The sequence below is a fragment of the Sus scrofa genome, chromosome 13, assembly GCF_000003025.6.
Source record: "Sus scrofa isolate TJ Tabasco breed Duroc chromosome 13, Sscrofa11.1, whole genome shotgun sequence".
Lineage (NCBI taxonomy): Eukaryota > Metazoa > Chordata > Mammalia > Artiodactyla > Suidae > Sus > Sus scrofa.
This window is the reverse complement of record NC_010455.5, coordinates 190,455,469-190,599,647: the sequence shown is the minus strand read 5'-3', so window position 1 is coordinate 190,599,647 and position 144,179 is coordinate 190,455,469.

The following is a 144,179-nucleotide window of genomic DNA, read 5'->3' as shown; positions in this document are numbered from 1 at the left end:
GACCTACACCACAGCTGCAGCAACCCTGGATCATTTACCCATTGAGAAGGTGCCTCCACAGAGAAAGGCTGGATCATTAACCTACAGCACCACAGCGGGAACTCCAAGACATGTTTCTTTTTTAAACTTTAAAAGTAGAAGATCATGATTTTCTTTTCTGTGGCATATATTAGATTCTAGATATAAGTGATATCATATGGTATTTGTCTTTCTCTTTCTGACTTACTTAACTTAGTATGAGAGTCTCTAGATCCATCCATGTTGCTGCAAATGGCATTATTTTGTTCTTTTTATGGCTGAGTAGTATTCCACTGTGTATATATACCACATCTTCCACAGAAAAGAAAATCATGGACTTGGAGAATAGACTTGTGGTTGTCAAGGAGGAGGGGGAGGGAGAGGGATAGATTGGGAACTTGGGGTTGATAGATGCAGACTATTGCCTTTGGAATGGATAAGCAATGAGATCATGCTGTATAGCACTGGGAACTATATCTAGAAAAAAGAATCTATACATGTATGTGTAACTGGGTCACCATGCTGTACAGTAGAAAATTGACAAAACACTGTAAATCAGGTATAATGAAAAAAATAAAACACATTATGTAAAAAAATTAAAAATGAATAAAAACATTTGGAGGCAAAAAAAAAATCACAGGAAAAAAATAAATAAAAGTAGAAGGGCATCTCCCCTCTGCCCCCCAAAAATCTGAAATTAACATTTTTTTAAAAGACATGTGCTTTATTTTATATATTGTCCCCCAAATCCTTATAATTTTTCATAGCACTGCCAGAGGTACCTTTCTAAATCTATAGGTGTTTTGATCTCCTCTCTGTTTTGAAACATTTAAAGATGACCTTGTTGTTCACAGGAAAAATCCAAATTCCTGATCACAGACTTACAACCAAACTGTCTCTGGTCCCTTATTTCCCCTTACTCCTCCTTCACCCTCAAAGGCATCTAATGTCCTAATTGTCCTATTTCCATTACACTTTATTTTCTTTTGCGCAGCTTCTTTTTCCTTCCCTTTGTATTTTTCTATTTTACTGCCCCCTCTGTGACCTACACTACAGCTCAGAGTAATGCCGATCTTAACCCACTGAGTGAGGCTGGGGATCAAACCCACATCCTCATAGATCCTAGTTGGGTTCGTTACCACTGAGCCACAATGAGAACACCAGTATCCATTGAATTTTGAGTAAGATTGGTACAGAAACTCAACTCACACATAAGCAACTTAGTGGTCAGTAGTGTACACTCTGAAGCAGATTCCCTGAGGTAGAATCCCAGCATGGCCACCTGCTAGGTGTTTGTCCAACCCACTTAAGTGAAGTAATGTTGGGAAACTTTCTTACCTTTTGTGGTTTTGCTAATTCATTCTTAAAATGAGTTTTTTTGTGTGTGATGACTAAAGGAGTAAAGCACAAATGTAAAGCATTTAGATCAGTTCTAGCACATAGGAAGTATTTAATAAATGCTGTTACTGTTATTTTGTTATTAGAAGTTTTTATTTATTTTACTTTATTCTTGTCAAATTGAGTTTTCTTGTTGGTGAAGTGGAAATGACAAGGACTTTGAGATAAGAAAAACCTGACCAGACAAATAGTCAGAAAGAAGTGGCATTTTCTGGCAGGCTTTGGAGAATTAAACAATTTAGGGGTGATCTCCCAGCCAGATTAATAAGAGTATAAACCTCAGAATGTAAGGGAATATCTCAGGAATGAATCGTCACTTACATAGTAACATAGTCTCATAAAGAAGAAGAAAAGAATGGTCTTCAGGTGATTAAATAGGGAGCTTGGGAGCATTTAAAGTCGTTAAAACAAGAGTGATTTTAAAAGGATATCTCAATAAAGATGTTTAAAGTTTTCTTCTCAAAAAGGTGAAAGAAATGTGGTAGGAGATTTAAATCTACATGTGATTTTCAAGGGTAGTAACTAATGCTATTTGGAGTGTTTTCTATTTGCCAACTACGAATAAGTCATAGTCTATAAGGAGATTATCCAATTTAAGAATTCACAAAATTAATTTTATAAGCACTATTATAAAATTAAGACATTCATAAAATACTGATAATTCTAAGAAGAACATACATCCATTGTCTTCTATAAAGAGACGTCCTTCTTTTATGTGACTTTGGTTATAACTCATAAACTAGAAAACACCCAAAAAAGAGTGATCAGGATAGTATCAGACTTAACTCACCTGTATATTACACAATACCATGAAGGATATTAAAATGTTTTGCCTGGAGGATTTAAGAAAAGAAGATAGCTTCTTTCAAATATTTGAACCACTGACCAGTGGAAGAATGACGAGACTTACCTTGTGGCTTTTTAAAGGCCAGGCCTGGAACAAAATACTGGAAATTGTAGGAAGACCTACAACTGTAAGGCAGAATTTCCTAAGGATTGGAAATGGCCCAACAAAGTCAAAGCCATGGACTAAACCTAGAATAGATTTACAAGGAGATCCTGCTGAATAGCATTGAGAACTATGTCTAGATACTCATGTTGCAACAGAAGAAAGAGTGGGGGAAAAACTGTAATTGCAATGTATACATGTAAGGATAACCTGACCCCCTTGCTGTACAGTGGGAAAATAAAAAAAATAAAATAAAATAAAATTTTGGAAAATTCTCAAAAAAAAAAAAAAAAAGCCATGGACTAGCTGATCTAGAAGTAAGCCTGCTCCATTGGTGGGAACATAAACGAGATAACAGATAAATGAGTTCTTTAGGAACTCATCAGATAAAAATAGGGTTCAAAACATTTAGCAACCTAGAGGCGTAATTCTATTCATCAGAAAGGACAGCAGCTCTTTTACCGCAAAAGGTAGACAGATCGCACAACTAGACAGGCATTTTCTAAATGAGAAGAGCGACTGGGCCAGAAAACCATTTGATTTTGTAGTTGTATTAACTACTCTTTTTTTTTTTTTTTTTTTTTTGTCTTTTGTCTTTTTGTTGTTGTTGTTGTTGCTATTTCTTGGGCCGCTCCCTCGGCATATGGAGGTTCCCAGGCTAGGGGTTGAATCGGAGCTGTAGCCACCGGCCTACGCCAGAGCCACAGCAACGCGGGATCCCAGCTGCGTCTGCAACCTACACCACAGCTCACGGCAACGCCGGATCGTTAACCCACTGAGCAAGGGCAGGGATCGAACCCGCAACCTCATGGTTCCCAGTCGGATTCGTTAACCACTGCGCCACGACGGGAACTCCTCTATTAACTACTCTTAAGCATGGTGAGGTAAAGAATCTTCTACAGGAAACTGATTTTTCCAGATCCTGGATACACTAAAGATCTTCCTTCTTTTACTTTCATGATGTATGTGAGCTCCGTGGCCATCTCCTCTTGTCTCTTGATTCTGAAGATCCCGTAGACACTGGTGATGCTGAACTGGGTATCTCCAGACTACATTAACTTTCTCCACGGATCCGTAACACAGTTAGAGTGAAAACCTTATGGCCTCAAAGGCTGCTTAATCAATCCCACATAACCAGTCCCTCAGGGAGCCTCACCGCATCACTTCTCTGACTTCATCCGCTACCTTGTTCCTCCTCATCCGTGTCACTCCAGACATTTTGGTTCCTTGTTCTTTCACTGACATACCAACCCCACTCTCCATTCAGGGCTTTAGCAAAGGCTGTCCCCCAGCCTGCAATGCTTTTCTCCCTGTATCCTCATGTAATATTAATTCTAAATCCATCAATCCTTTAAGTCTCTATTTAACCCCTCCTTTACAATAAGTGCTACACTGCTTTATTTAAAATATTATATTCTTGGAGTTCTCTGGTGCCTCATGGGTTAAGGGTCTGGCATTGTCACTGCTGCAGCTCAGGTCGTTGCTGTGGTGTGGATTTGATTCCTGGCCCAGGAACTTCCATATGCCATGGGTGCAGCCCAAAAATATTTTTAAAAAATTTAAAAATTCTATATTCTAACTTATATTAACTTATTTATATAATAGTATTTTATTGCTATTATCTCCCACATGAATTTACATACCATGAATGCAGATATACTTTTCTCTTTTGTTTAATTTTTACTTTTGACAGATTTCTTTATTCTTTCAATTTTTCAGCAACTACATAGTGCTCTTCCTCCATGGGAAGAATATGCTTTATTGCTCCAGTGATGTTAAGCTTGCTTCTGTCACTTGTTCTGGTCAACAAAATGTGGGCAGAAATAAGAGCATGCCACTTTTAAACAGAGACTTTCTTGAATGGAAAAAGCATGTTCATGGCAGCTACTGCTTGGGGGTGGGGGAGATGATTCTACAATGACAGATATTGCAGAACTAAATCCTATACATGCCAAAATCCAAACTCAACCTAGCCCTGCATAGGTCAGCAGAGCTACAAGCAGTCCACAGATCCAGAAGCAAGACATAAATCAACCCCACTAGGAACAGGGATTGTGTATTATGTAACAACACATCCCTCGCAAAGAGCTGACTGGTGCATATCCCAAGTAGCTAGTGCTGTGCTTCGCACATAGGATGCACTGGATAAAAATTACTTGAGTGAATCACTTCCATTTGATTTGAATGAATCACTAACTTAAAATTAAATGACATTCTAATTAACCTGTTAGAGCTGTCATAACCATGAGTGTTTGGTACACACGTCTTTCTCCAGTTTTAATTTAGGTATGTACATAATTGTTTAACTTCTTTCAAGTCACTCAAATAACATTGAGTAAATTATTATTCAGGTTACTAAGTAGTATTCCAATAAACTAAAAGAGCACATGTGGGTTTCTTTTTTGAGGGGGAGGTGTCTTTTTGTCTTTTAGGCCACACGTACAGCTAATGGAGGTTCTCAGGCTAGTCCAATCGGAACTGTAGCTGTCAGCCACAGCCACAGCCACAGCCACAGCCACAGCCACAGCAATCGTGATCTGAGCTTTGTTGTTGACTGACGCCACAGCTCACGGCAATGCCAGATCCTTAACCCACTGAGCGAGGCCAGGGATCAAACCCGAGTCCTCATGGATGCCAGTCGGGTTTGCTAACTGCTGAGCCACAAAGGGAATCCACATTTGTTTTTTTTTTTAATAAGTTTATTCAAATGATATCCACATTAAAAAAAAATCCAAGAGTTTTTAATTTTTAGTCACTAACATCAAGTGCTTCAAACATCTAAACTGTTTATGTTTGGAGTTCTCTTGTGGTACAGTGGGTTACAGATCTGGCATTGTCCCTGCAGAGGCTTGGGTCACCACTGTGGCACGGGTTTGACCCCTGGCCAGGGAACTTCTGCATGCTGAGGGCGTGGCCCAAAAAATAGACCGTTTATGTTTAAGGAAATAAAATTGACAAGCTTGTTGGTGGTCCAGACATCTCAATGATCCTACCAACTGGGATAAATATACTACTCAGTAATTGAACCTGGTTTAGTATGATGTTTATTTTGATGGGACTTCACTTTCAGTAACTTGCGCATTGGGAAAATTTAATTTAAAGGAAGCGATAGATTTTTGGAAGATGCTATTGCAACGGTTTGGTAAGGAACCAGATCATGATGTGCTTCCATATTTGAATATAATCACTTGAAAAAACTTTGGAATTGCTTCTTTCTGTTTTGCTTTCCACTCTATTCCTGCTTCGCGTTTGACTTCTTCACCCCCCTGTTATTTTTCCCCTTACTACTTGCTCCTTTTAAAAGGCCTTGTTAACACTCATTAATGAGCACAGTCCAAAGGTCCAAAGCAAACAAGCAGCAGAAGAAAGGGGATGAAAGAACTTGAGTTCCGTTCTCCTGCCAGGTTTCAAAGGATCTCAACAGCAGCTGGGGCACCAGCCAGTTTTTGTAGGAACTGCTACAAGGCCACCACCCTTTTAGTCTCTATGCAGGCATAACCAGAAGTGCAAGAACTGTCCAAACATTTAAAAGCCAACTTTTCTTAGAACTGGTTTGCCACAGCATCAAAAAAAAAAAAAAAAAAAAAAAAAAAGTATTTGTATCGTCTGTAAAGATCATTTGCTTCCCCTTCACCAAGTATTAAGCCTCCCTCCAAAAGGTGGCCACCCTCTAACCATTACACAAAAAACTTTTAGGTTCTTAGCTTTAGCAAAAAAACTATAACGTGAAGTCATTAACAAAGACATTGGTATTTCTAGATGGCTACCAATTGACTAGAGAGAAGCCCCTGTGTGTAGTATTTCCCTTGATTTTAATTTCAGTTGACTTATTTTTTAAATTCATTTAATTTTTTAATATCTTATGCATGAGGATGACACTTTATTTCCTTTATTGGTTATTTGCTTAGCATGACAAGTAGTCTTAATAGTAAGCATATTTCACAGATGTGTTCTCAGCCAATTAATTCCTTTTTCAACAGATATCTATTGAGCTCATGTTACAGTACATATCAGGGTCATTGAAGGTTCTGAGGACACATCAGTGAACAGAGTAAGAAATAATCCCGGCTCTTATGTAGCATATACATTATTAAGGGAGACAAATAATAAATGGGTCTAAATATAGTGTGTAATATGGTAGATAGTGTTAAGTGCTAAACTGAAAAGTAGACAAAGGGAAATTTAAAGTCTCTGGATTACAGTTTTAGATAATGTACCATAGGAAATTTATATAAGATACTATTTTTAAAAATGACCTAAAGAAACAAGTATTTTTAAAATATTTTTGTAATTACAAAAAGAATGCATATTCACGGAAAGGAACAAAGACAATTCAGAAAATCCCAGAGAAAACTGAAATAGTCGGAGTTCCCTCGTGGCTCAGTGGTTAACGAATCCGACTAGGAACCATGAGGACACATGTTTGATCCCTGCCCTTGCTCAGTGGGTTAACGATCCGGCCTTGCCGTGAGCTGTGGTATAGGTTGCAGACGCGGCTCGGATCCCGAGTTGCTGTGGCTCTGGCATAGGCTGGCAGCTACAGCTCCGATTCGACCCCTAGCCTGGGAAACTCCATATGCCGCAGGAGAGGCCCAAGAAATAGCAAAAAGACAAAAAAAAAGAAAAAAAAGAAAACTGAAATAGTCATCTGCATAGTTAATCTTTAAAGTTCATATGGATTCAGGTATGGCTGTGTTTAGTGTGTGTGTAAGAGAGAGAGCAGAAAAAGAAAGACAATATGCCATTATTTAAAGAGTTGGGACACTACTCAATTTCAACACTATGAGTTCTGTTTTCATGAAAATAGTCTTTGAAAACAATTTTTAAGACTTTTCAGATCATGTTGTTAAAATGACAGAAGACTATCATTGTACATACATTCTTGCATATAACTATTTTTGGACTATAGTATCATAAATGTAGGCTATCATATCATCACTGTCATGTCAAAATGTAGACACATTTTAAGAAATCATTTAACTTTAGAATCATCTTCTCTTGTTAAACCAATTTTTACTGCTATGAACAGTGTTTCAGAATGACCATTTACCTGTATTTTTCCCAATTGAATATTTCAGGAACAAGTAAAAGAAGCTCTAACTCAGTGGGTTTAAACAATAATGAGTTTATGACAAATGTGTAAAGCATGATATTGAGGATTTATAGAGTTGGCTAATTTAGGAAGTTAGTGTTGTCTCTTCCCATTCTTCTACCCCTGTAATGATGATTTTGTCCTCAGACTCTTTTCATGTGCTGGCCACTAGGCAATTGTCTATCAGCTTCAGAGCCAAGCTTTCGTACTCTGCTTGCCATGCTGGGGCTGGGATCTTGCAAAGCACTTTTCCAGGTGCCAGGCGCCTCTTTGTTAGGCTCTGCCAGTAAGGGGTGTGAGAGAGAGATTGCACAGGGGAGAAGACAGAGAATCCTCCCTTCGCTTTCTGTCTGGTCAGGTGAACCACACAATCACTCTTCCCACAGGCAGCAGCGTTCCTTCCAGAACCACCACAGGCTTGCAACTTGCATGTGCTCCTGGAGTCTCTCAACCAGCCTCCTTTCACCCTTTGTGACCCAGAGCCAGCGATTGTTCCCTCCCCAGAAGTCAGAATCATAGCTATGGACCTCTTCCTCCACCTCCAAAGTTTAATAATCCTAAACTTTCCTCTGATCCTTCAACTGTGAGAGTGGTGGATACATCCCTACAGTTACAGCAACCATAATACCTTAAAGTTATTTTTTGGCCTTTTCAGTTCACCCATGATTAATAATGATTAATAATAAATCCTCTATGTTAAAATAATTGTTGCCGCTTCTGACTCTTCATGGAATCTGATTCTGTCCTCATTATGACAAAATGGCTGCCTCAAACCCAGTTCCAAATCTTTACACAGCAGTATCCTATGACTAGGAGAGAATCCCCTTTCTCTATTCTTTTGAATAAAGACCTTTTCCAGAAGATACTAAGCATATATCTTCCAGTGTGTCAATGGCAAGAACCATATCACAATGACCTTTCTAAATCAATCCCAGTCAAAAGGTATAGAGTTACCATTTTTTAAATAAACTAATTAAGATTGTTGACAAATGTTGGAAGAGCCAGACTTCTCTGAAATATAGGTACCAGATCAGATTCCTAATAAAACTGAGAGTTTATTTTAAGAAGGGAAAGGGGAGTGTGGTAAAATACTACAGGATTGATAAGCAACAGAGTCTTCCATCATAATTTATTGAAAATCTATAAATGTGTTTCTCAAAAGCCTAATATTTAGCTTCATTGCCATCTTTTGCTCTATGAATAGCTTCAGATGCTGTAACTGTGAAAACTCTAATATTGGTTTTCAGATTTCCACACTCTTGAAGAAATTCTAGAGAAAATTATGTTTTAAAATTTTATTTGAACCTGAGAAAACATCATGTACTTATAATTGGATACAAGCTCAGATATGATCCTTTGAGATTATTGGCCCATTTTACAGATGAAGAGACTGAGATCCAGGGCAATATGGTGGCTTTTCATGACTTCAAAATAAGGTAAGAGCAGAGAGACAGGCCAGTAGTCCCTCAGAGTAATGCTAACTGCACAAAGAAGCCATTTTATCATCTCCCCACTCTTATTGTTTGTCAAAATAAAAGTGGCCATTGAAAATTATATGCAGTAGAAGTCTGTAATGTTTCTAATATGTTTCAGTGAACTAAACTTACTTCCAAGAATAGCAGGGAGGGAATCTCATCTAAATAAAAAGTGATTGGCTTTGAGAAATGTAAAAAGACTGCATGAAAGTGATTTTTAAAAGCAAATTTACAGACAGCAATTAAAAAAAAACTAAATCACAATTGACATATAATTTATGTTTTATAGTACATGTATCTATAAATATCTATTACTCAGATACTGGAAGCCAAACGAAAACATGCCTCCCCTCCCATTTGTTGTAGTTTCCACATAATAGACCCTTTGTTTACTATGCTCCATCGTATCATATTGTATTGAATTGTTATACTAATCCTAGTAAATGTTACTTTCATTTTATATCTGGAAATGTGAAGTGTGGGGAGTGAGGGGGGACATGATTTTGACCCAGAATAGTAGAGGAAATTAAGGAACCAGATCTGAAATCCAAGCCTATCACACTTGGTTAAGCTACCCATTTATATCTGGGAGGAAACAGCCGACTGATAAGAAACCTGCATCAAATGACTAACTAGATTAGGTGACCTCAAGAATTTAGTCCAGATCCGAAACACTTTGTCTCCTGACCTTATGCATAACTTAGTCATCACAACAACCTGAGAATTTTTAAGCCTCTATTTAGCAGTGCATATGTAATGCATCACAGCAAAATTGGCCTTCAGTGTAAATAAAGACAAATGAAAAATTTGATATAGCAAAGCCTTGCTTACTCAGGATAGTCAATTCTATACGAAGCTGGATAACAATATCACCATATGCTTACTCCTATAATAATCATAATAATTGAATGATGACACTGTTTGGAAAGTGTCAATTATTTATGAACTCTAGATTATTTATGAAAAATCTACAATTTTTTATGAACTCTAGATTTTGAGAATAAAATCTATCAAAATCCTTTCAAATACTTTCATATTTATATTTTTTCAAGTAAGTCTTAAATAGATAATACTTGATAGGTAAGAGTTTCTGAAAATAAAAAAGCATGGATCCTCTGTATCATATCTTAAAATTTTAGTCTATCAAATAAAATATATTAGAAAAATTTTGTAAGCAACTTACTCTTTCAACTTACTATGCAAACAATTTAAAAGCATATGGAGCTTCTAAATAAGCTTCAAAAGTTATCCATTCATGAATGGTCACAGAAAGAAAACTTAATAAAAATATATCTATTCAAACCATCAAATAATCTAAAAAGAAAATGACTTTGATTTAAGGAAAAATTCTGAATGAAGTAATAGGCAATTTATTTAAAATAAGTGATATAGGTGTTATATGTCCAAATGGTACAGAGAATCAACATTTGTTATTCTAGCATATTCTTTCTCAATCTGTTAATAGTGAAATCCATATTTCTATAAATTAACCATCGAGAAAAGTGTTAATGTTTAATTACCATGCCTCACCTTGTCTCTGAGTCACTGAGTAATTCGTTGTTAAAATTAATTTATTTACATTTACCGTGAGACATAGAAAGAACATATGGAGTCTTGAATTTTGAGACCAGTAGGTGGAATTCATCACTGGACAATGAGAATGATTTGTTGCATTATTTTATACTAGTTGTAACATAAATTAAGGTTTTTCGGTGATTTTTGTTATTATTAAATTTAGCACTCACCAGATAAACATCACTTTAATGAGGAAATTCAATGAAATGAAACGGGCATAATTTACTACTCAAGGTTTAATGTAATAATAATAATGATAACTTGGTACACAAAGTATGATATAATCATAATAACTTGCTATTTAGAGTATAGTCGAGAAGTTCCCATCATAGCTCAGTGGTTAATGAAACCGACTAGTATCCATGAGGAGGGGGTTCAATCCCTGGTCTTGCTCATTGGGTTAAGGATCCGGTGTTTCCATGAGTTGTGGTGTAGCTCAAAGATGTGGCTTGGGTCCGACGTTGCTGTGGCTGTGGTGTAGGTCAGCAGCTACAGCTCCGATTCAACCCCTAACCGGAGAACCTCCATATACTGCAGGTGCAGTCCTAAAATGACAAAAAAATAAAATAAAAATAAAAAAGATAGTTGAAAAATCAGAGTTCCTGCTGTAGTGCGAGGGGATCCACAGCTTCTATCCCTGGCCTGGCAGAGTGGGTTGACAATCTGGCATTGCCACAGCTATGGCATAGGTCGTGACTCCCACTCAGATTCAATCCCTGAGAGCCCAGGACTTCCATATGCCATGGGGAGCCCCTACCCCCAAAAAAGGAGTATAGTTGAAAATGGAATATTGGGAGTTCCCCTCTTGGATCAGCGTGTAACAAACCCAACTGCTATCCATGAGGATTTATGTTCGATCCCTGGCCTCGCTTAGTGGGTTAAGGATCTGGCATTGCTGTGAGCTGTTGTGTAGGTGGAAGATGCAGCTGGGATTCTGCATTGCTGTGACTGTAGTGTAGGCCAGCAGCTATAGCTCTGATTCTACTCCTAGCCTGGGAACCTCCATATGTCACAGACACAGCCCTAAAAAGACAAAAAAAAAAAAAAAAAAAAAAATTCCTAAATATAAGGACTTGCCATGGCACCATCATGAAATGAAGGAATTTTTTTTTTTTTTTTTTTACTGGGGAGGATGCTCAACAAATATTTTTATAATATAATATTTTTATAATATAATATTTTTATTTTTTAAATGATTTTTATTTTTTCCATTATAGTTGGTTTACAGTGTTCTGTCAATTTTCTACTGTATATCAAAGTGACACAGTCACATATGTATATACCTTCTTTTTCTCACAAAGGAAATTTTAAAATACTTGGTATTTCAAAAGCATCTTTTCATGATCTTAAACTTTAAAAATCACTGTTATTAAGTTATTGGAGCACATAAAGTATCAGACATAACAGTTTAATCTTACATATTACAAGGATACTGTTATAAATGTATTTTTCTTCATGTGGTTATCTATTCATTTCTGAATGATAAAATTTCCTTAGGCATTTTGAGAATTACCAACATTTCAACCTACTTAAATTTAATTTAGTTGTTAGTGTGCCACTACTGAAAAAAAAATAAATCACTCATAATTTCCTAAAAGATGGAAAAATTAGAAAAAGAATCTTTGAAATCCTGATCAGCTCTTTGTTCATTTATTCAATTCCTTACTGATACATTTCTGGAGAATATACTTGTTAATGATTCTCACTGATACACATGTATCCTTCCTGCTTTTTTGTTGTAAGTCTGTATTACCTAAGTGAGCCGAGAAATGAAAATAGGCAATGAAGAGAAAGTGGAAAAGCTCCAATGTTTTAGAAGAGGAGGAGGAAGGTGAAGAGAAAAACCAGAAGCCTATATATTAGAAAAATGCTCATAAATTTCATGATTTTATTCAAATCATAACTGATGACCATATGTTGATTATTTTAATTTTGCAGAATACTTTTATTAATCGTTAAGCTTTCCTTAAGATTTCATTGCAGCACATTCATCATATAACTTTTTTGAATTCCTTCTTCCACTTGTTGAAGTTTCTTGTCAGAGCCATGTGCAAAGATTCAGTTATTTGTGTAGTGAAAAATTCTAGATTTATCTTAACTGCATTCGCTAGAGTAATAATTGGTATTCTTGTTCATTCTTTGTCCTCTGTAGCGGCGGGAGGTAGGACAGGCTAGGAATCACAAAGCAAAGATGACTACTTGACTCAAAAATAAGCTTTGACTCAACCTGGTCTTAAGGCTCTTCTTAGTGGGTGTTTGAAGTGCCCTTGAAACAACTGAAAGATAGAAGAGTTCATGAGCCAATTGCAGATAAAGAACATTACTCCATAGGAGGTCAACTCTAACATTACATATTTAAAAAAAAAAAAAAAAAAGCGAAAGTGGCCTTATGTCACTGGATGTCTCATGTAACACCTACAGATAATTCTCATTTTTGAAGTTGGAGAGAGACTGAGGGCTGGAATTTTTTTTTCATTTTTTTAAATCAAAAGGGTTTTTTTGTTTGTTTGTTTGTTTTGTCTTTCTGTCTTTTATAGGGCCACACCTGCGGCATGTGGAGGATCCCAGGCTAGGGGTCTAATTGGAACTGTAGCCACCCGCCTACGCCAGAGCCACAGCAACACCAGATCCGAGCCATGTCTACAACCTACACCACAGCTCATGGAAATGCTGGATCCTTAACCCACTGAGCGAGGCCAGGGATTGAACCCTCAACCTCATGGTTCCTAGTCGGATTCATTAACCACTGAGCCATGATAGGAACTCCATAAGTTTTTTTAAAAAATTACATATTCCTGTTTATCTTTTTACTGAAGTAGAATAGACCACATAAAAGTTCACACAGCCTAAATATAAGGCTCAATACATTTCTTACAAACTAATCATATCCATGAACCCAGCACCAGATCAAGAAATTAAACCTGTCAAAATCCTGGGCAGTCCACTGAGTTCTGATCCAATCACTGTCTCTCATTTCATGGGTCTTTTCATGTATCTTATTTATTCCACCAAAAAAAAAAAAAAAAAAAAAAAAAAGCTTTCAAGGTAGTACTTTTGTTTACTTACAAATGGGGTTCAGAAAAATATGACTTCTCAAGTATATATCTATAAATAGAAGAGCTGAATTCTGAACTCAGATCTGTTAATTCAGCCCTTTCCTAGTTGGCCTAGGAAATCTTCCTTCACACACAGAACACTTGTAAACATCTTACAGGACTTGTTTCTTGCAGGCGACAGTTTGGAAAGCATTATTCTAATTCCAAATCCCATCAACTTTCCATTACACCACAGATGTCCTTAACAAGCTACAATTAAGCTCTATTTAAAACAGGACAGAACTTCAGGCTATCAAAATTAAGTTAGTCTCAACATTTCATTCTGTAACATCAGGTGAAGGACTGGTTAAAAGGATTACCTCAGAAATAGCCATACTGAGACATTTTTAGCTAGTTTTTATTCCAAACACTAACATTCATAATTTGATTCAGAAGTCACTAGCTCTTATATGCCTGATTCCTGAAGACTTAAAAAAAAAAAAAAAAAAACCCATCTCCTCAAAATTACATCTCTATTTCCTTAACCATTAGAGTCAGATGCTTTGGCTGGCAGCCAAGACTAATATGCATCTTTACAAATGTATACAAGATGGGAAGGAGATGATAGTTCATGCTGTAATCTTAGAATTACAGTGTCAGAAAACAAGTTCATGGTGGAACATAGGAGGGAAACATGAGCACAAATGCCTAACCACATGCATATTTTTCCATAGTAATGACAACTAGCACTTAGGTAGAGTTGACTGACTGCCTTGTAGTGTTTTAAGTGCTTTCCATTTGGTAACTTATTTAATATCTCCAAGGTAGGAGGAAGGTTCCATTATTACTGCTTTTGAAGAGGTGAAAAAAACTAAGGTACGGGAGACCAAGGAAATTGGCTAAGGCTACAGTAGTAGAATCTGGTTTGAACAGAGCCCATCTGAAACCAGACTCCATCCATGTCACTTTCAGGAAGTCACTTTACACCTTTCCAGACAGTATTAATCTCTCCCTTTGTAGGATTCAAATAGATGGTCCTCTCTCTCTCTCTCTCTCTCTCTCTCTCTCTCTCTCCCTCTCTCTCTCTCTCTCTCCCTTTCTGTTTCTGTCTCTCTCTCTCTCTCTCTCTCTCAGTTGTAAATGGCATTTTTGGAAAAGACTGAAGAATTTATTTTTGGGTAGTTATATCCTTGGCATTACCTTTCATTTAATCCTGAATGAATCAACAAGGTAACAATCAAAACCAGAAAGCACTCCCTCTTCATGCCTTTAGTGCTTATAGGGATTTTTTGCATGGTGAGTTCAGAGAGACAGCAGAGCTGACAAATGCCAACAAAAAGGACCCACATATGGTTCTTCAGTTTTCACATGTATGTCCTGTGTTGCGTGGACAAAAGCAATGATAGGTTTAGGCAATAGCCCTCGTGTAGTTTACCTAAAACTCCTTTTTCTGGATAACTTTGCACTATTTAAGGCACATTTCTTATTCATAGTCTAAGGATTAATTTTTGCACTAGGGAATAGCCATAGCTAAATCCTCTAGAAACAGAAACAGAAAAAGAGTAAAATGATTGTATCCAAGACTGATGTGTCAACATTTCAGTGTTATTTCTTTGTCTTCTGAGGACCTCAGGATAGGAAGACAGTCACATCCTCCCTTCCTGTGAAGAGAGGTACATTCCACTAAACTTTGATATCAGACCCATAGGGAGCCTTGGTATTCTGCTCTCAGTGAAGGCTTTGGTTTGCTCAGCACTTGCCCAGGGTGTCTCCCAAGAGCACATAGCTCAGACTATGACTTGTTAGAGCAACCAGTATGCACTCTCCTTACTTTGGTGAATTTTCCCATTTCTTTTTTTTTTTTTTTTTTTTTTTTAGAGCCACACGTGCAGCATATGGAAGTTCCCAGGCTAGGGGTCGAATCTGAACCATAGCTGCTGGCCTAAACCACAGCCACAATGCCAGATCCAAGTCTACACTGCAGCTTGTGGCAACACTGGTTGCTTAAACCACTGAGTGAGGCCAGGGATTGAACCCACAGCCTCATGGATACTAGTCAGGTTCTTAGCCTCCTGAACCTTAATGGGAACTCCAGTGTTTTTCCATTTCTATGAAGCATATTCTTAAGTATGTTAGGGCAGATATTTTCAAAGAGAGTAGCTTGTCACTAATTCCCCAGAAGTAAAGGGCACTTTATTTTAAAAGTTGAAAAGAAAAACGACTCATCTTTATTCCAAAAGTGTGTCCAGAGATTGGATGCACTGGCATTCTGACAAGGAAGACCGAAAATGAAAATTTCACCATCTAAAATGTGGACAGATAATACCTGCTGTTTTAGCTTTCATAGTAAGTGCCTAAATCAAAAGGTTTAGTATGAAATATATTACTTCAGTATAAAAAAAGAAACGTGCACACTTTATATGTGATCATAGATTCACTGTGTTCATGGTATCAAGGCACAGGATAAATGTATTCAGTTATAAAAATCCATTCTTTTGTTTTTCAACACTGCAGGCTCTTATGGGGATAATAGCCTTTGTTTTGATTTTTTTCTGTTGTCATTGTTATTTTTCCCTGGGAGCTCTAGGCTCTTTACCTCAATTTCTCATTAAATTCTCCCAGCAATGCTGTGGGGTAGGCTTCAATGCCACCATCCTTATTACAGGTGGAAGAACAGATTTTAAGAGGCAAGATAATTTGTCCAAAGACACATAACCGGTACTGAACTTATTGAAGTTCAGAGTCTATCATTCCCAGGTCACACTGCTGTTCCCAGGACCCTCCTTGTATTGGAACTTGACAGTTATCCTCTCTTTCCCCAGATACTCCTTAGAAGTTCAAGGTGTTCCTTCATCATGCCGCTCTCAACTCCCCACTGATGTTTCCAGGTCAATGTCTTTGGTTCCGTGGCTTGTGTTATTACCACAGCTACTGCCGCGGCCCCACAGCTGTTACTGCCAGAGCTCCAGGGTGGAAAGAATTTTTCCCTCTGAGTGATTTCAGGTCTATACTTAAGACTGTCCACACTCCCCACATGTCCCTCAAAGTAACATGATTTCTTCAATTTCGCAGTCATCATTCTCTCTCTCTCTCTCTCTCTCTCACACACACACACACACACACACACACACACACACATATGCAAACCATGACCGGCTCCTTGGGGAAAAACTCGTAATGTTATTATTGAGCGCTTGCCATGTGACATTATTTTGTTTAATCTCAGCAACTCTGTAAGTTATTTTACATACTAGAAACAGAGGGTTAAGAAATTAGGACGGAAATGGAGAAGAACCTTATTTCAAACTCAACCAAAGCAACTCTCCATTGACTGAAGTCTGGTATATCCTGCTAGGATTTCATTTTTTCAGCTGCTCTCTCCCTGAGGGGGCGGGGCCTGCTTTCTCAGGACTTTTACATTGACATAGACTTTTTTTTTTCAGCTGTGTTAATATTTTAGGAATTCTCTGGGCTCTCCGACAAAAATGATTCTATAATGACGATCCTTTGGTAACAGACGGAACTCTTGCATATTGTAAAAAAAATAAATAAATAAATAACTACAGTATCTCCAACATCATAGGCTAGGGCAAGACTATTCTGTTTCACAGCGGATTCCAGATTTTTCATGACTTTGCCAATATAGTTATCAAAACTAGCCAAAGGCCTTTATTGTTCACTCTATGCTTACGAATCAACTTTCTGATCTCCAGCTTGACTTCACAGGAGGGAAGAAGCCCAGTGGTAAAGGGGAACTCTTCAATTCCTGAAGTCATCTCATTGGGATTCTACTTTGGGGTTTCCCAAACTTCTGTTGATTTCACATTAGAGTCACATCGTTTGGCAATTCTCTATATTACATTTTATTACATATTCAATACTTCATTTTTAATATTCTCTTCACATTTTTAACTTACATAAGTCATAAGAAACAACAATAAAAACTTCTTCGGACAATTACCTAAATCATGATTATCATGTGCCAGTTACATTTTCAAATTCACATTTAGTATCTAAATAAATTTTTTTTAATGTTCATCAACATACCATCTGAAATCGTTCCAGGAACTACTAGTTGGCTTGCAGAGCACATACTGCAAAACACAGCTAAGGTCTACAAATGTGTCATTAATGCCTTGTGTATCAAATAAGTGTCCTTGCACAATAATTGTTAGGTAACTTAGAATTACCAAAAACCTAACAAAACCTGATTTTTTTTTCTTTTTAGGGTCACATCAATGGCACATAGAAGTTCCCAGGCTAGGGGTCGAATCAGAGCCACAGCATCTGGCCTATGCCACAGCAACATGGGATCCAAGCCATGTCTGTGACCTACACCACAGCTCATGGCAATGCTGGATCCGTAACCCACTGAGCGAGGCCAGGGATCAAACCCGCATTCTCATGGATCCTTGTTGATTTTGTTAACCGCTGAGCCATGAAGGAAACGTCCCAAAACCTGAATTTTTAGGTCAGATTTAGCTTATGCTGATGCAAATTTTCCACACAGACTTTTACTATGGTAAAGTCTCAATTTTTTTCCCCTCCATATTTTTTTTCCCTTGTTCCTCAGTTTCAATGAATTGTTTTATTATTGGACTTGAAAAATGTCTCCCAATGTCTATAATGCTGGGAAGAACCATGAAATCTGACTTTCTTTCTTATATATTTTCCCAAACTATCAACATTTTAAGTTTTCTCTAGTAAATTACATCTGACATTATTTCTAATTTCCCTATGATTCTTCACATGTCAATCTTTAGTCTCAAAAACAATATATTTATGATCTTGTGCATTTTTTTGTTGTTGTTGTCTTTTTAGGGCCGCACCTATGGCATATGGAAGTTCCCAGGCTAGGGGTCTAATCAGAGCTACAGCTGCCAGCCTACACTACAGCCATGCCAGATCCAAGGCCACATCTGCAACCTACACCACAGCTCACAGCAACACCAGATCCCTCTCCCACTGAGGGAGGCTAGGTATCGAACCTGCAACCTCATGGTTCCTAGTTGGATTTATTTACGCTGCACCAGATGGGAACTCCAATCTTGTGCATAATTCAGTTAAACAGAATTATTTAGGTTATGCTTTAATGAAATAGACATAAACCTAAAATAAAGTAAGATTTTGTTTCCCTAACATTTAAAAGAAGTATGTCTCCCTTGATTAAGCTATGAGAAATCATATGAATTTACTACGTTCCTTTAGGAGTTCCTGCCGTAGCTCTGTGGTTAACGAATCCAACTAGGAACCATGAGGTTGAGGGTTCGATCCCTGTCCTTGCTCAGTGGGTTAAGGATCAGGTGTTGCCGTGAGCTGTGGTGTAGGTTGCAGACATGGCTCGGATCCCACGTTGCTGTGGCTCTGGTGTAGGCCGGTGGCTACAGGTCCAATTCGACCCCTAGCCTGGGAACCTCCATATGCCATGGGAGCAGCCTAAGAAATGGCAAAAAGACAAAAAAAAAAAAAATTTACTATGTTCCTTTCAATTTGAAGCATGAGCTCATAAGTCAATACTAATATCACCCTTCCCAATTTCCCATTTGTAATTCAATTTCCCTCCTCTATATATCTATTTTAAATATTTTAATAATTGAGAGAGCCAGTGGTAAACATTAATTCTCAGAAGCTTGTATATATAAATATATACACACTCATTTAAACTTCAGACTTGAAAGCTAGAGTTCATGAAATTATCTTGTGATTTCCCATTATGATAACAAGTTAATCTAATATTTCTAAAAACCTTTGATTTTCATCATAATTTAATAGCAAATAATCTTATAGCCCTTACCCTAGAGAATCACCTGTGTAAGGTGGCATTGACATGCTATCAGGCAACAATTCAACTAGATAGATTTTGGAAAAGCAGAAAAAACTAGTGTGAAAAAAAAATAGCAAGATCATCATTTTGCATGTGGAAGGGATTTGAGCCTTTCCTACTGAGTCATGAAGGCAAGTTCATTGGAGGCGGTGTCCACCGCAGGTCAAGAACTACCAATTTCTGGGCAAAAAAAAAGAGTTACTATGCTAGTGTTAGAAATTCTGAGATCAGCATCTGATATGATATATATGCATTAATCAGTAATTAAAAGCTAAAACATAGGAGATACGAATCAGATACCCATATCAATGTCATTAGGTGAATTACAGGATATCTGACTTTGATCTGAGAATGCCCCCTCACCCAAAAAAAAAAAAATCTCATGATAGGACCTTTGGGCTACTACATCTTAGTTCATTAAGAGTATTTTAAAATTTGTCAGCAAAATCTCCCCATTATTCTTTTCCATTCCCAGTTTGAGTGGGTTAGGCTGTATAATTCAGGTGTATTTGATGACTCCAAAGGAAGTGTCAGAGAATATATCTGACCCTCGCTTGTTTTCTGTCTTCTGGACAAGCCCAAAGTGTGGACCATCCACAACTGTAAACCCTATTCTAGGAAAGTGTCTCATCAAACCCTCAGAGAGGCTGGGAGTTTCAAAGAGTTCTACCTCTAGAACCTAGAAACAGACACAATTTCCCTCAAATATGTCTGTCCTTCAGGCTCTCAGTATCTTTGCCTAGGGTCAGTCTTCAGTTTACCATCATTTTTTAACTGCCTGACTTTCAGATCAAATGTCTTGATATTCCTCTTGGAATCCAAAAGTTTTCAAGCCACCCAGTAGTACTCTTTTCCCTCTATAGGCTGAATTCCTGCTCTGAGGCCAGATCCATGGGATGTGAAAACCAATGCCTAAGTATATAATTTTGCTCTTCCTCTCCATGTGCCACCCAGGGACCTAGATCCTGCCTGTTCAAACCTATTTGTTGGCTTTCTTTCCCTGCATGGACAGACCTCCCAGAATTCTGACCTCATGCATACTGTCTGAATTCCTATATATAATGACCCACCCGCAGCACTGGTTTACCTACCCAGTTCTGGCTGTTCCTGGAATTAACTCTAAAACCTTTGTACCACCTCTTAAAATGGCCCCCCACCGCGATCCAATTCCTTCCCAAACAACCCTCTTTGGCAAGATCAAGTTTTCCAACCTCTATGACTTACACTAGCCAATTGACTTTTTAAAAATATTATCCCCATGTAAAGGCTCTAGTTTATGCTTAGAGCAAAAGAGAAAGAAAGAAAAAAAAAATGCTCATATACAGTTTCTTCAGATTGCATTTCTAAGATACCATCATAATCTGAAAGTGCTATGTGATCACTTTCTAGGAGAAATGCATTATTATTATTTTTTTTTTGTCTTTTGTCTTTTTGTTGTTGTTGTTTGTTGTTGTTGTTGCTATTTCTTGGGCCGCTCCCTCGGCATATGGAGGTTCCCAGGCTAGGGGTTGAATCGGAGCTGTAGCCACCGGCCTACGCCAGAGCCACAGCAACGCGGGATCCGAGCCGCGTCTGCAACCTACACCACAGCTCACGGCAACGCCGGATCCTTAACCCACTGAGCAAGGGCAGGGACCGAACCTGCAACCTCATGGTTCCTAGTCGGATTTGTTAACCACTGCGCCACGACGGGAACTCCAAGAAATGCATTATTTATTCATTAAAGTAAAAATGTATATACATATAATTTATTATAATTTATAATTTGTTATATAAATTATATATTACATAATTTATCTTATATATTTAATATTCTATAAGTAATAAATACCAATGTATTTATTCCAAATTATTTAAGTAAATTATTTTAATGGGTCAAGTTTCCCCTTCATTTTAAAGAATGGAGACTAATTGTGTTAATCATCTTTGAAGGTTATCCTGAGAGCATATTCAAGGTCACAGCTTGAAGACTCTGCATCACAAGATAGAACCTCCTTTGAAATCCTTCTAGACACTTCCTGGGAACCAGCAGAGCAGATCTCAACTTAGCAGCAGGAACTGAGTGATCTCGACTATTATGAGAATCTTCTCCAGAGTTTTCTCAAGAGGCAATGAAAGAAAGAAAAGAAGGAAGGAAGGAAGGAAGGAAGGAAGGAAGAAAGGAAGGAAAGAAAGAAAGAAAGAAAGAAAGAAAGAAAGAAAGAAAGAAAGAAAGAAAGAAAGAAAGAAAGAAGGAAAGAAAGAAGGAAAGAAGGAAAGAAAGAAGGAAAGAAGGAAAGAAGGAAAGAAAGAAAAAGAGAGATGGGGGAGGGAGAGGGAAGGAAGAAAGAAAGAATACTCTTTCTACAGGCTCTTTAAGTGAAAATGTATCTATTAGGAAGATCAAGTTTTCTAAAGCAGCTACTACTTGCTGTTTAAAATACAATTCAGTTATATAGTGTAAGTAATAAAAACGTGCTGTATATTACTTTATGTACCCCTATTCTAATGAGATCAGAAAGTTTTTCTGTAAAGGGACAGATAGTAATATTTTAGGCTTTGTGGATCATAAGTAGTAGGTTGCAACTAGTCAAATATGCTATTGTGGCAAGGAAGCAGCCACAGGCAGTAAGCAAATGGACATGGTAGTGTTTCAGTAAAACTTTATTTGCAAAGAGATCCAGCCCATGGGTCATAGTTTGCCTGTTACTGGTACAGACTATAAAATTATTTGATTATACAGTGAAATGCATAGTTTAACATATAATAAATATTTTTTTAATCAGGAAACATCACTTAAAATGGATATATTGAGTCATGTAAGATTACCTATGAGGGAATGGGAAACATCTCATTCCAGGAAGCATTCTAACCAATCAGTGTTATGTACGCTTCTAAGTTTTGGTTGTTTTAGTCAATTGAATCCAAGGTAGTGTCTTTAAAAGTAAACAAATAAATAAACAAATGGACTATTTTACTGAAGAGCAATGCACAATGTGTTTCTTTTTTAAACATTTCAATTAACCATATGATCTAAGTAGCAAGCTAAATAGGTAACAATTAGAGATATTTTTAACTTTTAATGCTCTAGTTCCCATTTTCATTTGTTTTTCTTCATTTTAAACTGAATAAATTAATTAAACAGAGCTCAATGAACTGAATACTAACAAGAAAAACATCTGCGATCATCACACAATACAATTTAATTACCAATATGACTTGCAGTTTCACATTTGTTTACTCACTAGTCCTCAGTTTTCATGGCACATTCATTCAATTGTCTATCTTTGTTAGGAGCCCTGAGGTGGCTCTCTAACAACCTGAATTAAAGTTATACACGCAAAAGGCTCCAGTGTTCACTCCCCAAGTATTAAATGAAAGAAATTGACCTCTTCTTGAGAAGGTACAAGGATACAGTTCATAGACCATGAAAACATCAGTTTCGCAGAATATCAGACAGATATGATAATGTGTATCATTTGTTCATGCAAGTCTAGGCTCCTGCTAGTGAACTCCAGCCCCTCCAATACCTTTAAAGCCCACATATAGGGGGTAAAGATAGTTATTGATATTGTGGGTTGGGGAAAACCATCATAATGAATCGCTTTTTAAAGATATGAACCAGGGTGTTTCCTTACTGGATCTTCCCTATTAGGAAGGGGGAACAAACTCATTTTAAACATTCTATCTGGTTCCAGAGAGATTTATCATTTGTCATCTTTCTTAGATTGAGAAATTCGCTTGGGTGAAAAAACTGAAAATCAATTGAAGTTCATTTTGAAATTATCCTTTTTGCTTTGGAGAGAAGTTTTACATAATAAGAATGCAGCATAATAGCATGGATAATGGTTTAGAGTGAATCATTATATTTCTCTCCTACAAATGGTTTCCAATAATGTCCATTTATTTGAGAACATCATAACTTCCAAGAAGATACCTGCGTTATTCATATTTCCCACTAGAGCTTCAAATATCATATATGTATAAGAATTTTGGGGAAAGATTCAGAGGAAAAGATTCAGACATTCTTCATTTCTAGTTATCTGGTCATATTCTTTTTGAAAATTACCAGCAAATAATCACTGATGGTCATCAGCTCTTCATGTCACCTGAACTCATAACCTGAGCGCTCTGATAATTTCCAGCTCCTGTTGGATATTTCTAGTCACAAAGTCGTTTGACATCTCATGACTGTATGTTCTGTCTCTAGCAGGGCTCAGCAGTATGTCAGAAGTACTTCGCTGTTGCAGATGGCATGACCTTGCTCCAGGACACCAGAAATTTTCATTGCAAAACTCCTTTTGGAGTTTGCCACTTCATATGAGGGTTTTTTGTTTTGTTTTGTTTTGTTTTAACCATAGATATGTCTAGAACCATAGGTCTACTGGATCGCATGGCTTACAGGAAGGACTGCTTATAGGGGCCACCAAGCTGTATATTTCTCTGTGCCATTACTTACACCCAGAGACCTTCCATGTCACTTAATAAATGGGTTGGATAATATCCCTAAATATGGACTTGAATAAGTCTACCAACTTTGTGGTTCTGTTTTAGTGGAAAGAAATGCAGAGTTCACTAACTTGTCCTTGACTTTCCAAGGGATAACACAGGTTGCCCCTGACAACTGGAGTATTTGATATAACACCGATGTAGTAGGCTCCTGAATGTTTTAGAGTTCTTTCCCATCTTTGAAGTTAATATTTCTCACCAAAGCCTCCAGAATTGGTGTTACTCATATCAGTTCCAATCAAAGTGATATCATCAACACTGTGGACTGATGAAGGGTCTGCAGAATATCCAGATAAACCAAGGCCCTTTGGACTATATATTGTGCCTGGGAGTAGGAAAGCAAGATGCTAGATAAACACCATTAACCATTACTTGTGAATCATTTCTAATCCCACTTTCCAATGACTTTGAAAAAGAGTGCATTCACTATATCGATAGCCACACCAGAGGCTGTGTTACTCTGCTTTAGCAAGGATACCACATCTGACACACAAGCTTTGATTCAGGAGACTAAATTTTCATGGTTGTCAGAAGCATGGGGTAAGGGGGCTAATGGGGTATGCTCCCCTAAGGAGAGCAAGCATTGTCTTCTAAGTCACCTGACACATTTGAGGGCTTCTGAATGGTCTTAAAGCAAAGGAGGTAGAGTGAGGTTGCCTTTCAACAAGGGAGGAGGGGGCATTTTCTCAAGCTCAGTGGGTCCAGGGGAATCTGGAAGTTCAAGGTTCTTTTTTTTTTTTTTTTTTTTTTTTTTTTTTGTCTTTTTGCTATTTCTTGGGCCGCTCCCGCGGCATATGGAGTTTCCCAGGCTAGGGGTCCAATCGGAGCTGTAGCCACCGGCCTACGCCAGAGCCACAGCAACGCGGGATCCGAGCCGCGTCTGCAACCTACACCACAGCTCACGGCAACGCCGGATCCTTAACCCACTGAGCAAGGGCAGGGATCGAACCCGCAACCTCATGGTTCCTAGTCGGATTCGTTAACCACTGCACCACGACGGGAACTCCGCGGAAGTTCAAGGTTCTTGAAAGCGTCTCCACCCTAAGATTCAGAGCCTTACTTTTTTTCTCATTAGAGCCTTTACTTGAGCCTAGACTTGATGAGCTGATTACTCAATCATCACTGAAGTTCTGTTGTTCTCATCATTAGGTTATAAGCCTGGACTTTAAATTGGTCATTGATCAGGCTTTCAGGAATGAGGGCTTTTATTTTATTTATTTACTTATTTATTTATTTATGTACTTTATGAAGGCTTTTAAAACTTTGCCAGTGAGACCCTCTATCATCCACATGTCTTTTCAGTTTGTGTTTGATCTCCTTGAGCCTGTCATGTTCATTTTTGAAGCCATGAGCAACAGTCACCCAATAGCAGCAGTCATTCTAATAACTATTTCTCTGTACCTCTCAAACATCAAACATATTGCTGAAGACAGTTAATTACTTCCACCTGCATCCTATTTCAGTTCACCTGGAATGAAAAATGTTTGTTTTATTGCTATAACATTCCAGAGAATGGTGTTACCAAGATTCTCCAAATACCTTTAGTGATGTCCCCATTGTCATTCAACTCCAGAATCCCATTTTCAGGAACTGCTTCCTAAGGCCACTCCTGGAACCAACTGTCTTAGATTAAATTGTCTAGAAGCAGAGCATAAAAGAGGCATTTGAGTGCATTGAAGTGTTGCTCTTTAGGAAAAAAAAAACTCATAAAAGAGTGAGAGAAGAGAAGTAAAAGACAAAGGGACAAGCAATATGTATCTCAGGTAAAGTCTAAACTTGACCTGATCTAAATGGGGTGCTTTTTGGGGGGCTTTTTTTTTTGAAACCTTTAATTTTTTTTTATTGGAATATAGTTGATTTACAAAGTTGTGTTAATTTCAGGCATATAGCTAAGTAAATCATTTATACATAGGTCCATTCCTTTTGATTCTTTTCCCATGTAGTTATTACACAATATTGAGTAAATTTCCCTGTGCTGTATATACAGTAGGTCCTTGTTACCTGCCTATTTTATATATAGTAGTGTTTATATATCAGTCCCAACCTCCTAATTTATCCCTACCACAGCCACTTTTCTCCTCTGCTACATGTAAGTTTGGTTTTGAAATCTTTGAGTCTGTTTCTATTTTGTAAGTTCTACTGTATTATGTCTATTAGACTCCATTCTGACTGTGTGAAGTGATACCTCATTGCAGTTTTGATTTTCATTTCTCTAATAACTAGTGATGTTGAACATCTTTTCATGTGCTTTTTGGTCATCTGTCTTAGGAGGCGCTCTTGAGCAAAACTCATATCCCTCAGTTATCCCCTTAAGACAAGGGGATCAAGCTTTTTACTCTTATATTAGTATGTCTTCACTACAGGCTGTTCCTGGTGGTAATAGTGGAGCATAACTTCTGCCAAGCATCTCCCACAGAGAAAGGGGATAAGTAGTGCAGAAGATACAACCAATTCCTCTAACAGCTGGGGAATGTATGCAGTAGCTTGCAAAGGGGATCCAGATAGGGCACCAAATATACTTACTGCACTTTTACCAGAGAAAGAGAGAGAGAAAATAAAGTACCATTTGTTTATACTTGTTCTGATTGTTTATACTTATTCTGATTCCAGCAGAATTTTTCCTGTTTACAATATATATAAAAGGCTTCTAATTATATGAATTATTTATTTCCTGACAGAAGAGATCTAATATAACAATATGCATTCTTTTATTTAATAAATATTAATTAAGTACCTGTCCAGTGTGAGCATCATATGTTGATTCTGTCGCATTACACAGGGCTTTATTATATGTGGTTGTATAGCAGGAAGAGTAGATATCTTTGGACCAAGAGTTCTTACACATCAGGAGAACATTTTTCCAAAGTGAAGTGAGCTTGCCACTTATAGCTACAGTAACCTAAACTGAAACTATTCTATGAGATAATATTTACTTTATCTCTGTAGCGCAAAAATGGAAACATTTGGAGAAGTCATCAACAAAATATAGTTTGCAGATTATATACATGAAGTATATACATGGTCACACAGACAAAATCAGTGTCCTAATATGCCTCACAGACTGGGTCTAGGACAAAACAATTAAAATGTGGACTTGCTGAAAATGATCAAAATTATGTTTGCAAAGCAGTCAACACTTAGGATTCTTCAACTATAATTTAGAAAGCATGTGTCAAAAGAAATAGAAATATCCCAAATGTTGTAAGAGAAAATGAATTGCCATTAGTTAAGAATATAAATTCAACTATATTAGCCAAGTTTAGGCTACAGATTTAAGCCAAGGAAGAAAAATTGACACAGCATCCATTTCTGTGTAAAAAAATATATACTATCATTCAGAATTATGCTATAGTAATGCATTATAAATCTCAGAGACTAACACAGCAAAGTATTAATTCTCAAGTGTGAAAGATAATGAAATATGGTCCTCTTTCACATCTTTTGCGAGAGATGACCTTCCCAGATGGAGGAGGACCAATCTTTCATTGGAGTTTTACCAGCAGCTATGTTTCCCTGCTAGACTCTCCAAACAATCTCTCAGTCTAGGTTTTAAATTTCCTTCTATATTCCATAATTTATTCTTATCAGCTTTAGTTTTGAAATATCTCTTACTCTACATAAATATGATACTTTGAAAATTTAATTGCTAAATAATTTTGTAAAGTAGTCAAAAGTTTTCATTATTGATTTTCTAAATTATGTGCAATTTTATCTATACATGTTGGAGATTCTCCTTTTGACTGTTAACCTCTTATTTATTTATTTTTTTTTCTTTTCTTTTTAGGGCAGTACCAGTGGCATATGGAAGTTCCCCAGCTAGGAGTCCAATGGGAGCGGCAGCTGAGGCCTATGCCACACCCACAGCAATGCTGAATCCAAGCCACATCTCTGACCTATGCCAGAGGTTGGCTTGAGACAACACTGAATCCTTAACCCACTGAGCAAGGCCAAGGACTGAACCCGCATCCTCATGGACACAATGTAGGGTTCTTAACACACTGAGCCACAGTGGGAATTCCGACTGTGAACTTCTTTAATCTCACTTACGTTTTGACCACAATGAAGTACTGATAGTAGGCAGTTAGTATAAATGACTCACGAAGTATAGTGTAGTAGGAGGATGAAGTAGGAGGATTCAAAAAACGAAAGAATAAATGCTGTTGATAGAACATTCTCAGGTGACTTTGCCATGAAACATGACATCCTAATAGTTGGATAAATGTCTGTGTTCCTTCCTTACACTTCCACTCCTCTTTGCCTCCACCTTCTGCTTAGGAAAGCTGAAATTTAATTTAAAAATTACTGCAAGAGGAGTTCCCATCATGGCTCAGTGTTTAACGAACTGACTAGTACCCTTGAGGATGCGGTTCAATCCCTGGCCTCGATCAGTGAGTTAAGGATCCAGCATTGCTGTGAGCTGTGGTGTAGGTTGCAGACGCGGCTCGGATCCTCCATTGCTGTGGCTGTGGTGTAGGCTGGCAGCTATGGCTCCAATTGGACCCCTAGCTTGGGAACCTCCATATGCCATGAGTACAGCCCTAAAAAGACAAAAATAAATAAATAAAAATTACTACAAGAAAGGTAATTTATTCATAATAACTTGATTTAGAAATTTTAAAGAACAACAAAACACTTTGATATTTACATACACACTAAAGTGTTAATAAAGAGTTATCCAGTCAGTCATATTTAAGAAGGATTTTTAGAAGAATGAGGATTGTTCCACTGTATGAAAAATTGTGAAAGACATTTTAAGATGTCAGAGGGTTGCCAAACCTTAAATGACCTTTCTAAAACATATTTCAATGCCAAAAGCATGTAATGGAAAAGACATTTTTTTTCTTTTAAGGGATAAAGTTTAGACATGTATTATAATACTATTAAAAAATCTAAAGGCGTAATTTTACAAAACAACTAATGCTCTCTCTATCATGATCAAGCTGTTATATCTAAGTTATTTAACTACAAGTGACTAAGGAATCAAACCAGGATAAAACAAAAGTCAATGATATCTTTTTTTTTCTCAATGTACCTTAGTCAGTGCTATGTTTAACTATTCAGGACTAATCAGAACCAAATAGCATAAACATAGGGGTAAAAAATAGAACCATGAGGATTTCTATTGTTTAATATGACAAGTTGTTTCAGATATGAAAAAAATATAAACACAATTACCAAACTGATCTCTTAATACTGAACGCTATATTTCACTTTTTTTCAAATTAATGAAATTGGAGTTCCCGTCATGGCCCAGTGGTTAACGAATCCAACTAGAAGTCATGACGTTGCAGGTTCAACCCCTGGCCTCGCTCAGTGGATTAAGGATCTGGCGTTGCCGTGAGCTGTGGTGTAGTTCACAGACGCAGCTTGGATCTGGCGTTGCTGTGGCTCTGGCGTAGGCCGGCAGCTATAGCTCCAATTGGACCCCCAGCCTGGGAACCTCTACATGCCGCAAGTGTGGCCCTAGAAAAGACAGAAAGACAAAAAAAAAAAAAAAAAGAAATGAAGTAAACACCAAGCATTTTCCTTTATAAATTACATGATTTTCACCTAGCTTCATAATATTCAACATAGGGACTTGTTATGTCATAATTCAATTGTCGTGCTTTTCTTTGTTCAATGAGAGAAGTCAAATTTTAATAACTAAAGATACTATCTCAATTGCACAGATTAAAATGACAGGTGTCTCTAAATATAAAAAAACCTAAGTGGTGATTTGGCATCACTTTTTTTCATTAAATGTGTTGACTCATAATGTTGTGCCAATTTCTGCTGTACAGCACAGTGACCCAGCTATCTATCTAACTACCCACTTACACTTTCCTCTTCTTATATTATCTTCCATCATAATCTATCTCAAGAGACTGGATATAATTCCCTATAATTCCCTGTGCTATAGAGTAGGATCTCTCTCTCTCTCCCTCTCTTTTTTTTTTTTTTTCTTTTAAGGGCCACACCGTTGGCATATGGAGATTACCAGTCTAGGGATCAAATCAGAGCTGCAGCTGCCAGCCTACACCACAGCTACAGCAAGGCAAGATCTGAGCCATGTCTGCGACCTAGACAACAGCTCACGGCAATGCCGGATCCTTAACCCACAGAGTGAGGCCAGGGATCGAACTTGCAACCTCGTGGTTCCTAATGTATTCGTTTCCGCTGCACCACAATGGGAACTCCCCTCATTTCTTGTCCATTGTAAATGTACTAGTTTGCATCTACTAAGCCCAAACTCGCAGTCCATCCCTCTCCCTCCCGCATCCCCCTTGGCAACCACAAGTCTATTCTCTGTGTCTGTAGGTCTGTTTGTGTTTTGTAACTAGGTTCATTTGTGTGATTTGGCACCACTTTTGTTGTGTCTTACTTCCACTTAAACAGAAAAGATACTTTTAAGAAAAGACAGTGACTGTACTTGACAATCTTAACATAGGGACTTAAACAGGAGTAGCATATTGATGTCTTCATGTTTTCTGAAAAGGAAAATGGGGTTGGAGAGGTAGAAGGAAATGGAAAGGCTGGCAGGACTATTTCAGCACACTTCTAATAACAGGAATTAGACATGTACGGAAATGCTTTCCAATTTTAACATTTCTCACCTCAAAAATAAAGATTGAAACACTGAAGCTATGTTAAACACATAGGTATCCTTCACTAAGACCACTGAAGTTTTATATCTGAAATCATAATGATACTTACTCAACAATAAACTTAGTCAGGCAATTTCTGTGGGAAAAAATGGAAGGAACATTAGGAAATAAAGTATAACTTAATATATGTTGAAAAAAAATGAATCCAGTATCATATAAAGAAAAATAATGTAAAGTACAGGACATGATTTTATTAAAAGAATTAAATGCAAATTAACATAATAAAATGGTAATTTAATTATTAAAAGGAAAAAGTCATTGATTTCTGCCATTCGTGTACATATATTTCTTTGAAAAAGGGAGCTTGAAATACTAGCAATATAAAATAATACTCGGCTAATAATGTATTTTTTTCATATTTACATTTCTACAATCTACAAGAATAGATATCTCTAAGAAGTAATGAGATAGGAGGAAGTTACAATTAAAGAAATATGAAATTCCACTCCCTTCCATTTAAAACTGCAACAAAATTTTTTTATAACATTCACCAACCTGCACTACAGTGTCATATATATAGGCCTTTATATATATATATATATATTATATATATATTAATTATGTTTGACAACTTTTATATGCTCTTCTATTTCCTGGTCCATATCTAGGTATTCTAGTATAGTAAGTCTTTTTTAGATATTCTTAAAATTAGCTCCAAAATGATAACAAAAATTTGCATTTATATGTTCTCTTTATAGAAAAAAAAATCAGCCTTAGAGGTCACCTGCTCTATTCTTCCATGGGTAAAATCTCTATGGAACAAAGCATTGTGGTGACACCAGAAGTTAAGACTCATCCATGAGAACATGGTGCAAGACCACAGTTAGGAATGACCATTTGCACACTGGTAACACTGAGGAAACCAATTTTATTTGAAAACATTTGCTAAGAAAGAATTCTAAACAAGAATAGATTGCAGGAGTTCCTGTTGTGGCTCAGCAGGTTGAGAAGCTGACATGGTGTCCATGGGGATACAGGTTCAATACCTGGCCTTGCTCAGTGGGTTAGGGATCCAGCATTGCCACATGCTAGGCATAGATTGCAGATGCAGCTCAGATCTGGTGTCACTGTGGCTGTGGTGTGGGCTGGCAGTTGCAGCTTTGATTCCACCTGAGGCCTAGGAACTTTCATATGCTGCAGATGTGGCCAATAATAAAAAAAGAAAAGAAAAGAATAGATTGCAAATGTTTGGCTTTTGCTGGGAAGAACTGTTCCGAGAAGCCAAGGAGAGCTAATGAAGATGATTAGATAGAAGAGTATTATAAATTAGAGTGTAAAAGGATCAGTTCCAAATCACTGCCCCTGGGAATATTGGAGGTAGAGATGAGAGAAGATGCTGTTTATGTTATCTCTCTGAGACGTAATAAAAATCTAATCTAGACAACTAACGGATTGACACAGGAAGAGAGAATTCTCAGGAGACCCTACACAGGAAATAGAAATACCTACCTAAATCTTAAGCCCCTCCTAATCCAGTTAAAATGTTCTGTCCCACAGAGTAGCCTCTTTTCTCAGGTATTCTCACAGAGCACTTGTATCTGCTGGAGTTTATTTGGTTTGTTTATTCACAAGCAACAGTTTTCTAAATCTGACCAAAAACCAAACTCATTAATGATTAGAATAATTTAAAGAACCAAAGTGGTGAGCCATGCTTTCTGACACCAGCTTACCATGACTGTCTGTTAACATCTTTTTTCACCAGAAGCAGACTTTACTTTGAAAGGAAAAAGGAGATGTGTCCATGATTCATGGATGGAGGAAGCTATAAAACCCCTGCAAAGGCGCCTCAAGGAAGGAAGGTGGTAAACAGGGAGAATGATGGCTTGTAGATCAAAGTAAGAGAGGGAAAGTCCAAGATTTTCAAACACCCAAAGTGATCCTTCAATTTGGCACTACTTTAAATCTGTTCACTTCAGGAGTTCCCATTATGGCTCAGCAGCAACAAACCCAACTAGGATCCATGAGGACCAGGGTTCTATCCCTGGCCCTGCTCAGTGGGTTAAGAATCCAGTATTGCCATGAGCTGGAGTGTAAGTGAAAGAGATGGCTTGGATCCAGCATTTTGTGGCTGTGGCTGTGGTATAGGCTGGCAGCTGTAGCTCTGATTAGACCCCTATTCTGGGAACTTCCATATGACATGGATGCAGCCCTAAAAGAAATAAAGTAAAATAAAATAAAATAAAATAAATCTGTCCACTTCAAAATGCTGGGCTTGACTCAGTAACATCACATTAATTTTACTTTTGACAGCTTTTAAATTGCATCTTTATATATGTTTGCTACATGTTACTGTGATTAGGGTCACTTTATAGAGAAAGAAATTGATATTTATGCACTGAGTCCGTTATCACCTTAAGGTTCAAATGCTGAAGTCATTAGTTTCCCTTTTATGTATAATGTTTCACACATTTGCCTTTAATTGTCTTGAACATGTTCATCATACAGCAATACTTTGACAGTGTGTCCTTCCAAGGCATTTAGCAATATACTAAGTTTTTGTTTTCTGAAAGGCATAATGAAAGAAGGATGTACTTTTTTCTTTGTTTTTTATTTTATTTTATTTTTTATTTCCCCAATACCCTTTGTTTTCCTACTGTATAGCATGGTGACCCAGTTATACACACATGTATACATTCTTTTTTCTCACATTATCATGTTCCATCATAAGTGACTAGACATAGTTTCCCGTGCTACACAGCAGGATCTCATTGCTAATCCATTCCAAAGGCAATAGTCTGCATCTATTAACCCCAAGCTCCCCATCCATCCTACTCCCGCCTCCTCCTGCTTGGCAAGCACAAGTCTATTCACCAAGTCCATGATTTTCTTTTCTGTGGAAAGGTCCATTTGTGTTGTATATTAGACTCCAGATATAAGTGAAATCATAAGGTTTTTGTTTTTCTCTTTCTAACTTCACTTAGTATGAAAGTCTCTAATTCCATTCGTGTTGCTGCAAATGACATTTTGTTCTTTTTTATGGCTGAGTCATATTCCATTGTGTATATATACCACATCTTCCTAATCCAATCATCTGTTGATGGACATTTAGGTTGCTTCCATGTCTTGGCCATTGTGAATAGAGTTGCAATGAACGTACGGGTGCAGTCTTTTTTTTAAGGAAAGTTTTGTCCGGATATATGCCCAAGAGTGGGATTGTTGGGTCATATGGTAGTTCTATGCATAGTTTTCTAAGCGGATGTACTTTTAAAAAACTGTTTTGGAGAGGAGTTCCCATGGTGGTGCAGTGGTTAATGAATCTGACAAGGAACCATGAGGTTGCGGGTTCAATCCCTGGCCTTGCTCAGTGGGTTGAGGATCCAGCATTGATGTGAGCTGTGGTGTAGGTTGCAGACGCGGCTCAGATCCCGCGTTGCTGTAGCTCTGGTGTAGGCCGGCAGCTACAGCTCCAACATGACTCCTAGCCTGGGAACCTCCCTATGCCTCAGGAGCGGCCCTAGAAAATGGCAAAAAGACAAAAAAAAAAAAAAAAAAAAAAGTTTTGGAGAGAATTAGTCAGAGAAAGGATATATATAAATGAAAAGATACTAGAGAAAAAGTCACAAAACCTGTGCGAGGGAAGGAATATAAGAATAATTTGTCAATGGTGTTTTTAACAAGTTGTGATGGAGGATTTCTCAGGAGTCTGGCTGTGATTGGAGAAAGAAGTGTCCTTTTGAGCTGTAGCGAAGTTTATCATAAAGCCTCACAGAGAGGAGTCCTCAATGGTCAGTGGATTAAAAACCAGACATAGTATATATGAGGAAGCAGGTTTGATTCCTGGCCTCAATCAGTGGTTAAGGATCCAGCATTGCCACAAGCTTAGGCATAGGTCACAGATGCGGCTGGAATCTGGTGTTGCCATGGCTGTGGCATAAGCCTCAGCTGCAGCTCCAATTCGACCCCTGGCCTGGGTACTTCCATATGCCACAGGTAAAAAGAAAAAAAAAGGAAAGAAAATGAAACCTCATTGAGAATCTTTGCTATATGAAGAGCTCTAAAGAATAATAAAATCAAAATGAGTTTCTTGCTCTTAAGGAACATACTAGGTCACATGGGATAAGGCATAGTTCATCTGAAATTATGAGATCAAAATCTGCAAATAGCAGCAAAACCAAAAAGGATGTGTTCTATTTAACAGAAAGAATGATCAGCATGAGTTGTAAGGGGTAGGAAGGCCAAGGGGGTGTAGGATTGCTTTGGTTGGATGTATTTGGATGTAGATAACAGGTCAGGAAAGGAAATGAACTTTAAAAAATGTACTTTACACTCCTTGACCATGGAGAAGTAATTTAAGTTTCCATTTCCTCTCCCTTAGACAAGAAATATAAAATGTGGCTTACCCTAGTTTCCAAAAAATAAAGATTACATTCTAATGCTTTGGAGTTGGGGATGAGGGGTGGGAAGTGCCATGTCAAAGCCACAAGAGTGAGGAATGGAGGAAGACAAGGCAGAAAAGGAAGGAAATAAATAAAAGGTGGTAAGTTGCTGAAATGGCCACAGCTTTAAAAGAAAAACACAGTCTGCTGCTTAGGCATGAAGAGTGTCTCCAGGGAGATTAGATCTCTAGTTTTCAAAACAGTCTATCTGGTGGGAAAAGAGAGAACATGTCAGCCAGGTCCTTCCAACTTCTTGTCTCTCACTAGTAAACATTAGTGCCAAGGTGGTGCTAAGGTTGCCTTCACTTTCAGGTTCTTGATCCCAGTCCTTCTGGGCTGCCGCCAGGGAAGCCAGATCTCACACTCCATGGATTCTCCAGAGGCCAGAATGGATAGAAGAGGCCCAGCCAATGTGGCACAGTGAGGTCAGACCAGGGCCTCAGCATCAGTGCAGCTCCCACATCATCAGCAACCATGCCCATCATATTAAAGACCAGCCTCACTCCCAGGGAAGCAGAGTCAGGCACAGAATTAGAAGGCAGATGGTGATAACTGAAGTCTTGGTCATAGCAGGGGCAAGAGGCAGAGCCAAGAGAAGCTGGAGGTTGGTTTGAATTGGGTCAGATATACATGAAATGATGTCTAAAGTTTTACCAGTATTAAGATTCTACAGCCATATGGGTCTCTTCATATGAAATCCCAGGGAATCCAATAATTAATCAGTCAAGACAATTCAATAATTACAGAAAAGTCCATTAATTTTTCATTGGCACACTTCCCATGAATAGCAAGAGTTTATGACGCTTCTTTTTTTTTTTTTCTGTAGCAATATCTGGGTTCCACGAAATCAAGTCAAGAAGTGAAATATGGAATCGTGTGCTTAAAAAAAGATGTGCTACAGAGGCAAATCTGGCCTCAGTCCTGAATTCCACAGGCAGCCCCTTATTGCTAACAGCTGTGTTGGTTTGGGCTTACACAGCAGCCCAAACTGCTAACACATAGAGAAGACTTTCTTGGATCTGCTGAATATATTTTCATGTAAAGGTGAGTGATTGCACTCCTCCTGAAAAAAAAAAAAAAAAAAAAAAAAAAAAAAAAAAAAAAAAAAAACTGAAGAAGAATAAGAAAGAAAAAGCACTGTATCTCAAGGAATGCGGTTTTTGATAATATTTTTCGTTGTAGAATCTTGTCTTAAACAGTCTTTACGACTACGTGTGAATCCTCAAACTCAATTCAAAGGAAGCCCCCAAATCTAGTCCATTGAAAGATTAAGTGGTAAGAACAGAAATAAATCGGTTAATATGGTTAAAGCCCTTCTTGTTGCCTTGGTCGCTTTTGGTAATGTGCACAAATAATTTATGTAATGGGCCATGCTTCTTCACCTCAGGGAAAGGACACCATGGCTACCGAAGGCTCCCACGCCTGTTTGCTTAACTCAGTTCTTCCCGGATGAAAATGGGGTGAAAGAAATCACCCTGTGGTGGATCCCTTTCTACTGCATCCCTGAGTTGTACAGTGCACAACCCAAGCAGCCTTTTGGACAATCATAGGAAGAAAGTGCATCAAGCCATGTCCCTGTGGCCAACATTATTTCTGTGATGGAGATAACTCTGCAGGTGAGGTGGTTCGTATTCAGAAAAAGCTGAAGGCTTGGTTCAATAAAAAGAAAGAGTAGAAACTAGTCCAAGTCTTCTGATTCTTGTTCCAGCATTATCTTATGACTAAACCCTGAGAAAAGGAAATTTTATGAAGAATCACATATTAAGATGATATGCAGTAGGGATTAGCAAAAAGTACTAAGTGACTAAAATATGATTTTGGACAATAAATGATCCTCCTTTGGTCTATAATACATGCTGAGTTCAGCCCCCACCAAGGACCACTCATGCTCCTTCACCTCAGAGAGGAGACTTTCTTTTAAGAAGAAATGTTCTGTGTTTATCTTTCAACTGTCTTTTGGCTCTACTGTAATTTTATACCCCTGAGCCTTGAGGCTTGAATGCAGATTAGTGTTTTGTTGATGTCAGGATTTAAAGTCAATCTGAGTTACAAAATAAGAAAGAATAAACAAAACATTGAGCAGAAGAAAGATGGAAGATAATTCAGTCCAATGTGGTCAATAAAATGACTCTTTTATTAAAGCATTTACCATCAGAGAGCTTGAAACCATTAATACCAATAAGAATCAGGAAATCAGTAAAAGTAACTATTAATTTTAAGCCAACATAAATCTAATGCTCATTCAGTACATAGCCTGGAGCTAAGGGCTTACATATATTATTTTATTCAGTCTTTTTGAGAAACCTGTGAAGTAGAAACTATTACCTTGTCTTAATAAATGGGAAACTAAAGCAAAAAGTTGTCTGTGAATATGGTGGGGGTGAGGTGGGGAGGGGGGGTCTGGGGAGTCATTGCAATTTAATCTACCCTTAATGAATATCTACCATAATACATAGCAACTTTAGGATTATTTCTGTGTGGGACAAAGAAAAATGCAATATCGTCCCTAGCTTGAGTGATTTGCAGTCTAAAGGATTAGAGAGGCATGCACATAATTACAGGACTGTGGATGTAATTTATTCACATTCTCACAATCTCCCTTTATGATGGAAAATGGATGATCTGAATAGAAAAACTAAATGAACTGTAGTTATGACAGATGATGGTTAAAAGAATAAGTAAAATTCACTACCCATTAAAGACATGTCTTAGAGAAAATTCCATGGGTGCTTCAAATAAAAGCATATTAATAATTCTCTTTTACTCCGGCACCAACATACAAAGAAAATAAATGGAAACTAAAAGGTAAAATTAAGGCGCTGATTTTTTTTTTTTCAGTCCTCTCTCATTCCATTAGCCAAGCAAAGTTATTCAACAAATGGAAAGAAAACATAAAGAGGGATTTTTAGACCATATTAGCTTTAGAAAAACCGGTTTAGTCACCACAGGGCCGTATCAGGTATCTTCTAAAAGGTGTGGGTTTGAAGCTGATGGCTGATTATGATCATGGAGCAACCTTGTTTCAGAGACTTGACACTCTAACTCTCAAAGAGGAGATGCCGGGGGAATGACCCCAGGGCAAACTCTGTGTTTCATTAGAACTTTTAGAGCCACGCAGTTTTTTTTTAGAACTGCACGGGTGTGGGAAGGATATTTCTAGTTTCTTAAATATCTAGGAAAATGCTGGCATCGTGGGCTCAGGGGACTTACAACTCCCTGGCAGTCGGAGAAGAGCCTGTCCAATGTGAATTGATCCTCAGTCCCGGCCATCTTGTTCCACCACCTCATTGCTTTCGATATTTACAGAGTGACAAAATTTTACCATCTTTTCAATTGGATAATTTTTAAACTGATTATTTTGAGAAAAAAGCAAAGCATGTTGTTAAAAAAAAAAAAAAATGGAGTGGGAGTTCCCACTGTGGCTCCGTGGTAAGGAACCCAACTATCCATGAGGACGAAGGCCTTGCTCAGTGGGTTAAGGATCCAGCATTGCTGTGGCTGTGGTGTAGGCCGGCAGCTGTAGCTCCAAGTCAACCCCTAGGCTGGCAACTTCCATATGCAGCCAGTGTGGCCCTAAAAAGCAAAATAAATAAATAAATAAATAAAAATAAAAATGGAGAACATTGAAATGGGATGTGACTAGTGACTAATAGCATAGTTTTCCCTTTAGGAGAGAAAAAGATTGGCAGACTTGCTCATTGCTTCAGTTAATGTGTGCTGTCACAGCTATGCTTTCTATTCAATTAGCTTGAAGAATAGTATGTGTGCTTTATTAACATATCTCATTCATAACTAAGTGAAGTTTATTGTAGTCAAGAGCAAGTAGCAGGAATAGCAGTTACTATTTTAGACCAGTCATTCTCAAAGTGTGCTTCCTGGACTAGAGATACCAGCATATCTGATTATTAGAAATTACCGGGTCCTGCCCCAGACTTGCTGTTTCTGAAACTCTAGGCGTGGGGTGAGGAATCTGCTTTAACACCCCATGCTAACATTTGGGAACCACTGTTAATGCTGTCAAAGACCAGAAAGTGTAAACCAGTGTGTGTAACTGGCTTGCCAAAGACAATTAAATATTTAAGCCATTGGCTTCCTGGAACGTTTGCCCCAATTAAAAAGCACTCACATTCACATTTTGTAAATTTCTATGCTGGTCAAACAAATTATGTTTGTTGATCAAACATAATCGTAGGCTGAATTTGACCTATTGACCCTTAGTTGGCAACTTTGGTTTTAATGACGTAAGTATTTAGCAACACAATTTTAGAAAAGGTTTACAATTTTTTAAGACAGGTTTACTACAATTTATAAGAAAAAAGTTTTTTTTCTTGTAGCTTACCCTCCTGGCACCCTTGTAAGTTTTTCACATACCTTAAAACTCTTGGCATTTTCAATGTCCAATGCATATTGAAACTGGTTGCCTGGGTCTGATGACGATGAAGTAAAGGAAATTATGGCTCCCAGAAGTCAATGACCACAGGCATGTGTGAAGTTGGTCCAATCAGGATGGGCTATGTAATTTTTAATGGTCGTAGAAAAATTGAAAGAAGAAAAAAAAACATGTGTGTTCCATTGCCCAATCAAATTTCACTTATGCAACACAAATTCAAGAAAAGAATTATTAAGAATTTCAAGATGTGAGTTCCCGTCATGGCTCAGTGGTTAACGAATCCAACTAGGAACCATGAGGTTGCGGGTTCGATCCCTGCCCTTGCTCAGTGGGTTAAGGATCCAGCGTTGCCGTGAGCTGCAATGGTCACAGATGTGGCTTGGATCTGGCATTTCTGTGGCTCTGGTGTAGGCCAGTGGCTACAGCTCTAATTAGACCCCTAGCCTGGGAACCTCCATATGTCGCAGGAGAGGCCCTAGAAAAGGCAAAAAAAAAAAAAAAAAGGACAAAAAAAAAAAAAATTTCAAGATGGTAGCAGAGTAGAGCCTTACTGAATGTGGGGTCATGTGTGACAGCACAAACTGTGCATCTATGGAGTGAGTCCTGGATCCAGCAATCTTCCTTTCACCTCCTAACGATACCATTTGCCTATATTGCCTGAAAATGAATAGATACAATCTAGCGAAAGTTGTAAGAAGAGCAACTAAAACAGTTTAGTTTTATACTATGGGTTGTATGACACAGTTGAAGCTTGAAAACTAGTCCAAAAATAATAATGAACTTTAAAAATATATTGTAATTGATCTTTACATTTACTTCCAATAAAACTTTACTAAGTTATATTTGCATGTAGATAATCTTAAGTCAAAAATTTCATAAGAACGGGAATTTTCTTGTTCTTATTTCTGTAACATGATGGCTATTAACCTATGATGCATTATACTGAGAATGGCATTTGATAACCAAATTTTCCAAATGAGTAAATTAAAATTTTTGGAAGCTGATACAAAGTTTTTCAGATCACATAGAGGCCTCAAAAATCATTGATAGAATAAATGCCTCATCCAGATTTTCTAAATGATTCCCAAAATATAGATTATTCAGAAGAAAAGAATGTCAAGAGACCACCTCAGATTTAAGCAGAATAAGTATCTGCCTACTTAATAGGGTTTAGAGGAACATGTTCCAAAGTCTTCCTTTTACCTCAGTGTGAGACAGGGCTTTGCATGTTGCCTGAAGTCTATTTCCTTCTGGAACAGCCAGCTTGATCAAGGCATTGCATTGTAAACAAACACATGCCCCTGACTTCATACTGTGTCAGAGCAAAACATTGCTTCAGAATTGAGCAAACTACAGATTTCACAATAGCATCTCCTTACTCCTAGAACAAAATCCAAACATCGTATGATAGCTTAAGGATATTTTTAAAAGTAGGCTCCTCTCTACCTTTCCATTCCATTTCAGGTCATCCTACCACTTGTGGACAGTTCTCTGGACACACTGTCCTGGAACAGGTGGAGCCCTCTTCCCTGACTCTTCACCCAGTTGACTTTTATTTGACCTTGAAGCTAAGCAGAAAAATATCTGAGAGGCCTTCCTTGACTTTCATATCTAATATGCTGATGCTAATATTCCACTGTACAGACCAAACCTAATCCCTCTCCATTAGCTGCATGGCAACCTCCTTTTTGGCAGTCATCACAATCAGCAATCCTCTCTCAATTTTATTTGGTGTTTTTTTTTGCTTTCTTTTTTAGGGCAGCATATGGAGTTTCCCAAGCTAAGGGTCTAATTGGAGCTGTAGCCACAGGCCTACACCAGAGCCACAGCAACACCAGATCCAAACCCCATCTGTGACCTACACCACAGCTCATGGCAATGCCAGATCCCCAACCCACTGAACAAGGGCAGGGATGGAACCCCCAACCTCATGATTCCTTTTGGGATTCGTTTCCGCTAAGCCACAACAGGAACATCTTTATTTGGTTATTTATTTATCTTCTCTGGAATAGAAACTCCTTTAAGGCAGGACCTGCTTTTTTGTTTTTGTAATGGCTGCACCAGCAGCATATGAAAGTTCCTAGGCCAGGGATTGAATCTGAGCCACACTGCAACTGCAGCAATGCTGGATCCTTTAACCCACTGCACCAGGGCAGGGATGGAACCTGTGCCTTAGCAGTGACCTGAGCCACTGCTGTCGGATTCTTAACCTACTGTGCCACAGCAGGAATACCCACCTATTATTTTTTTTTATCTCCATATGCTTAAGGCCTATAACAGTGTATGGCCCAGAGTAGACAATGCATATATAATGACAAGTGCTGAATGAAATATTTGAGTGGTTCTTTAGAAAGGGAGTTAGTAAAAGGAGATAGGAGATGGGAGATTGTGGAAAGAAAAACTGGAGGATACTCGACAACTTGAGGCTATGTTACTCAAGGAGGGATTACCTACGTGAGGACCCTGCTGTAGAATGTTCTGGTACAGGAAAGTGGAGCCAGCAGATGCTGGGAACTCAGGAAAGAAGGAACTTCAGGAAGGAAAATTAAGAGGGAACTAAATGCTTGATCCTCCTCACAATATGTTCATGGGTATGGGTTTTATTAAAAGACAACAATATCTATGAGAAAGTATTCCCAAAATAATTTCTCATTCTAAAAGCTTTTATAAGTCCCTTTCTCAAGAATATGTGTAAAGCAAGCAACACCCTATTTTGAAGACTGGAAAATTAAAAATCTGATGTGTCAACTGAGGTTAGCAAATCAACAACAAAATCAGGCTTTCACTGAGGCTCAGAGATCTAGAAAGCACTAGCAGTTTGGGCTTGCTGTTCTTTTCCAGAAGATACTTGGTTAGGGTTAAACTCTAAAAGTAAAAGCCACTCTTCACCTACGTTCTTTATACTCAATATGACTTTTTTTAAAAGTTCTTGGAGAAGTTTTCCTTGTTTAGTCACAACTTGGAGGAACTTTATTTTTAGTTTTTTCCTAAATCAAATAATGTTGAAGCATGGCTTTTTTTTTTTTTTTTTTTAAGTGAGGGGGAAGGGAGCAATAATTTTCCTATTTTAAGAAACCTGAACTCTGCTTGCACTGAAGAAAACAACACTCTCAATAACCTGAACATTAAAACTTCACAACTTGGCAATGGAAAAATGGTCTGATTAAGGAAAAAAGCAACGAAACCAAATCTAGTGAAAAAAATATCTCATACTTTTAAAGTTGCCCACATTTAAATGGACTGTCTTGACATGAGAGGGGGCAGTTTCTTCGATTAAAAAAATGTTAACTCCATTTGTAAGGGTTCAGAAAACGATAATGTGGTTGAAGATTTGGTTTAGGGCACCATAATGATGACTATATATATCAGAATACTAACCAAGGTGCACTCATCAAATAAACAGCATCTCATTACCTTCTCTATCATCCTTTCCCATGAGCAATCCAGTGACAATCCAGACACTCTTTGTTACATTATTTTGAAATCCTAAAGTCAGACTTCAACTATCAGAATCTTAAAATTATCGCTACATTGATTGCCCTTTGGAAAAACCTACTCAAAACACCACGTACTTTATTATCTCAGGATTGGGACTTGTTCCAGGAATCAGTAACTGATTTTTTTTTTAAATATTCTTTGTTCTGATAATTTATAAATTAATACTCTACACACACAACAGGAAGCAGCCAAGGAGTGAAGATAATTTATAGTCACATATCATGAGACCTCAGTAACTGAGACTAGATAGGGTACTGCAGTTTGTTGAACTAAGTGGAATACTCTTTAAGAAACAGCTTACAATCAATATGAGAATGTATTCCTTCCCTGGTTAATTGTAGACTTACTTGTGAGTCCCTATGATAGAGTCACAATTTTCTCTGTCCCTGTCTCACCATAGCAAAGCATTGGAACAGCAGATGTTTTACAAATTTATTCAAGTGAAAATGCATTTTACGAGAGAGAACCCACGTGCACACAGGTTAAAAAGAGGGCCCAATCATTTTATTCTATTTATTTATTTATTTATTTTGTCTTTTTGCCTTTTCTAGGGCCGCACCCTCGGCATGTGGAGGTTCCCAGTAGGGGTCTAATCGAAGCTGTAGCCGCCGGCCTACACCACAGCCACAGCAGTGTGGGATCCGAGCCGCATCTGCAACCTACACCACAGCTCACAGCAACGCCAGATCCTTAACCCACTGAGTAAGGCCAGGGATCAAACCCAAAACCTCATGGTCACTGTCGGATCTGTCAACCACTGTGCCACTATGGAAACTCCTCCAATTCATTTTATGATTTGTTCTTATCCCCTCCCCCACAGGCAGACTTGAGTGGAGAACCGATTTCTCCTACTCCAGCCCCCTATGCTATGAATAAGGACTGAGTGTTGTTTGATCTTGTAGGGGGGCAAATTTGATCTGATTGGTTTCAGGCAGGATGCCTTGTTCACAAGGGAAACAGGTTTTATAGAGGTAGGGTGAGGAATGGGCCACATTCCTTCCCTACCACACTGTTCAAGGGGCAGGGGAAGGGATATTACAATAGACCTGGCTAGAGGCTTTTGGGTTTAATCTCCTAGAAGGGGCTTGAAACCTGTAACATCTCTAATTTCATCCCAGGCCATTATGATAATAAAAGTATCCTGAACTCAGGCTTCAGCATTAAATAAAGGGGAATTGAATCGCAACTCTACCACTCATTCACTATGGGAATTTAGGGAGATTACTCTAGAAGCCTAGATTTCTTCATCTGAAAATTGGATGATAAAAGTTCCTATATCCTAAAATTCTAAAAAGAAAAATAATAAAATAGGCATTGTTATGAAGTACTTAATTCTGGTTCTAACGTGACATGGAATACTAGCACACTAACAGTGATAGCAGTAAAATGTGATTGAGGTAGTATTATTGGTTATAGCAGCAGCAATGGTAGTAAGAGGAAAATATTTTGTATCATTAATTATATAATGTGATTATAGATAATCTAGATTTTCTTCAGAGATGCATGATATGAAGATATCTCTGATTTTGAATATTTCAGGGATGTCATTAAACTGAAGTAAGTTATACATTTAAAAAGCATTTTAGATGTTTTTTGGTATCCTGGTCTGTTGACCATTTCTCACTCTAAAGTTTTTGCTTTTCTGATTTATAAGGAAAAATTCCTTGCCATAGTCTTTTAGTAAAACGGTTTCCCCAATAAAGGATAAGAAATAGCTAAAAGATGCTTCATCTTCTATGGGAGATGTACAGATAAATAAAATATACTCCCTGTTATCAAGAGAAGTTCAATTCATAGAATATGGGGTGATAAGGAAATAAATATACAATGAAAAGTACAAATCAATATGTGTCTTAAAAGAGAAACATCAGATTTCTGCAGTGGCTCAGCAGGTTAAGGATCTGGTGTTGTCACTGCAGTGACTTGGGTAACTGCTGTAGCACCTGTTCCATCCCTGGCCCAGGAAATTCCACATGACATGGCCACAGCAAAAAAAAAAAAAAAAAAAAAAGAGCGAGAGCGAGAAACCAAAATGCGGCAGAGTTAAAGGGAGAAAAATGGACTTAATTGGTTAAGTCAAGAAAGAATTCAGGAAGGAGTAGAATGTGAGGTGCATTTTGAAAGACTGAAAGAAACAAGGAGCATATTGGAAGACAAACTCCCATGGGCCTCTTACATTTCTGCAGGTCTTATAGGAACTGGCTATTTTTGTTCTAGATCTTTCTCTCTAAGAGGTAAGTATGAAAACAGTTTGGGGAGATATAGTCTCTCCCTATGGAGAAGAAGACAGGTTTGTTTACTTTCCAGTTAAATAAAGATAATATCTTCCACTGGGGCAAGAGTGAGACAGGTTTGATTGCAGCCTATTATAAAAGATTTGGGTGTCCCTAACTTGGAGTTCTTCAGGTTTGGTGCAAATCCACTGTATATGCAGCAAATAAAATTAATCATAAATAGAACACATTGTTTAAAATCCGTCAACATAAGTCTTATCTTAGGACATATAAGATTATATCTGATACAGGAACAAATGGGAATTTAAAGACCGTTATCATCTAGTAGAATATTGTACAGACTTCAAGTCACATTATTTTCTTTATACATTCTAATTACTTGGGCTTAATTTTTTCTTAAATAATAGTGATAAGTAATTAAAATGTACATTGAAGATATATTTTTATACTAAAATTTATTTAAAAATTTTTTTTCAAATTATATTTGCCAATAGAACAAATCTATAAACTAGTACTGCTCATGATAAAACAATATATTAGGCTGAAAAGAAAACAGAAAAATATGTATTGTATTATAATCAAACACTAATTTCACTTGGTAAATATTTAATTGTATTCTGAATCTAAAATCAAAATTCCCCTGAACTAACAGAGATGGATGACAGACATTTCAATTTAACAATGTCAAAAGGGCACCTTGGTAGAATTCCAACAAGGGAGGTGGGAGAAGAGAATGAATGGAATGAAATGAGGGGAGGCCTTTCACAGTGCATCTCCCCCAGTCTACATAATTCCCTGAGCAGTTAGTTACTAGGCGAACATGTCAGATACACTGATATCTCTTTCTTAGCGTGAGATGAGAAAATAGTAACAAAGCATCACTGCCAGCAGCTGTCAACGTTTTTGTTTCCCAAGATATCTTAATCACATCTCTTTAAGGATTGGTGCTTTTTATTGTCAGCCTTTTTTTAACTATACTTATTCAGCATGACTCTGAGACTCTGTGTCCATAGGAGTCTGGAGGGAAACTTAAGGAATATTCATATAGCCTTTCTATGTTGCCTGTAAGCCATTCAGCCAAGAGTCGCAAAACCCAAGTAATGAAAAGAAAAAAAGAAAAAAAAAAAAAAAAACAGAAGCAAACAAAAACCTAAGTAATGACTATAACTATCCATATGTGCAGTTTCCAATTTCTTTAGCAAATGATTTTTTTTTCATTTTTCAGTCTTCAAAACTAAGATCATGAACAGTTCAAGATGACCACATAGAAAGATCTGAAAGTCACCTCCTCTCATGTACACACAAAACAAATACACAGTTATGTATGAAACAAAGCTCTCTGAAAACTTAAGAACTAGCTAAACACTTGTTCCCAAATGAAAAATAAAAGGGCCACATCAAGTCATGTAGGAGAGGCAGAGACACATGCTCTCCAAAACTTCCATCCCCAGTGAGAACTTACAATCTGGAGAGATGTCAAAATACATATATATACATATATATATAAATGGAGCTTCTTCCCCACACCAGTCACACCAACCCCTGGGAACTGCACCAGAGAGATAAGCCACCAAAATGCTTAGCTTTGAAAACCAATGGGTCTTGGGTTCAGGAGAAACATAAGGATATAGGGAACAAAGATTCTACTTTTAAAGAGCTCACACGGAGACCCATTTGCCCCAAGATGCAGCACAAAAGTAGCAATTTGAAAAGAACCTATACTTTATGTGATGTAGATTCACTTACAAATAAAGCATCTGCCTTAGGGGCAGAAATCTAGTTTCCCTGTTCCAGAAAACAACACTGGCAGATGCCATTTTTATGGGTTCCCTCAACCTTACTAGCACTGGTGGGTATCATTTTTTTCCTTTCTCACTCTAACCTGCTAATAGTAGTGAGCAGCCCACATCCCTGCCCACACCACTTGTACCTGACACTGTTAGATGTAGAAGGCAAACAGCAAGCCCCAATATGTCATTTATGGAACCCCACAAGAACCAATGGGCAAAGGAGCCTTCCCTCCCCCACCACCACTCACACACACACCACTCACACAACCCTACGAGAACCAAGAGGCACACACAGCCCACACAGGGCAGGCAGGCTCAGATCAATGGCTGGAGTGTATTTCTGGACCCCATGGGGCTGAAATAAGTGGAGAGATAACTTGAGATACAACTAAGAACTATGTTAAGGTTAAACAGTAAGGCTCATCTCCTACAAAGGGATCTCCTCCAATAGGGAAAGATGGCTGTTTTGCATCACACACAAGTATACACAAAAATGAACACAGAGAGTCCAGCAAAATGAGGAACAGAAGAAAAACATTTCAAATGAAGAGATTAGATAGAACCACAGGGAAAAAATGAAATGGAGATAAGTAATCTACCTGATAAAGACTTCAAAATAATGGCCATAAAGATGCTTATGGAACCCAGAAGAATAATGGATGAACACAGTGATAAATTCAACAAAGAAATAGAAAATATAAGTTCCAAACAGAATTTACAGAGCTAAAGAATACAGTAACTTAACTGAAAAATATGCTAGAGGGAGTCCACACAGATTAGATGATATAGAAGAAATAGATCAGTGACCTGGAAAACAGAGTGGTGGAAATCATTCAAATAGGACATTAAAAAAAAAAAAAATTGGAGTTCCTGTCATGGCGCAGTGGTCAATGAATCCGACTAGGAACCATGAGGTTGTGGGTTTGATCCCTGCCCTTGCTCAGTGGGTTAACGATCCGGCGTTGCCGGATCGGATCCTGCGTTGCTGTGGCTCTGGCGTAGGCCGGCGGCTACAGCTCGGATTCATCCCCTAGCCTGGGAACCTCCATATGCCACGGGAGCAGCCCAAGAAATAGCAAAAAGACAAAAAAAAAAAAAAAAAAAAAAATTTAAAATAAGAGCAGTTTAAGAGACCTGTGGAACATCAAACATAATAACATTCCATTATACAGGTCTCAGAAAGACAAGATAGAGACAAAAGGGAAGAAAACATATTTGAAGAAATATGGCTGAAAAATTCCAAAACCTGAAGAAGGAAACAGACATCAAGATCCAGGAAGCACAGTGTTTCCCAAACAAGAAAAATCTGAAGAGATTCACGTTAAAATGCTTTATAATTTAAATGTCAAATTTTTAAAATAAGGAGAGAATCTTAAAAAAAAGGGGGGGGGAATAAAACTAGATATATACAAGGGAACCTCATAAGAGCATTAGCTGATTTCTCAGCTACAACTTTGCAGGACAGAAGGAAGTGACATGATATATTCAAAGTACTAAAAGAAGAAACTTCCAACCATGTATTCCCTACCCAGCAAGGTTATCATTCAGAACTGAAGTTAAAGAAGTTTCCAAGTAGAAGCTTAATGACATCATCACCACCAAACCAGACTTAGAAGAAATGTTAAAGGGATTCTTTAAGCCAAAAAGAAAAGGCCACAACTAACAATAAGAAAATTTATAAAAGAAAAAAATCTCACTGGTAAAGGAAATATATAGCAGTGGTAGTGGTTCAATCACTTTGAAAACAGCTTATGAAGGTTAGAAGACAAAGGTAGTAAACTTAGCTGTAACTATAATAATTAGATAAGGGATACACAACATAAAGAGATGTAAAAAAAGATATCAAAAAAATGGGGAAAAGAGTAAAAATATAAGGCAAAGTACAATTTTTGTTCATTCTAGGTGGTTTTAGTAAGCAGTTTCTTGTACAGGAATGTTTATTTTTCAGAATGCCACATTGGTCACTCATTCCCTCACTTCCTTCTGCAGTGTTTAAATATCATCTTTTCACAGAGGCCTTGCTAATCACAAAATAAGACAGCATCTGAACTGTCACTTTACTTTCCCTCTCCCCATTTAATTGGTTTACTTTTCTCTATGGTTCCTACACCCTAGGACAGGTACTTATTTATGTCTATTTGTTTACTGCTCATCTCCTAACCACACACCAGAAAGTAAGCATCATGATGTAATGGGCTTTGTTTTATTTATTGGTTTATGTGAAACCCTAGAACAGCACCAGGCACAGAGATACTCGAAAAGGTTTTACTGAAAATGAATTAGAAATGAAGATATAATTTAAGTAAGACAAACAAAATTTTAGGATACCTATTCAAGGAGCTGTCTACTCAGCATTTTCCTTTTCCTGAAAATTGCTTTGCTCCCTCATATTCATTCCACCTAAATCCTTGAACCCATATATATGGTGCCTGTGTGTGTTCACATGTTTAATTAATTCCCTAGATCTTATCCATAATAGTTTATGTGAATCAAGATGGGCAGTTTCTCCAAGATTCCACATCTGGACACAGTTGATCGATCAAGAATGAATGTCACTCCTAAATTTGAATTTTTGAAAACAGTAGCAAGTCTTTCTCTCCTTATTTGGTTAAAGTTAAGATAGTAAGGTTCCAGAACTCTTGACTGGCCTGTTTTATGCAGAAAGCTGGGCAGCTGTGGTAAAACACAATGAAGCCAAAACCTAAAAACATATGATACAAAATGGTGGACTTTTAAGTCAAAATCCAGAATCCTGATTTCCTGAGTAGTGCCTCAGGCAATAAAAATACTTTTCAACAAATTGAGGGAAGAAATAAATTAGCACTTAGTTCTTGAGCTGAAAAATATTAAAACATGACTTCATTTTTAATAATGCATCCAGTATTTGTCTTTTTAGAGGTAAGAATAATGTATCTATTTAACATGGGTGTGATTTTTCTACTCTTTTGCCGTTAGTTATAGCTCTAGGTCAAAAGAATTAGTTCTATTCTCTATGGGAATATCAAGGCTGAGTATTTTATTGTTGTTAAGAAAAGAGCACTGAAACAGCAGCTGATGTAACCAATTGAATGCAAGCATAGTGAGGCAGATTTCATTTCATAGTGATCAAGTTATTCATGGAATTTTATTTAATCATACCCTGATTTAATGGGTAAAAGAAGTGGATAAAAATGACCCTTGTCCTTATTTGGTAACAAGACAATAATAATATCAGTGATCCTATACCTAGTAACCAACCCCGGGGGGGATGAACTGTAACTCATTTTTAAATGGATAATTTATAAACTAAAATGGGCAGTAGAATTCTAAAAATCATCATTTCCTAACACAGCAGGAAAGATGTCTCAATGCAAAATGTTTCCACTTCATAACTTTGTCAGAGCTGACCTATTATAACCACTGTCAGCATTATCTTCTTTCTGTACTTATCTGTTTTATTTTTCTTCATAGGTGTTGAACCTACATGAACATGAGTTAATTATCTCCAACAATTATGTGCATTTGAAGAACTTAGTCATTCTCTCTTTCCAATTCTTATTGCATGCTCTTATGGATTCAATGTTGTCCTCCAAATACCCATAGGTTGAAGCCCTAGCTTCTAGTATCCTAGAGACACCTTATTTGGATATAAGTTCTTTATAGAAGTAATCATTTAAAATGAGGTGGTTAGGTTGGACCTTCATCCAATATGATTGATGTCCTTACAAGAAGAGCAGATTTGGATATAGAAAGGTACAAAGGGAAGACCATGTAAAGATCCAGGAAGAAGACAACTATCCATAAGCCAAGGAGAGAGGCATGGAGCAGATCTCTTTTTGGAGACTCAAAAGGAACCAACTCCACCAATTCTTTGATCTCAGACTGCCAGCCTCCATAACTGTTTTTGTTGTTTTCTGTTGTTTAAGCCATCCAGTCTGTCGTACTAGGTTATGGCAGCCCTAGCAAAGTAATACACAGGATGAACCTCTCCTTACCCTTTAAGTCTCAGCGCTGGACACCATCTCAGCTCTTTCACCTAAGCTTCATGTTCATAGATTTAACTATGTGTCTTTCCATCTTTATAACACCCACTGCTGAAAACAATGGGAGTGACCTATTGATCTCAGGTCAAGATACAAATCCTTTCATATTATGTTGCAAACACTCTAGTCCCTGCAGACTTATCTTGCTATGCGCCACACGCCACATTCCATTTGTTCTGACCATCTAGTAGCACCGAAACACTACACTTTTTATTCCACATATGTTCACTATTCTGCACCTCCGAGTTTTTATTCATGCTGTGTCCTCTGCTATAAATTATTTCTAACCCTTCTCCCTGTCTTCCTGCTCCTTTATCTGACTACATTTCAATAATCATTTGGTCTCAGCTTATACAGCTTCTCTTAGGTTTTCCTTGATGCCCAATGACTAGCTGACATATCCACTATTGTTATAGCACAAAACAATTATCCTAGTAACACCAGTTCCTTGTTTTTCTTCCTCAAAAGATGAAAAGCTCCTTACAGCCGGGGATATGTTTTATCACTGTATTTCTACAACTCCTAATACCAGGCTAGCAGCACATAATAGACACTCAAATTCTAAAGCATGTACAAATTTGTAAAGTCCAACAGGACTATTCTGGACTTTACTATTCTGAAACCATTGTATTTTAAATATCATATTTATGTACTTTATTATTATAGGTCAAAAATTTGTACAGTGTCTCACTTTTCATAGGTTAGGTTACACTAACTCTACTTAACAGTTTTATGAGAAAGTAGTGTGCATGTCACCTTTTCCATGCTTTATTGCACAATCCTAGTACAGTTCTTAATGTATTGTAAGCAATCATTATTTTCATTAATAAAGAGGAAAAAATCATCCTATAAAGAAAAGTAAATCTCTGCCTTGATATGAGGGCTGAAAGTGCCTTGTAGTGATATCTATTTAGACCCATTCTAGCAAAACTTAAAAACATATGTTAAAAAGATAAAACTGATCTACAAGTAACTGTCTACCAAAGCAAATGTCATGATCTTAAAGAAACACAAAAGATTCTAGATGCTCAGCAATCTGATTTCCCAATACTCAACAGCCAATCACAAAAATACTAAATAGGAGTTCCCGCTGTGGCTCAGCAATAACAAACCCGGCTAGTATCCATGAGGATGTGGGTTTGATCCCTGGCCTCACTCAGTGGGTTAAGGATCTGATGTTGCAGTGAGCTGTGGTATAGGTCACAGATGTGCCTCAGATCCTGCATTGCTGTGGCTGTGGTGTAGCTGGGAGCTAGAGCTCCAATTCGACCCCTAGCCCAGGAACTTCCATATGACAGGTGCAGCCATAGAAAGCAAAAACAAACAAAAAAAGTACTAAACATCCCAAGAGCAGGAAGTTATTACCATAACTAGGGAAAAAATAATCAGTATAAACGTGGGTGCAGAGATATCTGTAACGACTATGTTTCCTAAGTTCTGTATTTGATACTTTGATGTCTTGGGGCCTTGCTGGCTCTGGAGGGACTGCCCAGTCCAGGGTCAACCAGTTCCTCCTGATAGTAATGGACTCGTCTTGAAATATACTCTTCACATGCAAACTAACAAGCCCTGAGTCTATACCCAACTAATTCCTTTTTTAGACTCTCTCACTCAGAGCCACTCTTCCCCTGCCCAGATCAATTCAGAGCCAGGTACCAGACAGCAACAGAAAAACTTTATGCACCAACACTCATTTAAATTATTCAAACTAGGCAGCCCCAACACTTCCCTCACAGCCTCTCCCATTCCTTCCCACACAAATCACAGTAAATGTGCCCACATTTTCCCCTCACGCTCTCCCTTTTGACTGACCCCGTGCAGTGCCTAATGGAGTGGTGTGTGTCCCCTCCCCTTGAGACTGTGAATGTAGCAAACTCTCTTCTCAATGCCAATTGTCTCCTCATCCATTCACCTTGCTGTAACTAGATAACAAAAGAACCTACATTTTAAAACAATGTCAGAGATGAAGTAATTAGCAGTCAAGCATTCCATAGCACCCTTTATAGTTATATTCAAGTACTCCATTATTTAAAAGAGAACATAAACACAATGAGAAGGGAGAAGAACAAGGAGAAAAGCAGAGACTTGAAAAGTGGAAACAGTAATAGAATCTATGCAAAACGAAGTACCCCAAAAAGTCTAATAAAAATGAAGGACTTAGGGATTCCTGGAACAACATTAAGTGGTTTAGCATCTATGTAATGGAAGTGCCTGAAAGAGGACGAGCCAGAAAAATCTTGACAAAATTAATTGCCAAAATTTTTCTAAAATTGATGAAAACTACCAACCCACATTTCCAATGATCTCAACAAACACCAAGCAGAATAAACATACATGCACAGAGAGAAAAAAAAGAAGATACTACTAAACAAGTCTAGACACTTTTTAATGTGTGTGTATATGTGTGTTTTGCACAGAGAAAGAAGAAAGAGCAAAAGGAAGAAAGATAAGAAAGAAAGAAAGAAAGAAAGAAAGAAAGAAAGAAAGAAAGAAAGAAAGAAAGAAAGAAAGAAAGAAAGAAAGAAAGAAAGAAAGAAAGAAAGAGTTACCAGAGTTAAAACAAAGACACCTGAGTCAGGCTGCTGCTTGGGTTCCATTTCTGCTTCGACATGGATACCTCCATGACCTTGGACAAGTTACTTAACATCTTTGAACCTTACTTTCCTTATATGTTAAATATGGATAATAATAATAATACATATTTTATACAATTTTTGCAATTAAAATTGGTTTAAGCATTTCATGTACTATGGTTCGCCCACAGTAAGTATGCAATGAATATTAACTACTATTACCACAGCTGCTGCTGCAATTACTATTATAACCATTTATATTGCTAAGAGTGGAATTCACTTTTTTCCCTTTTGGAGTACTGGAAGACATTTGTTTCTCTCCAGATTTCCAGAACCTTTTCACTCTCCATATTTTCATAAAAATCCTGATCAAAGATTATACAATTTATTCTAAACACAAGAATTTAGTTAGTTAAAGCATCCTAGATGTTTGCTTACTCAATGTTCATTTATCTTGAATTAAATTTGCATTTGTTTCTATCCTTTTCTTTGTGCAGATTATTCTTCTTAGATAATTCACAAGAAACTGAGAGTCGAAGGGCTCTTCTTTTTAATCCTTCATTGTTGATTACTGAACACAGTAAGCTTACCTTTTTCTAGTTCATCATATTGTTTTAATGGGAAAAAAATACTGTTTGTATGACTCTGCTTAATTGGGTTGTGTCCCCCTTGACTATCTTAGTGTATATATAGTAATTTTATAACACTCTTTGCTACCCATATTCTATAACTTTTCCTATTAAAAAATACTTCGAGGCTTCCCAGTGCTTACCACAAGCTGTTTGCTTATAATAACTGTACAGAAAGAGGAGGCAAAAGGCATCAATCTCTTCCATATACACCTCAGCCAAGGCCTTTTGCCTGGTTTGTATTGTGAATAGGGAGACAAGGAGTTGAAGGGAAAAGAAATGAACACCTATAATTTTTTTTCTACAAAACTCTGGTAAGTTTGATGAGTTCTTGACATGCATTACTCATGTTATTCACACAAAACCCTAAAATGCAGGGAAAAGTGCATTTTCTACTTTTCAGAAGGGAAACACTTGACAGTATCACTCTGCAGGGGAATGCAATAGTTAGGCATTCAAACTTAGGCAGTCTGGCTCCAAAGCCTAAACACCTAACTACTATGTTATCTTAGTTCTTTATTTCTCTTTAGGACTTCATTATAGAGGTACCATTGTTAAAATATTCATCCTCTTTATTTTAGGATTGATAACATCCATGATTATAGCTAGAACTTTATCATTTGAAGCCCATCTCTTCTCTTGAAACATTTTATCTTTCAGAGTTTCAAGCTATGGAATTACTTTCTACTGAACATTTTAAAATCTGTCCTCCTAAAGATGCCAGCCCACCAGGACTATTTTCTTCCTTCCAGCCCCTTATTCTTACCAGCAAAATAATGGCATGGTCTCTTCTCCCCAAGTTCCTACCATAGTTTTCTGTCCAGGAACCAATCAGTTCTGTTCTATCCATGAGAATCATATAAGTCAATGTCGTTAATTTAAAATATATATATATATATATATATATATATATATATATACACAACCTGAAAGTTGAGAGTTAGGTTTCATTTGGGGCAAAATGAGAACTTAAGCCAGTGAGGCAGTATCTCAAGTTGCCCTGAGAAAACTACTCTGAGGAGGCAAGGGTGGAGCTAGGACAGATAGGAGTTTTGCAACAAAGGGCAGGTAGTAGGAACAAATACTCCTGTTGATGACAGAAAACTAGGAATCTTAAGTTAAGGAATTTAGCACTTTTCTATATATGGGAAGAGACAAGAGTCTGGGCTCATTGAAATCATTCTTTAGAGATGTACCTCAGCTCTCTGGGGCCAGTATCCTGAGTTTTCACAGCCTGAGTTTCCTCAGGGCTCATCCTTGGGTTTGGCTGCAGTCTGGTGCCTGATAGATGGCAGGTATTCTTTGTTTCCTTCCTGAGTTCCTTCAGGGGCTCACTGGGTCACCTTTGTGGGTTGATACAATCACTGTGGTTGCTTTGGGACTCACTGGTTCATCTTTGTGGCATCCTTTGCTTACTGATAGGGCAGGCAATATTTTTCTCAATGTAGTCACTATAGTTCTTTCTTTTGCCTTCTTTCAAATTGTATTGGAAAAAAAAAATCCAGAAGTTTTCAATCTCTCTGTATTTAGTTGAAAGAGATTGTGTGCCAATAAGCTGAGCTGAGGCTCCTTTTTCAGAATATAATGCATTTTTGCACCTGTATGTTATCTGCCTCAGGAATACACTATTCATTTCTTTTAGTTGGCTAGAAATCCAAAGTGAAATTGTATATCATTACTCGTTCTCTCTCCTTGTTGTCTGCACATATCACACTTGATTTTTTTCTTAACTCCTATGTTCTACGCAATTCTATGCAAGAGTGATTGGAAAGGCCATTCCTCTTGGATAAAGAGGTCTTCAATGAAATCCTTAGATGCTAGATTGTCTTCACCCTGAGGCATTTAGGAAAACTCAATCTTCCTTTCATGAGAGTCAGTGGATATTTATCCCCTAAAGCAATTCAAAAGCTGTGCTAAGCACTTCCTAAAAATTATTTCAGTTAGTCTTCACAGCAACCATTTAAAGGAGATTTTACAATCACAGGAAGGTAAGGAAATGGATGTAACAACCCTGCAGTGACAGCTGAGGCTCTGCAAAGTTATCCGGTTCTGAGTCCAATTCTCTTCTCTTTAAACAACAGTTTTTCTAGGTTTGCTACCTTTCCAATGAAGGACTCTCAGCCCTACTAGTCAGTGGACAAATGAAGCCAGTCATCAAAGGGACCAGATGCCCAGAATGGAATCCTTTAGTGTACCGAGTGACCTAAGATCTATCTTTGGGAACACACACCAGCCAAAATGGGAGCAGTGCAGAAAATACACTGCCTGAGTATTAGAGAAGTAAGTATTCTCATCTGCATGGAAAGACAGTGACCAAAACAAAACAAAACAAAACAAGAAGAAGAAGAGGAAAAGAAATAGCAAGTATTTGGGTAGGGTGAAATAAATGTTGTGTAAAGAAGCTGCAAGTGAGAAAGAGAATTTGTATGGATTTCCAAAAAAACATGTGGGAAAGGTCAGTAAAATTCAGAGCAATTGAGCAGTCATCAAACAAGGTGCATGTGATCCAGATATAGAAAGTGAGACAGAAGGTAATTGTGAGGCTGGGTTTTCCCTCCAAACTCGATTCTGTCCCTTTAGAGTACAACTGGTGGTATAATCTACACCCTCATTACTGTGGCATACTGATTATCAGTTGTTTTCCTATAACATGAGTCTAGTTGCCTTGTATTTTCTGCAAAAGCATTATATTTTTTTTCGGGTTTTTAGGGCCACACCCAAGGCATATGTAAGTTCCCAGGCTAGGGGTTAAATCAGAGCTGTAGATGCCAGCCTATGCCACAGCCACAGCAATCCAGATCTGAGCTACATCTGCAACCTACACCACAGTTCATGGCAATGCCAGATCTTTAATCCACTGAGCAAGGCCAGGGATTGAACCCACTTCCTCATGGATACTAGTGGGATTCATTATCACTGAGCCACAATGGAAACTTCCTTTACTTTTTTTAATGAGGTTTTCATATTTTTGTTTATCAGCAGTTCTATTGTCTGCAGGCCAAGTGATGTTACAGAAGTCAGGATAAGAAATTAAAATTTGAAATACAGTTTGAGAACTACATCCAAAAGTAGTCAATATGTAAGCCCCAACTTACTGTAATGCTGAAGGACTTCCCCAAACTTCTACCAACATAATTCCATTTCCATGATTTCAGTAAGAGAGTACCAGAGTGAGCAAAAGTGGGCTCCCTATTTTCCTTCAGATGATGTTTAAAGGATACCAGATTGTGATCATTGAAGATAATAAATAAATAATTTGCTTATAGTATTTCATATTTTCCTTATCTTTTGTCAGTTGAAATATGAGTCAGAGCTATTAAAAAGCCTCAGAGCCTCTAGAAGGAAAGTCCAGAAAGTTCTTATGCTTTTTTTATAACTCTGCTCCCAAATGGAATGTCAAAGCAATGTCAAATAGAAAGGGGAGAACGGGCCCTGTAAACAGAAATCTCCTACAAAGAAAGCCCAATATTTTTCTACTCAACTTGCGTCCTAGTAAAGGTAAGAAGCCAAAAGAAAAAAAAAAGAAAAAAGAAAAAGACAAAGAGGAAAGTCTTAAATACTTGACGAATGAACTCTGAACTTCAAAGACAACAGATTTAAAACCCTAACTTATTCAAGAGAATGATTAAGAAGAAGCATAGGGAAAAAAAGAATAAGGGAATGTGCTCATAAAAGACAATAAATTTTATTTTTAAAAGGCAATTTATAAAGAAATACTGAAGGTCATTTACAGCTTATGAATGCCCCCTCCAAATCACATGATATTTATAGTCAAAAAATGAGAATTACAACTGTGTTCCAAGGGAAATTATGCAATTGCATAGTCCAGTCTTAAGCAATTTTTTATCTTCTGTTTTACCATTTCCCATAAATCCACAGGTGGTACAATGCACATGTTTTTTTAATGTGACTGTTTTGAAATCACAGTTGATCTTCCCAGTTATGTTAGATGCAGAGGAAAAAATACGTCATAACTGAAAACTGAATACAAAGCAACAGTATTAAATCCAATGTATGACATAATATAAAATGAACTCAGTGCTTCAGTAGATAAATTTACTTATCCAGGCTGACAGGGTGCTAATAAATAGAAGTGTAGAAAGACGTCGGTTTACTTATTTGTTAAATTATTACCATTTTTATTTTCACCACTATCGTCATCATCACTCAGGAAGAATCTTGGAAAACCAGCTTCCTCATCAGCGTTCCTTATCCATAAAGACAGAAGAATGGTGGGGGTTTAAAGCCTTCTGAGATCAAAAGAAGTTGCCCATGTTTGTGACCTTCTCAAATGGAAATATTATTCTTTTCGAAATCCATTTCTAGTGATTAATAATCACATTTACTGAGAGCCAGAAAGGAGCAAGGTTTTAAAAACAGACATTCTACAAAAGCACCAAGAAAAAAATCCATTTACATATTCTAGCCACTCATTTCAAATCCGGTTGAATACCAAAATCACATAAAGTGAATTTTTAAGAATTCATAGGCTCAGATCCCAGTCCTAGAGAATTTGCTTGAGTAGGTATTGAGTAAAGCTTTCCCTGGGTGATTCTATTGAAATAGCAGCACTTGGAAAATTGGAAATGCAAATTCCCAGGCACCATGCCAGACCTACCAAGTTAGAATCTCCTTTAGTGGGATCCAGGAACTTATATTTTAACAAATTTTCCCTGTGATTCTTATATGTACTAACATTTGACAATCATTACCCTGTGCTGTCTCATAGAGCTAGAGCTACATGAACTCAGAAAGATGAAAGAAGGAAAACAAAGGAAATATCAATATAAACCATCTTCTATTTTTTAAAATTTTTTATTAAAGTATAGTTGATTTACAACATTCTGTTAATTTCTGCTGTACAGAAAAGTGACCCACTCATACATACACATACATTCCCCTTCTTATATTATCTTCCATCTTCTTCTATCACAAGTGATTGGATATAGTTCCCTGTGCTCTACAGAAGGACCTCATTGCTTATCCATTCCAAATGTAATAGTTTGCATCTACCACCTTCTATTATTTTGACTTTAGCTAACCATACTTTTAAGTTCTCTCTCATTACAGATGCCTTATATCAGTACTTGTGTTAGTGGGATAATTTCTTGGGTAACTATTAGCTGAAAATTATTTTTTGTTTTTTCACATTGCAGTGATGATCAATATAATAACAATTTGTCTTCTTACATTATGTGGCTTCTGAAATGTTCCTTTAAAATGAATCAACAGGGAGTTCCTGTCATGGCTCAGCAGTAACAAACCCAACTAGTATCCATGAGGATGTGGGTTTGATCCCTGGCCTCACTCAGTGGGTTAAGGATTTGGCATTGCCGTGAGCAGTGGTGTGGGTCACAGACACATCTCAGGATCCTGCATCACTGTGGCTGTGGCTGGCAGCAGCAGCTCCAGTTCGACCCCTAGCCTGGGAACTTCCATATGCTGTAAGTTGGATCCTACAAAGCAAAATAATAAAAGTAATAATAATAATAATAATAATACAATGCATCCACAGTCTTGCCTAGCTGTCAAGTGAAAGAAGTGCACCTCAGGAGTGCCAGTGGTTTGCCTCTTGTCTATGGCTACTTTTGAGGGACAGAAAGAGACCCTATGGCCCACAAAGTCTAATATATTTATTATCTTGCCCTCTAGGGAAAAAGTTTGCTGACTTCACCAAATCTAACATATCTGAGAACAAATTAATTATATCTTCATAGTTTTTCCTCTTAAGAGAAAAACAAAGTCCATTCCTAGCCTAAAGTAAATTGGTACAAGATTTGGATTCCAGGAGAATGAGATTAAATTCTGCATGTAAGATCCTGGCTGTTTATAACAAACCTGAATGGATTCTATTAACCATGCCCTATTCTGTTTTATTGACATGAGTAATTTAGGGACTGTTATTGGTGGTCAGATCCTGCTCGTTCCTAAGAAGACTGTTGTTTTCCTCTTAGGAAAAAAAGGAAGACACAAAAAAGTAGACAGTTCCCTATGGAAAAACTACTCTGCCTTTTCAAACTCAGTTTCAGTTTCTTCCAGTTTTTTTCTACTATTTTTCTAATATTAAAGAATACGTTGAACTTACAAATAGGCATTGGTGGATTTGATAAATATCTGGTTCCACATTCTTCTGAAATTTACAAATATATCAACAAAGGTTGTGTTTGTTTTTCCAAAAAAGGTCATACACCTACAAAAACTATGGGGTAGGATAAAAGGCTAAAACAGCCACAAAATTTGAAAAGTTGGAAAACTTATGGACAAATGCTAACTGAATTAGCAGACCACAGATAGCGGACACCTGAGACAGTGGTGTGAAATCTTTCAGCAGGCTTTGCTCCAGAAACCCTCAGAAATGGAAGGCACCAGATAGAAAAACTCAGGTGGGTAGCTACCAGCTGGAATTTTCTTTGAAAGTTCCTATCGGAGTTCCCGTCAGGGTGCAGTGGTTAACGAATCTGACTAGGAACCATAAGATTGCAGGTTCGATCCCTGCCCTTGCTCCGTGGGTTAAGGATCCGCGTTGCCGTTAGCTGTGGTGTAGGTCGCAGACGCGGCTCAGATCCCGCGTTGCTGTGGCTCTGGCGTAGACTGGCAGCTAGAGCTCCGATTAGACCCCTAGCCTGGGAACCTCCCATATGCCGCAGGAGCGGCCCAAGAAATGTCAAAAAGACCAAAAAAAAAAAAAAAGAAAAAAAAAAAAAAGAAAGAAAGAAAGTTCCTACCAATTTACGAACGTACTATTTATTATTATTTTGAAACGTGTATTTTGTGTCTAAAATTCACTAATTACATCAACAAATATTCACATTATGCAAGATATATTTCTGACACATTTCTCTTTGTTTTGTTCTTGTTTGTTGTTCTATTTTCTTTTGCTATTCCTTTGAAAATCTATTTTCAAATCCTTTTTTTATTATGTGTCATTTTTTCTTTATTGTTATTATTAAAGCATAGTTGATTTACAAAGTTTCTTCAAGTTCTTTTATACAGTAAAGTGACCCAATCACACACATTTCCCTGTGCTGTACAGTAGGGTCTGACACGTATTTCTAAGTCTACCCCTTTGTAACTTTACAGATGGCAATAAATATTTCATCAGAAAAACAGCACCCACTTGAAAATCTGGGACTACATAGTGTGATCATTCAAATAGATTACATATTTTAAAAACATAACTTTAAATCATATTTTAAAATATCCTATGTATCTTGGATTTGATTTTCTCTATTGACTAGTGACATAGAGCATATTTTCATGTGCTTATTGGCCATCTGTATATATGCTTTAGAAAAATGTCTATTTAAGTTTTTTGCCCATGTTTCAACCTGGTTATTTGGGTTTTTTTTTTTTATATATCATCTTGTATTGGCTGTTTATATATTTTGGATATTACCTCCTTATCCATCATATCATTTGCAAATATTTTTTCCCATTTTGGTAGGTGGTCTTTTGGTTCTGCTGATGGTATCCTTTACTGTGCAAAAGCTTTTATGTTTAATTAGGGCACATTTGTTTATTTTTGTGTTCGTTTCTATTACCTAGGAGACATACAAAAAGGTATCACCTCACACTTGTCAGAATGGCTATCATCAAAAATATCATAAAGATCTGATAGAGATCACATTTTCAAGGATTTTTTTCTCACACAAAAGTTTTGATAACTGAATTTGCATGTGATTAATATTCCTGAATAAAAAATAGAAGAAAGTTTTAAATCGTTAGGAAAAAAAAAAGTTCTACAAATAGGAGTTCCCATTGTGGCTCAGTAGCAATGAATCCAACTAGTATCCCTGAGGATGTGAGTTCAATCCCTGGTCCCTCTCAGTGGGTTAAGGAGCCAGTGTTGCTGTGAGCTATGGTGTAAGTTGCAGATGTGGCTTATTTCCCGAATTGCTGTGGTTGTGGTGTAGGCTGGCAGCTACAGTTCGGATGTGACCCCCTAGCCTGGGAACTTTCCTATGCTGAGGGTGTGGATCTAAAAAAAGTAAAATAAAAAAGTCTTAAGTAAAAACTATAAGCAAAGATGCGAATGTACATTATTGGTGGGTATGTAAAATTGTGTAGCCACTGTGAAAAACAATATGGAGTTTCCTTTAAAAATTAAAAATAGAAATACCATATGATCCAGCAATCCCACTCTTGGGTATATATCAGAAAAAGAACCACATATTGAAAAAGATACATATTCCTCAAAGTTGGTAGAGGAATGGAGAGGTTATAGGAACAGGGTGCTTCACTAAGAGTCCTCTACCCTCTTTCTCAAATTAATGATCATACAAGTGTGTAAATTAGAGAGTTAAGAAAAATAATCTCTCTGTTCATATAAATTCATACTTTTTATTCAGATAATGGCTGATAATATATGATAATTGATTTCTCACTGATAGAGTGATAGGGAAAACATACACAAAACAATATACTGGATACAGCTTTAAAACTTTCCAGAGTACTTCAACTCCTCTTTTCATAGCTCATTATTTTGTCATTTCAATACATTTTTTTCCATTTCTTTTTACAGCCGCACTTGAGGCATAAGGAAGTTCCTGGGCTAGGGTCTGAATTGGAGCTGCAGCTGAGGTCTACACCACAGTCATGGCAACACAATATCTGAGCCACATCTGCAACCTATGCTGCACCTTGTGGCAACGCTGGCTCCTTAACCCACTGAGTGAAGCTAGGGATTGAACTCACATCCTCACAGAGACAATATCAAGTCCTCAACTCACTGAGCAACAACGTGACCTCCTCGATATATTTTTAAAGACATAGATTTATAATGTATTTGCTGATTTGGAAAAATAATCTCAACTAAGTCAAAAGTCGGTTAAAATGTGATATGAACAGATTTGGCCAAAAATGTATTGAAAGTACTAGCAGAAAAAGTGTACACAGTTTAGGATCTGTCAGAAAACTGTTTAATGGATAGAAATTCTAGGTTTATGGAGGATACAGGACAGATAGACTCAGTCTTGGGACATATCTGTGAAATAATCAGTCTTTAATTAGTAAAACACCAGCTGCAATAGTAACTAATACACAACATTTCAATGGCTTAACAGAATAGAAACATACTACTTTTTCACATGTTATACCAATGCATGTGTCCCTGGGATTGCAGACATCTGCTTCATCTTCTTATTAGGGGGCCAGCTGATTTCAGCTCTGCATTTCCAATCGTTGATCTCGCAGGGGTCTGTGTGTGAAAGTCAGGTGATGAGCAGGAAAGAAAACGTGGACTCTTTCACCAGAAATGACCCACACTTATTTATTCTCACATTCCATTGGTCGTAATAAGTCACATGACTCTACCAGAATGCAAGGGAGCCTGGGGAATAAACTACTTGGCTAAGAAGCTCTGCTTACCATCAGCTCTGTTTTAGGCGGTGGAAAACTTAGAGTCATAGGCCAAATTTAGCCTCCTGGCTATTTTTGTATGGCCTACAAACTAAGAATTTGTTTAACACATTTTTAATGGCTGTTATATAAGTACCTACAGTATGTCCTCTATTTTGCTTGTTGGCCTGCAAAGCATCAAATATTTACCAGTTAAGTCTTGACAGAAAAATTTGCTGAGTCTTGCCCACATTATGGGAAAAATCCTTGACTTGAGTTTTTCAAACCTTCTAGCCTCCAAATTCCTGAGTGTAGATTTCTCACATAGAAAAACCTTACACGTCTTTCTTTCTCAGAGAACCACTTAAATGCAGTTAGGCACCTAGTTCAAGGTCTGATTGCTACCCTTCAGTCCAGACAGGGCCCTCCTCATCCGATACTTCACAAAGTGCAAGTTATCCCACCTCCACATTTCTCCACAATCAGTATAAAATGATGAAGCAGGCTGAGCATAACCATCATTATTATCCGTGAAAGGATAAAAAGGAGACTCAACAGCAACATGCACAGAAATAATGGAAAATCTCTTTGGTATTAATGCCCTAGCACTGAAAGCACTTCCTTAAGTACACCCTGAGGAATGCTCTTGTCCATTGTTCTCAGCAGCCCTTGGCTCAGACTTCTGGAAGATTCTTCCCTAGCATTATTCTCAGTGGCCACATCTGAAGAGGCATTAGGAAGTAATGCCTTCCTAGCTGGCTTCTCAGATTTCCCAGCTCACTTCCTTCTTATGCAATTTGGAGCCCGAGTCTTGGTTGAAAGGCTCCAATACTTGAAGATTTCTTTTTTGGACTCATGGCTTCTTCATAATATACTTCCCTCAAAAGACCAAAGCCCTCTGAATTAAGGTTGCCAGATAAAATACAGGAGATCTAGTAAAATTTGAATTTCAGATAAGCATCAACTAATGTTTTAACATAACCATGCTCGCTGCAATAGTTTCAATAATATAATACTATATGATATTTGAGACATATTTATACTAAAATATTATATTATTTTTCTGAAATTCTAACTTAACTGAGTGTTTTGTATTTTCATTTGTTAAATCTGACAACCCTATCCTGAATTCGTTGTGCTCATCTTTCTTTTTTTTTTCATTTTATTTTTTATGGCTATACCTGTGACATATTGAAGTTCCTGGGCCATGGATTGAATCCTAGCCACAGCTGTGACCTACACCACAGCTGCTGCAACACCAGATCCTTTAATCTACTGCACCAGGCCAGGGATACAACCAGGCCTCTACATCAACCAAGGAACTACACCTGATTCTTAACCCACCACACCAAAGGGGGAACTCCTGTGTTCATCTTTCAATGATAAAATCCAAAGTTCTTTCTAGTTTCTGTCCTCAAACTTTATTCACGCCTTGGTCTTTTTAGGCCCAAGAGTCCTCCCTCTCAAGTCTATGGGGCTATGTTGCCACTATGCCAATAAAATAAAGGGGAAGACCCACAATTAATATGATTTTGAGGCAGAGCTGGGTCTTAATGAGCCCTTGAAACTAAAAGATTTTTAGGTCTCTCTCTTCCCATTTGGGTAATGGAGTCTTTTCCAGTATTGCAAGGCCTCCAATTCATTCAGAGTTTTTTTGCTCTTCTAAGTATGCTTTCAAAATCAAACCAATTATTTCCTGATTTCATCTCTGTCCTTGTAATAATTTGCTAGACTCAGCAAATGACAACCAAATAAGCTATTAATAGCTGACTTTCCAATTTTTTCTCCCCTACGGGCTTAGTAAACAAGTGGTTGGCGTTCCAACTTATTACAGGCAAAATTTTACACAATGTTTTCAAAGTTTTGCCACTATAGTATGTGGTTCTTTCTGCAGCAGAAGTGTTCTCTGATTGCTGCCTGATTTCTAAGTTGTACCATATATTTTAGGTTTTTATTACAGCAGCACTCTTGAAGATAACAATTCTATACAACTTAGCGTAATGCCAACTGCTTTACAAATGAACCACATAGTCTCAGTGGTTTAACACAGGAGAGGCTATATCTCAATTAAGTTTCCCTGAAGATGCTTTACCAAGAAGGATGTACTGGGTGAGGAAAATGTTTCAGCTCCACTCATTCACTTAGGGACTCAGGTGGATTAAAGATTCATAATCTTCAGTAGAATGTTTCCTTGGTCTTCGACATGAGGCAGCAGAAGGGAAAAGAGAATGGAGAAGGAACATGTGCTTTTTCCATCTTTGGCCAGGCAAAGACATCATAGCATATTCTGATAGAGAGAAATAATCAAATGTCCAACTTAGATGCAAGGGGACTGAGACAGGTAGACCTAGATTAGGCAACAGTGGGAGGTGAAATGAAATTTTGACAGATATCTGGTCATCTGCGCTACAAATACATCCTCCTATCTCATCCCAAACAGTTATAGAACATTGGAACCATTTATTGAACCTCTGTTATTTACAACGTACTGCAATGGAAGCTTAAAAAACATAAAAAAAAAAAAAAAAAAAAAAAAAAAAAAAACAGAGTCCATGCCAAACTCTGGATATATGTAGTATTAGTTTGCCATGGCTGCCATAAAAATACAATTGACTGGGTAGCTTAATCAACAGAAATTATTTTCTCACAGTTCTGGAGGCTAGAAGTCCAAGATAAAGGGGTAGGTAGGGGTGGTTTCTTCTGTGGTCCATGAGGGAAGGATGTTTTTTAGGTCTCTTTTGTAGTTTGCAAACAGCCATCTTCTCCAAATGGTCTTCTTCTGTGTACATACATGCCCTAATCTCCTCTTCTTGTAAGAACATCAGTCATGCTGTATTACAGCCCACTCTCCAGACCTTGCTTAAACCCAATTACCTCTTTAAAGACCCTATAATCAGGAGTTCCTGTTGTGGCTCAGAGGGGTAAGAACCTGACACAATGTCCATGAGGATGTGGGTTCCTTCCCTGGCTTCCCTCAGTGGGTTAAGGATCCAACATTGTTGCAAGTGGCAGTGTAGGTTGTAGATGAGGCTCAGATTTGGCCTTGCTGTGGTTGTGGCATAGCCCTCAGCTGCAGCTCCAATTTGAACCTTAGCCTGGGAACTTCCATATGCCACAGATGCATTAAAAATAGAGAAAAAAAAAAAGCCCTATTTCCAAATAGAGCACATTCTGAGATAACTGAGGGTTAGGAGTCCAACGTGATTTGAGGGCATCACATGTCTTAGAAAAAAATTTTTTTATTCCTTCTCCTACATGGAATGATTTATAAGAATTATCCATCCAAGTTTAACATCTTGTAATGGTTAATTTATATGTTAACTTGACCAAGCTAAAGGATGCTCATATAGCTGGTAAAATGTACTTTTAGGGTGTATCTGTAAGGATGTCTCTGGGAGAGATTAGCATTAGAATAAGTAGACTGAGTACGGAAGATAGACTTCACCAACGTGGGCGGACATCACCCAGCCTTCAAGGGCCTAAGAAGGGCAGGGAAGCTGAGAAAGGATGAATTCCCTTCCCTTTGTGTGAGGCAAGATACCCATTTCTCTGGCCCTCAGATAGAAGACCTCCAGGTCCTGAGGCCTTTGGACTCTAACTGTGCCTGGAACTTTATCCCATCGCCCTCCGCCTTCCATGCTGGTACTCAGGCCTCAGATTCAGACTGAATTACACCACTGGATTTCCTGGTTTTCCAGCTTGCAGACAGCAGGTCATGAGACTTCCTAGCCACCATAATCACGTGAGCCAATCCCTACAGTAAATCTCCTCTTGTATCTATCTCTTTATAGATCCTACTGACTGTTTTTCTAGAGAACCCTGACTAATACGCTTTTGAATTACTTTTTAATCTTAGAGAAGAGGGGAATAATCTCCCTAGACCATAATAATCAAACTATATTTAACTTAGAAAAAACATAATCAAGAATAATATAAATACTTGTCTCTGTACCCTTAGAATAAAAAAACACTGTTAAAATGGTGTAAACATGTCAAAAAAACAAAGCATAACTTGTCCATGGAGAAAAAATACAATGAAATAACGCTAAAATTATTGTAACAGGACTAATTTTCCTTTTGGTTTGCACTATATGTAAGGAGTAGAACTTCTAAGATTATATCAAGGATGTTAAGTGCTTCTAAGGTATAGATAATCACTTCAGGTTAAACATTTCAGATACCAATGGGACTAAGAGACTCCAGACTGTGCGAATTTCCTTATGGTCTTGAATTCCAGGATGGATATTAAATACAGTCATTATAATAATATCATGCAAATCACATTTTAAAAATTCAAATGGTATTACAAAGGCAATACAACCAATATGTAAACAATTTGAAAGCAGAGAAATCAAACTAAGAATCCATGACTTCATTTAAATTTCCCTCAGGTAGAATGCAATTTAATTGTAATGAATCCTTAAGTCTTTCCTGAAGAGTGATAACAAATTCCTATGCCAGGAGGGAAGAAACATCTGGAAAAGAAATGTAAAGAAAAACTCCATGGTCTAAAATTAAAATTTAAAAACAAGCTTGCCAGCTCTCTTACATAAATCCACTGTAATTGTCTTATAGTAATTAGGACCTGCATCTTACTTCTTTTCTCCAGTCTTGTTAATAAGTCTATCCACTTCCTATCATCTGTTTCCATTTTACATCCCTGACCATAAATATCCACATTTCTGACCTAACCTTTAGATGTAGGTGTCAGAGCTGTGGCCATAAAATAACTTCCCTGTGGCTGCAGCAATCCTGCCTGTGTAAGAAGGAAACCCACAATTTTGGTTCATGTAAAATCATCTCTAATGTGCAAGGCCATTTCACTCAATCTCTGTAATCCACGAGACTGAGAGAACAAATGAACAAACACAATAGAACAGTAGTTGGCAAGGCCCTTTTAACTTGCTGCAAAATTTTATTCCAAATATCTTTAAGAAAACCCTACTTTCTTCAGGGCATTGTTTTAACCAATGAACATAAGGCAGTGAGATATTTTCTCTGAGCTACTAGGAAACTGACCCAGAAGTGAACTACAGCAAGAAGCTTGATTTGGCACTTAGAAAAGAAACTTTCTGACCACTCAGCCAGAATCCATCTTTCCGTTGCCAGATTTCAAAAATAAGGATCATAAGAATTACACAGGTGCTGCTGGTGGGCTAATTGTAGGTGCCAAGACAAATGCGTCTTCTTTGGCATCAAGTCAGTTCAGTTTTATGATGGCTTGACTCAGTTATAAAAATACATCCTTCCATTAGCAGGAATGTTCTGTAAAATGTGCAACTCAGTAATGTATGGATCTTAATTCACCTGAATTTTACCAATTAATGATAATGTTGTCCAGGGGATCCACAAGTAAATTTGTCTTAATAAAACTGCCATCAGTCTAAATGAGGGTTTCTCAGTCTCAGCACTATTGACATTTATGATCCAGATAATTGTTTGTTGTGAGGCACTCTGTTAATTAAAAATATTTAACAGCATTCCTGGGCTCTGTCCAACCGATCCCAGTATTGAGCCCCCACTTATGAGAATCAAAAATGAGTCCAGATATTGCTGAGTATCCCTGAGGGAATGGGAGGGAAATCTGGTTTAAAAGCATATTCATCTAAAATAGGCATGCTCGGAGTTCCTGTTGTAGCACAGCGGAAACAAATCCAACCAGTATCCAAGAGGATGTGGATTCTATCCCTGGCCTCTCTCAGTGGGTTGGTGATCCAATGTTGCGTGAGCTGTGGTGTAGGTCATAGATGCTGCTTGGATCTTGCGTTGCTGTGGCTGTGGTGCAGGCCAGCAGCTACAGCTCCAATTTGACCCCTAGCTTGGGAATCTCCATATGCTACAAGAATGCCCCCCCACACACCAAAAAAAGTAAAAATAGTCATGCTACACAGGAATGCCTACATAATTTCTGGAGCCCAACGCAAAATAAACAGTCCAGCCCCTTGTTCAAAATTATTAAAAATTCTGAGATGGCTGCAGCAAAGCATTACCGAGCATTGGGTCTTTGTAAGCCCAAGGTTTGGTGTAACTACACACAAGTCATGAGTTCAGAATACCAGCCCTGATGCTACATTATTCCACCCCACCCCTCAACATCACGGTGCTAATAACACATTTGTAGAGTTGATAACTTATAGCTACCAAGCTCATAGTTGTTGACTCTCCACATGCTTCCCCCATGTATGTACGTATTACGTAGTTGCTTTTACCACCACTTTAATTATAAATCGTTTATCCACATTCATCCTGTTTACCATCTTCCCAGGTACTAACCTCTTTGCTTTTCCTCTCATTTTTTCATTCATGTGGTCATTGGAACAGGACAAGAGCATTTAACTTAATGACTAGTTCTCCTTCCACCAGCACTCCACCACCAACGTCCTGCCCAATACCAAAGAGTCAGGCTCTCTTGGGCAACTTCTTATCCCCATTCTGTGTCCACCAACCTCCCACAAAAGGCTCTGCTCATCCCCACATTCCTACCACAGTCCTGCCCCAAAGGCTCCAAAATAACTGACCCCAGTCAGCTTGATGAACGCAATTCTGAAACTGTGACCATTTTGTTTTGAAAAAAACTTACCACTTGCTGAGTCCCTTCTAAGGTGGTAGACTTTAGTGCTTGAAGTAGTATTACATCAGCATTTTGCAGGTGCAGAAAACAAGGCTTTGTAAAGTTGGAAAGAAACTAAAGTTTGCCTAAGGTCACGCAATAAAACTTAGGATATGAAGCCATGTCTATTTAACTCCAAACCCTTGAATTTAATCCTCATCTGACCCCTCCTTAACCTTTCTCCTGATCATGGAGTATGTTCTCTTATGGGTTCTCCTATCATACCCCTTAGCTGTGAAAATGTGTTTCAAAACCAAAAGGGGTAGTAACAGAAAAATTTTAGCATGGTATTAATGAGTGGTTATCAACAGAAAGAAAACACTGTATTACATAAGTCTGATATTATTGCACTCATATTTTATCAATTCCCAAAATAGAAACCATAAAAAAAATAAGGAATCTCAAAACTGGTTTTTTGAAGATATCAACTTTCTTTAACACAAAACTTGATTTGCTTCTATTCCAGAATTGATCAATATTAGTTGGTTTCCAAGTATATGTTTTAATCAGCTCACCTAGAAATATAAAAGTAATTTTAAGAATAAAATGTGTTTGATTTACTTTTTTATACAAATCACAGTTTCCAAGATATAATTTACTACTTATTTGATTTAAAATATTATTTTATTATACAGTACTCTCAAATCTAGAATTTTTAAAATAACTTTCACCTCAAAGTCTCTACACTGTTTTTGCAGTCAGACATTTTTGCTTTTGAGATCTATGTATCAACTTTCTAGTAAAATGTTTGATTCCCTTGTTTACATGTGATTGGTACTTTAGAGGCCCATCCTGTCTGTATCCTGAGTCCCTGTGCCACCAGTCTTTGTGGTTAATGCTAACCACTAAATTTAGCCAATGTGAAACAATCCCACGAGAAAAGAAGGAAAGATGTAAAATAATGTAATAATGAACATCTTTGTATTTTTTTCGATTTATTGAATCTGCCACAGGCCTCTCTAGGTCACAGGGCCTGCACGGGAAAAACACTCCATAGTCCAAGAATGTGTGAGAAAGCAAAGCCATTCAACATCCAACGTCAGAAGAGTCATTTGTTTTGTGCAGATAGCCATTCCAAAGTCTTGAGTAGTTGGGAGAAATTTAAGAGGAAAAGAAATTCTTTTGTCAATTGAAACTGCTAAAACATGAGAAGGGTCTCTGAGCATTGGGATGGAAAAGGGCCTACTCATAAGTTTATCCACTGAGGCAAAGTACAAAATTGAATGTAGAGAAATGAAACTTGGGATACAGCTGACAAAGTATCTAAGATATTTTTGGATAAATTTTTATACATAATGAAAATGGAGTCATATATATATTTAAATATTTTATATTTATATATAAAATATATAGATTCACATGGTTAAGAATCATGAGAAAGGAAAAGCAAAAAATAATGTAATAAAAAGCTACTTGTTATCCTTTTAAATATTCAACTAGAGTTTAAATATAAAGGAAACATTCGCTATTACTCTTACATAGGTATTTTCTGCCATTCAGTTTTTCTATGCATTTTATCGACGGCCATTTTTCCAGAAATTGTTGTCTCCCTCTGAGTCAACTTCCCATTTCGTCAGCTTATTTTTTTTTCTTCAGTGTATTCATTTCATTTCATTTTAGGTTGCATAGTTCTGCTATTCTAAATGAGTAAATAAAAATAAAAACTTCTCTGTCTTTCATTTCTTTCACTCCTTTATAATCAAATTTCTACTAAGTGTACTTGGATTCTCATTTTTTTCTAAACTCCCATTTTCTCCTCAGCCAATTAAAATCTTGTTTTTTCTCCATCATTTCTCATGTCTCAGATTCTTTTAAATTCCTAACTTTTTGTATTTTAGAGTTTCTGATCAATGGCTTATGAAGGCTCTAGTGGTGGTTTCCTAGAGTTCAAACCTTGACCCTGATACTTAACTTTCTGTGTGATTTCAAGACAGAGCATTTAATTTCTTAGAGCTTCCATAGAAAACAACCAGGATGGTTATGAAGATTCAGTGAGGCAGTGTAATTAAAACATCCATCAGTCCATGGCACAAAATTGTAATAATTATAGATGATTTTGTTAATACTCTTATTGTAATTAGTAGATTACTAGTATCCATTACTATTGAAACACACTTTTTTTAATGTTCTAGGACAATAACATTCCTCTCTTATTTCCTGCCTCCTTGTGTCCTTTGCTGCCTCCTCCTTCTGCTCACTCTGAAAATATTGGGGCTTGCCAGGGCTCCGACCTTGACCTTGAGTATCTTCTTTCCTCTCCCTGGCCCCACTTACTTCTACATACTTTAACCACTTCCTAAACGCTGATGCTTCTCATGTTAATATCCCAGTCTTAGTTTTTCCTCTGTGGTCTGGACGGACATATTCAACCAACCAACAGAATCTCCACTTCGTTGTCCATGAGCTCTTTAAACTTAACCTTGTCAGGACTGGCCAAATCCTCCCATTTCACTGCTTAATAAAACATTATGCATTGTTCCCAGTCACTGTTTCAGAGAAAGGCATCACCATTCCTGTAGGCATCCCACACAGAAGTCTGGTCTGAAGAAGTAACAGCCATCCAGGATTCCTTTTTCTCCTGAAAGCCCCCAAACCAATTATCAGAGCCACTCATATCCCCCTTTGACATCCCATCCCTCCTCCCAGTCCTGCTGCTCCAGTTCAGCCTTTCATCAACTTTACCCAGACAACTGGGTCTTCCCTCACCTGTCTCCCTGGCCCTGGTCTAATTCCTGTCTGATCCTCCTTCTCTGTCGCTGCCAAAGTTACTTTCCTAAAACTCAAATCAGATCACAAAACCATTGATTTTAAACTATTTTAAAAGGTTTTGATATCTATCTTTTCATCTCACAGGATGTACAGCACATAAAGCCATTTCTAGCCCGGGCTTTACTGACCTATCACCCGCCCCCCCATTTCCTCTCACCCTCTCAGCTCAGAAATGTTCTCATCTGTGTCACTTGATTCATCTTCATAGCTTAGAACTGCTCATATGTTTCATATCCCCCAGCTAAGACTGACATGGCTAGAACCTTCAGAATCTTGGCTGTAATACTTAACCAGCTATTTGACCTTAAAGTTACTTTATCTCTCTGTTTCTTACTCCTCATTTGTAAAATTAATGTAATAATGTCATCCACCACATAAAGTCATTCTGAGGTGTAAAAGGCGTAATTCATGTAAAAGGATTAGTACATTGTCCAGCACACGAAATAACTCAAATATTAATTATGATTATCATAATGGTTTGCATATTTATCGTTCTGCCAGAGAATTATTTGTGTATTTTCTGCAAGTAACACACTGTCTGGCACATAATGGTGATTCTCTCTATGCTTGTTGAGTACATGAGAGAGATTATTGATAAATGTACTAACCAAAATTTTGAGTCAACAATCAGAAATCAAATATTTGGGAGCGGTCCATTAAGTCTTTCATATACTCTTTTATTGATGGCTAAGACTTATTTGAGTTCTAGTGTTTATGCAGTTCTCCTGCCTCTCTGATTTAAACAAAGGACATGAAAATGAGCAGTGGAGAAAGGGAAACCATCTTCCTTTACTCACATAAAAATATGGTGATGGGGTGAGGGTTTAAAGAAGCCACACCAAAAGTCTGGGTTCTTACTTCCAAACTTTGTATTAGTCAAGATCTGCTGCAGAAACAGAACCCATAGGGGGTATACATAAATACACATACATATGCCTGGAGAGAGAGCAAGAGAATGATTTGATTATTTGTTTCAAAGAATTGGTTCAGGCAATTACAGGGGCTGGCAAGACTAAAATCTGCATGGTAAACTAAGCTGGCCAGCTTAAGATTCAAGTCCAAAGGCTGTCTACTGGCAAACATTCAGAAGGACCCTTTAGTAGCACTCTATGGCTCCCTCTTTACAGATGAGAACATTCAAACTGAGAGCAATCACAGAGGCAGTTAGCAACTGAGCTGCAATTCAGTCCCTCATTTCCTTGAATACCAAATCCAGTCACTGTCCATTAAACTTGCTAGGCAACTCCCCAGTGACTTCAGACTCTCCTGAAGAGAAAAATAAAAGGAAATAAACTTTCACAAATGACTTTCTAAAAGTAAAGAGACCATGAGTTTTATTCCTTTTGTGTGTGTGTGTTTTTTTTTTTTTCTTTGCCCCTAAACAGATAACAATAAAGTGCAAGCACTTTCTGGCATCTTGACCTCTCTTGGGAATTTCAGAAAACAAGTGGAAGCAGAGGGAATTTTTTCTGTTTCTGAAGGCAAACGGAAAAAATATAATGAATGTCTCTGTGGTTTTCACTTACAGCATGTAAGAAAATAAAATAGAATCCTGACTGAGAATCTCCTTGGCTTTGTTGATATGTCCACAGAGGCATCATTCAGCTTAAGATCCCAAAGAACTCTATTCTTGATCTCCAACAATTGTCCAGGAAGAATATTAATTTTTTTTTCTTTTTAGGGCCACACACGCAGCATATGGAAATTCCCAGGCTAGGGGTGGAATCAGAGCTGCAGCTGCTGGCCTACACCACAGCCACAGCAACACCAGATCCAAGCCCCAGCTGTGACCTACACCACAGCTCACGGCAACGCCAGATCCCCAACCCACTGAGTGAGGTCAAGGATCAGACCCCTGTCCTCATTAGTTGGATTTGTTTCTGCTGCATCACAATGGGAATTCCCCTGGAAGACTATTATATTAAAACTTTGGGGCCATCCATATTTTAGCATGTTAATTACAGACTATGATGCCTTGGTGATAGATGGCAGGGACCACAAAAGACCATTCTCGGAAGCAGGAGAGGAGGAGAAGTATAAGACCACAAAGGTCTCTGCCTGAGGATTTTGCCCAAGGCTAGCCTTGCATGTATTTTCTAGTCTCTCATTAATTATGCATTTTCTTTGTACCAACTTTTAATAATGGCTTTAAACCACGTTGTACAAAATTCAGTTTAATCATATTCCCTAAGTGGGTCTGCCTTTCAGCCAAGTCAAGTATTTGTGTCTCTGCCAGGACTTCTATATGATTTGGAAATGAGAATTGGAGTAGAATATTTTGACTTATCACTTATATAAGATAATTCATTTCTACCCAAGACATTCTTGTCTCTTCCCTTGGACTGTTTTATCCCTGATATTTGAAGGTGCAAGTGTTCATTCTTCTAGCCAGATGATGTTCTTTCCAAAATCATTCACATATTTTGATTTGGAGGAGGGATTGTGTAAGATTTAATCAATGGGGTGTTAACAAGAATTCATGGAGTTCCTGTTGTAGCTCAGCAGAAAGGAACCTGACTAGTATCCATGAGGATGTGAGTTCAATCCCTGGCCCCACTCAGTGAGTTAAAGGATATGGTGTTTCTGTGAGCCGTGGTATAGGCCAGCAGCTATAGCTCCAATTTGACCCCTAGCTTAGGAAATTCCATATGTCAAGAGGGAGGCACTAAAAAGGAAAAAAAAAAAAATCAGACTACTGAAGCTAATAGAGAACCAGAGACAGCTATCATTATTAAATGATTAATCCTTCTAGCAAGACCTTCTATCTCACTGTTAACCAGTTCTATGGTTAGGTCTACTTCTCAGCCACTTGCCATCTGATTAACACTAGAGACCAAAAAATAAGTGCAACAAGGATGGATGTCGAGAAGAGAAAAATAAAAACATACAAGCACTTAGCTGTACTCACCAGCTTATAGCCATAATTTGGAAATTTGCACTGAGAGTTGAAAAGCAGAAAGCCATTAACTAAGAGTCTTCTTCATTTGTAGAAACTTAAAAGAGCATATTTCATCACAGTTGACAAGGAAAACCCAGAGCTGAATTGACAGGTTCTGTGTCACCCTTGAAATACAAAGTTAAATGTTAGCAGTTCATCAGAGTGAGGTTCTTTGATTCATTAACCAGCATAGGATGCCTATCACAGTGAACGAAATGCACATCCCACCTCCCAATCATGGTGGTGGTGTCATCAACCTGGGTTCTTGGCCTTCCTTAACCAAAGGAAATTGATAAGAGCTTGGCCAAGAAATTTAGACAAGACTTTACTACGGGCCCCTGCTGTGGCTGGGGGTGGGGGCAAGCAAAAACAAACAACACGTTCCCTTGTTCACTGTCTTGCTCCCCAGAGGGGATCAGGAGAGTGCTGGTTCCTTACATGGGGCAAGGGTAGGGGCAGCAGGTCCAAGGATCAGGCCAGAAGAGTAGCTTAGGTGGTTTACCCACCCCCTTGGTGGTGTGTGTATGCAGGGTGCATGTGCTTTTGCTCTTGGCTCTTCAGAACTGGGGGTTGTTTTTTTAGGGTTTTTTTTTTATTGTTTTGTTTTTTGTATCTTGTTGCCTATAATTTGCCTCAACTGCCCATGTACAAAGTTATTTTTATTCTTTTATAGCTTCTTTGTATTTCGTTGCTCAAGGAGATGTTTGTCTAGGTGCAAACACTGTAGCCACTACAAGAAAGGGTCCCAGGTCCCAGCGTGTCTTAGTGGCATGACCAGACCCAGTAGCCTATCATTAAACTGCATGATGAGACAGCAAAATCAGCAGAGAAGCAGCTTCTAGGATGTGAGTCTAAATTCTTGAAGGTAACTCACTTCTTCCTTCAATAGCTGTACCCAAAGTTTTAGCTGGATCTCATTTGGTCAACCATGTAAAATAATTATTGTGTTCAGATAATAATGATTTTAGGGTTTAACTGATTCATTCAAGTTTGTTCTTTAAAATAATCATCTCATGAAACATGTTGATTAATATTAATTAACAAGCATAAAACCAAAGATATGATCTGTAAGAATGCTGCAGTTCAGTAAAGTCTGAAACCAAAATGAGTAAGAAATTTCAAAAATAAGATTCTACCTTAGAATGCGGCAATGTAGCTTTTATTTCTCTTTAAGGAGAACTTGGAAACTGTAAGCAGGGAGGCCCAGACCCTGGAAAATGCCCTCTGGGGTGCAACTTCACTCCTTTTTAGGTATGTTAACTACCAAAGGGCAATGGCTATGTGTTTCCAAATGTTTTAAAATATTTTTAGCTTAAAAGCATAAAATATTTTTTATGCCTGTCATAACAAGTATTAATTGATCAGTGACTTGATACTAAAGAATGCAAGGCAAAGTAAGGGAGCCATGTCCTGCTCTCTAGGAAACTGGGTAGAAAAGATATTTCTTCCAGAAATAGACCCTAGGTCAAGACTTTGACAGAATGTAATAGCATATATGTTCCTAAACACAGGCTCCTTATTTTCCCTTTAGGAATTTTGAACAAATATGGGAGAATGGATAGATAAGTAGCTGGGTAGACAGATAGATAGATAGATAATAGATATGCAATCAAATATGAATTGCTACTAAAAACATTGCCAGTTAAGTTTAATGTATTTTTATGATAGTGTCTACTCACCACACATTTGGAATGCTTCTTTGGGAACTGCCTTCCAAGCAAATTTACTAGTCATAATACCTGATTTCTATTCACAAATGTAGTTTTGACCAAAAATAACATTATCCAAATGAATTATCAATTTGGTTTATCAATCTTGGTTCCAATTGATTTTTGTATACTAAAGGAAAATAAAATCCATTCTTGAAGAACAAAATATATGCCTGTTGAGAATATTCAAGAGTGATATGAAAGGAAAATCTGAAATGGGAATTCATGTACTTTTTAGCAAATGACAGAAGAATTGATGAAATAAATTTAACACTCCCCAAAATTAGAACTCTGAAAAAAATCACTGTTTATTACAATTCAAGGATTAAAAGCACATGTAGAATTTTGGGCAAATTATTTTATACCTTGAGCTTTAATTTCTTCATCAACAAAGTGGAAATCATTACATATACTTCTCATTTTAACTCACATGGGTGTTTAATGAGGGAATACCTATTAGTGGTTTATGACAATGCCTCACCTACAAAGTATTTGGGAAGGTTTCCTGTTATTGTTTAATAATAAGTGCCTTGCAGCAGGTTTATTTTCAGGTCTACCCCGTTATTTTATAGCCATACGCCACATAGACTATGTATCAAAGCTTGTACAAATTAGAAATTCTAAAAGCTCATATAAGGCACATTTGGTTATTTAAAATATGTTTGAAAAACTGAACAAGATGCCTTGGGCCCCATCAGGAGAAGTTTGAGAGTTGAACCGTGGCTCTCTCTGAAATCTGAGGCTGGGGCTTCCTATCACCATGCTAGGACTGTTGGTTTTAGCATGGGCTATGATCTGAACGTCGTCTATAGATTTGTTCTGATTGAATTGTGTCTTATGCTCTGCGGAGTGATTCTATGTATGCAAGGCTGCATACTTTGCTAAATAATTATATTTATTCATGCACATTATTTAAGTCATTTTTTTAACTCAAGAGTTTACAAGACTTGTGAGGAAGTCGATGCTTAATATTTTTGAGAGGATATGGAAAATATCCTTTAACGGAGAAATTTTATATTTATATCTGTGACAGTTAATTTTATTCACAGTGGTGCTCAGATCATTGGTTGAACTTTATTTCTGGCTGTTTCTCTGAGGCTGTTTGTGGATGAGATTAGCATTTAAATTGGAAGACTGAATAAAGTAGATTTCCCTCCTAGTGTGGGTAGGCATCACTCCTTCCTTTGAAAGCTTGACTAGAACATCAAAGGTAGAGGAAAGAAGAATTCATTCTCTGCCTCACTGATGAGCTGGGACATCAGTCTTCTCCTGCCCTCAAACTGGGACTGACACCATCAGGTCTCCTGGTTCTCAGGCTGGAAGACTGGGATGGGAACACCACCAGCTTTCTCAGGTCTCTAGCTTATGGATGTCAGATCGTGGGACTTCTCAGCCTCCATACTTATGGAAGCTGATTCCTTATAATAAATATCTTAGGAATGCATATATATTCCTAAGGATTCTGTTTCTCTAGGGAACTTTAATACAGCATCTATATCTCCAAATAGCATGTTTAAATGCTAAGCTTCAGACATTTTTAAATTGTCTTTCTGTAAAAAATATTTATTTTGTTCATATCCATTCACCCCATAAACCCACTACACTTCATTCTGCCCCATCAGTCCATAAGAGTTGTATTGTAATTTTTTTAAGAATTCAGAAGTTCCCAGGGACCAGAGATTGAACTTGCACCACAGCAGGAACCCAAGCCACAGCAGTGTCATTGCCCAATCCTTAACCTGTGGAGCCACCAGGGAGCTCCTTGTAATCTTGTTTAGATCAATATTGTGTTATCCATCTTAGGCTGACAATACAGACAAATTTTTTTCTCTCTGTAAACATTTTTCTTTCCCCAAAGTTTATATTTCCCTTGCTTTTATTTTGTTTGATTTACTCCCTTCGTCTTTGGTTTATTTCCAGATGGTGTTCCAAACATATAAATCTCCTCTCAGTATGGTACATTTAAACACATTAAGCATCCTAAGATTTAATCTTTAAAAAAAATCTTTCTCAGCTCATTCTGATGTGCTCCAAAAAGAAAGTGGTTGATGTCAGACTGTAAAAAGCTATAGTCTTGGGACTTCTTTCCATCTTCCTGGGAATTCCCACTGCCTCCCTATTGTGCTGGGTCCTATGGCTTCCTGTTTCTTGGTTTTCTCCCTGAATTTAGCAGAACACTACCTCTTGAAAAAGTTTCATGGTTAAGGAAGACAATTTTTTGGGTTCTTGTATATTTTAAATAGTCTAATCCCCAAACTCACTCTGGATATCTGGTTCAGCTGGTATAAATGCTTCATTGTACTTCATTTTTGCAAAGAGTTTTGAAAGTATTTCTTCAGTATCTTCTGATTTCTAGCTTTTTATGAAGAAATTTGATGACCTTCTGAGATTTTATCTGTTGCATAAAATACTCTTCCTGGAAGCTTCAAAAGAATATATATATAAATTTCAGAGCAGTTGAAGAAAATATATATATGCTTTGCTTCAACTGCTCAGAAATTTCACAGTCATGCTTCTTGCTATGGGTTTATTTTCATTCATTGTATGGGATATTTGATGAGCCCAGTAATTAGGACACCTGTGTTCATTTTGCTGAAATAATTTTCTAAATATATTTCATCAATAATTTTCTTCATTTTCTCCATTTTCTCTTTCTGAAACTTCTGTTATTGGAATGTTAGAAGTCCTAAACTGATCATATAACTTTCTTCTCCTTTTTATTCCTATTTTATATCTCTTTTTACTCTGATTTCTTGATTTCCTCATTGTTATCTTCCAACTCATCTACTGAGTTTTTCATTTCTACCAACATATTTTTAATGACCAAGGACTCTTTTATAATTCTAAAATGCTTCGTAGTATATATTTCTTGACTTGCATTTGGTTATCTCTTTTGGAATGTTTTTATTATTATTATTAAATTATAGTTAATTTACAGTGCTGTGCCAATTTCTGCTGTAGAGTGAATAGACATATATATATATATTCATACATATATATATATATATACATTTTTTTATCTCTTGGAAAGCTAATCATATTTCTGAGACTTTCTTCTACTTATATATTGCACATTAAATACTTCTCTCTTTCATTCTCTTTTCCAAAATTTCATTGCTGTCCCTTTCTATTTTTCTCTGTAAGTTCATTGTTTTTCAAAAATGAAAACAATTTTTCAATTGTTTTCAGGCCAGGCCAATTTATACATTCATCCTTCCATGTTTAATTGACTCGTATACATTTGTCTCAAAAATCTTTTTCCAACTCTTAGGATTCAGAATTCAGATTCAGATTCTCTTCCAACATAACACTCCCATTCCTCCTTCTTGGCCTACACAATCCCCCTTATATAGCTGAATGCATGATCTATTTTTTTTCTCTTTGCTGCTTCACTTTCTACTTCTCATCACATTCAAATATCCAGACTTTTTCCAGAGTGTTCTTTCAAATTCATGTTTCCACTTAAAAATGCTCCTTGAGTAACTACTGTGTTCTATGCCAGTGCCACAGATGTGAACCACCTATATAATTTAAATATTTTAGAAGTCACATCAAGAAAGTAAAAAGAACAGGTGAAATTAATTTTAGCAATAAAATTTATTTAGTCCAATATATCCCAAATTTCATGTGACCATATAATCAATTTAAAAATGATTAATTTGCATTTCTTTTTTCACACTAATTCTTCAAAATCTAATGGGTATTTTACATGTATAGGTCCTTTCAATTTGGACCAGCTATACTTCAATTCTAAATAAACACATGACTAGAGGCTTCTATATTGACTAGCATAGTTCTAGGCACTTGCAGTACAAAATCTAATGAGTCATGGTATCTGTCCCAAATAGCTTTTAGTCAAATAAGTCAGACACACAGGAAAAAAATGAAACAAAACAAAAATCAAGGAGAGAACTGTATAATAACTGCAGCGATAGGGATTTGTGGAGGAAAAAAAAATCTAAATGAGATTGCAATACAGGAAATTCATTCTTAAAGAAGGGGTGCTTATTTGGAGTACCAAAAGTAAGTTTATATTATTTTAGCAAAGGGTACCTGCAGGACATAATGCTGGAGAGTTCATTTGAAACCATAGGAAACAAATAAATACTTTTCCACATGGAAAAATGATTTATGTTTGGGAAAATATTCAAATTATACAGTCAAAACCAAATGGAAAAGGGGCCAGATTGGAAGCAAGGAGATCAGATAAGAATCTTGGTCAGGCAGTCAGGCAAGAAGTTGCATGAGACTGAACTCTGATGATGATGGTCAGAGTGGAAGCTGAAGCAGACTGAAGACTTTCTGCTAGGGGTCAAATCAGAGCTCCAGTGGCCAGGCTACACCACAGCCACAGCAATGCAGGATCTGGATTTCTAGACTGAAACCTTCGCCAGAGTTCACGGCAAAGCCGGATCCCCAACCCATTGAGCAAGGCCAGGGATTGAAACTGCATCCTCATGGATACTAGTCTGATTCTTTTCTGCTGTGCCACAATGGGAACTCCCGGATTGGAGACCTTTGAACAAGGTAGGCTCATAATTTAGAGACTATATGGGGTTAGAGGAGGGAAGCAAGATGAAGTGAATGAGAGACATTATTATGACCCTTCATTTTTGACTTTGGGAGGGAAAAAGATGGCTTCATATACTAAGATAAGAATCACAAGAACAGAAAAAATGATTTGAGGTTACCAATGATGTGTTGCACTTGGGGAATGATTTCTTTTTGGAAAACCCAGTAGAAATGCCCATGACCTAACTAAAAATGGTTCTAGATTTCAGCAGAAATACAGATAGATATGACAGTAACCAGTATACACATACAAGAATTTCCAACGGCCTAAAATAATCTAGGATTGCATATACAATGTGGATATTCTCAAAAAGATGAAAAGTGGAATAAAATTAAAAGACATTCTCTAAGTTTTCTTCAGTGCAAACACTAAACAATGGGCAGAAAGATAGTAATGAAACCCTTCACCAGTGACTTACATGTATATTTTACTTGGCAAGACATTAAATTTTCCATGATAACAATACAGTAGATAAGTTTGTTTAAACTCAAGAGACAGCCAAAGTACTACTATTAAATTTTCTCAAAATATGATTTAAAAGCTATTCGTATAATTCACCAACGCATATGTTCAAAGCAAAACTGTCTAGCTGAGCCAGGGGAAGTGTTATTTATACTAATCATCTCATGTTAACTTTGTATCTTTCTTGTGCTATGTTTACCCTTGACAATTCAACACCAAATAAGAGGGTTTTTCCCCTCCAGAAAGAAACTACATAGTGTCTTTTCCAACAGACCTTCTCCAAGTTTCTGACACTAATCACCCCCAGTTAGCATCAGATTCCACAGATTTAAGCGGTTCAGTTCTATAAGGCTGCCCCCACTTCATTTGCCAAGTGGAAGGCCCTGGGCTACCCTAAGGGTTCCCGTGACATTCTCTCCAGGTTTGGTAATTGACTAGAAAAGCTCTCAGAACATAGGAAAGCACTTTATTTACTCTGATTGGTTTATTATAAAGAATACAATTTGGGGCAGCCAAATGGGAAATGGGCATATGGGTGAAGGGACTTGGGGCTTCCATGCCCATTCCAGGCCTGCTACCCTCCCAGTACCTGGATATGGTCACCAACTCAATAGCTCTCCAAACCTCATTGTTTAGGGGTTTTTATGGGGCTCTCATTTCATAGACATGATTGATTAAGTCATCGCCACTGGTGATTGAATTCAATATCCAGCCCCTCTCCCCTCCTCTAGTTACATGGTTAGTTCTTCCAGCAACCAGCCCTCATTTGGAAGCTCTTTAGGGGTCCACCAGGAGTCCCCTCAAGAGTATGAATTCAGGTATGTTTGAAAGGCACTTCTTCTGAATAACCAAAGATTCTTCTTTCACCTCATCACTCAGGAAATTCCAAGGGTTTTAGAAGCTTCTTGTCAGGGACCAAGGAAAAGAGCAAACATATACTTCTCACCCCAGTGTTCTTGGTGGAGTTTTCTCTGATGCATACTTCAGTAACGTCTGATTAGCTTAGGAAGTACAGCACATCGATACTTTCACCCCAGAGGAAACATTAATACATTTGAAAGTGTTTAGAATAGTTTACAATCTTAGATTATGTGAGATGTTGAAGCATCACCTTCACGAAATTGAGGTTTTGGGTCCCTTTGTGGTTGCCAAAACTGTCGACTTAAATAAATGCATAACCTGAAAGTTTAGAGTTAAGTTTTAGTTGGGGGCAAAATTAGGACTTAAGCCCAGGAGGCAGCACCTGAGAAAAACCCTCCAAGGAGGTGAGAGGGGAGCTAGGACATACAGGGTAAAGGTGAAGGGGGAGGTGCATGCAGCCATGCACACTTTTTACAAGAGTTTGCTGCTGGTCTCGTGAAGGTGACTGTTAGTCATGAGGAGCAGACATCACCATGAAGGATTTTAGTGTCTTTCTAGATATGAGGAGATGCAAGAAGTGGGCTCATAAAATCTCTTAGAAATATCTAACTACCTGATGACCTGTTCTTCCCAGTTTTCCCCGAGCACAGAGTGCCTCACTCCTCATCTCCACCCTGAGCTTCGCTCAGGGGGTGTTGTGGGTCAGCAGCTGCAATGGCTCATGATTTAATCCAAGTGCAAACTCCAGTTCACATCACTTTAATTACGTAATTAAACTCAAAGCAATAACAACAACAAACATCAATTGAGCAATTACTCTGTGCCAGGCATGTAGTGCCACATAAGGGTTTCACACAATTCCGATTTTTTTTTCGTCCTCACAAATAAGCCAGTAATGTAGCGACTATTTTTATGCCTGTGTGCAGTTCCTTTGCTTTTAGATCCACCTCCTGCCCTGCTCTGTCCCGGGGGTTGCATTTTCCAGGTACTGCTTCAGTTGGTTCTTGTCTGGGTTCAGCCGGTGGGAGGCACGGGTGTGAGTTTGGAGGGCAGAAGGAAGGTGATGCCAAGGCAAGTCTCCCTCTATCTGCCTTAGGCAGCAGCAATCTCCTTTCAAACTCCAGGTCTCGCTTGGGCACACTATCTGTGCCACCCAGCAGCACCCTCCATGGAATGACCCCCCCCTTGGGCCCAGAATCTGGGGTTTGGGGATGCTACCTTGTCCTGCTGCCCTTCTATCCCTGGGGCAGTTGGTGGCTTCTTGCTATGGCTAGTCTCCAGGGTGACTCACCAGCTCCCGTTTGGCTTCTAAGCTCTTCCATTAGTTGTGTAAAGGCAGTAGTATATTTATACAGAATATTTCTGCTGTCCTAACTGGACACCAACTTATATGCTTACATATATATATATACCCATAAAAGTGTGTGTGTGTGTATATATATATAATGTGTATGTATATATAAGTATATATATACACATACTTATATACATACATTAAAGTATTATATGTTTATATGCATATATATGAGTTTTATATATATACATACACACACACACACACACACACACACACATATTTACAGTTGACCCTTAAACAATGTTACATTTAGGGCACCAACTCCTGCATCGTCAAAAATCCTTTGTGTCTTTTGCCACCCCTAAAACGTAACAACTAATAGCCAACTGTTGACCGGAAGCCTTACTGATAACATAAAGAGTCAATTAACACATCTTGTATACTGTAAGTTTACATTGTCTACTTGAAAGATGAATTACCTATCAGTACCTAGATCAATACCATCTTATATGGTACAAAACATTGTACATGCCATATGTATTGCTAACACTAGCCACCAAAAAATGAAAAAAATAATGTGAAAAGAGACTGATATTTATTTACAGGTGTAATGATTCACATACTAATACTGAAGAAGCATCAGTATAACTGCTTTATGGTCTCCAGTGTAATCAGCAATGACCGTATGATCTGTCAGTGTTTATATGCCTAAGTTTTGATAAATATTTCACTTTTTATAATAGATTTATTTTGATTAGATTTATTTATTAGATTTTATAATAGATAAATTATGATAGTAACTGATAAAATAGACTAGTATCTGTATATATTTTATTCATTCATGACATTCTTAACTTTTGCCTAATGTTTTCAATATTTCTAGGTTATATGTTTCAACTATTTTCAAATTGTCAAGAATCTCCAAAAATGTATCCAATATATCTATTTTTAAAAATCTGCACATTAGTAGACCTGCACAATTTAAATCCCTGTTGTTCAAGGGTCAACTCTACAAGCATAGGACATTATTATTATACTGTTATATATTATTATAATATACAATAAGTATTTATATATAATATATAACATATATGACTCATGTACTTACTTTACTTTCAAGAGAAGATGTAATGATGCTTAGGGGATTTGAGAGTCTAAAATCATTAAGGTTCCCCCACAGCTCAAAAGTGATTGAACCAAGGTTTTATCCCAGGTCCAGATTCTGTATTCTTAGCAATATACTGAAATGAACTAAGTACTCTTAAAAATTTTTTTTTTAACAGTAGTTAAGAATGGACACCATATTTCAGTAAGGCTTTGGAGTTCAAAAAGTACTTTCCTGCATATTGTCTCTCCCTCCCTCTTTTGATTGTGTTAACTTCTTCTCGGGGATTAATCATACAGTGCTATATTCTTTTTCCATTGCTTCCATAAAAAATGCCTACAAATTTAGTGGCTTTAAACAACACACTTTTATATTCTTCCAGTTCTGTAGGTCAGAAGTGTCACATGTGCTAAAATCAAGCAATTGGCAGGACTTCCTTCCTCCTGGAGGCCCTTGTGGAGAATCTGTTTCCATGTTTTTTCCAGCATCTAACGTAAGCCACCCTCTTGGGCTCATGGCCCCCTGCTTCCATCCTCAAGCCAGTAACAGCAGGTCAAATCTCTCTCACTTTACATTGCTTTGACTCCTCTTCTGACTCCTTCCCTCATTTTTAAGGACTTGTGATTATATTGGGTCCTCAGGGAAATCTAAAATAATCTCTCTGTTTTAAGGTCACTGGATTAGAAATTTTTCTTTCTCTTTGCCAGGCAATATAACATATTCACAGGTTCCAGAGATTTTGATGTGGACATTTTTGAGGGAGGGGGACATTATTCTGCCATCCATAGGTACCTTGTATATTTTTCAGTGACGAGCTGATTATTTCCCTACTAGAGTATGAACTCTGCACCAGCAAATATTCTAACTCTGTTTTTTCTATGGTGCCTTGCACCAGATATGCAATTAGTGAAATGAAGTGTCTGCTTCCTTTACTGATGCTGGTCCAACAAGAACATGTTCTATCTTGTATGAAAAGAAATTCCAGCAAAATACATAAAAAACTTGGAGTAAGGTCCTCTTCTTTATTTGTTCTTCACAGATAAATCATAAATATAGGCAGAACCGTTGGTGGGAATATAAATTGGTGCAACCACTATGGAGAGCAGTATGGAAGTCCCTTAAAAAACTAAAAAGAAGAACTACTATATGATCCAGGAATCCTTCTCCTGGGCATATAATCTGGAGAAAACTCTAATTTGAAAAGATGCATGCACCGCAATGTTCACAGCAGTACTATTTACAACAACCAAGATATGAAAGCAACATAAATGTCCATGGACAGGTGAGGTTATAAAGAAGATGTGGTACATGGAATGTTACTCAGCTGTAAAAAAAGAAAAAGAAAACTATGAAATAATGCCATTTGCAGCAATACAGATGGACCTAGAGATTATCACACTAAATGAAGTTAGAGAAAGACAAATACCATATGAGATCACTTACACATGGAATCTAATATAATGATACAAATGAACTTATTTACAAAACAAATAGATTCAAATACAAAGAAAACAAACATGATTATAAAAAGGGAAAGGAGGGGAGGGATAAATTTGGAGTTTGGGATTGACAGATACACACTGCTATGTAGAAAATAGATAAACAACAGGAGTTCCCGTCGTGGCGCAGTGGTTAACGAATCCGACTAGGAACCATGAGGTTGCGGGTTCGGTCCCTGCCCTTGCTCAGTGGGTTAACGATCTGGCGTTGCCGTGAGCTGTGGTGTAGGTTGCAGCCGCGGCTCGGATCCCGCGTTGCTGTGGCTCTGGCGTAGGTCGGAGACTACAGCTCCGATTCGACCCCTAGCCTGGGAACCTCCATATGCCGTGGGAGCGGCCCAAGAAATAGCAACAACAACAACAACAACAATAACAACAACAAAAGACAAAAAAAAAAAAAAGAAAACAGATAAACAACAAAGACTTACTGTATAGCACATGGAAATATATTCAATATCTTGTAATAACCTATAATGGAAGACAATATGAAAAAGAATATATACATATATTTGTATATGTATATATGTGTGTGTACTGTGTGAATTGCTTTGCAATACACCTGAAATTAACATATTGTATATCAACTATATTTCAATATAAATAAATAAACATTTAAAAACTTAGATAAAAGTATGTAGCATACAAAATGTTGACTACCTTGAGCTACTGCTGAAGTGTGTCCTTATGAAGTTTAGGATCCGCATAAAAAATGAGAGAGAAATAAAGAGTCCATTATGTGATGCCAAGCACACAATATATTGAGATGTTATGACAGAAGCTCCCATGTGAACTGAGTTACCCCAGTCTGTAGAATTTTAATTGTATGTCTTCTGGGGTCTATCTTAATGCATGAACTGAGACAGTGGGCTTTCTAAGCTAAGATATCTAGTTTAGCTCTTCCATACACAGTCCAGTTTGCTAATGTTTTAAGGTAAGAGGTCATTTGGGGCAATCTGTAAATACAGATTCCTTAACTACAGACTTAATTGCATTTTTGGAATTCTCAGTGAGGCCCCATGGGTTAAGAATCTGACTAGTATCTATGAGGATGTAGGTTCAATCCCTGGCCTCATTTAAGTGGGTTAAGGATCCAGCATTGCAGTAAGTACAGTACAGATCGCAGATGCAGTTTGGATCTGGTGTTGCTCTGGCTATGGCACAGGCCAGCAGTTGCACCTTTGATTCAACCCCTAGGCTGGGAACTTGCATATGCCACAGGTGCAGCCCTAAAAAGAAAAAAAAAAAAATGAGAGCATCTAAACTATTATGAGGAAGAAAAAGAAAAGTGAAAGAAGCAAAGGAAGCTGTATTTTAGGCTCCCAAAATTAACAATCAAGACCTGCTAGGAAATCCTCCGAACTTTCTTGCAGAATTACAAAAGCATGAAATTAGCCTAGAAAGAATAACATGTGAAATAAGAGAGAAACGGCAGAGTAAAATCTAGCTCCCTCCTCTCCTTCCCCAAAGCTATGGTTATACCAGGCTGAGGAGGAGAGTTCAGTATCCTGCACTTCCCTGTTACCTCGTGGGATATGGACCAAAAGGAAGCCTGAGAGCATCCATCGCCCTGACATCATGGGCTATTGAAGCTGGAAAGACTTTAGAGCCATCTGGTCCAAATCCATCGCATTACGGCTGGGGTCTAGAGGGCTGTGTTCTTGCCAGAACTTACATATGATATAATAGAGTCAGGCAAAAGGCCCAGTGTCTTTACTCTTAGTGCTCCTTTGGCTACTTTCTTTCCTGAAACAGGTTTCACATTTGTAAAAAATGCCAGCATCTCAAGAAATACCATTCAAAACGTCCATGTGCCTACCTGGTGAAAGGGAAAATACTCAAAATACAATGTCTTGTGGGATACAGTCGATATAAATACAATAACAGAACAGAGCAGCACCTTAAATGTAAAGAACACATTTGTTCAACCTGGTGATTATCCCTTCTTGCTCTGATGTTTACTGACCTGGTTTTGTCTATCCTCGTTAGTTCTAAAATTAAGGGCAAAAGAACCATTGCCTTCACTTGGTTTTTAATAAATAGGAGCAAAGGGGGAAATGATTCATTACAAAAGACAGTCCATTTTCTTCTTGGAAAATTCATTCTGTAACTTTTGCTGCCATATCTCTAGCACTTTATTCCATCCCATGCTCCATGGACCTTGATTGCTCCTAAGTTGCCCCAAGAATGTAATTTCCTTTATGTCAATCCAACTGTACTTGGCTCCTGTTCCTGGCATTAGTTCCTGGAACAGAGTGAAACTGAACCTTTCTCAAGGCATCTCACATTGAGAATAGAATCCGACACCTTTGGGTTAGCATGTATTCAAACTGTTGAGTCCCTAGGGATAAATGACATCAGTTTATTACTCCTGAAGAAGACCTGACAATGGTCGCTGGAGTAGGAGGATAGAGGGGAAAAATACTGTTTGCCTTACATGTCTCAGACCTGGCACCTATAGAGCATTGTATTTAGTTGAGCTTTAGTTGGTCTTGAATAAAACCGGCAAAATGAGCCCATTTTTCTGTCTAAGACGAAAATCCTGGACATAAGTTTATAATTGTGACTTCTGGAAAGTGCATTAGCCATTTTTTTCTTAAGTTACCTAATTGCCACCACTATGTAAGTAATAGTACTACAATAAATGATCCACATCCACTAGAAAAATAAACTTTTGAAGGATGAAGAAATGGAAGGCTATACAGATCTGAGCTCCTAGATGATATAGCTGAACTTTCAAAACAATTCTACGACCTCCACCTGTGGAATTCTTATTAGGCAGATAATAATTATCCTTCTAATTTCATCTGCTGCCATTATCATTCAGTTTTATTTGAATCTGAAAATATTCTTAATTGACAGAGGGTATAGGTAATAAATAAATGTAATATAATTCTTGGATATTATATTTATAAATATTTTACATTTAAAATTTGACTTGTAATATTCTTATTTTATAGCATAGATGTACTTAAGCAATTCTTTCCACTATAGTGAGTCTTGATTTCTCTTTTCATTGTTTTTCAAAAATTTAATTTAGTCTTCATACTGATGATATAAAAATTAGAACTCAAATATTTTGGTGAGAAGACATTAAATGAGTCCAATGGAATCACGGAACTTGCTGAAAAGCAAGAAGAGTAGTGGCTTCTGCCTCATTTACTTCTTTATGGTACTTTTCAACCTATGATATTTTCTTTTTCACTGTTCACTTAAGTTCATAGGAATTGCTACTATACTTCATTTTCCTGATGTTCATGTAAGGTTTTCAAAGCTCTATTTCTCCGTTACGTAAACTAGTAAAAACTCCAGAATGGGAGAAGAAAGAAATTAAGGGAGAAAATTATTGAAGAAATAAGTTGAGAATTCATTCAGAATTGAAGGATTCTAGTCTTGAATCTTAAATATCCTACCCAATGCTCAGTAAAATAATTTTTTAGAGATCCACACTGAATCTCACCATCATAAAATTTTATAACACCAGAGATAAAGGGAAAGTAACAGCAGTCAAAAGTTCACTGAGTGCTAAGAGACAGCAGAATAGTTCCCTTTGATTTTGAAAATCAAAGAGAACTGCCAAGCAATGTATAGTCTGTGACTATTCACAAATAATCATATTCTCTCCTCCTTGCAGGCACATTGGAGGATTTCGCTTCCCTCTTTAACATCAAATGTGGTGTTGGCATTTGCTCTATTCAGTTAAATATGAGTGAAAATCATATACTCTATGACTTCTGGGTGGAAGGCGCAGGATGTGTCATGCTCCCTTTTACCTGCCTTGAGTATCATCATGTGACTTTCTTGACCGATAAAATATGAATGGATGACCTTATTCAGAGCCAATGCACAATATTCCCTTTTCCCCACCCTCATAATAGCAAAACCATTTGTTGAGATAGAGCTCTACTGGATCGGACTCTGACAATAAGGAGCATCAGGCTGCATTGAACACACAGTGTGAGTGAAAAATACATTTTTTTTGTTAAATCGCTGAGGTTTGTGGGCTCTTTGTTAAAGCAGTATAATTGATAATGGCTGATTAACTAGATAATTTCTACCCAACCAAACTACTGATATAGAGTGAAGTAGAATAGAACGTTTTTAGACATGCAAGGAGTCAAAAACTTACTCCTATTTATATATTTCTAAGAAGTTACTTGAGAATGTATCCCATAAGATAATACAATAAACCAAAAAAAAAAAAAGAGAGAGAGAAAGACATGGAATGAAAACAACAGTGAATCTTAACCAGAGGAGCAATAAAAGGATATCCTAAAATATTAGCAGGAAAGCCACACTAAAGAGCGACAAGTGCAGTTCGGAGCAGAGGGGAAAAAAAGAAGCCTTTAAAATGACATTATTTGGGAAACACGAGGGTTTTCTTGTAATATATGACAAAATATGATGTAAACAAATAATGTAATAAAAAATAAAGATAATCAGAAACTTCTGAAAAAAATGTTTAAAAATTTGCACACAAGTGTAGAATCTCAAAGATGCAGCAGATTAAAATACTGAATCACTTGAAGCAATTAATAAACTGTACCAAAAGAAAATGTATTTGATTTTTTATCTGAAATGATACTTTTTTTTAATGACTCTGGATTTATAATAGTGAACCAAAATACTTGGACTAGAATTAAACAATATTTATTATAAACAGTACATTTAAAACTCAGGAGTTTCCCTTGTGGCTCAGCAGTAATGAACCCAACTGGTATCCATGAGGATGTGGGTTCAATCCCTGGCCCCTCTCAGTGGGTTAAGTTTCCAGCATTGCCATGAGCTGTGGTATAGGTCACAGACACAACTCAGATCCCGTGATGCTGTGGCTGTGGCATAGGCTGGCAGCTACAGCTCCGATCCAACCCCTAGTTTGAGAAATGCTGTCCAGCACAGCCCAAAAAAGAAAAAACAAACAAACAAACAAAAAACTGGGAACTCAAATGGGATATATTCAAAATGCAATTTTACTGTTGTTTTTTTTTTTTCTTTTGCTGCTGTTTTAAAAAATTGGAGAAAATGTTCTTTGCAACTGGCTGCAAAGTGTCAATACCATTCCTTCTTTGGACACTCCCAAGTCATAAAAGTCAAAAATTCCTTCTGAATTGTTAAGTCACAACATGTAATCTTAATCCAGACATGAGATTGCTAATAGTATCAATTATCAACAATTTAATGGTCTTTCCAATGTTAAGATTTAACTCCCCAAAAATGCCACATAACAGTTGGAGCTATCTTTAGATGTGAACCTGGACATATAGAACTCTGCTTTCTCTCTTGCTCACTTCTTTCTTCAATTCCTATCTCTTGTTACTGAAATTTCTGGGGCTGGAGCATCAGAAGATCCAAGGATAGAATGGGGTCAGAAAGTTCTTCGCTTGGTTGGTATGGATCTAAGTTATCTTCATGCTCTCTAGGCTTGGCACATATTTAAAGCTTATTCTTTATCTCATGGATACTTTTATAAATTCTCTGGAGACTCTTTTACTGAGCCTACCCAATTATAACTTCTCTGGCATAAGCACTGCTGATTACATCTCAGCTCTAGGTTTACAGCCGTCTACTCTACACAGAACTCTCTATTAGAGGAAATTCTCATTAGCAGGAGAGACAGAAACTTTGAGTTGGCCTGCTCTCCCACTCAGGCCACATCTAATTAATGAAAACACTCACTTACCCTTAGTTCTGCTCAGAGAGAAGAATGCAATTTCCCACGGAGTCTATTACGGGATCCTTGACTTTCTCAGGAAATTATCAAGCATTAATGCTCCATGTCTCCCAGTTTATGCCCATCAGGCTCTCTGCATCGTACTATTAAAACCTTATCACTAAACTTTACTTAGGCAGTAGAGGCCCAGATTTTCACTTTTATGAATCAGTAGGATTCACAGCTCTCCACAGCTTTTTCAAAAAACCCTCCTTACAAAGTCTATCTTTCAGCTAAAAAAATCTTGATTTTTTCACACCAATCTGGATTTTGGTTACTAGAAAATTGTAAATGTTAACAGTCTTGAGGATATGAAAGTAAAGTTTTGGTTAATGGAGTAATGGTATGAAAAAAAATGGAATAATGCTATAAAAAAAGAAATAGTATGCAGATAAGAATGGGGGAATAATATTCTTATCTTAAAATGAGATATAAAAAGCTAATAGAAAAAAGAAGTGGAGGTGTATAGTAATTACAAAGCTAACCACTTAAGACTCACAAAACAATAATACAGCTATCAATATCTGGAGGAAAAGATGCAAGATAAGTGAGGATTTTGAAGTAAAACATCATCATTCATACTGGAAACCCAGAAGATTTTGTTCAGATAAAGTGCAGAAAGCAAAAAACAGATATATGAAGATCAAGATCACATTGAACTTACTTCACTTCATACAATAATCTCTAGATCCATAAGTGTTGTTCCACTTGTATTATTTCATTCTTTTTTATTGCTGAGTAATATTCCATTGTATACATGTATGTGCCACATCTTATTTATCTATTCATCTGTTGATAGATACTTAGGTTGCTTCCATGCCTTGGATAGTAAATAGCGCTACTATAAACATTGGGGTGTATATATCTTTTCAAATTAAAATGATACAAATGAACTTATTTACAAAAGAGAACTAGGAGTTCCGGTCATGGCTCAGTGGCTAACGAACCCAACTAGTATCCATGAGGATGCGGGTTTGATCCCTGGCCTTGTTCAGTGGGTTAAGGATCCGGCATTGCTATGAACTGTGGTGTGGGTCACAGATGCAGCTCGGATCTGGTGTTGCTGTAGCTGTGGTGAAGGCTGGCAGCTCCAGCTCCACTTCAACCCCTAGTGTTGGAAACTCCATATGCCATGGGTGCTACCCTAAAAAGACAAAAAGCCAAAAAAAAAAAAAAAAAAAAGAGAGAGAGAGAGAAAGAAATAGACTCACAAACATAGAAAACAAGTGTGTGGTTACCAAACAAGAAAGGTGGGGGAGGAATAAAATAGGAGTTTGGGATTAACATACACACACTACTACATATAAAAAGATTTTTTTTTAAAGGACCTACTATATAGCACAGGGTACTACTTAATATCTTGCTGACAAGTTATAATGGAAAAGAATCTAAAAAAGAATAAGTATATTTAATTGAATCTACCTGAATCACTTTGCTGAACACTTGAAACTAACACAGCATTGTAAATCTACTGTATTTCAACAGATTTTTTTTAAAAGATCACACTGGAAAATAAATTTCCATCTGGCACAAAGAGGAGGAAGGCTGATGCTCTGCGAAGGCTCAAGGCTCTGTGTTACTGAATGACTTAACATTCATATATATTATTTTGATAAAGCATAACTTTAGAGAACAGGCGTAAATAAATGGGAATGAATGAATGGAAATTATTTTCTTATGCAATTTTGAATGCATAAAGTAATCTAAACAAATGAGCAAAATCTCATCTTAGCGGTAAACCATCATAAATAAAAAGATAAAATAGGACAACTTCCCCAACAAGAGTTATCGCGTTATTTCATCAATACATAAAAATGAATTCAAACATATTAGGAAAAAACTAACAATCTCATCATAGACTTGGTAAAACAATATTATTATTCACTCATATGTGAAAATTCCACAGGTTCATTAAATGCATTACTCTAATAATATCATATCTTAGGATTTACTGAAAGTTGAGTCTACAGCCCTTTGGAGTCATTTAATCAAATCTGGAGATAATTGGGAACACATGGTGATAAGGAATGTGCTGATGTTAAGTCTTTAGTGGCACAATTCTGCATTCCTCATCTTCTAGAAATCCTGACAGACTGCAGAATGAGGGGCTGATGGGGGTGGGGGAATTGGGACTGGCAAGGGGAACATGGCAGAGGGGAGAACAGGACAGCATCTCCCTTAAAGAACCAACAAAGGTAGCTCCACGATTTATTGTTAGATCCTGATCTACTAATTGAAGGTCTCTTTTCAAAAACTCTCAAACTGTGCTTCCTAGGAAAAAATCCTATTGTTTCTGTACTCCCCGCACTTTCTAACCAACACTCCACCTGACCCACTTTTTCAGTGAACTGCTTTCTTGAGAAAGAAGATAGAAATGATGATTGCGAGGCATATAGAATGAATATATTCGCTTGACAAACTCATGTGTCTTACCTTAAATAAGGGAGAAAATTGGAGTGTGTAAACCTTCTCATCGTACTGGAAATAGTATCTGAGAGACCACTACCCTCCCAGCAAGGAGTAGGGCGGGAAGCCCAGCAGCTCACTCGCACAGCCTGCCTGGCCCTGATAACTTCCGGTTCTTTCACAGCCAAACAAAAGCAGAGTCAATGACCCCGGTCAACCATCCATCCTCAGAGCATCATCCCAGAAAACTTTTTCTTTACCTTAGAACTGCTACAAAATGCTGATGACACTTTCTAGTTCGTAAAATTTATTTTTATTAAGATTAGGTTTTCCTTTCCTTTCAAACCAAATCATAAATCTGAGAGTCTCTATAGCCAAAGGGAATGTGGCTGATGTTTTCACTGAAGCAAGGAAAAATCAATTTTCCATGAAAGACTGGAAATCTGCTCAAAAAACGTCTGACAGGAGAAGGGAACTTTACTACCTGGATCCCAAGATCTGAGCATCCATATTTTAGGATGGGCAAAAATAAAGAATTTTCAGGAAGTTCTCTGAACAAGTTGGGAGACTTGTCTTACTCTTCTTTTGTATCTTCAGCAGTTCCAAGAGTGATGAATTCATACTATTGCTCAAAAACATTTCATTGAATAAGATGATTAGGAAAGTCATATGGTCGATATAATTACATGCCTAACATAAATTTAATGTTACATTCACGTATTGGATGTATTTTATGAATATAATGACGTTAATATAAGCATATTTTATGTATATAACTATACATAATATTTCCTGTCAGCAAAAATCTGCAAATCAGTCCTTCGTCTTTGTTCAGAGTAATGTTTTAAGCAGTAATGTTCTTACTTACGTGAAATACTCAGTGTTGTAACCACCTGGATATATAACTTAGTCATGAACCTAGGACTATTCTCTGGGTTACTTCTTATTTAATGTATCAAAACATATGTGCTTTTCCTATACAGCTGAAATTTCTCTCTAACACAGAGAAAATGTGAGAATTGAGAGAGTATTAGTTTAATGCAGTAGCCAAAGCACTAATCTTGGTGAGATTTCACCTGAAAGGCAGCCCTCAGATACAAACTCCCAGGACAGCAAAGAGAAAGCTGAAGCATTTGTACTTTTTTTGGGGGGGGGGCGCGGCTCTGCCCATGGCATGTGGAAGTTCCAGGGCCAGGGATCAAACCCGTTCCACAAGCAGCAACACAAGCCAACACTGTGACAATGCCTGAGAGCTTTTCTTTTATTCTACCATAAATCAAAAGTGACTGAGCATTGTATTGCAATTTCTCCCAAACTAAATTTATCTTGGAATGGAGACAAAACAAGGATCACTTACAAAATAAAGGACATTTTTCATTATATTATGAATATAAGTAAACAATTCTCTTCAGAATGAGAGTGAAAATCTATATGTCTTCTTACCTAGCCTTAGGGAGCTACTTCATTGAAACTCTTTGCTACTACATGGAAAATAACCAAAAACGGATTAGCCTCATGGAACAAAAGAAGCCACATTATAAACCAAGTGACAAGCAACAAGATCCCATAGGGAGCAAATTCCTTAAAAGGAACTTTCAAAATCCCTTTGTTCTAGGTTTATCAGCAATGGGAGCTTAATTTCATGAAGTTTTAGAAAGGAGGCAAATTGTAGCACTTACTCTGCTAAGTTCAGATCTCTTAATCCTTCTAAATTGCTCTGTCTTGTTTAGAAAGATCTGCTTACAACCTTCACTGTTCAAATATAAACACAAGAGCTCTCAAATCCGTCTTTGTGCCTCAGATCTGTCAGACATCCTTCATGTCTCATTTTACAGGCAAACTCTTAGTACCACCACAAGCTTCTTTAAGAAACCAAACCCTAACGCCAGGCTCATGTACAAATCTTTGCATGTCTGGGTTTCCCTATAAGGGCATGAGGTTTTATTCCTGTCACAATTCTTGTTTATAGCTCACTGAATTTATGGCTACCCTCTTAAACATCTGCAGTCATCATTTTTTTTCCTCCTTTTTCTAAGGAAAAGCTCAACTCTCTCTATAGGACATAAAGCAGGTATTTTCTCCTATTAACCCTGAAAGGGAGATGTTTTCTCCGTGTTTTGACCACTGAAGTAAATAAAATATAAGACTCTAAAGCTGTCAAGAGAATTAGGATGAGGCACTTGACACCAGACCTTAAATATTTCTGGAAATTTCCATTAACTGCAAGTCAGGAAAACAAGGTTCTAAACCCACAACTTTTATTAATTTGCTGTGTGGCTGACAGCAAATCTCTTCATTTTCCTTGTGCTCCACAAAAACATAGATTTTGAATGCAAGGAGGAACTTGAGGGTTTCATCCAAAACAGCACCCTCATTTCAGAGAGAGGGTCCCATAAACCAGACCACTAATTCAGCTCTGGTGGGGCAGAGCTGAAACTTCTCTCCTGATCTTCTACCACATAGTTCACATACCAGTCCCTCCACTATGATGCTATGACTCAGTTTCCTCAGCCAGGGCTTAATGGCAGGTTTCCTATCACAAGTGTGTTGTAAGGAGCACACAAAATATTTGACCTGGAAGTCTTGAAAAAAATATAGTGTAACCCACATGAAACTGCTGCATATTTTATTTTATTTTATTTTATTTTATTTTATTTTATTTTATTTCATTGATTTAGTTTTGCTTTTTAGAGTTATACTGTGGCATATGGAGGTTCTCAGGCTAGGGTTCAAATCAGAGCTGCAGCTGCCAGCCTACACCACAGCTCACAGCAATGCCGGACCCTTAACCCCCTGAGTGGGGCCAGGGATCGAACCTACATCCTCATAGTTACTAGTTGGGTTCATTTCCACTGAGTCACAACAGGAAACTTGCATATTTTAAACTTAACAATGGCTATAAAATGCAAGTTCAAATACTTGCTTTAGAGTTATTTGCAGATTTTTATAACAAGGCCTTGTTATCAAGAAAGAAATCATCTTTCATATTTCCATCGCTGACAAGAACCTGTTACATATAAATATTACGGAACACCCGATGTGATTGTATGTGGAGATAGGGTCTTTAGGAAGTAATTATAATTAAATAAAGTCAATGTTAGGGCGCAGGTAGCCTTAGGAGAAGAGGAAGTGTCTCTCCCTCTCTAATTCTCTCTCTCCACACTCAGGCATAGGGAAGAGGCCACATGAGGACAGAACAAGACGGCAGCCATCCACAAGCTGGAAGAGCCCTCTCACCAGAAACTGAATCAGCTGAACCTTGGTCTTTGACTTCTAGCCTCCAGTACTATGAAAAAAAAAATTATTTTTTATTGTTTAAGCCATCCACTCTGTGGGAATTTTATCATAGCAGCCGCAAAGGACTAATAAACAACTTCAAAGGAAACTATAGAAACATATAATTTAAGAAACATTAGACTGGAAAATCTGAACTTTATGCTGAAAAGAATTTGGAAATATCTAAAGGTCAGCAGTGCAGGTCCTTTCCATGGCACATCCTGACACATCTGGTTCTCAGTGTTTGCCAATATGTCACTCAGTGACAATAAGGAAAACAACAGTCCAATCAGATTCTTATCATCGTGATTACATTCTAAAGAAAAATGCAGCATGCCTCATTCCAGAGGAATCATAGATAGGGTTGTTGTGCTGTCATTCTTTCTTCTAAAAATATAGCATTTTGGTGGGGAGGGGAAAGAAGCTGATTTTTTCACCAGTTAAAAAACAAGAATATCCTTAAAGGGAAAAATTATCTTTTGTAGGTTGCCTCCTCCCACTAGTGAACTCTGGACTGGTCCCTAGTTGGAGCTGGTGACAGGAGTTCACATTACCCAAGCTCTTTCACCCAGTACCAAGCATTTTAACAGATGAAACAGTCTGAGTGGTATTTATTTTCAAGGAGTTCCTCTCCCCTTCCTCTCAAGCTTTTAGTTTCCAGTATAGTTTTTTCCCCAACACTACATTTCTCTTTTTTGTTTCCAGAAAACCTAAGTTTGTTTGTTTGTTTGTTTGTTTCCAAGGCTGGATTACCAGTGACTTTCCTTTGTTGAAAGGTTAAGCTTGCTAAAAAAGGAGGTGCCTTTCAGGGTAAAAAAAAAAAAAAATGTCATAAACATTGGCTCCCAAGGCCTAGATATTTGCAAACGTCATAATGCTAAGCAAACACGTAAACTGTTTTACTACAGATTTTAGTATTAATCTCAATCTTTCTTCTGGGGCGGGGGGGAGAGAGAAAGAGAGAAGATCCTCTTATTCACCCCCACCAAGAAGAAGCAATGATATCAATAGCAGTGTTCTCTAGTTTAAAGTGCAAAAGAGTCCCTTACTATTTACTTACTGGAAAAACTCTGAAAATATTTTGCATTAAGTAACCTGGCTGATCTTCATATTCACACTCCTCTAGTTAAGCTCTTGATTATTTCCATTAATAAATCCAATTAAATGATGAAACAAAATCTAAAAACAAAAAGTGAAAAAATGTGGGCAATATAGAACCTCCTCAATACTTTCCCCCTGTATTTATTGCAACCACAAAAATGTTAAAGGAAATTTCCCTTCGTATCAGGCAGCACAGGCTATGAAATTAATACTTATCAAAAGACATTCCCTCTGCACTGTGTATTGCTTTGCCTGGAGCAGATTTGAAGGAGAACCATGGAGCATTAAGAAAAAAATGAAAGAAGAAACATGGTATTCATGCCAATTTCCTTTGCCCAATTCTAAGAGAAGATAGTCCATTCAAAATCCCCTCAGAAAAGCAGACAGACATGCCTGCTCCAAAGAAGTGTCTCAACCCGTTACTCCTTTGATATGATGCATGACTTTCTCTCCAGCCCATGTCAGCGTCCTTGGTTCCCACAGCTCCCACTGCCCCACCCTAGTCACAAAAGCAGTCCCTTGTCTATCACCCGAGCATCCACTTATTGCCTCCCTCCCCTAAAGTTGGACCTAACCTAAGACCCATACAATACATACCTTTCACTTCTCCTTCACCATCTTTCTTTAAACCATTGGCCACATTAATTTGAACTTCCAACTCCATGCCTCTCTAATCCCACCAACCCTCTCCTTAATCCCACCTCCACTCCCCTCCTCAAGATCTATTCTTTCACAAACAGTGCTGCTTCCTCCGACTCTGACTCTCTCTCTCTCAGGCCCATGACTGCTTCAGACCCTCAGTTCCAAACATCAGTCTCCCATTTGCATTTTCATCCCTGGCACAACTTGCTTTCTCATTCTTTAAACTCTCTCCTTTCTTTCAGATATAGGGTTCCTATATGAGAACCCTATATCTGTCTGCTCTTTTCCTATTCATCTGTGAGTCTTACTTGCTGACTTTGCTAACCCCTTGGGACAAGGACATGGCTTTCTGTCCTGCTCTGGTATTCTTAGATGCTGCCTTTTATTTCTGGGAACAGCTTTTTCTGTCTTGGATCATGGTTCTTCCTAAATTTCCACTTTTTTTTAATGCACAGCTTTTCTTTTATGAAAAATACCCCAAGCCAAAAATATGTTGTTTAAAGAATAGTACATATATCAGGATGCTTCTCTAAAGGTAGGATACAAATCATGACCGTATAAAGTCTCGGACACATCATCATGATGAAAATTAAATTAAATTGAGTCACAGGACATTGGCCCCATAAAGGACTGGTTTGCCTTTGCTGTTTGAATATAAATGAGTTATGTAACTTTCCAGAATGTGCTCATATTGTCTAAGGACAACAAAGCTTCCTGACCTCCTGCTACCCCATCTCCTATGCATCACAGAGAAGAGGACAGAGGCTACTTTTCCCTGAGTCCCGTACTCAGTACGTTTTCTGATTTCTCTCTGACAATGACAGACAGGGCACTCAGAGTACACAATAATAGGACATGGTATTTGGGGAGTGTTGGATTGGAGTTTGAGGCCAATATACACAGGGGGTGCCTGCCTTATATATGGCAATTTGTTTTAAACTCTGGTGAGGAGTACTCCATCAACCTTCTGGGTATAACAAGTGGTCACTAATGTCAGGTTTACACTTATTTCTGGGCAAGAGGAAGGGGTTCGCTTTCCTACTACCTTAAAGTTAGGAGGGGTCATGTAACAAGCTCTGGCCAGTGTAAACAGATAGAAGAAGATCTAATAGGCATTTGCTTTTTTTCCTACCACTCAAGATGATAACGTGTAAGTGGAATAAAACACAACCAGCAATGCTCCAGACAGTGGAGTCAGGGACTCAGAGATAAATGCAACCTCTTTAATGGTTTAGTGTGAGGGAGCAATAAAACTTTTGTCTTATGTTTAAGCTTTTTCTCAGAGTTACTGAAGCATAATTCACAAATAAAAACGGTATATATTTAGGGTATACAATGTGACGTCTTAGTACAAGTATACATGGTAAAATATTCCCATAATCATATTAATTAACATATTCATCACCTCACACAGTCATTTGCATGTGTGTGAGTGGCATGAACACTTAAGATCTACTATTCTTGCAAATTGCAAATATTCAATATGCTTACTAACCACATTCACTGTGCTACACATTGGGGTCCCAAAATACATCTTATAACTGAAAGTTTGCACCCTTTGACCAAAGGTTCCCATTTCTACCACCCATCAGCCCGCAGAAGACATCATTCTACTCTCTAGTTCTAATAATTTGGCTTTGTCCAACTCTGTCAAAAATTAGAAATTTACATTATAGAAAAGCAGAGAAATTTTGGACTCATGGATATTAATCACAGTTGAAGGTCGAGTAATGTCCTGAGAACCATTAGATAAAATGAAAGCTGAACATTTAAAGGAAAGACCACACCAGATCGATTTACAAACAGCTCCCTGAATGAGCAACCAGGTTTATGGCTTATAGAGAGGAAATGAGCAGACTTCTCGCAGTAGAAACACATCACCTAGTCAAACAGCCAATCCAGACTTTCCTATAGAGAAATCCACCAGTGAGCCTAGTTCCCAGTCATATTGTGGCACCCTCATCCTTAAATCTGAGTTTAAAATTTGTTAAGAAACAGAAACAATATGGAAAAGAATTTTCAAGAGAAAAAAAAAAAAAAAAAAAAAAAAAAAGGATGAGTTTCACAGAGAGATCCTTAGAATAAGAAGAGGAGGCGGAGTTCCTGTTCTGGCTCAGCAGTAATGAACCCTACTAGTATCTATGAGGATGCAGGTTCGATCCCTGGTTTCACTCAGTGGGGTTAAGGATCCATCTGGTGTTGCCACGAGCTCTGATCCCTCATTGCTGTGGCTGTGGTCAGATCGGAGTCAGATCGGAGCTATAGCTGCTGGCTGTGGTGTAGGCCAGCAGCTATAGCTCCGATCTGACCCCTAGTCTAGGAACTTCCATACGCCATGAGTGCAGGCCTAAAAAGAGAAAAAAGAGGAGGCTATAAAAATAATGCAAATATGTAGCAACAAGAACAAAGAGTTCTGGAAATTAAAAATATGATAGCAAAAATAAACATTTGAAAGGAAGAGTTGAAGATCAAGTTTTAAGGGAAAATTACTTCTAATCTAGAATTACCTAGCCAGCCTAACTCCCCATAATGAATGGAAGTACAACAAAGAAGTTTAAAAATTTTGGAGAAATAAGATCTCAAAAAATGAATTAACTCCCTCTCTATGCATACTTTTCGAGTATCTAAGACTATACATTCCACTAGTCAAGGAAGAAAACTTAGAAGAGAAAGACTTAAAATCCACGAGGCAGAGGAAAAGAAAGGAGTGAGGAAGTTCTAGGGCCATGTGAAGGCAAACCGAAGGTGACAACCATCCAGCAGGTTCAGGTGCAGACCCTACAGGTTGGAGCAGGAGAACATAGACCCCAGAGACCACTCTTTAAAAAAAAAGTTGGGAGTTCCCGTCGTGGCGCAGTGGTTAACGAATCCGACTAGGAACCATGGGGTTGCGGGTTCGGTCCCTGCCCTTGCTCAGTGGGTTAAGGATCTGACGTTGCCGTGAGCTGTGGTGTAGGTTGCAGACGCAGCTCGGATCCCGCGTTGCTGTGGCTCTGGCGTAGGCCAGTGGCTACAGCTCCGATTCAACCCCTAGCCTGGGAACCTCCATATGCCGCAGGAGCGGTCCAAAGAAATAGCAAAAAGACAAAAAATAAATAAATAAAAAAAAAGGTTGTGTTAAAAAAGACTCTCAGAGATGTTGGAACACATTATTTGGAGATTTGGATTTCCAGTACAAGAATTTGGAAATAAATTTCTGGCAGTCACATGTGAAACCAAATTAAAAACTTTAAAAAAGGAAGTATAATAAAGAAAAAATAGAACCATGACTCACCTGAAAATCATATTTATGTAAGCATACATTTTAATCATTACTTTTGGATTATTCAAATTATGATATAATCGTGGTAGGATGATGGGCAGGAGTATATGTGTGTGTGTGGACGATGGAGTAGGTTTATGAGATGGACTGGGAGTTTGGGGTTGGTAGATGCAAACTATGATATTTAGAATGAATAAGCAATGAGGTCCTACTGTACAGCACAGGGAACTATATCCAATCTCTCGGCATGGAACATAATGGAAGAAAATATGAGAAAAAGAATACATATATATATATACATTATGCCTGGGTCACTTTGCTATATAGCAGAAATTGGTACAATGTGGTATATCAACTACAATTTTTTTTTAAATTTAAATTTTTTAAAGAGACCCGTTTTTCAAATTAGGAAGTTAGTAATATTACCTTAATGAAAACTCAACGAATAGCAGATAAGCATGTTAGATAGAAATGTGGAGGACAGTGTTAAAAGAAATAGCTAAAGGATCAGAGTGTCCACGTTTGAGGAGCAGGAAAGTGGCAACATGTGGGTAATAGTTGTAGACCCTTCAGAACAATCTGGCTTTTTTTAATTAAAAAAAAAAACTAGATGAAAAGTATATGCATAGGTATTTTAAAGGCCCTGAGATGCAGTGTAACATGGGGTGTCCCCAGCACTAGGAGACAGCAGCAGGGAGAAGAGTGAGGGGAGAAGACTGGAGGGGGAGACCTGCACCAGGGCATGAAGGATTTAAAGGACATAACACAGACAGGAATTTGCCTTAACAATAATGAGGTGACCACCAAAGTGCTCAAAAAACATGTATTTTTTAAATTATTTTAACAAAAAAAGATATTTATAGATCGTATCATTTAAAACAATCTCAAAAATAAATGAAAGCTAGATGTTTGGTAGTTTCTAAGGTTTTCATGAGGGCCTTAAAACTCACAGCCAAAAAAAAAAAAAAAAATCATGGAGAGTTAAAATTGTAGGATCCTAATTTCTGCTAAAATTCAGTATTCTGTCTAACATAAACTGAGCAAGTATGCATGTTCATGAAAAAAAGAGACCTATATAAAATAGATTTCTTTCCACTTTCGACCCCCATGGAGATTATTTTGTGAGAAGGATGAAATACTTTTATATCAGGAATGACTATTACCTATAAATTTTGGTGACCACCTTAACTCCACTCCAATCCAAACATTCTTTGCTTGACTGATATTTCACCTCCTTTCCTTGATTTAAATTTTGATTCCTTGTTTTCATAATAGTCTCTGAGTATTCTAGAGCTGGAACTATCATATAGGTGACTGGTCTAATCCCATATTTCAAATTAGGTCCAGATACAAAAAGGGACTTGCCTAAGGCTATATATATATATATAGTTTGTGGCAAAACATGAACACAATTCTTTTTCTTGGTTCACATCTCTTACCTATACATCAACTCAGGACTATTTTATTTACTAGGCAATATAATTACATTGTCAGAGGCCCCCTAGTTTTCTGAGGACTGTCCTAATTTTTGAGACTGCAGTGGGGCTTAGAAATATTTAAGAATAATGCAAAACTGAAATCTATAAGTATACCATTAAATAACTCTACAACATTAATTTATGTCAACTACCATTTACAGCATGACTTTACAGTTTTATATACTTACATATGAATTTTATTAAATGAATTACCTGTTTATCATTATATAAAATCAGGCCCTAAAAAAAAAAAAATCCTGATCCTATTATGTAAGTAGATAAAAAAAGGTTTTCAAAATCGACACTATGAAAAATATTCATGTGTACACACACACATACCCCCCCATACAGCCCATGTATAATTTTTTCAAGGTTGTAAGTACAATGGTTTAGTAAAAAATATATAATTAACATTTCAAACTGTGTCTATATAAAAATTCTGAGTAATTAAAAGTCACCAAGTTTAGGGGGTTTTGGTCCTCATTTTCTGGGTTTTCATCTCTTGACTAAGGTATTGGGCATATAAAGCATTTGATCTCAAAGATCCCTTATGGTTCTAAATTGCCTTAATTACATTGTGATCCTTCTCTTATGAAGATCCATCCTTAAGAAAAAGAAAATCTTGCCTAAATTCCTGTAGGGGACACAGGGGTGGGTTGGGTATTGTTTTCAATGGCCTGAGTTCCTTCCTCCTCATTGCCTCATGTATTTGCTGATGTCAGGCCTTTGACTGTGGATCATAAGCTGCAACTGCCACAGATTTTCCAGATGTTGACATATCAGGCAAATGTATTCTTCGTGGGAGTAGCAACTGCTGTGGGAAGAGAACTCTTGGAAGCACATTCCAGTTGCAGCCTGATTTAATTGAGGTAGTAAACATCATGAGAACAATGGTTGACATTGGCCAGGCTCCACCATAGGCGGTACAGAGAGTCACAGGAGAACCAAAGGAAACTGTAGAAAATAAGGCAAAACATATGAAGCAGGGAGAGGAGGAGGGAGAGAGAATGCCAAGAAATCCAGACACATAAACAAATGAGTAACGCTCTTCACTGGTTGTTAAGATGTGAGTGTGTGTGTGTGTGTGTGTGTGTGTGTGTGTGTGTGTGTGTGTCTGCATGTCTGTGTTATAAGCTCAGAGAGCAATTTTATGGAACAAAATATTTTACAAGTTACTCTCTTTGAGAGAAGATATTGTCTCACTATTTCAATATGCCTGTTTTTCAGTCCTCTTTTGAAAAGGCTTAATTGACACAATTTGCAAAGTACAAAAGCATTTACACAATTAAATAATATTTTCACCAAGTTGACCTCATTGCCCTCCCTTAGTATATGTGAGTTATTGTACCCTGTTAAAGAGCTTCCTTTGATGTGGCAATAAACTAGCCAAGACGCTAAAAGGGTTACAGTTTTTTCACTCAAGTTTAATGTCTACATTTGCCTCTGCCAATAATAACATCTTTGACAAGTTGAATGTTTCTGAAGATTATGAGTAAAGTTTTTTTTCTAATTCTCTACTTTTAAAAATCCCAGTATATATGAGCATTCCTTACACATTCTTAAAACCAATCTTATTAAGACACCATTTTTCCTTTGCCTTATTGTTTTTGTATCTAGCAGTTCATCTTGAAGTCTCATATCTTATTGCAACTATCCACGTATTACAAATCAGTAACAGTTCAAACAAAGAATTTGATCATTACTCTGTTCTATCTATTCAAATTTCCTCAATTTCTTGTGTTCTATCTTTCCTGTGTTTCTAAATATATAAATACTTCAACAAGCAGATGGCAAATGGAAGCACCAATGGGCACAGCAATCAATCCAAGGCTTCTGAGCATGAAATGGCCCTGAGGCAAGCAGCAGAAGGAGAAAGAAAGGGAAGCTTGGATATTTTCAAAGGGAAGAAAGACTGACTGTCCTTTGTAGTTTGGGGAACTATTCAATAAACTGGGCAAATAAAAGCGACCAAATGAGAATGAATTCATTTTATAGTCTGAATCACGTTAATAAATTACATCAAGAATGGTACTGGACTTTTGGTACCCAGTATGGTTAGAAACTAAGGACTAGACTCTCATCTTGAATTCAGTGAAATGGTTTCATTGATAGGAGGACCAATGCATGGCTCTGCTTTTAAGAATTCTCAGTGTCTATATTAAAGCCTTCCAGACTTTCAATTTTTTAATGTTTTGGGATGACATTTGCTCAGCTTATAGAGTCTCCACAACTGTTAAAGAAAAGGTAAGAATTTAATCCTGAAATATGGCCACTGCTTGATCTTTGCTTCTCGATAGTCATTCATCAAAGAAAACCCTCTTTTTGGTATATAACTATGATGATATTGACATAAAGCAGTTCATACCAATGTACTTCAAATAATTTCAAATGTCCTTCAGGCTGGACATAATGGCTGGTGAAGAAGAAAAATATGCTGTGCTTCTTTATCAGCCAAGAATCCAATTCAAAATTTGGAGGCATATTTAAATTGTAATTGTAGGCGTTCCCATTGTGGCTCATTGGTAACAAACCCGATTAGTATCCATGAGACATGGGTTCAATCCCTGGCCTCATTCAGTGGGTTAAGGATCTGGCCTTGCTGTAAGCTGTGAGCTGTGAGTTGTGCACTATGGTGTAGGTCGCAGATGCAGCTCAGATCTGGTGTTGCTGTGGCTGGCAACTACAGCTCCTATTTAAATCCTAACCTGGGAACTTCCATATGCCATGGGCATATCCTAAAAAGACAAAACAATTTTTAAAAATTGTAATTGTAATGTACATTTCATATTACAAAAACAGTAATTTCTAAATTGTTTTTTCCTCACTGTAATATTGAAAGGAAAAATGAAACTATACTAAGAATAGTACATGCACAGAAATAAGGTTCTATAATGAGAATTATAGGGCTCGCACTTGACATCAACTTTGACTTGCTCTTTGTTGTAATTCCTTGCTACTCTTTCTTCTAAATACTATTTGAACTTCATTAAAACTTTGATTGCCTCCTCTAAATCTACAAATAAATTTTGATAACAAAGGCATTAACTTAGAGAATGTTACAAACCAGGACAGTTCAACGTGGTTGACCGCAGGATACAATGGGGATGCTTGAGCTCCAGGTTGGAATCCTGGCATAAGCAGCTCTGTAAGAGAGGTAGATTTTTTTTTTTAAATAGCAGCCCGATAATTGAAATTACATGAATTTAGAAAAGTGCTCTGAACATAGCCTAGGATTAAGGTATCTACCAAGTGGTTGTGAAAGAGCTTTATTAGAGAGAAATTCAAGAAAGTCAAAAGGATGACAAGGGGCCAGCCATGAAAAGAGGGCATGGGAATATGCCATTAGAGAGATAAATATGAGCAAAAGCCTCAAGTAGACAAGAGCTCCACTTTCTCCAAAAGCTGAAAACAGTCCGGATCAGTCTGGAGCTCCATCAACAGCAGAGAAGCCCAAGGGGAAAAGAAAGAAGTAGGCAGTGGACTGTTGACTGCGTTGCTAGCCAGGGAGACTTTTGTATTAAAAATGATTGAAGGGTTTTAAGCAAAGGAGTTTGTGTTAATTATCAATTTCTAGCTAACAGATATCCCAAAATTCAAAAGCTCGAGCAGCAACATTTATCATCTCAAAATTTCTAGTTTCAGGAATCTGAACACCATTTAGCTGGGACCTCTGGCTCTGGGTATCTCAGGAGGCTGCAGTCAAAGTGTTAGCTGGGAATACAGGCATCTCAAGGCTTGACTAGGGAAAGATCCACTTCCAAGCTCACTTATGTGATTGTTGGCAGGATTCAGTTTCATGGAGGCTATTGAACTGAGGGCCTCAGTTCCTTACTGGTTGTTGGCTAGAGGCCACCCTTGCTTCCTTTCCCCGTGGGCCTCTCCATAAAGCAATGCTCAGCATGGCAGCTTACTTCATTTGAAAGTGTAACTGAGAAGAGCCAGAGAGAGAGAGAGAGAGAGAGAGATAAAACAAGATAGAAGTCTTTTGTAACCTAAACTCAGAAGTCACATCCCATTACTTTTGCCATATTCTGTTCATTAGATGCCAATATGTCCATCTAACTTTCTATGGAAGGAATAGCACAATGGCGTGACTATCAGGAGATGGAGTCATTGGGAGTTATCTTAGCAGGCTGCCTACTACAAAATATCATGATTTTATAGTTTAGAAGGATTACTAGTTATATGTAAAGAATGGACTGTAGGGCTCAAAAGTGGAGTCAGGTAAACCATTTACATACAGCCTACAGTATTTGCAGATGGCTTAGATATGCAGGGTTAGAGGAGGAGAGGATTTAGGAATTTCTAGCTTTAATAAATGACTTGCTGATGATGTCATACTTTTGGAGGAAGAAAACAAGCTTAAAGAGTGTCTAGAGTAGAAATCAATTAGCAATTTATGAAAAATCAAAATACACATTTCAGAAATGTTCACAGAACACAACATATTGCTTAGTTTCTTAATAATCTCAACTATTTTCCAATCTGATTTTATCTAGAAGAACAAAAAACATTGTAAATAATCTAAAAATATATGTGGCTTTGCCTGAAATTAAACCTTTATCCTATGTGGCACTCCAGGGAAGAATTAAAACTAATAAATATAAATTATAGGAAAACAGGTTTTAGATTAGTATGAGTCTTCTAATAACTTCATAGAAGTCTATAAAAATTTAATAAACTCCCTATAAAATAAAAAATTTCACATCTCTAGAGGTGTTAAAAGAGCATTTAGAAAACCACAGGTTAAAGCAATTCTGTGTCCAATAGAAGGAGAATTAACTTATTTCTGAAGATAAAGTCATTTGTTCAATAATTCCATAAAATATTGTGCAAAAATATTAAAAAATTATGAAAGAATTATATAAATAGGATCTTTTATTTTGTTTGAGTAATATCACCTTCATGAATTCTTTACATATAGACCTGCTATAAGCTATGCTCAGCCACAGATTTTGGTTATAAAAGAAGCAGTAGAATAACACCACACTTCCAATCTAACTTTCCTTTATGCCGCATCTCATGTGGTGGTGAAGTGCATTATAAGGTCCTCAGACTATTTGTACACATACACATCACTGTGCGCCATAGTCCCTGAGAAGACTGCCTAAGATTCTATAAGATTCTACTATCCTACAAATGTGCTTCAGGCCAGTGCTCCTTTCCACATCAAGTTCACTTGTAAAATATTACTGAGGAATGGTAAGGCCATTTCCCAAAATGTCACAGGTATAAATGTCCAAAATGTCTGCACTTATGCAATTTGAGAAGGTGAAAAATGTAACACAAGGAATGGGTTGTATTAGCACTATATCTGCATAGTCATATGGCCTCATCTTTAAATGTAAAAAAACAAGAAATACGCTGCAGCTACAGCATCTTTTTCTTTCCTTTTTTTTCCTTTCTCATAGGTAATTACAATTCATTTTATTTATTATTTATTATGAACATTTCATTTAGCATTTACTATGAATAATTATAAAATAATATATTTATGTATTAATTATATTCATTACAATGTATTGTGATTAATACCTAATAACAGTAATTAATAATTATTATTACACACAGTCAAATTTATAAAGCAACTTGTCCATGTGGTAGATGTGAAAACAGTCTCCGAATTTGGAGGGAAACTTTATTAGTTTGCCTTCCACATTTAGATCTTCAATCCACCTGGAATTAATTTTTACATATGGTGTGAGATGTGAGCAAAGTTCATTTCAATTTTTCTTCCATTTGGATATTCAGCAGACCCAGCATCATCTACTTAAAATGTAAGGGTTTACTTTTTTCCCATAGAGATACCTAATTTATCCAGAATCATATACTGAAAATATGAATTTCAATGGAACTTTTGTTATAAATGGTATGATTTTTTTTTTTTTTTTTTTTTTTTTTTACATGCACGGTATCATTCCGGATTTTCTGTGGTCCTTCTGGACTGTTTATCTGATTGTGGCAATGCTACGCAGTTTTACTCTAGCTTTATAATAAGCCCTAATATCTAGTACTCTAAGTCCTTCTTTCTCCTTGAGGATTAGCTTTGCTACTCTTTGCTCTTTGAATTTCTAAATTCATTTTTAAGACACACAAGAATACACACCCACATATGGAGATCTTGATTGGTATTATGTTTTATGTACCATTTGGGGAGGCTGTAGTCAATAGTCGATATCTTGTTTTCCAATCCAGAAATATGGTACATTATTGCCTATATTTGTTCTTTTTCCTTTCTTTTAGTAATGTGTTATAATTTTCAATGTGGACATTTTCCACATTTTTCATACATTATTTTAATATTTCATTTTCTATTAGTTTTTTCTGTTTATTTCAAACCCATCCTAAATCAGCCAACCAAGAGAATCAGGAGTAAATATATAGGTAGTTCCCATTGTGGTATAGCCAAAAAGAATCCGACTAGTATCCATGAGGTTGAGAGTTTGATCCCTAGCCTTGCTCAGCGGGTTAAGAATCCAGCATTGCCAAGAGCTGTGGTGTAGTTTGCAGACGCGGCTTGGATCTTGTATTACTGTGGCTGTGGTGTAGGCTGGCAGCTATAGCCCTGATTCGACCTGGAAACGTAGGAACTTCCATATGCTGTGGGTGCAACACTAAAAAGCAAAAAAAAAATAAATATATATATATATATAGTTATGGAATTTTGAGATGATTTTTAGTCTGTAATAGCCAACTGAAACAATGCCCCTTATCAGTTTAATCAAATTTCCCTCTAATAGAAGTTCGCCAGTAGATTTTTTTCTTAATGGATACTGATTTTATCAATATTTTCCTATAGCTAACCAGATGATCCTGTTTTTCTCCTTTATTTTATTAACAACAAGTTATGATGATTGAGTTACAACTGTTACACCATTCTCGCATTACTAGAACAAACACTACTTTATGCATTATTAGATTAACTTTGCTGACATTTTACTTCAGATTTTTGTGTCTATGCTTTTTAAATAAGCTTTTTACAAATTTCCTTACTTGAAATATCCATATATTGTTTTTGCATCAATGTTATACTTGTAACTAAAAAGTTTTGGGAATTATTCCCTCTCTTTCTATTCCCAAAAGTTTTGTAATACTGATGATACTGCTTCCTTAAATTTTTGGAAGAATTCAAAGTTCTTTGGAATTTGAGTTTTCTTAGTGGAAATTTTAAATTGTAAATTTAATAAAAATTTAATAAAAGATGTAGAACAATTTGTGTTTTATTCTCCTTCTTGTATCAGTTTCAATAAATTGTGGTTTTCAAGATATTGGTTTATTTAATATAATTATAATTTAATAAATTTTTCCATATCTACAGATATATAGACTTTTTATTTTTAATAAGTTGCACTCTCATTTTTATTTAAGAATAAGTTTGTTTATCAATTTTAATAGGATTATTCAAACAACTTTTTCCTTTGTTTATTTTCCCTAACTTATTTATTTAGTTTGTTGATTTCTGCTTTTACTTTTCATTATTTCCTTGCTTCTATTTTACTTAGTTCTTTTTTTCAGTTTCTTCACATGGAAATTTAGAGTGTTAATTTTTCAGATTTTCTTCTTTTCTTATGATTGTATATCTACAAATTTATCCTTTAAACAGCTATAGCAGCATTCTAAAAGATTTTTATGTACTATTGTCATTATATTTTAATTCAAAATGTTTTCTGATATCCATGTGATTTCTTCTTTGGCACATGAGTGATTTAAAAATATGTTGCTTAATCTTCAAAGTTTGGGGATTTTGCCAGCTATATTTCTATTTTTGTTATTTTTTTCTATTTCCAACTTAATTGCACTTTTGTTAGAATATATGTTTATGATTTCATTTTTAAATTCTTTGGAATTTGTTAGGACTTGCTCGTAGCCCAGCTTGTGGTGATCCATTTCAGTAAATGTTCCATATAATGAAACATTTTGTAGTTGTTTGAGTACTGTGCCTGTGTGTGTGTTTGTGTGTAGAGAATTACATGTATTACATATTATATATGTATATAACATCAAGTTGCTTAGCTTTTTTTGTGTCTTTTTTTTTATTATTTTTTTCAAGGAGTACCCACTGTGGCTCAGCGGGTTACAAACCTGACTGGTATCCACCAGGATCCAGGTTCCATCCCTGGCCTCGCTCAGTGGATTAAGGATCCAGCATTGCTGTGAGCTGTGGTATAGGTCACAGATGTGGCTCAGATCCCACATTGTTATGGCTGTGGTTTAGGCTGGCAGCTGCAGCTCAGATTCGACCCCTAGCCTGGAAAGTTCCATATGCTGCAGGTGTGGCCCTAAAAAAGAAAAAATTTTATTAAAGTATTGTTGATTTACTATATTCTGTCAATTTCTGCCATACAGCAAAGAAACCCAGTCGTGCATATATATACATATTCTTTTTCTCATATGTTAAGTAGTTAAATTTTTTATAACCTATACTAAACTTTTTGTCGTCTTCATCTATTAGTCACGGAATTATGTATATATAAACATCAAATTATGCCTATGAATTTGCCTTTCTGTCCCTCTTTAACAATTTTAAGAATATAGAATTATAGGTATACAAATTTAGGCTTTTTATACTTTCCTATTGAATATCTCTTAATAATCACTTTCTTAAATATTTGACATTACATATTTTATAGCTTTATGTTGGTTACTATTTGAAGTATTCATCTTTTCCTCCCTTTTTATTTCAACTCTTCTACGTCCTATACTAAAGACGCATCTTATGGAAGCAACATGGTTGGAAGAGGTAATTGAAGGATCATGACCTCTGGTTGCTCTGAGAGCTGGACCTGGACAATCAGAGGCTCTTCACCTTTTCCTCATCTTTTGAATGTACATCCCTCCCATAGTTCCCATACTAGGAGGGTTCCGAAGATGTAGCCTGGAGAGAACAAGGTGTTGTTGAGACCATTTGGACTGTGTATACTCCTGAACCCAATCAAGGCCTTTCTATAATCTTTGAAGATTCTAGTGGGCAGGTACAGAGATCTACTCATCTGGTTACAAGCCTCATAGGGTTCCCTTGCTGTTTAAACTACTGGAGAGGCCTCCCTCCTCCTTTACGTTCTCCTTGCCTCCATGTATGGAGACTAGTTTCAGATTTCACCCAGGAACTCTTAAGGTTACAAAGCAACAAATACATGGTTTGATCTTTTAATCCAAATTTCACGTTTAGTATTCCTTACTAAATTTAGATAAATCTCCACCACCTTACTATTTGTTTTCTAACTTGTCCCATCAGTTTGTTGTTTCTTCTTTTTTATTTCTTGCCCTTTCTGGTTAAACCAAGTATTTTTATTTTTCCACTCCTCATCTTCTATTAGCTTGTTGGTAATACATACCATTCTTCTTTATGTTGTTGTTGTTGTTAAGATTCATTTTTATTGTGGTAAAATATGCATAACACAAAATTTACCTTTTTTTTTTTTTTTTGCTTTTTTTTGGGGTCACACCTGTGACATTTGGAGTTTCCCCAGGCTAGGGGTCGAATCAGAGTTGTAGCCACTGGCCTACTCCACGGTCACAGCAACTCGAGATCCAAGCCACGTCTGTGATCTACACCACAGCTCACGGCAATGCCAGATCCTTAACCCACTGAGCAAGCAAGGCCAGGGGTCAAACCTGTGTTCTCATAGATACTAGTGAGATTCGTTTCACTAAGCCACAAAGGGAACTGTGAAAGTACCTTTTTTTTTTTTTTTTTTTGGTCTTTTGTCTTTTTAGGGCCACATCCATGGCATATATGGAATTTTCCAGGCTAGGGGTCGAATAGGAGCTCTAGGCTCTGGCCTACAACACAGTCACAGCAACATCAGATCTGAGCCATGTCTGTGACCTACACCACAGCTCACTGCAACACCGGATCCTTAACCCACTGAGTGAGGCCAGGGATCGAACCCACAACCTCATGATTCCTAGTGGGATTCATTTCCACTGCACCACAACAGGAACTCCCAAATGTACCATTTCTAAGTGTATAGTTCAGTGGCATTAATCACATTCATAATAGTGTGCAACTATTACAACTAGCCTTTTCCAGAACTTTCTTCATCTTCCCAAAATTAAACTTCATACTCATTAAACAATAATTCCTCATTCCCTCCTCCATCCAGCTCCTGACAACCACCATTGAACTTTTTGCTCCTAAAACCTGACTACTCTAGATACCGCATATAAATAGAATTGTACAGTACTTGACCTTTTGTGACTGGCTTATCTCAACATAATGTCATCTAGGTTTATCCATGTTGCAGCACATGTGAGAATTCTCTTCCATTTTAAGGCCGAATAATATTTCATTGCATGTGTATGCCATATTTTGTTTTTCCATTCATCCTTCAGTGGACACTTGTGTTGCATCCACATTTTTTGGCCATGTTCATGGGCTATGGAACTTCCAGGCCAGGAATTGAACCCATGCCACAGCAGCAACCCAAGCCACTGCAGTGACAACACTGGATCCCCTACCCACCGAGCTGCAAGGGAACTCCATCCATCTTTTGACCGTTGTGAATAATGCTATTATGAAAATAAGTGTACAGATATCTGTAAGTCTCTGCTTTTAATTCTTTTGGAGAATTACATACCCAGAAATGAAATTGATAGATTAAACATTAATTATAATATTATGTGTAATTTTTTGAGGAACTACCACAATATTTTTCACAGCATCTGTGCCATTTTACAGTCCTATAGCAATGTACAAGATTCCAATTTCTTCACAACTTCATCGCTTGTTATTTCTGCTTTTTTGGTAACAGCCCTGCTAATGGGTTTAAAGTTGTATTTAATTGTGGTTTTGATTTACATTTCCACAATGATTAGTGATGCACAGCATCTTTTCTTGGACTCATGGGTTACTATCATGTCTTCTTTGGAGAAATATCCCTTCAAGTATTTTGCCATTTTCTAATTGTGTTGTCTTTATTTTTTATCATTGAATTGTATCATTATTCAGAGTTTCTGTCGTGGCTCAGTGGTTAACAAACCCGACTAGTAACTATGAGGTTGCGGGTTTGATCCCTGGCCTTGCTCAGTGGGTTAAGGATCCGAGGTTTCTGTGAGCTGTGGTGTAGGTTGCAGATGCAGCTTGGATCCCAAGTGGCTGTGGCGTAGGCCGGTGGCTATAGCTCCAATTCGACCGCTAGCCTGGGAAACTGCATGTGCCTCAGGTGCAGCCCTAAAAAAAAAAAAAAAAAAATTGTATCATTATTCTTTTCATTATTAGGTTAGAAGTTATGATATGTATCTATGTATCTGGATTTCACATTAAATTCATACTTTACCATTTTCTAGTCAATACAATGACCTTATGGCATTTACTCTCCTAAGTTTTTATACTACCTTTTATTACGATTTTTAATTCTACATTCGTGTGGTTTGAAAAACCACAAAAATATCATTATTATTAATTTTTATTACACTAAGCAGTTAGTTTTAATTTAGATATACCTAGTATCTATCAATTCCTGTGCTTTTCATTTCTTTTTTTTTATAATTTTTTTTTATTTTCCCACTGTACAGCAAAGGGGTCAGGTTATCCTTACATGTATACATTACAATTACATTTTTTCCCCCACCCTTTCTTCTGTTGCAACATGAGTATCTAGACAAAGTTCTCAATGCATTTCTGATTGATTTACTTTGCTTCCATCTTGGATCATTGTAATTCTGCCTAAAAATTCCATGTTGTATTTCCTCAGTACGGGTGCGAAGATGAAAGATTGTCACCGTTTGTCTAAAAATGTCTCTACTTCCCTGTGTTTTTAAAGAATATTTCTTTTGGAGATAGTACTCTAGTTTGATAGTTATATTCTTTCAGCTCTTTAAAAACATCATCTTAACGTTTTCTGCCTTTCATTGTCTCTGTTGAAGAGATAGATATCAATCTGATTTTGGTCCTTTGAAAGTAATGCATTGTCTCCCTTTGGTAGCTTTTAAATTTTCTCTTTTTCATGCTTTTCAGTAATTTTACTATTATGTGAATAAGCATTAGTCATTTCTTCTAAAAGATTGGCTTGGGGTTCATAAAAATTTTTGAACCCATTACTCAAGGTCTGGAATCATTATTGGAAAGTTTTATATCATTATTTCTCAAAATATTTTTTTCTCTTACCTTTTGTTGATTCCAATTTTATGTATCTTATAACTTTTCATTTTAACCCACATTTTTGTTTTGTACTTTTCATAATATTTTTTGTTTTATTTGTTTTCAATTAATAGAATTTCTGTTTGACACTTTTTAATAGATTCAATTCTCTGATGATATTCTCCATTTTTTACTATACTTTTTAAATATATTGGTTACATACTCTTTAAATTCCAGGTCTAATAATTCTAGAGCTATAGTTGTATGACCTGTGTTTATTGTTTGCTTTAACTCCTACATTTCTCTTATCTCCTTCCTCTTCAAATTCAGCATTATATCTGGGAAAAGCCTGCTCCATGATATGTAGTTATAAATAATTTTTGAAGGAGAGCATAGATTTCTAAAAGACTGGTTCAAAATTAAAAACAAACAGATAAAATCCATATCAGGTACTTAAAGGAACTGGGGCTAAGAGAAAGTAAAATGTAAGATTTAACAAAGTCATGAAGTTTGCAGTTAAATTAATCTCATTCTGGTGAGAAATAGGTAAATAAGAAATATCTTCAGAAAGTTATTATCTATACCAGAGATGTATTTTTAGGCATCACCATTGCAAAAGGCAGAGAGAAAGTTATTCTATTGGGGAATCAGAAATTACAGGTAGAGAACCAAGAATAGTAAACTGTGTTGTCAAGAAAAACAGAATAGTCACATATATTGAGCCAACTATATATGTATATATATGTGTGTGTGTAGATATATACATGTATATATATGCATATATAATTCTGTATGTATACATATGTATAAAAGTCTATCTATCTATCTATCTAAAGAAATTTACTACAAGGAATTGGTTCACATGATTATGGAAGCTAAGAAATCCAAGATCTGTAGTCAGTAAGCTGGAGACCCAGGAGAGGCAACAGTTTCAGTCCAAGTCTTAAGACTTGAGAACCAGAAGAGTCAGGGCTGTAAGTGCTAGTCTGGGTTTGTTCCAAAACAGGAGAAGACCAATATCTCAGGTCAAAGACAGTCAGGAAGAGAGAAGGAACTCTTTCTTACTCAGTGTTTTCTTCTAATCAGTCCCTCAACAGATAAACACCCTCACACTCATGCCCAGAAATAATGTTTAACCAACTATCTGGATGCCTATGACCCAATCAAATTGATACATAAAATTAACCGTCACACCAAAAGTTGGTTTTTTGGTTTGGTTTTTACTTATTTTTAAACTTTTCTTTTAATGAGTTTTAATTACCAAGATTTTATTTATTTGAGAGGAATTGGATCTAGAAAGCACAACCCTGGAGTTCCCATCATGGTTCAGCAGAAATGAATCTGACTAGCATCCATGAGGAAGTAGGTTTGATCTCTGGCCTCGCTCGCTGGGTTAAGGATCCTGAGTTGCCCTGAGCTGTGGTATAGGTCGTCGTAGATGCGGCTCGGATCCTGCGATGCTGTGGCTGTGGTGTAGGCTGGTGGCTCCAGCTCCGATTTGACCCTTAGCCTGGGAACCTCCATTTGCTGTGGGTGTGGTCCTAACAAGATTTAAAAAAAAAAAAAAAAAAAAAAAAAGTTTAGAAAGCACAACCACGAGTGTAAATTTGTTTGTTTCTTTGCTGCTTTGTTTCTTTGCCTCACTTGCCTAGAATGTGACCAGCACACTGATCTGTGACTCTTTGTGAAGGGAGAGCAAGGCGTCAGCTTTGCTTCCCTATACCATTTATAAGATTACATCTGGCCCCTGAGCAGGGTATTTATACGGGCTTCTCATTGACCCACTTAGGGTAGAGGAGAATCTTTGACTGTGACATCATTAACATTAAATTAATAATGTCATTTTATTAGTTTAAGAGTCATGGAGTGTCCAGGTTAAACATTATATTGATCAATACTATTTTTGTTTTACCACCAAAACTTCAGGTCACCTCAGGGAAGACTTTGGATTTTTCTGCAAGACAAACTCTAAAGATCTGTTTTCAGAGTTCTAACTAATCAAAATATCAACCCAAATTCCCCCAAAATAACAATAAAAAAGCAACACTATTGTTATAGTGCATTGTGCTAAAATTATGTTGCCTTAGTAAAAGTTAAAACAAATTAAGTGGATTTGATTTAAGTTAAAAAGTTAAATTCAGTTTTATAAATTACCTTTTTCAAAATTTAACATATTATATATTTTACATAAAATGTACTATAAAATTACTATAAAATTACAAAATACATTTTATAATACAATAAAATTACAAATTTTATCATAAAAGTTTTATACAATAGATATTTAAATTTAGAATATTATCCTTCTATTGAAATTAAATAAATTTTATAATAAAATTATAAAAAACAAAACATTGTTGTATATATTACATATATATTTAAACTTTAGAATAATTTTATTCTATTGAAATTTAAGAAAATTTTGTATTTGGTAATAATGGTAATTTATCTTATGGAAAAATGTAGTTCCCAAGGTTGTATTTACAAAATATATTTGAAAGGATAAAATCTTCCATGATGAAATTACAAAAAATTTAGACATTAGAAAAGACAGCTCCTATGTAAAACATTTCTTTAAGAATTCAAACACTTACTAAAATGTCTGGCATTTTTGTAAAACCCTAGTAGATATTTTTGGTATAGCATAACATTACCTCAAAGAATTCCGCAAGCTGTTCCTCTTCACATCTGTTAAAAAAGTTTTTGTCAAACGTGGGTCATGAAATGTGGCTCTGAGAGTGCCAACTCTTTAAGTCGAAATTGATGATGTAACATTGTCATATGATATTACTATTGCATCCCCAGAAGGGGACCGAGGGTGTATTATTTCAATCCCTTTAAAATTCCAGAAGAAATATATTTAGAGAAGTGAAGATATGTTTTAGGTTTATATAAAGAGTGGCAGCATTACTCCCAAAACAATGCTATTCATTAGTTTTAAAATCTTTCCCACAGACACACATTTAAAACAGAAGAAAGGGAACTTTTGGAGTTCCGGTCGTGGCTCAGTAGTTAGTGAACCTGAATAGCATCCATGAGGACACAGGTTCGATCCCTGGGCCTGCCTGGTGGGTTGGGGATCCGGCGTTGCCATGAGCTGTGGTGTAGGCCAGTGGCTTCAGCTCTGATTGGACCCCTAGTTTGGGAACTAGAAGGTGCGGCCCTAAAAAGACAAAAAAAACCCAAAAAAGTATATGGAAGTTCCCGTTGTGGCGCAGTGGTTAACGAATCCAACTGGGAACCAAGAGGTTGCAGATTCAATCCCTGGCCTTGCTCAGTGGGTTGAGGATCCAGTGTTGCTGTGAGCTGTGGTGTAGGTCGCAGACATGGCTGGGATCCCATGTTGTTGTGGCTCTGACTAGGCCGGTGGCTACAGCTCTGATTGGACCCCTAGCCTGGGAACCTCCATATGCCATGGGAGCGGCCCTAGAAAAGGTAAAAAAAAAAAAAAAAAAAAACAAAAGAAGAAGAAGAAAAGAAACTTTAGATCAAAATAGCAGAGTGGGAAGATATGGAACTCACCTCCCCTCATGAACACATCAAAATTACATCTGCATGTGGAACAATTATCACTGATAACTAACTATAAACAGGCATAAAGACACCTGTACAACCAAAGCTATAACTAAGACCCACACAGAATTGGGTAGGAAGGGACCAGAAGCAATCAGGTTGGGACCTATGCCTCTGGGAAAAGACTCAGAGGAAAAGGGAAAATATACCAGTGGCGATCTACCCTAAGAAGTAAGCGGTTTGAGCCACATATAGGGCTCAGTCCTGGCATCCAGTGTGGGGAATATGAGCACCAGTGGCTGGCTGGAAGGCCACTAGAACTAATAGGAGGGCTATGGGAAGTCTCAACTCCACTTGTGAGAACTGGCTTGCTCCCAAGGCAGAGCAGAGATGGATTGAAGTCTGCCTGGTGTCCCACAACTGCCCTGGCTCATGCCCCAACCTGAGTTAAGCCAATGCTTCAGCCTCACCTTCTTCACCTTACAGATCAGCACCAGAGTGTGGGCTACCAGGACCAGAGAGAGAGTTTTGTCATGGGACACAGAAATTATCTGGACCTGGAGAGGCATCTGACACAGCAAGGGTGCCCATTGTTGGTAGTTACTCTGCACATAAGAAGCAGCTTTGATCTCTGACAGCAACTGGACCACCACAGCCCAACCCTGATAAATGCCAAGAGCCCACGCGAGCCCCATCTCCAGCCACGAAGAGTGGCTCCACAATAGGGCAGAGGCTGAGGATGCTTGGGGAATCCATTGACTATAAGGGACAAAGGAGACTCAAATGCAACTGGGGCTGTCTTTGCTGCTGATTGTGTGCATTGAAGGCAGCCTGCACCTCTGTCTACTGTCAACCTATCACAACCTATGCCTCAACATGACCAGAGAAACTACATGGACCCCTCTTGCACTAGCACTGCTTCCAGGAAGTTGATGCTGGGAGACACGAGAGCACATACTTAAAGGAAACAGAGTTACATCAGATACGACCCTCAGGGTTTCTGTTCCATCAACTTAGGATCCCACCCCACATCTAATAGGGTGGTAACAGCCACTGAACAGGAGGAAAACCCCACCTCGCACTTGGTTCTGGTTCTAGCCCCTCTATCTCCAGCCTCACATCCTACCAAAGTGATAGCTGACAATACACCTTGAGGAAACATGTCTTCTTTTCATGTCAAATCCAGCTCTCCCACCAATGCAATGGGCACACACAGACTGTATAGGGATGCTCCCACATAAGGACACCTTTTAAAGACTGCAATCAGTGACTATTTAACCCAAATTCATAGAGACAGAGAAAGTTAGGCAAAATGAAAAGACAGAAGAACCAGTATCAATTGAAAGAGCAAGTGAAAACCCCTGAAAAAAATAAATAATGAAACAGAAGTAAACAATTTACCAGAAAAAGAATTCAAAACATTAGTAGTAAGAATGCTAACTGAATTAGGGAAAATAATAGATAAACACAGTGATAATTTAAACAAGGAACTAGAAAATATTAAAAAAGAGCCAATGAGAACTGAAAAATACAATAACTGAAATGAAAAACACACTAGAAGGAATGACTAGAAGACTAAGTGATACAGTAAAATGAATGTCATCTGAAAGACAGAATAATGAATCAGAATCATCCAATCAAAATAACATGACCAAAAAGAAAATTTAAAAATTGAGAACAGTCAAAGAGATCTCTGGCATAACAACAAGCATACCAATATTCACATTATATGAAGAAGAGAAGATGCAAGTAGATTAAAAAGCTATTTGAAGAAATTATGGTAAAAATTTTCCAGACCTGAAGAGGGAAACAGATATCCAGATATAGGAAGCACAGAGATTCCCAAATAAGATGAACCCAAACAGACCCACACCAAAATATATAATAATTTACATGACAGGTTAAAGGTAAAGAGAGAATTCTAAAGGCAGAAAGAGAAAAACAAAGAGTCATATACAAAGGAAATCCCATAATGTTATCAGCTGGTTTTTCTTCAGAAACTTTGCTGACTAGAAAGAGTGGCATGATATATTCAAAGTGCTAAAAGGAAAAAGCCTATAACCAAGCATAGTCTATCCAAAAAGATTATTAGTTATAATTGAAGGCGAAATAAAGAACTGCTTGGATAAAAAAATATATATATACTGAGAATTTATAAATATTGGAACCACCCAAAAAGAACTGATTGAAAAAAGATATTTTATGGAAACAGAAATGATAAGAAAGAAGGGGTAGCAATACTCATACGAAAAACATAGACTTTTAAGCAAAAACTATAACAAAAGAAAAAGACCAAAAAAAAGTATTATATAAAAAGATAAAAACAAGAAGAAGATATTGTACTTGTTAACATATATCCAATACAGGAATACCTAAATATATAAAGCAATATTAACTGGCACAAGAAGAGATATTTATAATAACGCAATAATAATAAGGAATTTTAACATACAATTTACATCAAGATCATCCAGACAGAAAATCAGTAAGGCCACAGTGGTCTTAAATGACACAATAAATCAGATGGGCTTAATAGATATCTACAAGACATTACATCCAAAAACAGCAGAATACACATTCTTTTCAAGTACACATAGAGTGTTCTCCAACATAGATCACATACATAGGCCATAAAATAAGTATCAACATGTTTAAGAGGATGGAATTTATATCAACCATTTTTTTCTGACCACGACAGTAGGAAATTAGAAATCAACTGCAGAAATAAAAATGGGAAAAGCACAAACATATGGAGACTAAAGAATAATGCTACTAAAAAAGCAAGGTATCAATGAAGAAATCAAAGAATAAGACAGAAGACACGTGAAATTAAAACACAACTTTCCAAAATCTATGGGTTGCAGCAAAAGTAATTCTTAAGAAGGAAGTTTAGAGCAAATATGCCTTCCTCGAGAAATGAAAAATCTCAAATAAATAACCTAACCTACCACCTAAAGGAATTAGAAAAAGAAAACAAACCACGAATTCAACAGAAGGAAGGAAATAATAAAGATCGGAGAATAAACAAATAAAATAGATACCAAAAACAATAAAAAAAAAAATCAATGAAACCAGGAGCTGGTTTTTTTGAAAAGATAGGCAAAATTTATAAACCTTTAGACAGGCTTATCAAGAAGTAAGGAGAGATTACCTCAATAAACAAAATAAGAAATGAAAGAGGGGAAACAACAGCAAATATCATAGGGATACAAAAAAATAACAGAATGCCATAAACAGGAGTTCCCGTCATGGCGCAGTGGTTAACGAATCCAACTAGGAACCATGAGGCTGTGGGTTCATTCCCCGGCCTAGCTCAGTGGGTTAAGGATCTGGCGTTGCTGTGAGCTGTGGTGTAGGTCACAGACTGGCTTGGACGCCACGTTGCTGTGGCTCTGGTGTAGGCCGGTGGCTACAGTTCTGATTGGACCCCTAGCCTGAGAACCTTCATATGCCATGAGAGCAGCCCTAGAAAAGGCAAAAAGACAAAAAAAAAAAAAGAAAGAATGCCATAAACAGTGGTATGCCAGCAAATTAGACAACCTAAAAGAAAAAGACATATTTCTGGAGACATAAAACCTGCCAAGACTGAATCAAAAAGAAACAGACAATGTGAGTAGACAGATAACTGGTAGTGAAATTGAATTCATAATAAAAAAAAAAAAAGAGAGAGAAACCTCCCAGCCAACAAAAGTCCAAGACCAGACGGCTTCACAGGGGATTTCCACCAAACATATAAAGAAGAGTTAATGCCTATTCTTCTCAAACTATTTCAAAAAGTTGAAGAGGAAGAAATACTCTTAAATTCATTCTATGAGGCCACCTGATACTAAAACTAGACAAAGACACTGAATAAATGTATACCCCCAATATTTTGATGGCTATAGATGCAAAAATGCTCAACAAAATATTAGCAAACCAAGTCCAATATATAAAAAGGATCATACACCATGATCAAGTGGGACTGAAATCAATCAATGTGATACACTTCAGTAAGAAACGGTATAAAAATCACATGATCATCACCATAGATGCAGAAAAGTCATTTGGAATATTCAATGTTAATTCATGATTAAAAACTCTCATAAAAGTTGGCATAGAGGAAACATTTCAACATAATAAAGGCCATATATGACAAACCCATAGCTAACATTGTACATGATGGTGAAAAGCTAAAAGCCTTTGCTTTACAATCAGGAACAAAATAAAGATTTCCACTCTTGCACTTCTATTTAACATAAAATTGTAACTCCTAGCCACAATGATCAGATAAGAAAAAGAAATGAAAGGCATCCAAATTGGAAGGGAAAAATTAAACTGGCACAATTTGCACATGATATGATACTATGTACAGAAAACCCCAAAGTCTCTACACAAAAGAACTATTACAACTGATAAATGAATTCAGTAAAGTTTCAGCATACAAGATTAATATACAGAAACTCGTTGCTCTTCTATACATTAATAAACTATCAGAAAAAGCAAAATTTTCCATTTAAAATTGCATCACAAAGAATAAAACACCTAGGAATAAACTTAATAAAGGGGGTGAAATACCTATACTCTGAAAATACCAAATAGCCAAAGTCAGCTTAAGAAAAAGCACAGGAGTTCCCATCGTGGCTCAGTGGAAACAGTCTGACTAGGAACCATGAGGTTGCAGGTTCGATCCCTGGCCTTGCTCAGTGGGTTAAGAATCTGGCATTGCCGTGAGCTGTGGTGTAGGTTGCAGATGCGGCTCAGATCTGGTGTTGCTGTGGCTGTGGTGTAGGCCGACAGCTACAGCTCCAATTCAATCCCTAGCCTGGGAACCTCCATATGCCAAAACAAAAAAAAGAAAAAAGAACAAAGTTGTAGGTATCACACTCTCTGACTTCATAATAAACTACAAAACTACAATAATAAAAATAGCATGATGCTGACACAAACAAACACACAAACAATAGAACAGACTAGAGAGCTTAGAAATAAGTCCACATTAAACCTATAGTCAATAAATCTATGACAAAGAAGGCAAGTTTATAGAATGGAGAAAAAACAGTCTCTTCAGCAAGTGATGCTGGACAGCTACATGTAAATGAATTAGATTAGGATATTTCTTGATACCCTAAAAAAAAAATAGAAAAACCTCAAAATGGATTAAAAACCTAAATGTAAGACCTGAAACCATAAAACTCCTAGAAAAGAACATAGGCAGAACACTCTTTGACATAAATTGTTGCAATTTTTTTTTTGGATCTGCAGGCAAAAAAAAAAAAAAAAGACAATCTGCAAAATGAGAGAAAATATTTATAAATGACAGGATCCATAAATGGTTTATTATCCAAAATAAATAAACAGCTCATACAACTCAATATCAAAAATCAAGCAACCCAATTAAAAAATACGCAAAGGCCCTAAATAGATATTTTTCCAAAAAAGACAAGCAGATAGCCAACAGGCACATAAAAAGATGCTCAACATAGCTAATAATTAGAGAAATACAAATTAACACCACAATGAGGACAGCAACTTCCACATGCCGCAGGCAGCCAAATAAATAAATAAATAAAACAGACCACAGTGAGAGGTCACCTGATTCCTGTCAGAATGGCAATAATCAGAAAGACCACAAAAAACAAATGTTGGAAAAGATGTGGAGAAAAGGGAACCCTTGCAAACTGTGGGAATGTAAATTGGTGCAACCACCATGGAAAAGAGAATAGAGTTTCTCTAAAAAAAAATAAAATTAGAACTACCTTATAATCCAGCAATTCCACTCCTGGATATATATCAAAAAAAAAAAAAAAAAGGAAAAGAAAAGAAAACACTAACTTGAAAAGTTCCATGCACTCCAATGTTCACATGTTCACTGTAGCATTATTTGCAACAGCCAATATATGGACGCAACCCAAGGGACCATCACCAGGTGAATGGACAAAGAAAATGTGATGTATATATAGAGAGAGGGGAATAGTACTCAGCCATAAAAAGAATGAAAGTTGCAACAGTGTGGTTGTTCCTCGAGAGTATTTTGCTTAGTAAAATAAGCCAGACAGAGAAGGACACTCTGTATCATCACTTAAATGTGGAATCTGTGAATGTGTATAACAAAACAGAAACAGACAGGCAGATATAGAAAATCAGTGGTTACCAGTGGGGAGATGGAAGGGAGAAGGAGAAAGATAGGGGTATGGGATTAAGTGATACAAACTGCTATGTATAAAACAAATAAGCTACAAGGATATATTGCACAGCACAGGAAAACACAGTCATAATTTTGTAATAACTTTAAATGGAGTATGATCTATAAAAAATATTGAATCACTATGCTGTACACCTGAAACTAATATAATATTGTAAATCAACTATATTTCAATAAAAAATAAAATAAAACAGAAGAAAATTATACCCTGAAGGTCTAGGCATGTAAGTGGTAGTGATTCACAAGAAGCAGAAAATTTATAGGAAGTTTCTAGAGACATGAGAATTTCTAAGCCAATGTAAATCATAAGCATATATTTTTTAATGCAAAAATGTTTTGTATTACTTACCAATAAATAGGAAAGAAAATCCAGACAGAATTAAAGAGAGCTAATACAATATTAGGCACAGAGTCCAGATTTGTTTTTATCCTTGGCAGACTAATATGCCCTCCAGAGCATACATGTATCTGGGTTTTAGAAGCAAAGAATGACAATCTGTTTCCTATATCGTTAATGTGATCAAGTAGGAGTGTGTCTGTGGGATGTGGGTAATTTTAAGATGTCTGAAAAAACAGTGTAAAGGATTTCAAATATAAAAAGAGTCATTGGTAAACAGGACAAATCTGAAATACCATGAATTTTATTAATTTCTGCTATTTATTTAATAAACTAAGTGACTTGGAACTTTTTTCTCATAAGTACCAAGATACAAATTAGGGAAGAATGAAAGTGTCTAGCAATGGGTAGCCCTTTAGCCCCAAGCAAAATCCTTAATACCCATCCTTAACTTCTCTGTACTTCTATACCCAATCCTTCAGGGTCTAAAACCCATCATTTTGGAGTTCCTGCTGTGGCTCATTGGTAACAAACCTGACTAGTATCCATGAGGACATGGGTTCAATCCCTGGCATCTTTCAGTGGGTTAAGGATCCAGCACTGCATAGCTGTGGTGTACGTCACAGACATGGCTCAGATACCATGTTGCTGTTGCTGTGGTGTAGGCTACAGCTACGGCTCTAATTCGACCGTTAGCCTGGGAACTTCCATATATCGTGGGTGCCTCCCTAAAAAGACAAAATCAAATAAATAAATAAATAAATAAATAAAACCCATCATTCTACTTTTCAGATTTATAAGGCCCATAGACTGCAAAGGGACACCAAAGTTGTCCTTCTCCAAGTCTGCATGGTTAGAAACAACTTTTTCTCTCTCTTTCCTTCATTAAAACTTCCTATCTGATGTCTGCAAATTTCAAGCAGATATTAGGAGGAAAGCAATGTCATTATATAAATTCAAATATAGCCTTTATAGCTAAGTATCTCTTTAGCTATACAAAAATTGCTAAATAAGCATATAAAGCTATATATAGTCTAGTTAAGCCTTCCTAGGATTAGGTTTAATTTGAAAAGAGGGTTTATCCCTAGTTTGAAGGAATCTGCAATTAGTAAAGCATTTGAAACTTTAAACATAGTAGTGTTTGGAGGAGGCTGGGAATTATATACTGTTTTCCTTTTCTCCTCACCACTCAAAGGTTTTGAGTTGTCATCAACTGTAGTTTTTTTGTGGGGGGGGGGCATGCCCTCAGCCTGTGGATATTCCTGTGCCAGGGATTGATCATGCACCCCAGCACTGGCCTGAGCCACTTTAGGGACAATGCTGGATCCTTAACCCACCGCACCCCAAAGGAACTCCTCACCACCTGTAGCTTTTGAGGCTATCTCCCTCAACACTAGTTTTCACACCAGGAGAAAGCCAAATAGCCAGACTGCCTCAGTTTTGGAATTTTTTCCTAAAGTTTCCATGTCGCCCTGTGGGATTTGCTCCTGCACTTGTCAATGCTTGGGAATCTTGGTTGCCCACTTCATTACCTTGTAGATGTTTCTTGTGAGATTATGTTTCCCAGTCTCTTTCAACTTGGTGCTGCTCATGGTCTCAGGGATGAAAAAGTCTGTGTCTTCCAGGAAAGAGAATTCTGAGCAGTGTCTTCATGTAGTAGTCTGCCATTGCCTCCAACTTGCAGGACAAGAGTGAGCACAGTGTCATGCATGGTTTCACTGTTGTAGCCTTTCAACTGCTTACAGGGAACAGTAACACTTCATTTGGTTTGTAAGATGGGGCGGCTGGGAGGGTTCATTTGATGTAAGTTTTCTCTAAGGAGAGGTTATTAATGAAAATGCCTGATTTGAGTTCACATGTATTCCTTGAGGAGTTAAGTCATTTCACCTGCTAACTGGCCAATATAGATATAGATAATTAAAAGCAGGCAGTTCACAAAATATTAACAGCCAGCCATTTGAAGCCTATAAGAAGGGTGTTTGACCTATCTTCATAATGTTTTCCACCCTTTGAGTACTCTGGAGAAATTAAGAAGAATTATTAGCTGATACTGATCCTTGCTGTGAAGACAACTTTTGTGGATTATTCTGCCAAGAATTTGTTATTTCAAGCAATTCACAAAGAAGGCCAGATTGATATGCATTCTCCCTACTTAAGCATTTCTGGTTCAAATTATTCCTTGCAACAATAAGTACTGGAAGAATGGTGGATTTACAGTGTACTGGTATTTAGATGGTAGGAGCAGGAGACTGTTTTCAATTCCAAGCTATATTGGGGAGTAATTAGGTGCAGTGGAATAGATCTTTTTGAAGATAAGACTGATGACTTCCTCTTTAAAATGCTTTTCATCAGCAAGAATGTTTTCTTTTAAATGTAGTCCATCACCATTCTCCTGTGTGTATGGGTTTTTTCCATTTCCCAGACCCTAACAAAGGACATTTTGGAGACTACATTTAAAATGAATATTTCTTTACATGTGTAAAAGTACACGATTATATTTGTAACTTTACATACCAACATACAGCAAGATTTTATTCTACAATTTGGAAAAAAAAACATTTTTTTCTATACTTAAATAATGGAGACTCTATACTTAAATAATGGAGAATATTTTTAAACTCTATTTTTCATGTTTCTCTGAAAGAGATGTAATGAATGTCTAACATTCTTGCACCACTATAGGAGTCTTATTTCAGGGAATTTCAGATCTTACCCAATTTTCAATGATTAGAAATAAAACAGTTAATTAGAAATTTTAAGGCTTGATATTTGATAGCTTCATTTTCTGAAATTTAACCACTCATGTAGAACAACAAAAATGAATCAGGATTTCACCATTCCTTTGGAATTTGGATTTACAAAAACCCTAAATGGATTTAACTACTTTCTCTGCGTTAAAGTTTTAGCCACTTTGACCTTGGACTCCCCTTCACAGAGAATTCAGACAAAGTAAACTCCCAGAAATATTGGAGCTCTAATCTGTCCACCTGTACTTCTTATTGTTGCTGGTTTATTTATTCTTGAAATTAAAGTGTTTGGATTATTCATATAAGGAATATTTTTTTTTTCGCCCGGTGCTTTCTACAGACCTCAAACCAACCGAAATTTTGCATTTCAACATGGCCTAAAATAACAGTAAAATTTTAAATTTAAGCTTTGATTTTCTACCAATTTTAGCTTTCTCCATTATAATCATCATCTAATGATGCCACAGAAATGATGCAGGGATATGAGGAAGTTTTTCACCCATCTTACCAAGAGCCAAAATAATTTCAGTAATAATGTTTGAAAATTAATGATGAAAATATGTCTATTATTAATTTAGCTTCTACCAGGTCTTATGATAAATATTATACATTCATTTGCACTTAATCTCCAAATAATAAAAGCAAAATAAAGCTCAGTGTTCATCCTTTCCCTTTTAGACAGAGAGAAACTGAGCGTCAGAAAAATTATACCATTTTTCTAAGCTTTTAAAGTTAATCAGTAGGAAAGGAATTTTCTGGCCATATTCCTCATCACCACACTGTCAGATTTTGTGTTTATAAAAATAATGTTCTTTATTCCCTCAATTAATAGAAAGCCATCAGTGAACTGCAGAAACAAAGAATGAATATATATGTGAATATATACACACACATATATATATCTCACTATCAATTATCTAAATAAAAGAAGTGATTATGAAATAAAAAAGACAATAATTCCTAAGGAGAAAAACAAGGCTGAGAATTGGGTTAAGGAGAATCTGTCTTGGGATGGGGACTCTCATTTTAAGAAGAGTGGACTGGGCGTTCCCTTGTGGCTCAGAGGGTTAAGGATCCAGCACTCTCACTGCTGTGACTCTGGTTTCAGCTCTGGTGTGGATTTGATCCCTAGCCCAGAAACTTCCACATGCTAAGGGCACAACCAAATAAAAAGAAGAGCGGACAGCCCTCCAGGGAAGGTGTCCTTGTGAGTTAAATTCAATGGCTTTGGGAGTGGTGGGGAGAAGATACCTGAAGTACAGAAACATCCAAGGCAAAATCCCTAAGTTAGCAAGATTCCTGGAGTGTCTGAGGAGCAGCAAATAAGCCAGTGTGAATGAAGTGTAATGCACAAGGACAGGAGAGTAGAAGATAACATCAGAAAGGGAAGTGAGGAAGCAGACATTTATAAGCTTTTGTAAGTTATTCAATTTTTGTTTTTATTTGGAAAGAAATGCAAAGCCATCAGGAAGATTTGAAAAGAGGAATTAAACAATGCAACTTACAGCTAAACAATATCACTTAATAGCTGTGTTACAAATAGGCTAGAAGATGTGGGTTGAGGCAAATAAAATGAGCAGTGATTCAGCTTAAAAAATTGTCCAACAGGAGTTCCCGTCGTGGCGCAGTGGTTAACGAATCCGACTAGGAACCATGAAGTTGTGGGTTCGGTCCCTGCCCTTGCTCAGTGGGTTAACGATCCAGCGTTGCCGTGGGCTGTGGTGTAGGTTGCAGACGCGGCTCGGATCCCGCATTGCTGTGGCTCTGGCTTAGGCCGGTGGCTACAGCTCCGATTCAACCCCTAGCCTGGGAACCTCCATATGCCGCGGGAGCGGCCCAAGAAATAGCAACAACAACAACAATAACAACAACAACAAAAGACAAAAAAAAAAAAAAATTGTCCAACTAAGAGACATCAATGGCTTGGATCAGTGTAGAAGCAGTGAAGATGGAAAGTTTATTTTGAAGGTGAGCTGATGCTGTTTGTAAATAGAATGTGCCTGGGATGTGATAGAAAGAGAAGAATCCCCTGGGGGAGAAGTGATAGAGTCTAGTGCACAGGTGGAGGGTTTGGTGCTCCCTTAGGGGTACAAGTTTGTGGAAGTTCTTTTCTCATTGCCTCGTTTTCCTCTGAAATCAAAGATCACCAGCTTAGTGTGAAGATGGGTTAAGAAGTTTCAAAAGTTTGAGAAGAGAGAAGATGTGTGTTCTTCCATCCCAGACAGTGGAAGAATAAAGGGGTCAGGGGAATATGCTCGGATCACTTGACAGAAATAAGGGGCTCCTTGAAGTTAGAGATTATGAATGTAATATGAGATCAGACAGCACAGTTTTGTGTTTGACTGTAGCCACACTAAGATGCAGGTGCAAGTGTAAAGTATTTGGAGAGTTGGATTTAACCAGAGTTGGGATTTTGCCAAAGTATGGATAATAGGAAAAAGACACTAAGCAGGTGAAAAGTATATGTAATAGTTTTAGTTGACTATAGAATTTTAGGCTGATTGAGAAGGGAAGTGAAAACACGAAGTAGAGTAACCATATAATTTGTTCTCTAAACTAGAGCATGGTTAATTATCATGCTGAGCTAACAGGTCTAAACCAAACTCTTCTATGCAAACCATGACCTATGGTCACGCTAACATTAGGGCGCATGGGACAAGGAAAAGGCAGTAGGATGAATGGCTTGTGAGTCTACACAGATTCAAAGGATTGTTAGAGTCAGGGTACTGGAAAGATAGAGCTAGAAAGGTAGGAAGTGAGGACCAAAAGGGAGTGGTACACTTGAAATTGATAGTATCAGAAGTTTTCAGTTAATGCTAACAACAAAATCATGATTATGTGAGTGAGCGGTTGAGGTACGTTGAGGACAAGATAAGTGGAAAAGAAACAAACAGAAAGGCCTATTGATGGAAAGGTCTATGCAGATGCTGATTTTCACCAAAATATGAGATGAGTACTTTGGAGAGACTGGCATTTACTCCCTAGGGGCTAATATCTATCTCCAGGGAATGAAAGGATCTGTCCGGGGATCAGTAGACACTTGCCCAAGGAAAAGTAACTAGTGTTATAGTTGGAAGACCTGAAATTTAAAACTGGGGAAATTTAAAATTTAGGGGAAAATAAGAATTGTTTCAAAGAAGAAGGAGAAGGAAAGAGCACACCTACTCCCATCTTTAGAGCCATGATATCATGGCTTTTTGGAGTTACACAGCTGCCATTTGACCCTACAAGAGAAGTTATGTAACCAACAATGAGCTGGTTTTCAGAGCAAGAGAATGAAACCTTTCATAAGAAGGTTGAGAATATAAGATGTGGCTGCGTCATCAAAACCTTGGGAAGGATAAAAATAAAGCTGAGTAGGAGAAAATGAAGTAGGGAGTGGGCGATAGAGTCAGAACAATAATAGAATATCGGTGTACACGCTATAGGGAGATTAGAAATAGATGGATGGGCTGGCTAATATCTCAGAGATAAAGGTCCTGGTGAAATTGGGCCTTTAAGTCCCAAAGCAGATAATGATGGTCAATCCTCTACTGTTGAGAGGGAGGTGTTTCAGCAAAATGAAGCACCCCGATAGAGAAGTGGGGATGGCGCTGGGCAGTCCTCTTCAGAAAGCCTGAAGGCCTCCCCCTCTTACAAATGTGTGGCCCCACCACCAAGTGTATCAACAGGTCCATATTTTCAAAAAGCAGTTTACGGGTCCATATTTTCAAAAAGCAGTTTCAACCTTGTTACTTTTCAGTAATTTTTACCAGTTAATGTATTTAGTGTAAAATGTAATAATGTCAATAGATTAAGAATCTACATCCTTTCAGGTAACATTGTCATTTAAAATTAACATGTACTTATTTTAAAGTTGAAAGCCAAATATTTTCTGAAAGAAAACACCTCTGAATTTATAATAGTGGCCCTTGTTAAAAATTATACAGAAAATTGTCATATGTTGCATATATGTACAAGCATATGCTTTGCGATAACTAGAGGAGTCTAGGAGTTCCTGCTGTGGATCCACAGATTAAGAACCCGACACTATGTCCGTGAGGATGCGGGTTCCATCCCTGGCCTCACTCAGTGGGTTAAGGATCAAGCTGCAGCATAGGTCGCAGGTGCAGCCCAGATCTGGAGTTTGCTATAGCTGTGGCTTCAAGTCAGCTCCTAGCCCAGGAACTTCCATATGTAGTAGGTGTGGTCCTGAAAAGAAAAAAAAAAAAGCTTCTTTTGTCTTATTTGGTATTGTATTCTAAAGAATTTTTAAGCTCTTTTTTAATGTAAGAAAATAATGAGAGTTATTTTTATTTCGGTCAACATTTTTATTGATTTAAATACATAATATTAAGTGTAATACTATTAGAAAACCGTTCGATTAATATATATTTGAATAATTATTAATTAACCTATATGACTACATAATAAATTAAATTTGTTAATTAGAGAACTCTAACAGTACTTAGTAGTTTGTTACTTATTTTAGCATATTGAGACCTATTTGGACTACAACCCTTACTCAACAAGAGCGCAAATATTTGGATGACTAATAACAGCAAAGGAAAAATTCGGTTTGGATACCTCTGTTTTTTTATTTATTTAGACAAACAGAATGACAAAAATAAATTTCAGTCTGTGTAAATGTATGGTTATTAACTCATTTATAGTTACTCTTCTGAATAACTGATTTTTTTTTTTATCTCTTGAGGGGAAAAAACAAAACAGAATTCCAAGTTATATAAATTAACAAAGCAAAATAACGTTCACACATTTTTTTTTTTTTTCTTTTCGCAGCTGCGTCCAAGGCATATGGAAATTCCCAGAATCAAAGCTGCCGCTGCCAGGCTACACCACTGCCACAGCAATGCCAGATCTGAGCCACGTCTGTGACCTATGCCTCAGCTTTCAGCAACACTGGATCCTTAACCCACTGAACGAGGTCAGGGATCAAACCTGCATCCTCATGGATACTAATCAGGTTCTTAACCAGCTGAGCCACAGTGGGAACTCCTCTAGTTCACACATTTTTGTAAAAAGAGAAGAAATAAATCCATACCTTTGGCTGGGAGGGCTCTTCTCCAGGCAGTGGTGGAAACTCGTGATTCTGTGTTTCTATGGTTTACATGTTGATGTTGTTTACTCTCTTTTTTTTCTTTTTTTTTTTTTTTTTTTTTTTTTTTTTTTTTTTGCTTTCTGGGGCCACACTCACAAAACATGGAGATTCCCAGGCTAGGGGTCAAATTGGAGTTACAGCTGCCGGCCTATGCCACAGCCACAGCAACCTCAGATCTGAGCCACGTCTGCAACCTATACCACAGCTCACGGCAACGCCAGATCCTTAACCCACTGAGCAAAGCCAGGGACTGAACCCGCAACCTCATAGTTCCTAGTCAGATTCATTTTAGCTGCACCAGGATAGGAACTCCTGATTTGATTCTACATGTATTATGTTTTTTCTACCTTTCCCATTTTCACAGATTTTGCTGATAACTTAATTCTTCAGCCAGCACATAGTTACAAAATTCAGGTGCGAGTGTCATATCGCTTCCGATAAAAATGAACAGATTGGTCACAAATATAAGTAATCTTGCTGGTGCTTTGTGAAGTACAAACTCCCTTCCCTAACTGGGTAAGTGGAAGGTTATTCCAAAGTATTCCTGAATGAGTACATGCTCTCAAAAATAAGTTTTACTGCTCTTTGAAGAATAGAAGGGTCTTAGATGCTGTCTTAGTGTGAATGCCAACAGGAATTGCTTGTGGCGAAGGCATTCCTTCCCACACAAGCCCCAAAGGACAACTGTCTCCATAACAGGTTAACACATCCCTAAAATTGTTCCCTTGCCCTCAGTGGCCAATGTGAAGTTTAAAAAGAGTCAGAGTAGGATGTGGGAAGGCAACAGGACCCAAAAAAAAAAGAGTCATGTAAACAGCTTCCACTCTCCGCTTCATTTCAAGCACTGAGCTTTGGTTCACTGCTTCTTTTCCAGGCTTCGGTGAAGAGAATAAAAACTAACCATCATTGGCGTTTCTTCAATTAATTATAAAACACCTCCCCCTCTACCACTTCAGACTCGGCATCTGCCTAATTGTTTTACGTGTATTTTATAGCTATGGAGTCAAAGATCTAGATGAGAGGAAGGAAATCTTATTGTAGAAATTCATTATGGAAACCTTTTTAAAATTAGTTCACACTTTATCTTTCACTTGTGTATCGGGAAGAGGTTCGGCTAGACTAAGTCTCCTGAAAGGTCCTTGGTAATAAGGTCTCTATCTTTCTTATGATTACTTCCCTGTTGAAAAGCAAGAAGTGGAGTTCCCACTGTGGCTCGGTGGGTTAAGAGCCCAACACAGTGTCCATGAGGATGCAGGCTCAATCCCTGGCCTTGTTCGGTGGTTTAAGTATCCGGCATAGGCCAGCAGCTGCAGCTTTGATTCAAAGCCTAGACTAGGAATGTCCATATGCCCTAGGAGTGGCCCCCACCCCTAAAAAAGAAACAAACGAAAAACAAGCATGAAGATAAGAAAATATGTATTCCTAACAGTCAGCATAGCCTTTGTTTTTTAGGCACAATTCAGCAGCTACACTCTTTCCTGCATTTTAAGTTTCTCAGACTCCTAGTCTTATGTTAGGTATGAATATTCCTGAATCCCCACTAAATTTAAAAATTCTTAGTTTTTTTTTTTTTTTGGTCTCTTTAGGGTCACACTCATGGCATATAGAAGTTCCCAGGCTAGGCATCGAACCAGAGCTTCATTTGCCAGCCTATACCACGGCTCACAGCAACACCAGATCCTTAAGCCACTGAGCGCAAGACCAGAGATTGAACCCGCATCTTCATGGATACTAGTTGGATTTGTTACAGCTGAGGCACAACGGGAACTCTAAAGATTCTTAATTTAAAATCAGTGAAGTAGATGGGGTACTGGTGAAGTGTTTCTTTTTACCCATAACTTAAGCCTGAGAAACCTTACAATTGGACCTGTTAGGTTATGGCAACTGGTACCTTCAAAATGGAAAGATTTCATGAACTCACCCAGCTTTCTTAGGAACACTTTCCCTTCCATAAGCTTCCCATATACAGGCACGCACACACACACACTCACACACACACACCCCTTATATTTCAGGAGTAAAAGTTCCAGCCATTGCTAAAATTTTTCAAATTGCATATGTCAAAAGAAGATCTCTCCTGAATAAGTTGAATCAGAATATAAGGGGAAATGTCTGAGCTACTGACTTTGTCTCAAGAGTTTTTATCAACTTTTTAAAATAAGGTCACTGCTACTGACTATATTGGTTGCTAGAGCTTCTATGACAAGTACCACAAACTAAGTAGCTTAAGCATTAGAAATTTATTGCCTCATAGTCCCAGAGTCTAGAAGCCCAAAATCAAGATGCTGGCAGGGATGGTTCCTTCTGAAAGCATGCCTCTCCCTTAGTTTCCAATGGTTTACAAACAATCCTTGTCTTCCTTGACGTGTGGCAAAACACCTCGTGTGGCTGACTATTCAAATTTCCCCTTTATATAAGGCTGTTTGTTGATATTTCTTCTGGCCACGATCACAGTATGTGGAAGTTCCTAGCCCAGAGATCCAACCCACTCCACATCACTGGCCTGAGCCACAGCAGTGACAATGCCAAATCTTTGACCATTAGGCCACCAGAGAACCGCCATCAGTCCTGTATTGGATTAGGGATTCACCTAACTCTAATAAAACCTCATTTAAGGAGTTCCCGTCGTGGCACCGTGGTTAACGAATCCGACTAGGAACCATGAGGTTGCGGGTTCGATCCCTGGCCTTGCTCAGTGGGTTAAGGATCCAGCGTTGCCATGAGCTGTGGTGTAGGTTGCAGATGTGGCTCGGATCCTGTGTTGCTGTGGCTTTGGTGTAGGCTGACAGCCACAGCTCCGATTGGACCCCTAACCTGGGAACCTCTATATGCCGTGGGAGCGACCCAAGAAATGGCAAAAAGACAAAAACAAACAAACAAACAAACAAAAAAAAAAAACAAAACAAAAAAAAACCTCATTTAAAATAATTATGTATGCAATAGTCCTATTGCCAAATAAGATGACATTCTGAAATATGGGAATTTAGGACTTCAGCATCTAAATTTTGGTGAGGGGAACAAAACTAAACCCATAAAACTCACCACTGTGTTCTTGGAAGTAGTAACTCCTTCTTGAAATCTTTCATTAATATATATTCTCCTAAAATCCATTCTCATAAAAATAAAATTACATGTCTGAAATCTTTTCTGTGATGGCAGAAAATTGCATTTTCTTATATATATATACTTTTACATATATTTGATATAAATATTTTTTCTTTTTTAGATTCTTTTTCTTTACAGGTTTTTACAAAATATCAAGTATATTTCCCTGTGGTATACAGTAGATCCTTGTTGATTATCAATTTCATATGTAGTAGTATGTATATGTTAATCCCAAACACCTATTATTCCCTCCCTTCCCCTTTGGTAACCATAAATTTGTTTTCTGTATCTGTAAGTCTATTTCTGTTATGTATATAGGTTCATTTGTGTCTTTTTTTTTTTTAGATTTCACATATAAGGAGTATCTAATGTCATATGTGACACACTCACAGCTAACATCATACTCAACAGTGAAAAACTGTAATCATTTCCTCTACAATCAGGAATAAGACAAGAATGTCCACTCTCACTGCTAGTTTTGGAAGTCCTAGCCATAAGCAATTAGAGAAGAAAAAGAAATAAAAGGAATCCAAATTGGAAAAGTGGAAGTAATAACTCCTTGATTTGTTATTTGATATTGTCTCTACTCTCCCAAATCCCCATTTCTCCAGCCCTGTTATTTATTTATGTTCTTTTTTTTTTTTTTTTTTTTGTCTTTTTGTCTTTTTAGGGCCGCACCCAGGGCATATGGAGATTCTCAGGCTAGGGGTTGAATCAGAGCCACAGCTGCTGACCTACGCCAGAGCCACAGCAACACCAGATCCAAGCCACATCTGTGACCTACACCACAGCTCACGGCAACGCTGGATCCTTAACCCACTGAGCAAGGCCAGGGATCAAACCCACAACCTCATCGTTCCTAGTCGGATTTGTTTCCAATGTGCCACGATGGGAGCTCCTTATTTATGTTCTTGAGTACACAGAGCTCCAATGCATTTTCATTTTCTTTCAAAATTCAGAACTGGGAGTTCCCATCATGTCTCAGTGGTTAACGAATCCGACTAGGAACCATGAGGTAATGAGTTTGATCCCTGGACTCATTCAGTGGGTTAAGGATCCAGCATTGCCATGAGCTGTGGTGTAGGCCAGCAGCTACAGCTCCAATTAGACCCGTAGCCTGGGAACCTCCATATGCCGAGGGTGCAGCCCTGGGAAAAGACAAAAAGACAAAAAAAAAAAAAAAAAAAAAAAAATCCAGAACTGTCATTTGTTTAGTCACTCAATTAACATGGATTTATTAAACATATGTTATCTTCTAGATATAAGAGACATAGTACAAAATGAATACTAAGTGTCTTCAGCTCTGATGGACTTACAGTCAAATTAGGAAGATATGGGCCAAAAGACAGTAGAAAAGTTTATAATCAAGAAATTTTAGGAGTCTCCATCATGGCTCAGTGGTTAACAAATCCAACCAGGAACCATGAGATTGTGGGTTCGATCTCTGGCCTAGCTCAGTGGGTTAAGGATCAGGTGTTGCAGTGAGCTATGGTGTAGGTCGCAGACGTGGCTGGGATCCCCTGTTGCTGTGGCTGTGGTGTAGGCCGGCGGCTACAGCTCCAATTGGACCCCTAGCCTTAGAACTTCCATATGCTATGGGAGTGGCCCTAGAAAAGGCAAAGAGACAAAAAATAAAATAAGAAATTTTAGGAGTTCCCTGGTGGTCTTAGTGGTTAAGGATCCAGTGTTGACAGATTGTGATTCAGGCCAGTACTGTGTTGTGGATCCAGTTCCTGGCCTGAGAACTTCCACATGTCATGGGTGAGGCCAAAAAAAAATTGTTTTAGATGTTAAAGGAAATAAACTATGCTTCTTCTAGGAACACTAAGGAAGAAGTCAAGAATTTCTTTACTCTTATTTTCATGACTTCCCCCAAAGCCTAATTTCTGTATTTAAAGACTCTGAAAAGAATAGATGTGTATATATGTATAATTGAATCTCTTTGTTGTATGACAGAAATTATCCAAACATGGTAAATCAACTATGCTTCAATAGAACTTTTAAAAAATTATTAGTTTAGGGGGCAATTTGATATTCCAAAGGGCATAGTTCCTAGCAAGAGGAAACAGACCCCACAATTGTGTATTTCAAGAGCTCACCGAACATCTGTGGGCCAGTAGCCACAGATTGTTTTTTCTTTTTTTTTCTTGGATTTTATCTTTAAGACTTGGAGCAAATACTATTCAGTAATATAAATGGAGAAGATTCACTCTAGAAAGAAGTTTCCTTTTATGCGTTGTTCTTTGCCTCAAGCAATTTAAGCAAACCATTCTTCAAGAGTCACACTGGATGAAACTCAAATGAACCACAGAGTGGAGGGAATCATGCAAATGAGAAGAAAGGGAAGGAACCCATTAAGTACCAAAAATAGCAACAATGATACAGAGAAGCTAAGCCCCAAGTTCATCTGGAACTTGGCCCCAGATGAATAGGAAGATCCAATTAAAGCAATAGTAGGAAGCTTAATATCACTGTTTGTTGTGCATTATTAGGAAACATCTATATAAGACATATGTTTTCTTTGATATTTTGTTGTTTACAATGAAAAATCTTGTATCTTTTAAAAAAAGTTAACTGCGAAATAAATGTTTCATACTTCAATAAAGACCTAAGAGGGCCCAAATATCTAACTTCAGGGGTATTGGTGGTTCCATTGCAAAATTATCTTCTAATTTTTAAGAGGATCCAGGGCAATGAGTGGTATTCCAGAACACAGAGCTGAAAATCTACTGCAACCTACGCAGAAAGGAATTAAGAGATAATTGGCCTCAGTCTGAAAGGGGGGAAAAGTCACTACCATTGCAAAGAGAATGGAGCCATAGCTTAACTTGACTAGGTATTGTCAAGCTGCTCTGCAAAATGGGTACAGCCGTCTTTACTTCCACCAGAAATACATGAAGATTCCTTTAATTTCATTTGGCTGGGACAGATGGATACCTCTGCCCAATTAACTATGGGTAGAAGTGCTATTTATTTTCTATTGCAAAGCCCATTCCTCCTTCCCAGCTCCACCCCCACCCCATCCCCACTCTCTGCCCCGATAGCTCTCCTTTTCTCACTAGCATGCTGATCAGCGATGTTTAACTGAATATGAATATAAGCCTAGGTTCCTGACTGCAGTGAACAGATGACTGCTGTTGGCACTGTAATTTACATGCATCATGAGCAATAAATAAACCTTTATTATTTTTATATTTTGGGGTATTTGGGGGTTTGAGGGTGTTTTTTGGCTGTGCCCATGGCATTGAAAGTTCCCAGACCAGGGATGAAACCTATGCCACACTAGTAACCCAAGCCACTTCAGTGACATCACCAGATGCTTAACCCCCTGCACCACAAAGGAACTCCAACCTTCGTGTTTTAGCCATGGAGATTTTGGTGTTTTTCATTTCATAGTTTTTACTCTGAGGTGTATTCAGACATAGTCTATAACCATACCAAAATTTGGTATTAGCTGTGTTGGTAATTTTTTTCTGTCTTAGATATATAAATATATATTCCGATATTAATGTGCATTTCTCTGATACCAAATATTCTAATATCCTGTGTATCTTATACGATAATTAAATTTTTGTGTTTCCTCTTCACTATCCCTGTTCATAGCTGCTGCCCATTTTATACTGCTATCTTTATATATACCATTGATTTTCATGAGTTTTATTCAAGTTTTTTATTAATCCCTTTTCAATTTTTTTAATTTTTAAAGTTTTATTGAAGTATAGTTGATTTTCAATGTTGTAATAATTTCTGCTGTACAGGAGTTCCTGTTGTGGCGCAGTGGTTAACGAATCCGACTAGGAGACATGAGGTTGCAGGTCTGATCCTTGGCCTTGCTCAGTGGGTTAAGAATCTGGCATTGCTGTGAGCTGTGGTGTAGGTTGCGGACGCAGCTTAGATCCCTCACTGCTGTGGCTGTGGTGTAGACCAGTGGCTACATCTCCAGTTAGACCCCTAGCCTGGGAGTCTCCATGTGCCGTAGGATCGGCCCTAGAAAAGGCAAAAAAAAAGACAAAAAAATAATAATAATTTCTGCTCTACAACAAAGTGACTCAATTATACATATACACACATCCATTCTCTTTCAGATTCTTTTCAGATGTAGTCTTTTCAGTTTTAGATATTGCATATATTTTCTTCCACTCTGGCAACTTGTCTTTAACTTCATCAGTGATGTTCTTTTTAGAAAAGAAATCTTTTTTTTTTTTTTATCATTTTTTAGGGCCACACCTGCAGCATATGGAAGTTTCTGGGCTAGGGATCCAATTGGAGCTAAAGCTGCTGGCCACAGACACAAAATGCAGAATCCGAGCCATGTCTACAATCTACACTACAGCTCATGGCAATGCCAGATTCCCCGGCCCACTGAGCGAGGCCAGGGATCAAACCTGTATCCTCACGGATACTAGTCGGATTGGTTTCTGCTACCCTACCATAAGAATTCCCATGAAATCCTTAATTTTTTTGTTATAAATTTTCAGCAATTTTTGCCATTGATGTTTTGAGAAGTCTTTTTTAATCTCTAGATCAAAAAGATAAATTCCTACCTTTTCTTCTAATAACTTTATAGTGTTTTGCTTCTCATATTTAGTTCTTTAGTCAATCCAAAGTTTGTTTGTTTTTTTTTTCCATGGAGGAGTAATTTTTTCAACACCATGTATTAAACAATCTACCCTTTTACCAATGATTTGTAGAGCCAGATGACTTGTGTACTAATTGCTCATGTTTTTGCAATGTGATTATAGATTCAAATTAGTTAACTATCTCCCCATGGGGATCCTATTTGGCAAGGGCATTTCTTTTCTATGGATTTTTGCATTTTGTGACTGCCATGCCCACCCACAAGAATTGAGAAATATGTAAATGGATACAAACACTACCATCATCATGTAATCAAGAGCATTTGTTGATACCCATCCATATTAGGTTAAATAGATCAACTGAATATCAAAATTGTCTGAATTTTGTATACTATGTTAGGGAATGATGAAGAGAAAATACTCTAAGAATAAGGTTTTGCTTTGGCTCCCTTAGAAGCAGACTCCAAGATAAGAACTTGAGTACAAGTCCTCTAATTTTGGAGGTAAAGGGCAAGTAGGAAAGTAAGAAAGTGAGACAAACAGACAAAGCAGCCAAAGGTAGCCAGCACTATGGAGACCAGAGTTTAACTCTATTGGGAAAATTCTGGAATTGAATGTAGAACACAAATTTTACAATTATCATACGTGAAGGGTGAGGAATATGGGGTATTTCCAAAGATAAACCATTGCTTTAGAGCTGTATTTTTGGTCTTCAGTGGGCAGAAAGGGTGCTGTAACATCAAGATAAAGCTCGCAGGCATGGATGCTGGCAGTTGTAGAATAGAGGTACATGTTAGGCACTGAGAAGAAAAGGTGGTGGAGGCTAGTGGACCACCCACAGCAATTGCTCTCATGGTGAATGCAGATCATTACTGAATGAATCTATTTAGTAGAATGAATCTATTTAGTAGAATGAATCTATTTAGTAGAAAGAGAGATATAGCAGGACTTCTCAAGCTTAATTACTAAATGAACCCTTTTTGAATCCTGATAAAAATCATACAGAGTGGATATTGTTAATGTTCCTATTTTACATATGAAAATACTAAGGTATGGGGGGGGGGGAATTTCCCAAATTTCAAAGTCAGGTTTGGCTTTTATTATTTTTTTCAGGAATTCAGGGCCCTGGGATATTAAGACTTTAGATGTAAATATTTCCCTACTTGTCTTGATTCCCCTTGCATTTGCAAAATGATCTATGGAAAAAAATATATATGTCCAAAGTGAAAACGGTTTGCATTTACAAGTGAAAGAAACAAATAGGTAAGATGTGAAATCCGAATGTTGAATTATTTTATGGTTGAAGTGTAATAACACAAACAGGAAACATTATCCAAGCAGTGAGTGGATGTCCTATTTAATGTTCTCTCTTATTATTTCCTCACATCACCTGCAATGCAAAGCTCGGCCCAGAGAGAATATCTGCCACACTCTGTCCTTAAAATCTCCCATATCAAATTTTAGTTTTTGACTTTTCTAATGTAAACACAACAGATGC